Source organism: Xenopus laevis, chromosome 7L, assembly GCF_017654675.1.
Source record: "Xenopus laevis strain J_2021 chromosome 7L, Xenopus_laevis_v10.1, whole genome shotgun sequence".
Classification (NCBI taxonomy): domain Eukaryota; kingdom Metazoa; phylum Chordata; class Amphibia; order Anura; family Pipidae; genus Xenopus; species Xenopus laevis.
The window spans coordinates 126,377,035-126,521,213 of record NC_054383.1 but is presented as its reverse complement, the minus strand read 5'-3'; the positions used below and the strand labels follow the sequence as shown (position 1 = coordinate 126,521,213).

Genomic DNA, 144,179 nt, shown 5'->3' with positions numbered 1-144,179 from the left:
TTTTGTTATTTCATTGATTTGCACAATTTTTGTGGTTTTATTGCAATTTTATCCCTGGATTATTGTTCCTTATGTATCTTTAGTATAGTTTTGCTGTTTGGTGCTTTGGTATATTATTTTACTTAGATTGATCCGTCAGAATATATGCTTTCCAAAAATATATGGTTTTCTGGGGTCTTTTTACAGTTTGGGGGTCTTACGGCACATAACGCACAGTTGGGGTTCTCTTTTCAGCAGCTTAGTTGGCCAGTGTGAAAATTCATATGCACATTTTTCATTTGCGGCCGTACACACCATATACTTTGGTAAATCTATACATATTGGGCATCAAACTATTCAGTAGACCTCTGATGTCCATATTTGGGGTGATTTTTCTTTGTACGTAAAACATTGTGTGAGATAAATGTGGCATACTTCAACATTTTTAGGCGATTTTCAGAAATGTAAAAATCTCTATGTTTATAAAAGTTTTGCAGTTTGGTACTTTGCTGTAGAAAGACGTCTTTATCTTGGTTGTTTTCGTCAGAATGTGTACTTTCCAAAAACATATGGTTTTGGGGGGTCTTTGCTGTTAGGAGGGTCTTGAGGCACATAATATGAAGTCAATGGTCTATGTTTACAGAAGGCGAATCGGCAGCAGAGAAAACTCATATTCACTATTTACATTTGGGGTCCGCACATGCCAGCTGCCTTGGTATATCAATGCATATTGGGCATAAAACTGTTCAGTAGACCCTTGGCATCAGTATTTATGGTGTTTTACAATTGTATGTAAGAAGTTGGGTGAGATAAATGCGGCCAATTGCAATATTTTTAGGCGATTTTCAGAAATGTAAAAACCGTTGCTTTTATCGCCAAATTTAGGAAAGGCTTGCGACTTGGTACTTTGGAGTACAAAGACATGCATACCCAATTTGGATTCGCGGGAATGTGTAATTTCCAAAAATATATGGTTTTCTGGGGCGAACATACTTTTTTCTTACTTTGCCCCCCCCCCAAAACTATGTAAATGTGTTGATTTTGCAGTACCTGAAATGACAGACCATATGGGGGTCTTCCTTTTGGGGCCCTATATGCCACGTGCTTGGGTACACCTATACATATTGGGCATCAAACTGTTCAGAGGACCCTAGGCTTTCATATTTGGGGTGATATCTCTTGATACCTAAAAGTATGTGGCTTATACGATGCTGCAGGGTAGAAATTTTGAGGTGATTTTTGGAAATGTCGCCAAAATCATCAAATTTAGGAATGGTTTGCGGCTTGGTACTTTGGAGTACAAAGACATCCATACCCAATTTAGATTCGTCGGAATGTGTACTTTCCGAAAATATATGGTTTTCTGGGTTGAAATTACTTTTTTCTGCCTTTGCCCCCCCCAAAACGATGTAAATGTGTTGATTTTGCAGTATCTGAATTGACAGACCATATGGGGGTCTTCCTTTTGGGGCCCCTATATGCCACGTGCTTGGGTACACCTATACATATTGGGCATCAAACTGTTCAGAGGACCCTAGGCTTTCATATTTGGGGTGATTTATCTTGATACCTAAAAGTATGTGGGAAATATGATGCTGCAGGTTGGAAATTTTGAGGTGATTTTTGGAAATGTCACCAAAATCCCCAAATTTAGGAATGATTTGCAGCATTGTACTTTGGAGTACAAAGACATGCATACCCAATTTAGATTCGTGGGAATGTGTACTTTCCGAAAATATATGGTTTTCTTGGGTGAACTTACTTTTTTCTACTTTTGCCCCCCCCCAAAACAAGGTAAATGTGTTGATTTTGCAGTACCTGAAATGACAGACCATATGGGGGGGGGTCTTCATTTTAGGGCCCCTATATGTCACGTGTTTGGGTACACCTATACATGTTTGGCATAAAACTGTTCAGAGGACCCTAGGCTTTCATATTTGGGGTGATTTGTCTTGATACCTAAAAGTATGTGGGTAATACGATGCTGCAGGGTGGAAATTTTGAGGTGATTTTTGGAAATGTCACCAAAATCACCACATTTAGGAATGGTTTGTGGCTTGGTACTTTGGAGTAGAAAGACATGCATACCCAAATTGGATTCAGGGGAATGTGTACTTTACGAAAATATATGGTTTTCTGGGGTGAACTTACTTTTTTCTACCTTTGTCCCCCCCCCCAAACAATGTAAATGTGTTGATTTTGCAGTATCTGAAATGACAGACCAAATGGGGGTCTTCCTTTTGGGGCCCCTGTCTGCCACGTGCTTGGGTACACCTATACATATTGGGCATCAAACTGTTCAGAGGACCCTAGGCTTTCATATTTGGGGTGATATCTCTTGATACCTAAAAGTATGTGGGTAATACGATGCTGCAGGGTAGAAATTTTGAGGTGATTTTTGGAAGTATCACCAAAATCTCCAAATTTAGGAATGATTTGTGGCTTGGTACTTTGGAGTACAAACACATGCATACCCAATTTAGATTCATGGGAATGTGTACTTTCCGAAAATATATGGTTATCTGGGGTGAACCCACTTTTTCCTACTTTTGACCCCCCCAAAACGATGTAAATGTGTTGATTTTGCAGTACCTGAAATGACAGACCATATGGGGGCCTTCCTTTTGGGGCCCCTGTATGCCACGTGCTTGGGTACACCTATACATATTGGGCATCAAACTGTTCAGAGGACCCTAGGCTTTCATATTTGGGGTGATATCTCTTGATACCTAAAAGTATGTGGGTAATACGATGCTGCAGGGTAGAAATTTTGAGGTGATTTTTGGAAATATCACCAAAATCACCAAATTTAGGAATGGTTTGCAGCTTTGTACTTTGGCGTAGAAAGACATGCATACCCAATTTAGATTCGTGGGAATGTGTACTTTCCAAAAATATATGGTTTTCTGGGGTGAACTTGCTTTTTTCTACTTTTGACCCCCCCAAAACGATGTAAATGTGTTGATTTTGCAGTACCTGAAATGACAGACCATATGGGGGCCTTCCTTTTGGGGCCCCTGTATGCCACGTGCTTGGGTACACCTATACATATTGGGCATCAAACTGTTCAGAGGACCCTAGGCTTTCATATTTGGGGTGATATCTCTTGATACCTAAAAGTATGTGGGTAATACGATGCTGCAGGGTAGAAATTTTGAGGTGATTTTTGGAAGTATCACCAAAATCACCAAATTTAGGAATGATTTGTGGCTTGGTACTTTGGAGTACAAACACATGCATACCCAATTTAGATTCATGGGAATGTGTACTTTCCGAAAATATATGGTTATCTGGGGTGAACCCACTTTTTCCTACTTTTGACCCCCCCAAAACGATGTAAATGTGTTGATTTTGCAGTACCTGAAATGACAGACCATATGGGGGCCTTCCTTTTGGGGCCCCTGTATGCCACGTGCTTGGGTACACCTATACATATTGGGCATCAAACTGTTCAGAGGACCCTAGGCTTTCATATTTGGGGTGATATCTCTTGATACCTAAAAGTATGTGGGTAATACGATGCTGCAGGGTAGAAATTTTGAGGTGATTTTTGGAAATATCACCAAAATCACCAAATTTAGGAATGGTTTGCAGCTTTGTACTTTGGCGTAAAAAGACATGCATACCCAATTTAGATTCGTGGGAATGTGTACTTTCCAAAAATATATGGTTTGCTGGGGTGAACTTGCTTTTTTCTACTTTTGACCCCCCCAAAACGATGTAAATGTGTTGCTTTTGCTGTACCTGAAATGACAGACCATATGGGGGTCTTCCTTTTGGGGCCCCTGTATGCCACATGCTTGGGTACACCTATACATATTGGGCATCAAACTGTTCAGAGGACCCTAGGCTTTCATATTTGGGGTGATTTTGCTTGATACCTAAAAGTATGTGGGTAATACGATGCTGCAGGGTAGAAATTTTGAGGTGATTTTTGGAAGTATCACCAAAATCACCAAATTTAGGAATGATTTGCGGCTTGGTACTTTGGAGTACAAACACATGCATACCCAATTTAGATTCATGGGAATGTGTACTTTCCGAAAATATATGGTTTTCTGGGGTGAACCCACTTTTTTCTACTTTTGACCCCCCCAAAACGATGTAAATGTGTTGATTTTGCAGTACCTGAAATGACAGACCATATGGGGGTCTTCCTTTTGGGGCCCCTGTCTGCCACGTGCTTGGGTACACCTATACATATTGGGCATCAAACTGTTCAGAGGACCCTAGGCTTTCATATTTGGGGTGATTTCTCTTGATACCTAAAAGTATGTGGGTAATACGATGCTGCAGGGTAGAAATTTTGAGGTGATTTTTGGAAATGTCGCCAAAATCACCAAATTTAGGAATCGTTTGCGGCTTGGTACTTTGTAGTACAAAGACATGCATACCCAATTTAGATTCGTGGGAATGTGTACTTTCCGAAAATATATGGTTTTCTGGGATGAACTTATTTTTTTTACTTTTACCCCACCCCAAAACGATGCAAATGTGCTGATTTTGCAGTATCTGGAATTACAGAACTGATAGCTCAAATGAGGTGTCTACAGTTTAGGGCCCCTATATGTCACGTGCTTGGGTACACCTATACATATTGGGCATCAAACTGTTCAGTGGATCCCAGGCTTTCATATTTGGGGTGTTTTACATTGATACCTAATGATGTGTGGGAGATACGATTCTGTAGATTGGAAGCTTTGAGGTCATTTTTCAAAAAATTCACCAATTTCTATAAAACATTATAACTTTAGGAAACAATTGCAACTTGGGAGTTTGGAGTACAACGATATGTTTACCCATTTTTGATTCACCAGAATCTGTTCTTTCTAATAATGGGTAGTTTTCTAGGGTAAACCTACTGTTAGTGGAATGTTTGGCCTTGAAATCAGAAGTATGCCGTTTGGGGAGCGGTGCTTTGGACATTTGCTAGTGTACTGCTTTTAGATTTTGATCTATACAAGTGAGAAATCTCCATAAAACTATATATATTTGGTATTGCCGCGTTCAGGAGACACAGACCTTTCCAAATCAGCTGTTTTCTCATACATAAAGTAAATAATGTTTCTGATATATGTGATTGTTCTTTGTGAAACATGATTTTTTTCATTTTATTGGACACTTAGAAGCCTATATTTTTTTACAGAAGTAGAATTACACCAAAATTCTTGCATATTTTGAAAGTTCAGGTTGTCCTGAAAAAAACAATATATTGTTTTCCTGGGTAAACTAAAAGACCGCCCCAGGAAGGGGCCTAAAAGTGAAAGAGTGCAAAATATCTAAAAACTGCTTGGCAGTAGATGTTCGCATCTAGGACAAAACGGCTGGCAGGGAAAGGGTTAAATGTGTATTCCTGGGATGGGTTAATAGGGCAAAGTAAAACATAGTTGCACCACTGACATGTAAACAACTAAGCAATGCTCATTGTTACTGCTTAAATATATAAATATAATATTAATATAAAATATACAGATGTCCTAAACTCAAATCCCAGTAATGACTTAATTTTGCCCCATTAATTCATCCCAGGAATAACACATCAGTTAATAGTGCTGCTCCAGCAGAATTCTGCACTGAAATTTCTTTTTTTAAAAGAGCAAATGGATTTTTTTATATTTTATTTTGAAATCTCACATAGGGCCAGACATGTCTTCCAGGTGTCCCCAGTCATGTGACTTGTGCTCTGATAAACTTCAGTCACTCTTTACTGCTGTACTGCAAGTTGGAGTGATATCACCCCCCCCAGCTGCCTAACAACAGAACAATGGGAAGGTAACCAGATAGCAGCTCCCTAACATTGCTAAATTGTGAAAGTGCCTCACAAAGAAACTTCGGGCGATTTCGGAAAATGAAGCAATCCGAGTTCCTTCCCCCAGGCGTTTTTCATTCTAGCAGGTGGAAGGCAGCAGAAGGCAGTTCAGGGAGATTAGTCTCCGAACAAGAGGAGATTTGTCACCAGACGATTAACCCCCCCCCGAATCTGCCTGTGTGTCCTGACCCTAAATTCATTTGCCTCTTCTCTCTGTGGTATGAAGAGGTGAACAATGTAGAGTCTGAGTCTCAGTGTGAACAAAGCTGTGATTTGCAGGTGTGAGCAAAACAGGGATTTACAGCCTGAATCTGAGGTGGAACAATGCAGGGGCCAGTTAATCTCAGTACCAGCACAATGTAAAATCTACACAATTTATGTAATTTACTACGAAGCAGTTTGCCGATGTCAAGTTCTTGCTATTAAAGGATGTTACAACAGCGCCACCTGCTGGTCATTTTCCCACCAGTCTGACCAGCAAGTAGTCAAGGAAGTTGTCAGGAGAAAGAAAGAGGCTGATGTTCTTCTGCTTAGGAATAAAATTAGAAACATTTCTCACATCTTTCCTAAGCAGAAGAACATCAGCCTCTTTCTTTCTCCTGACAATTTCCTTGACTACTTGCTGGTCAGACTGGTGGGAAACTGACCAGCAGGTGGCGTTGTTGTAATAAAATTCATTCATAGTAACAGTACATGTATCCCTTAATATCCTGGAATTAAAAATAAATAATCAATGAATGTACATTGCAAAAGTGCTTAGAATAGCCCCCTCATCAATTTACATTCACTTATTTTTAACGTTTACTTATCCTTTAAGGGCTAAGTGTACCATGCGCCACCTGGTGTTCATTTTCAGTAATGCAGTTGAATGAAACTTTTGTTGTTCGTCAAGGCAACGTGGGGAACTGCATACAGCACGCATTGCGCATGTATCCCATTTAGTTACAGCGCGCCAGACACACAAACCAGGCTGGCTCTATCTGTAGGCTGTGCAAAATAAAAAATGTATCTAATATAGTTAGTTAGGCAAAATGTAATGTATAAAGACTGGAGTGACTGGATGTGTAACATAATAGCCAGAACACTACTTCCTGCTTTTCAGCTCTCTAACTCTGAGTTAGTCAGTGACTATAAGGGGGGCCACATGGGACATAACTGTTCAGTGAGTTTGTAATTGATCCTCAGCATTCAGCTCAGATTCAAAAGCAACAGTTATATCTCATGTGCTCCCGCCCCTCAAGTCTCTGATTGGTTACTGTCTGGTAACCAATCATGGGAGAATATTCATAATATAGTTTTTTATTTATATATATTTGCACCTACATTGACTGTGTGGATTAAAGGGCGTACTTTGGGCAGAAGGCAGAAATCAAGAACTGAATCGGGATTTTTTTTAGAAATGGGGAGGGGCTTCGCGGAGTCAAATGGTCAGACATCATGACAAAACTGCATTAGATGTCAACAAAATGGGGCCATCCTAACATATTGATCATTCATCTGGGGGGGCAATGATTTAGGTAAAATGAAAACCATTGATTTCATACGGTTGATTCATCATAATTTATCACACGTCCATTTTCTGACGCCTGATACAGTGTTTCACTATTTGATAAATATGCCCCATAGTGTGGTCCAAGGCTTTTCCTCGATTGACTTGGAAAGTCAATGCTTCTTTAAAATGCTTCTTTAATTTGGCTATTTCAAAATTTGCAAAAAACCAAAATATGGTGACTTCTAGACACCAGGATTTGGAATCAAGAGGGTGAAGGCTTATACAGAAGTGATCACTTGGTCGATTTAGGTCATAACATATTTTGTGTTGGCTTGCAGAATGCCATCAGGCACGTTTCAGGGGCTGCTGCCGCCTGAGGCAGCAGCCCCAATGCCGCCCCTCCTCCTGCTCCGCTCTTCTAACTACCAGCGTCGGAGCAGGTGGAGGAGGGGCCGCATCGCTAGTGCAGTGAGCGCTATTGCGATCGCTGCGCTAGAAGAGCCGAATTTCCGTTTTAAAAAACGGAAATTCGGCTCTTAAAGTTACCAGAGGCGGCTTTTTGCCGCCCCTGGTAACTGGCCGATCCGTGCCGCCTGAGGCAAGATTCTCACCTTGCCTCATGGCCGGAGCGGCCCTGAATGCCATTGAACATGCACTTTTAAACTAAAGCTTGGCCAAGACCAATAGTAATGAGTAAAATCAACCCGACGAGATCAATGGTTTTCATTTTACCTAAATCATTGCCTACCAGATGAATGATGTATACTGTACCTATCCCCATGGTTATAGTATTTATTGTGCTTATAAATTGCAGAAATAAAAGGACATTACATGTAGTTAATGACTGATTGCAAGCTCAGCGTTATGTTTTTAAATGTGGCTAGTTTTGAGCATGGCAGGCTGCTGCGGGTAAGGGAGAGAAGGCCCACGCAATTGAGGTGGTGTCTCCTGGATGAGGCTGCTGTGATAACGGACTCAAAAGACTTTGCAAAAAGAAGGTACTGTAAATGGATTAAGAAACTAAATACATGAACTCCTGGTTCTATCTATGATTCTATTTTTTTATTTTTCACTTCTACAGACCCTGAATATATGAATAGCGAATATACTTGATAACTGTATATGAATATAGAATGCAACTTCATGGCTAAAGATAATGGTAAGATCATTGAACTGATGCATATCTAAACGTGTAGCCTTAAGCAGTGTTAGAGATGTGTGTTTGACAGTGGCGTAACTAGATATTACTGGGCCCCAAAACAAATTATTTTTCAGGCCCTCAAAATGTCTAGAGGTTGATCTGTTTTACAGATATTTATTGAAATTGTATATGAATTAGGGCTTCATGAGGCCCATATACGTCCTGGGCCTTCTGCAGCCGCAGGGGCTGCTTTCTCTGTAGTTACATCCCTGATGTTTGGTAGGCATAGAATATGCAGCACCGAGAGGGCCTGAAACATGTAATGTCTTCATGAACACTAATCACAGTAGATATTCTGCTTTTTGAGTGCTCTCCTCCTTCTCAACTAATAAGCAACTAATAAGTGAATAAGCCTATAACATGGGACGGCTTCAAAAATAGGTATATAGCAACCATACATTATCATAGTGCTTTGCAGCCTAAGGTCCCTATCATATTCACACTATGGTCAGTGATATCAGTAGCCAATCAACTTGCCTGTATATTTTTGGAGCAGGAGGAAAAATTAATTCAGGATCCCAGCACTGTAAGTGTTCTACCCACTGAACCTCCATTCTTACAATCTGCATGGTATTTGACCATGCACATGACTTGGGGCAGCTGGGAAATTGACAATATGTCTAGCCCCATGTCAGATTTCAAAATTGAATATAAAAATATCTGTTTGCTCTTTTGAGAAATGGATTTCAGTGCAGAATTCTGCTGGAGCAGCACTATTGCGTTTTGAAAAAAAAAAATTTTTCCCATGACAGTATCCCATTAATTACTAAGGGTTGACATTTAGTGGTGAGAGAGATAAAGGGAGGATAAACAGGCTTATATTTATTCCAAAGGAGCTTGATAGGCATAAAAGGTGGTAACGTATGATTGAAACCATGACTGGAAAATAAAAGTTTCCAAGTAAAAATTCCCTAAACAACGGGTTAAATTTACATTCAAGAGGGAATGGCTTTCCATTTCATATGAAGAATCTCCAAAATGTGAGTATGGGTTATAGGGAAAATTCACAAAGAAGGATTCATGAATTTATCACCACCCAAGACCCACTCGTGAGATATGTAGAAATTGCGGCTAGATTAAAGGATCTCACATTAGGTAACTTCAGACCTCCTAATGCATAAGGAGCTTGTTATTTGTTTAAGGCAATTTTTGGTTTTGGTTTCTTACCACTCCATATAAAGGAGTTTTAAGCTCTATCCAGAGCCTTACTCTGGAATAAAGATTTTTTACGTCTTTGGGAATGAAAAAACCGTAGGTATTTAATCTGTGGTTTAGGTAAATTAAAACGATTCACTTTATACAGTCCAAAGTTGGGGTGTTCACATAGTGTAAAATGGTTAATAAAGTATATAAAATATAATACAGGTATAGGATCCGTTATCCGGAAACCCATTATCAAGAAAGCTCCGATTTACAGAATGGCCATCTCCCATAGACTCCATTATAATCAAATAATCCAAATGTTTGCAAATTATTTCCTTTTTTCTCTCTAATAATAAAACAGTAGCATGTACTTGATCCCAACTAAGATATAATTAATCCTTATTGGAGGCAAAACCAGCCTATTGGGTTTATTTAATGTTTATATGATTTTCTAGTAGACTTAAGGTATGAAGATCCAAATTAAGGAAAGTTATCCGGAAAACTCTAGGCCCCAAGTATTCTGGATAGCAGGTCCCATACCTGTATGAACAATATTATATGAATAATATCAATGCAGTGATGGGTGAATCTGACCCATTTCTATTCATTGAAAATGCGCAAAATGGCGAAAATTTGCCAAAATGCATTAAAGTCTATGGGAACATTTTGTTTTTGCTGCATGATATTTTTTTCACCCATTGGAGTCTTTGGTGCATCATTTTTGTGGCAAAACTTGGCACTGATATTCCTCAACCTCGGCAGTTCATTCATACTGATATACATTCACCTTTGGATCCAGTGTTTACATTCTGTCATCATTAATGTCACTGCAATGTTGGCAGTTACTGACTCAATCAATGTCAACACAATAACACTGTCAGGCTTATAAGGTTGATTGGGTAATCCCCAGTCATTGTAACTGTAATTATAGAGATAAGGGAAATACAAACACATTTTAATTGCACGTTTTTACAAGCAGCTTGAAGGCCACATTTATATCTCTGGTGCAGTATAACTTAATTATATATGTATTATGGCTTAATTATAGATCATTTATGCTCTGAGCACGGACTCAAGAGCATCAAGTATTTTTCTTTCAGTGTATGTAACTATATATTTCACTTGAACCAACTAGCATTTATTAGTTTGCACTGTTAGGGAACAACTTCTATTATCTCAAGATTTCAAGAGTTTTGTCTCCAGAAAAGTGTCAGGTAAATGATCACAGATACGGAGCCACACAATTCCATCATCATCTCTCATGTCTGCCATCCCCACACTTATATATTCAGTCCTTAGGGCCAGACTGTAGTGATGTCAACCCAATATCCTCATACCTGCAGGACCTGTGCCAAACCGATACCTGCAGGACCTGTGCCAAACCTATACCTGCAGGACCTGTGCCAAACGGATACCTGCAGAACCTTTGCCAAACCGATACCCGCAGGACCTGTGCCAAACCGATACCTGCAGGACCTGTGCCAAACCGATACCTGCAGGACCTGTGCCAAACCTATACCTGCAGGACCTGTGCCAAACCGATACCTGCAGAACCTTTGCCAAACCGATACCCGCAGGACCTGTGCCAAACCGATACCCGCAGGACATGTGCCAAACCGATACCCGCAGGACCTGTGCCAAACCGATACCTGCAGGACCTATGGGTTGGGTGGGTTCAGGTCGATTTCCTTATACAATTGTCAGGTTGCGGGTGGGTTTTGGTTGAGTTCTTTCCTCCGCTCTACCTGCCCATGACCTTACCGTGCCGGCTTCTGCCTCAGCGCAGGGTGTAACTACAGAGGAAGCAGACCCTGCGGCTGCACAGGGGGCCCAGGAGGTATAGGGGCCCCATGAGACTCTAATTCATATACAATTTCAATAAATATTGGTAAAACAGGTCAACCGCTAGACATTATGGAGCCCTGAAAAATAATTTGCTGTGGGGCCCAATAATATCTAGTCATGTGGTTTTTATAGACTTGCGCCTGCATGGACCCACCCACAATGACATCACAGAAGGGTCTATAAATTTGGAGGCATGATACGGTTGGGGGGCGTTCTGTTCAAAATGAATGTCAAAACTCCCTCTCTGAGCACTGGCATAACCTCTAGCTCAACCACAACCACTGTAAATTGCAACACATATAGACAGCATTTTGCAAAAGTATTCAGCACCTTGACCAATGCTCTCATTGTACTGACTGAAATTTTATAATGACATTCTGTCCATTTTGCTATTTTTATTTCAAAGCACCAAAATGGAAAAATAGCTGGCTTTATGGGATATGAGAGAAATTGTAAGAAGAATAAAAGATCAGAAATAAGATCTGTGGGTAAGTATTCCCCCACCCCTCACACTTGGTGGAGCCACTTTTTTTATGGCAATAATGGCTAGTCTACTCCTAGGTGAGCATATTCTCATGATTGGTTGGTTGTTTCTTCTGCTTCCCGATTGTCAAAGATGACCATAGACTTGGATTGAGATCAAGGCTGTGATGGGGCCATTGTAAGATAGTTCAGTTCTACTTGACCTTGTTGTTGGGATCATTGTCTTCTTGCAACAACTTTCTACCAACCTGTATTTTGCATCACCAGTTCTTCCTAACCTTTTAATGAGATGTCCAGTCTCTATTGATTAAATCAGCTCCAGAGCACAATGTCAACTGGAAGACTCTCTTGGGCTGTGCCTGCTAGATCAAGCAGATACCAGGCTAGGATTGTTCTGCTCATTTACATTATTTAAAATCACATAAAACAGGTCCACACATTCTGTCAGGTCCACTGCTTGTCTCCTCCTACGTCAACCTAACCAGGGGCCGTTTCTGACCTATGACAGCATTTTAGGGTATTCCATAAACATCACTTGGGTTTCATTTTTAGTAATCAGGTCTCTATCTTTCTTATTCTGAGAATAGAAATGAGTATTGTGCAATTGATGTTTGTATTTGCTATTTATAACTGAAATATCAAGTGACTATTTCTAATACATTATGATTTGTATGTATTTCCTATACTGTACTTCTCGTTTGAACGTGTGGTTTTGATGGTGCTACTTATGATAATGAGATTCCTAGACTGTATGTAGGGAGGGTTTAAGGATGGCTGAACCCACGGTTCATATGAAACCAACAATTAAAACTTACCCCAGAGTTTGTGGGTTGCAGCTCAAGTCACCTAAGAAAGATTTGTAATGACGTGACCAACCGTGAAACTGAAAAGACTTCCCTTTGGCAAAGGGTTAGGACTGTGTTATTATGTTGGCAAACTATGCTGACTGCTCAGATCTAGAGTGTCAACAGGGTTATTAAAAATGGATGATCTTCTCAATGAGAGCTGTAAAGACTCTTATATAGTCTCAAAATACACCTATTGGGTGTGGTATCCCTGAAAAAAGAAACGTTGTGGTTGGCTGTTACATGACATGTCATGTCTCAAAATACATCAAACACCTATTGGGTGTGGTATCCCTGAAAAAAGATAATTTGTGGTTGGCTGTTACATGTCACAAGACATGTCTCAACTGTCTGATGTTCAGCAGTGGCCAGAACCCCTGGTTTCAGCCTTGTTACTAATACCACTAGAGTTAGATATAGGTCAACTGAGTAACACTAACCCTAGATATGGACACCTCCATGGACTGACCCCATAGCAGAGATCTCTTTGGGCTGTTTATTTAAACCAACCAGTGTACCTTCATTGTTTTGGGGGAAGGGGTGCACTCCTTATTTTCATCAGAATACATAACATAAGGTTTCAAGGGTTTCAGAGGTCAGAAATATTCCACGTTTTACCCAAAATATATTTAGTGCCATTCAAATGTATAGTACAGAAATACTGGGCCCATGCTACTTGTTCTATGCCCCAAAGAGAGGATGCTATTTTTTATTTTGTTTGCTAAATCCTGATGCTAATTGCACTGGTTTCTGTGCTGCCATGTAGTAATTATCTGTATTAACTACTAATCAGCCTTATATTGTGACATTTCTATTCTATGTGTACTGTATATTGTGAGTGGCTCCCTAAGCTCAGTAAGTGACAGCAGCACAGAGCATATGCAGTGAATCAGCAGAAAAGAAGATGGGGAGCTACTGGGGCATCTTTGGAGACACAGATCTTTACTGCTAAAGGGCTATGGTTGCCTTGGGCTGGTACAGAAACACAAAACATAACGTGCAACATTTCTAGCTACTTCTTTAGTTAAACTTTAGTTCTCCTTTAAGGTCAGAACAGAGAGGTTTAGAAAATTGTTTTATCCTATTAAAACTATTAGGCTTCTTAATCATGATATGTACCACAGTTTGTTTTAGTGGCTATAGGATGTTTCCATTCGTTTATAGGAGCTACTGATATATTTTATCTTGGAGTTAATCGACCTGCTCCTGGGCGGTGGCTGTTTACAAATCCGATAAATATCAACTACAAATCACGCATAGTAATCTGACCCAGTTGTTTATTGAGCATTGTGTAAAGACCTTGGAAAGTTCATATTGTTGTTTGTCACTTGTTACCTGTGTGTTTTTGACACAATTGTCCAATGGATGTGTAGAGGTCTGGTAAACCTTTACTAATATTGGCAGGTAATCCCCTAATGTTATAGACGCCTTAATGGGTCCTGAATGCAGTTAGCGGGGGGATCTATTTCCTTGTCCTGCATTGAGTTACGCCCCTCGCAGTTCTCAAGTGTACAGTAGATGGCACTATGCTATAGTATATATGCCTAATAGCTTGCAATATTGTGGCCAATCTACTGGAATAAACTGCTTTCGTAGCTTTCCTTCTCCTTTAAAAGCAAGAGAATACAAATGGCTTCATAATAATATAATATCCCCAACTATATAACCATTCCCAGTGGTCATAAGGTTGCTCATTTATGAGGACAACTGCAAATGTGGATCACTAAAATGCACATTTATAAACTATACTGAGTCCATCCATGCTCCTCACACTTCCATGTACATGTGGGCCGTGCCAATGTGCTTGCCCAGACTGCTCTGATGAAATACATGTATTGGTATGAGGGAGCCCTGGAATGACTCAGTATTTCCACTTGCCAGTTGTGTCAATAGGCGCATCAAGGTAATTGGCACATATTGTGGCACAAGAATTGAGAACAACTGGTATAACCAGAGAGGACAGAAGCTCAGTGGTTCTAAGACATTAAAGGAAAACTCTACCCCTGAACAATGTAGGTCTCTATAAAAAGATTCTGCATAAAACAGCTCACATGTAAAACCTCTGCTTCATGTAAATAAACCATTTTCATAATAATATACTTTTTTAGTAGAATGTGCCATTGGGTAATCATAAATAGAAAATTGCCATTTTAATATATAAGGACCGCCCCCTTATATATTAGGTCACGTGAGCCAATTAACAGACAGAGTTGTGTATTTTGCTTCCACACTTCTTCCTGTTACAGTTAGAGCTACAGTATTGCAAGACATATATGCAAGAACAATTGATATTTATTTAATTAGAGACATACACTTTTTGGGAATTTTTATTTTTTTTTGTTTTATTTATCACATGGGAGTCACAGACTGGGGGATAGGACGGCTGAAACGGGCTGCCAATATTTCTTGAAGAATATGTGGGCTTTAAATGAGGGGTGAAAAGCCCATATATACTTAGAAGCTTTAAAAGAGAGAGGCTCCTTATAAAGAAATATTGCTAAAAATGGGGATAGAATATGGCCAATTGTCAGAGTATATAGATGAGGGAGAGGAGTGGTTAAGGATAATGAAAAGGAGAATAAGGCCGGATATGAATGAATATGCGCAGCCCACCAAGGGACATCAAATGAGTCTTGTTGTTGTTTTTGTGATGTTTGTATTTTGTTGTATTTTTCTTCTTTTAATGTGTTTTTCTTGTTTGTATTCTTTTTTATCTGGAAAACCCTCAATATTTGACCCTCAAAGTAAAATCCTTCGACTTCGAATATCGAAGTCGAAGGATTTACCGCAAATACTTCGATCTAAGGAAAAATCGTTCGAACAATTAAATCCTTTGAATCTAAGGATTTTGATCGATCGAAGGATTTTCCTTTGATCAGAAAAAACTTAGAAAACTTATGGCGAAGGTCCCCATAGGCTAACATTGTAGCTCGGTAGGTTTAAAGTGGCAAAGTAGGTAGTCAAAGTTTTTTTTAAAGAGACAGTACTTCGACTATCGAATGGTCGAATAGTCGAACGATTTTTAGTTCAAATCGTTTGAATCGAAGTCGTAGTAGCCGATGGTCGAAATACCCAAAAAAAACGTAGAAGTTTTTTTACTTCGAATCATTCACTCGAGCTTAGTAAATGTGCCCCTAAATCTCACCTATTAGTATTGGCCAGGATTTCATTATAGGCAATAAGACTTTCATCTGTCCTGGGGTTTCATCAGTGGTACAGTCCTGGGGGGGGTTACTGGGTAACTGGGATTGACTCCAAGCCCTCCTTATGTTTAATGTATTATAAAAAACAAACTAGGACAATAAATTCAATCATAATTCCATGTATAATATCACTAGACAGAATAATTTTAGCCAAAATACTTCCTGACCTGGGGCACAGGCTTCAATGTTAAAATGATTTGCTACATTGAAGTAGGTTTCGTTATTTACCTTTTTGTGTAGAAGGTTTTTTTTGTTTAGCAGCAAACAATATATATAATTCAAAGCACAGGCAGAACATACATATGTATGTTCTGCCTGTGCTTTGAATTATATATATTGTTTGCTGCTAAACAAAAAAAACCTTCTACACAAAAAGGATCAAGCCAACGGCACTGCATGGAGTCATTGGTTCAGTTTCATCTGTGTGGCCACAAGGAAAACCAATAAATATTTCACTGTAGATGAATTGACCAATAACTCAGGCTGTGTGGCTGAACATTTCAAGACTTTCTAGACAGCAACACAACACTTAAACCACTCACATCAACAAGGAGGAAACTTGTAACTTACCATATACCTGTATATAATATATATATATATATATATTCCAACAATACATACATATTTGCCTTATTATAAGTAGGAGCTATCATTTTGCTATCCCTGGCCCGGAACCATTACATTTCTTCAGTCTAGAGCAGTGATCCTCAACCAGTGGCTTCTGAGTAACATGATGCTCCCAGTGGCCTCAAAGCAGATGCTTATTTTTGAATTCCAGGCTTGGAGGCAAGTTTTGGTTGAATAAAAACCAGGTGTACTGCCAAACGGAGTCTCCTGTAGGCTACCAGTCGAAATAGCCAATCACAGCCCTTATTTGGCATCCCCAGGAGCATTATTCATTCTTGTGTTGCCCCCAAACTCCTTGTACATCTGCATGTTGCTCATGGGTAAAAAAAAAGGTTGGGGACCCTGGTCTAGAGGAACCAAATAGTGACTCTGGGGTAAAATTATTACTATCTGTACCTGCTGTGTTATTCTTATCAACCTAATTGAGGTCCCAGACTTATTTCTAAAGTCCAAAACCAAAATCTATTCACATACAGTAAGTCCTTTCTTCACTACACGCTCCTCTATAGTTGTGTCAAAGAAAGTGCAAAGTACAGAGCACAAGGATTCAAGGAATTGATAAACATTTATTAACACTGGTGACAACGTGAACCTGTTACACCCACTCAAAGGCAGTATATAGTAGAATTAAGTCAAAAGGCAACTGAACTCTTAGTAGGGTTATTAATCATAATCCAAGTTTATCATGAAAATCGTACAATTTTTTTTTGGATTTTTTGCACAAAACCCAGTGCAGATCAGGATATCTACTCCCATTGACTTATAAACAACCTTGGCAGGTCTGAGATGCCGGATTTTTGGATTCTGACTTTTTTCATCCTTGGGGGATAGATAATAAATAAAAGAAATTGAAAAAAATTTTTTTTTTTTATTACTAAAATTTGGATTTTATAGTCAAAATAACTTAAATTTTTCCAGTTTTGGGCATTTGGACTTTAATAAATAACCTTCTTAGAGTTATATTGAAAACGTTTCACCACTCATCCGAGTGGCATCTTCAGTTCAACCTGCAGGTTTTCTCATATTCCCCTTTTGATTTCAGGTTAGTCTCCCTAAAGAGAATAGTATTAAGTCTATGAGAATTTTCTAACTCAAAGACATCTGCCTGTAACTGTACATATGAGTTCACAGCTGTTCGTGGGTATATGAACAAGATATGCCCCAGCAAGGATCTCTGAAGGAACAATCTATTTTTTTTTAAAGGTTAATTTTTATTGAATTTTAACAACAGAAAATTAGAAGGAAGAAAAGCAAGTTAGAAAGGAAAGAAAGAAGGGGAAAGTGGGGAGAAGGGGATACGGCTGAAAAGGTATCTATCAATAGTTGTTCGAGGTGGCTGGCGACTCGAGCCAAGGGTTCCAAATATTCTCAAACTTCTTTGGGCATCCACGTGCTAAGTACGTGAGCTTGTACAGTTCCAGTTGCGAATTAACCAGTCCAATCCATCTACTCAGAGATGGTGGCGATGGGCCCATCCAGTGCAGGGCAACGACCTTCTTTGCGTAAAAGAGGAGCAACCTCATCAGGCATCTAGTGTTTACTCTAGGTATCACGGAGTCAAGGAGACCCAGAAGACAAGTAGCAGGGTTAAGTATCTGGGGGAGTTCCAGTTCGGTAGCCATGAAGTTCAAAATTGCCTTCCAAAATCTGAATATCACTGGGCAATCCCACATTAAATGTATGAAAGTAGCTACAGGAGCACCACATCTCAGACAGCTGGGTGAGGCTACTTTTCCCATAGTAAATAGTTTCTGAGGGGTGAGGTATGTTTGATGTACTATCTTAAACTGTATGAGCTTGTCTCTTACACTTACTAATGGGATATAGAGGTTGTCCTATAATTTCTTCCCAATCATCTGGGTCGACATGAACCCCACTACTCTCCCACTTATACTTCACCCTGGGTCGAGGATCATATCTATTGGAAATTAAGTGCCTATATGTAGTGGATAGGAGCTTGATCTTGGCGGGTTGAGAAATCAAAGTTTCCATCCCTGTGTATTGCAGGTGCTGAGGAGGGGTTGGGAATTGCGCGGAGCAGAGGTGGCGAATCTGGTTATAACGGAATTCGGACAGATCAGGCAGAGAGAGGGTCTGGCGAAAGCCAGGCAGCGTGCGAAGAGTTCCATCAGCGTATACTTGTGACAGCCGCTTTAGACCAAATTTAGTCCAGGTTCCCACCTCTGAGAATGTGGCTAAGTGTGGATAATTACTATTACCCCATAAAGGTGAATCTGGAGAAAGACTGGTATCTGCTTTAGTGATTTGCACAATTGCATCCCCAGGCTCTCTTAGTGGCATCCATTACAGGTAACAAAGGGCCAAGATCCTTTCGAGTTCTATATAAAGCGTTGTGCAGGCTTTCCACAGAAGTAAGATAGAGTGCCTCTATTATGGATGCCGGGTTGTCAGCGTCAAACACTTTCCAACCGGCCGCGTGTGAGGCCTGGGAGGCAAGATAATAGAGTTCATAATTGGGAGAAGTCAGTCCCAGCTGACCGTGGGGAGCATTGAGAGTGGCTCTGGACAGAGTGGGTGTTTTGTTCCCCCAAATAATTCAGATTGTGTTCGGTCTAAATCTTGCAAGGCTTTCTTGGGTATGTGGCAGGGGGTATTACTCAGTACATAAAGAAATTTAGGAAGAAAAATCATTTTGCATATATTTATTCTGCCTATTAGCGTGAGAGGGAGTTTGGTCCAGTGTGCAAGTGTTTCTTTAAATTTACGGAGTAAGGTGTGCAAATTATGCTGCAAAAATAATGTCGGATCTTTGTGCACCGTTATCCCTAGATACTTAAAATTGTCCGCCACCTTTAGGTTACAGTTTGCGGCCACCCCAGTTGGAAGCTGTCCATCAAGGGGAAATAGTATGGACTTGTCCCAATTAATTTGAAGGCCGGAGAATGTACCAAATTGTTTGACAATCCCAAGTACAGAGGTGAGCGATTCATGTGGGTCCGCTAAGTATAGGAGCGTATCATCTGCATACAATGAGACCTTCTCCTCAATTGTCTTGTAGAGGAATCCCGTACCCCCCGAGATTGCCGAATTGCTATGGCCATAGGTTCAATTGCCAACGCAAATAGGAGCGGAGAGAGAGGGCACCCTTGGCGAGTACCTCTTGACAGGCGAAATGGTACGGAAGTAATGCCATTAACCCGGATGGATGCCTTGGGTTCACTGTACATCAGCCGAAGCCACTTTGTGAAGGAAGGGCCGAAACCCATTCTAGTTACTACCTCCCATAAGTAAGGCCACTCCACCGAGTCAAATGCCTTAGCCGTGTCCAATGAAACCACCAGCCTGGAACCCATATTTTCGTGTTTCAGTTGTAAATTAAGGAACAGTCTTCTCAGATTAAAGCTGGTTGATTTAGAAGGCATAAAGCCAGACTGATCAGGTTCCACCACTGTAGACACAACTTTGACAAGACGCTTAGCTAAAATTTTTGCAAGAATTTTAATTTCCATATTGAGTAATGAAATCGGCCTATAGGAGGAGCACAGTGTGAGGTCCTTCCCTAGTTTGGGGATGACCACAATCGTCGCATCTGAGAACGTTTTAGGGAGAGAGAAATTTTCAAAAGGCATACATCAGGGTTTCATGCAATTTGGGGACTATCTCGCGTAAGTGAATACGGTACCATTCTATAACAAAGCCATCCGGGCCCGGGGATTTGCCGGAAGGGAAGGAAAGTATGGCTTCGGCAATCTCAAGAGGGGAAATCGGGGAATCCATGTACTTTGCTTGCTGAGGTGAGATATTCGGGATGGGAATCGCATTAAGATACTCGTGAAGGTCAGCATTAGAGTAGTGCGCAGTAGAAGTGTAAAGAGAGGAGTAAAATTTACTGAATTCTAAGGCTATCTCAGACGGGGAGGTCAGCATATCCCCCGTTGAGGAGAGTATCCTGGGGACAGCAGAAGTACCATTAGGAGGATTGGCTAGGAAAGCTAAAGGCTTACCATTTTTATCACCATATGCAACGTAGTGCTGGTGGCGTGTAAAAGTTGCTTTTTAGTCAGCTCTAACCTATGCAAACTGAGGCGCCTAAGAGCAGCAGTGAATTCCCCATGCGTCTGTGGCGTGGGATTGCCAATATATTCCGTTTCAAATTGGGTAGCTGCCATTTCAAGGTGGTGTAGGGTTTCCTTAGAAGTGTTCCTAGCTCTGGCCACTGCAGCCATTAGGGAACCTCGGGAGACTGCCTTAAAAGCCTCCCAGGTAGTTGAGGGATCCGCAGAGCCATAATTCACACTCCAATATTGTGTGACAGAATCAGCGGATTCCCCGACCACACTAGGGACCTTCAACCAGTATGGACTTAGCCTCCAAGTTCTATGTGAGGGGTCAGAGAGAAGGTCTAACGAAAGAAGCAAAGGGGCATGATCTGAGATTCCCCGTGGCAGATATCCAACCTCTCGAACTTTAGGGAGGAGGTCCGAAGAAAGCAGTGCAAGATCTATTCGAGAGAATGACTGATAGGTAGTAGAATAACAGGAGAATTGCCTGCGCTCGGGGTACTTCCAGCGCCATACATCCACCAAATTGTATGCCCGGGCCCAATCAGCAAGTTTAGAGGTAGTTACTGTAGGAGCGGACAGTCTATCCAACAGAGGGTTACAACAGTTGTTAAAGTCCCCCATGATACATACCGGGGCAGGGGGCAATTGCATCAATGTTTGATATAGGTCATGAAGTATTGTGTCTGCGAAGGGGGGAGGAATGTAAATGTTAGCTATGAGGATGGGAAACCCAGCTATAGCACACGCCAAAATTTGATATCTGCCCGATCTGTCCGAACGCACCTCCATAAGATCAAATGGGAAACCTTTCCTAACCAGGACCGAGGTGCCCCTAGCATAAGTGGGGAACAATCTATTTTTAATACAGTTTTAAAGAAAACACATTTTTTCCTGATATTAATTATCTTATGCATGTGTTAAAGAATGCAATGGATAATAGTGACCCCATCTGTACCCCATTATTGTGACCTTCCATTACTCACCATTGTCACTGGATCTCTTACTGTTAAGAGTTACACTCTATGTAGACAACAAAGAAACAATCGAAAAGCAATGTTGGTATCGTTGTATTATATTGGACATGAACCTTCAATGGCTAAATTCAGGATTTTTTAGGCCATCTGAGATTAACTTCATTAAGTGGGAAAAGTCCTCATTACCTGCCAGTGAGGATTGTGCTGACTCCCCTTTGGTTTAGTGCCGTATTTCACAATGAGATCTCTTAAATCCACATCCCTAGTTTCCAGGTGCAGACACATGTTGTTAATGAGAATCACGTTGGACACATCAGTACCCATGTACGGCAGACATGGGATATGAAAGTTGCAATATTCCTCTTTGGCCTCAATCTTGATGGATAAATGTTGTTTGGTCAGGCTTTCCCCTTGGCTGCAGAATGAGTGTGTCTGGCACGTTGTACACAAAGGAGAGGCTAAAACAGACAGAAATAAAGCCACTTACTGTTTATATTACTCTCATATATTTCATAAACAGAAGGTTCTAGTTATTAGTCCACCATAAATGAAGAAACACACATCTATTGGCCATTCTTCAGCTCTATGTGCCAAGTCCCATCTGGTGACAGCAGATCATGGAGCTGCACTTTGGAGCAATACATACCAGTCACTAGAATGGACAAATAATGGCAATTCCCAATGATTTGGATTCACTTTGAATGGTGGGCAATTTTAAGTGTTTTTTTCTCCTCCCACAGAATGAGAAACCACTTACCTTGGACAGGAGGCCACTACACTTATTTTTTTTTATAGTATGTCATGAATTTGTGTCAACATAGATAACAGTTATACAAGGAAATGTGTGTATATATAAGGGGTGGTAAAGTGGCTGTTATAAGCACATGGTATATAATATTCATATATTATAGTTGTATTCAAAAGAAATGGGCATATTGTCACTGACATACAGTTTATCTGTTGCTTACTGTACTGTCAGACAATCCAATCATTTTCCTTCCTGCTCACTAAAGGAGAACTAAACCTCTTTAGACTGCACGTTCAGGAACCCCAGTCCCCTCCCCACTCACCCAATCATTGGAAGAGAACTCACCTTGAGTAACTAAATTGTAACGGTCGGCGCCCAACACCAGAACAAATACCAAGCACCCTGGTCTCGGCTCGTGCTTCATCTGTAGTGTGACCGCCATTGACCTTGGGAGGAGCCCTCAGCTACTTGGATGCCACCAAGACTTAAATGAGAGGTGCAAGGCAAGATGTTCTGGATAGGCAAAGGGGTACGACTGTTAGCGAGAGTCTTTGGGCAGAAGGTTGTAGTACAAGGCGTTAGGCAATAGAGTAGTCAGATCAGGCCGGGTCGGGGCAGGCAGAGAATAAACATAGTCAGGCAGGCAAGGGTCAAACCAGGAAGTCAATCAGAAGGGATTTAGCAGAAGAGGTAGTCGGTATACAGGCAAGGGTCAAGATCCTGAGGTCAGAATAGTTAAAAACCCAGGCAGGGGTCACAACAGGAATCTTAAAGCTCAGAAGCACCAGGAACAAATCCTATCACGGGCAATGGGAAACAGCAGGAAGGTCCCTTTTAAACTTTTAAATTTCGCGCCATCACATGCATGCGCCTACTAAACCCAGAAGTGCGCGCCGCGTGCTCACTAGGAAGAACCCGGCGCATGAGAAGTGGCGCGGCAGGTATCCCCGCCGCACCACTAGACCACCAGGGTTAGTTTATTTTCCTTACATAATTTTTCCAGGCTGTTTGCTCATCTTACTGCTGAGTATCCATTAAGGGATTTGCTGTGAAGACAAACATCACATAAGGAATGAATGTGCCAGTGACACTGAAGCCTTGTCTTTGGCTTTCTGCCTTGTGGCTGCTGTGAGCAATGGATGTGCCCTGCTCTGGCTCCTCCGGATTAGTCTGCCTTCTGTACAACATTGGTGAAAAAGGTATTCTGGGAGATGTATTCTGGGTTGAATACACAGGTGTCCCCATGCATGCACCTTACTAGCACCCCATTCCCCATGCCAGCAAGAGCAACTGTGGGTAAAAGGAAGGCTCTCTGCCATAAAACACATGGCACCTCAAGCAAATGACCCCCAAAGATACATTGCTTTTAAAAGTGACACATAAAAAATACACAATATAAATGTTACTGCAATATATAGATATCTATATGCGCTAAATACAGAAGGTGTCACATTGTGCACTTACCCAATGCATTGCTGATCAGGAGGAACCATATAACTTCTGCTGGGAGATACCATCCACCTCCGGCCACTACAGGAGACAGAGCAAAATATCAGAATGGAAAAAATTAGCTTTTCCCCTCACTGGGCCCAGTTTCATATCAAAACTTGGTCTAAACCTCTGGTTTCTGTTTTGTTTGCCAGAGGAAGCAGAAAAAAGAATATTTTAACCCATTTTAAATTGCTGCTTTACACTTGAACATAAATACATTTGCAGGCTTTTTACAAAATATACCAAAAACAAAAGGTGAAAAAGATTGACCCTTGTAGTTGCACCGCCCCACAATATATGTCCGAGATTCCCACCATTCGACGTGGTGACTTCATCAACCTGATATTTTCCTTTACAGCAATGCCATCTTCGTGTCCTTCCTTCACAGCAAGTGGAATTGCAGAAAAGCAACTACAAATAATTGTTAGAACAAAAGAATTCCAAAATTAGAACATGAAAATGTTCAAAATGAAAATGAAATTAGAACATGAAATGTAGCAGGAGCGTTCTCTCTTTCTGCTTCTTCCATTATTAACGACCCTCTCTATTCCCTCATCTTCTTTCCCTTTTTTATCTCTCTTATTTTTTTTGCTTATACTCTCTTCTTTATTTTTTGCCTTCCTCTCCACCTTCTTCTATCCTCTCTTTTTTTCAACCTTTTTTCATTTTGATTTTTTCTGTCATGACTTCATTCCCTGTTTTCCAGGTTTTCCAAGTTCTCTCCATAATTTCATTAACTATTAATTACTCCATAATTTGCTCTCTAACTTCTTTGCTGTTTTCCTCCCCTTTCATATGTTCTCCATGCAGCTCCTTTTTCTCTGATATTCAGCCTGCGCCAATATTTTTGGGTACTTACATCAGCATATCCACAAAGAATGCCTCTAGTTCCTAATTAATCTGATTTTATTCTAGCATCTGTGCACATTGAGGAAGGGCAGTTTTCTTTTTCTTGATTTTTACCACCACTTTCTGCATGTTAATATTGTATTTTAAAATGCCAAGTATGGCATAGTATCAAGGTTAATAAAAACTTGTGGAATGTGCTACAAGAACTTGTTTGCACAAACTGATATTATATTCCAAATCAGGTCAGAAACCAAAAATAAATAGGAAAAATTAAATAAACCCTGAAAAAATGTATTTCTATAAAATTCACTTCAAAAAGCAGCATTTCATATTTAATTGTAATTGTATTCCAGTCATTAGGTGCAGATGTTTTCTAGGGTCAGGTTTAATGCACTCAATAAACGTTCACACACACACACACAGGGCCGCTATCAGGGGGGCACAGGGGGTACTCCTGTACCGGGCCTGGGCCTGAAGGGGGGCCTGGCTCTGCTGCACTTTTCAAATAGCCGGGCCCTCCTTGAACTTGCCGAAGCCAAGCCACCTCTTCCATCCCGAAAAGCTAAACAGCCGAGGTGCCGAACAGTTGAAGTCCCGAAAGCGGCAAAAAGACCCAAAGTCCCGAGGTGGCAAAAAGACCCAAAGTCCCGAAAGCTGCGAAAGGACCCTAAGTCTTGAAGCGGCGAAAAGACCCGAAGTCCAGAAGCTCTGAAAAAACCCGAAGTCACAAAAACAGCCACATTTGAAGTTTGAAGCTGCAAAAAGACCCAGTCTTTTTCACAAAAAGTCACAAAAGGAGCCGAAGTTGAAGTCCTTTGAGTTCAATTCTAATGGACACCAATTTTTTTTTTTTAATCCCCTGGCCACCAATGTATTATTTTAATACTCTATAGGCCCCTGCCACCAATGTTTATTTTAAAAAATATTCTCTGGGGCCCCAAATTGTTTTAACTTTTAAGGGGAGCCCTGGTGCCAATGTTTTTTCAAAAATATTCTCTGGGGCCCCAAAATTTTTTAACTTGTAAGGGAGGCCCTGGTGCCAATGTTTTTTTTACTTGAAAGGGGGCCCAATGTTTTTTTTTTAAAAAACTTTCAGGGGGGGCCCGGCACCAATTTTTTTTTAACTTATATGGGGGCCCTGGTCACCAGATGTTTGTTTCAACTTGTAGGGGGGCCCTAACCACCATTTAAAAAAAAAAAAAGCATTTTATAACTTGTGTGTGTGTTACCTTTATTAGCGCTGATGTCTGTGTGGTGTTCTAACTGTGGTGTGGAGTGGGTGGGGGGCCCCGAAAATTTTGTTGTACGGGCCCCATGATTTCTAATGACGGCTCTGCACACACATATATATATATAAAAATGCAGCTGTCGGTGGCTGAATTAGTTACCCATTATTTTAGGCAGTCCCTAACAGTTTTATTTTACTTAAATATATCTGTTAGCCAATAAATTGTATTACTACCACAAAAAAAGTTTCTTATTTTTTTTGAACTAACATTGTACAACAGCCAATTACTCCCTAATAAGTTAAAACATCACCTGCACCTTCCAACTAACTGGAGTCTCTTGAAGAACAAAGCATCTCTAACCCTCATTCTATGCCTGTGGTTTGCCCTCCCTTAGGATGTATTTCTTGCTATTCAGGTCAAAGGAGCAATTTAAGTTTAACCCTTACCCTGTCATGGAAAAACATGGTTTTTTTTTCAAAAATGCACCAGTTAATAGTGCTGCTCCAGTAGACTTAAATCCATTTTTCAAAAGAGCAAACTGATTTTTTTTATATTTAATTTTGAAATCTGACATGGGGCTAGACATATTGTCAGTTTCTCAGCTGCCCCCAGTCATGTGACTTGTGCTCTGATAAACTTCAGTCACTCTTTACTGCTGTAATGCAAGTTGGAGTGATATCACCCCTCCCCCCCAGCAGCCCATCAGCAGAACAATGGGAATTCAACCTGATAACAGCTGCCTGGTAGATCTAAGAACAGCACTCAGTAGTAAAATCCAGGTCCCACTGAGACACATTCAGTTACATTGAGTAGGAGAAACAACAGCCTGCCAGAAAGCAGTTCCATCCTAAAGTGCTGGCTCTTTCTGAAATCACATGACCAGGCAAAATGACCTGAGATGCACCTACACACCAATATTACAACTAAAAATATACTTTTTTGTTCTGGAATTAAATTTTATATTGTAGAGTGAATTATTTGCAGTGTAAACAGAATAATTTAAAATATTATCTTTTGTCTTAGGGCTTTAATAAGTCAATAAAGACTGACCTGGTCTCTTGTACTGGGGTAATCAGGGGGACTTCTTCCTTCTTGTTCCATCTGGAAAATGAATGTAACTTAAATTGAGTAAAGAATAACTCATAATTGAAGGTTGATACAATTCTAAATGAATCTGAACAGATGATCCATGCAGATGATCTGGAGAGTTTTCCTGAATCCAATACAAAAAAATACATTTACTGGTAGCTGCAATGACCAGATGTATAAAATATTTATATTGATTCCAATATTTCATTTTAGGAGTAAAATTAGCAGAAGGATTCACCTGATAATCAAGTAATGCAAATCCAGGAGATAACTTAATATCAATGTTCAGTTTTGTCTTGATTAAAATTCCCAATTTTACCCACATAACTGCAAAATGGACAGGCATTCCCACATATAATGAAATAACGAAGCATTCTTTGACTTGCATTTAGGACAAAAAGAGAAAGTGATACCTTCTGAGTTCTTTAAACGTATTATTTTATAACTTAGGTAAATCAATCTAAAGTGTTGAACTCGACATCCTTCACATTGAATGCCTTTATTAAAATTCTTAATTGAAGACAATAAATGATGGGAAGTAATATTAAATATTAATAAGGACGTTGTGCTAAGTTTTGTAAAGCATCAGATTTAGGTTTGTGTGCAAATGGCATCAATAACAGCATCAGAATGTGAGTCACTAGGTGTAAGATCGCTTTAAGGCAGTTGTTAATCGCATGGATTGTATCAGCCCTGTATTTGGCTCCTGGAACACAGTGAGTAATTACATACCTTTGTGAATAGCACAAGCATACTTTTTATTATTATTATTATTAACATTTATTTATTTAGCGCCAGCATATTTTGCAGCACTGTAAAGTAAATGTGTTTATACAACTAAATCACATTATTACATAAATAGAACATATGGAGTTACATACATCACAAAAGGTGAGGAAGACCCTGTGCAAAGTAGCTGTCAATCTAAAGGGAAGGGAATAAGATATAAGGTGTGGGAGTGGGCAAGATCAGAATGGAGTAGGTGAGAGATGTAGTTCTGTATGTGGTGTTGCATTTGGTAGTTAAGCAGAGTGAGGGTAGGCTTCTCTAAATAAGAGTGTTTTAAGACATCTTTTGAAAGCAGAAAGGTTGGGAGAAAGTCAGACAGACCGTGGGAGAGAGTTCCAGAGGAGGGGTGCAGCCCTTGTAAAGTCTTGAATGTGAGCATGTGAGGAGGTAATGAGAAAAGAGTTGAGTAGCAGGTCAGTAGAGGAGCGTAGTAAGCGGTTGGCTGAGTATATAGAGATGAGTTCAGAGATGTAGGGTGGGGCAGAGTTATGAAGTGCTTTGAATGTCAGGGTCATTAATTTGAATTTAATTCTGAAGAGTAGTGGAAGCCAGTGCAGGGATCGACAGAATGGCGAGGCAGAGGAGGAGCGGTTGCTGAGGTGTATGAGCCTCTCAGCAGGGTTCATTATGGACTGGAGAGGTGACAGTCTCTGGAGGGGAAGGCCAATTAAAAGAGAGATACAGTAGTTTAGACGTGATATGACGAGAGAGTGAATAAGAATTTTGGTAGCATCTTGGGTGATAAATATATATCTTGTATATGATCTTGCACTTGAGTAAATGAGCAAAGGCCCAGCAGTGTAGGGGACCCTACAAGGCCTTAATTAATGAGCCAATATATGCAATGTATATTGGAAGAATAGGTCAATTTACCTATGTTTGGGGACCCTAGACTAAATTTGCTGTGAGGCCAGGGTTGGAATGGGCCCATCTTCCTGCCCAGACCTGAACCCCGTTGGCGCTCCCCCAGGCCGCAGATCTCTCTTCCCCGACATGCTGACGGTATGTTTAGTTTACGTGTGCTCAGGGAAGGGCACGTGGTGGAGACCCCTGTAGGGGGGTGTGGGGGCGCTGCAGCCCCGGTGAGCTCTGCACCCACCAGTCCAACCCTGTATGAGGCCCAGAAACATCTAATAACACCACTGAAATTGGTCTTAACATTAACACAATTTGGTTAAGACTTTGTTGATAAGGTGCCTTTTTAAGTACAAAAAGCATAAAGCTTCAGAAATTATGTTATAAATCAAAATTGTTTTCTTTATTATAATTTTGTGAGTTCCTTGAGTACCCATTGCTCAGATTTTGTCACCGGTATTTGATGGGTGAATCTGACCCTTTTTGCTGAAAATTCGCGAAAAAGCAAAAATTCACCTAAATTTATTGAACAATTGTTTTCCCCCGTTGGAGTCTATTGCTGTAATTTCTGCAATAATGTGACTAATCTCACTCATCACGTGACCGGCCTTAGATCTGAGGGTCTGGCCCTGGTGCACCTGGACCATTTGGGGAGTTTGAATGTTGTATTGATTCTTGTGCCCAGTCTTTTTGTTTCCAGACTTGGTTGCATAGATCTGACCTGCAGAAAAGAGTAAAGCTCAGCTTTCTACATAAAAAAAAATAATTCAGGTTGATCAATGTCCCCATGTTCTCTGAATGAACAACAAACTGGCAGCCATACTTGTCATAACAATCACAACAGCACCCAGCATCCTCTGCCAGTCACTGTTCCCCTTACCATGCACTTTAATACACAACATAAATACAGTTATGGGATCCATTATCCAGAAGCCCATTATCCAGAAAGCTCTGAATTACAGGAAGACTCCGTTTAAATGAAATAATGAAAATTTTTTTTTTTTTTTTTAAAGGTATTTATTTACATTTTAAACATAACATACAACACAAAGGTATATGTCAGGTAACATAAGCAGTGATCACAATATATCGAGGTCTCGCAGGACCCCTGCAGCGCAGCTTGGCAAAGAACACTCCATACAGTCGACAGCTTATCCCCAGCATGAGACAATCATACATTTAAGCAACAATTTCCCATTCAGGCACTCAGGGTCAGAGCACACTACCCCCCAGACAACAATATATTAGAGCAGAATGAGATCCACACAAACAGTGCCATCCCTAATGAGTTACACCAGAAGATTCACTTCATCTTGAGCCTCTAGCCATGGTCCCCAAATTTTATCAAATTTTTGGGGGCAGTGCCTAGCTAAGTATGTAAGCTTTATTACTGGGAGCCGATCATTAACCAATTTTTGCCATTGCTTGACTGTCGGGGGTAGGTGGCTCATCCATTTGATGGCAATCTGTTTTTTGGCATAGAATAAAAGGGTGCGTAGCAGGCATCTGGTTTTTACGAGGGGCGCTAGTTCTTCTACTATTCCTAAGAGACAAACCTCCGGTGCAAGTACCCCAGGAAGCAGGACCACTTCGGAGAGGTGAGAGACCACCCGTGCCCAGTAACTGCTGATCATGGGGCAGGACCATAATAAGTGAAAGAAGTCTGCATCCGGTCGTCCACACTTGGGACAGTCAGCATCAGGGTTTCTACCCATGGCCTTAAGCCTTAGCGGCGTAATATAAGTGCAGTGTAGTATCCTAAATTGCACCATTTTGTCTTTAGTGGAAATCAGAAAACTGTAGGCCTCACTAGTTGCCTCCTCCCACGCGTCATCCTCCAAATTGGGGATAAGCGTGTTCCACTTAGTTCTGGCTTTAGCAAAGGGGCTACCCGTGGAAGTTATTAAGATTCGATACAGGTTAGATACTAGTTTCTGCGGGTTCGGGTCCCACAACCTGTCTTCATGTGGCATAGTGGTCGCGGGAATAACTAGAGAGCCAAACTGAGCAGTAATAGCATGCCGGAGTTGAAAGTATCTATGCCAGTCAATGTGTTGATGCCCCAAGTTAGCGGTAAGTTGGGCCTGGGTCAGGAGGGTATCATCTTCTAAGAGGTCAGATAAGTGCTTCACTCCCAGCTTGGGCCAATAGACAAAATCTGGAAGTTGTCGCAGATGCGGGAAATTAGAGTTCCTCCATAAAGGAGCGCGTGGGGAGGGTGAGGAGGGCGGCCTAGCCAGCATTCTATTAGTAAGCGCCCAAGCCCTTTGTGGGCAGCTCAGTGTGGATGGAAGCTCTGGCGTGTCCTTGACCCTCCTATATGGAGCATTACGAAGAGCCTCAAATGAACCTGCCAGGGTGGCATGTAATGCGGTCAATGGGTTTTCAGGGTCAGGGTTGAAATAATGAAAATTTTTAAGAATGATTTCTGCTTTCTCTGTAATAATAAAATAGTGACTTGCACTTGATCCAAACGTTAATCCTCATTTGAGGCAAAACAATCCCATTGGGTTAAATTCATGTTTAAATAATTTTTTTAGGTATTGAGATCCTAATGGAAAGAACCTTTATCTGGGAAAACCCAAGGTCCCAAACATTTTGGATAACTATTCCCAAACCTGTATAGAAGTTTTTCCAACCTCCGCCCTCCTACTCTTGCTGAACTACTTTTTTTTATAGCTCTCCTATATCTCTCACATCTGATGGCAATGTTTATTCATCCATTCACACATTAGTTACAATTTTGCACTAGAAATTGTTTACACCTGTGCAAATTTTACATTTAACACAAAAAGGCTTTTTACACTGATTAGCGTTAAATTCAAACGATTCTTGTGGTGGTTCCTTGGATGCTCCGCCTCTGGCATCCCTTATAGATTCACTTTGTAACGAAGTTTGGAAACACTCACAAACGCAGATTAACTGCAATTAGGCTTTTATTCCATTGCCACAGAAAGAAAAGCTGTATAACTGGTACACAATTCTTCGAGTTCAATAAAGTATAAAAGTGCAAATTACAACAGAGTCATGTATCATTATTCTGGTTATAGTGAGATCACAGTAAGGAATAAGCATAGAAACATATAGAAGAAAACAAAGGAATACATAGAAAAAGGGAAAAAAAAACCTGTTATGCTCTTTAATGATCCGATAGATATTGTATGCAGATCGAAGGGGTGCTCCCCCCTTTAATGTGATATATCTGTTGCACCAGATTGGGATAGGGATTGGGATATGGAATGGGTCTGATTCAAGATGTGTTGTGCGGTTTGGATATTCGACCTAAAGTGCTGCCAAGGTGACCAAATGTCGTCATGGGCCTCTCTCTTGTTTTCATTGGTGGATGCCATCTCCTCCATTTGTTCATGAGTGGAAATTAGTGTCAATAGCTCCTGAAGAGAATAGGTAGTGTTCAGTTTCCATTTTCTCGATATAATTGTGGCAGCAGCAGTAAATATTTGGAACAGTAACTTCCGTTGTGGCGGTCTCACAAAAGAAGGGAAAGCATTAAGCAAGGCTATTCGAGGCTCAAAAGGTAAAGTCCAGAGTAGCTCAGCGTGTAGGAATGTAAATATCAATTTCCAGAACAACAATACTTGAGGGCACTCCCACCACATATGATATAAAGTACCAGGGGTATCGCAACCTCTCCAACATTTGTTAACATAGTTAGGGTTAATATTTTGAATCTTCACAGGAGTAAGGTGCCATCTGAACAACACTTTTTTATTTATCTCTATATGATTAGTGCATCTCGTGGCACCCTGGGATGCCAAAAATACTCTGTCCCATTGTTAAGGGGTGAGATGGACATTTAAGTCCTGTTCCCATCTCATTTGGTAAAGGAGTTTAAGCTCAGGATCCTTCTGCAGGAGTAAAGGTGGCGATAGACTCCAAGATCTTTCCTCGATATGCCACTAAACTGCATGGCTATATCGGGGGTAATTCGAACGTTCGGCTGTATGGCCGAACGATCGAATAACGATGCACCAAGCGGCTCTGACGGGTTGGTCGGGTAAAAATCCAACCTTCCCGATCGATATCGTGGCCAGATATCGATCGGGAAGACCCGTCAGAAGCCCCCATACACGGGCAGATAAGCTGTCAAATCGGTCCAAACGACCGATATCGGTAGCTTTATCGGCCCATGTATGGCCACCTTAACTTATAACAGTCGGATAACACTCCTTTTCCATGCACACTTTCTCTACAGAGAAGTTCCATATGTGTAGATCTTCTGATGGTTTTAGGGCTCTGGAGATGTGACTGCAGTAGATGGTTCATTTGCATCAGTGGGAATTTCGCGTTGTCCGATAATTGATATTTTCTTTGGAGGTCAGCAAAATGTCTCTGTGTATTAGCAAAGTTAAGGTCCCCTAGTGAAGTAATGCCCTTAGTAATGAACTCGTTCAGGTGTATATTTGGGATCAGCAATTTAATTGCCGATATTGGTGTAAGAGTAGACGGAAACTCCCCAAAGCTATAGCGTTTGTGGAGTCTATCCCAACATTTCAAAAGAAGGTCTGTGGTCTGAAGTTTGCCAGGAAGAGGTGGCCTAGCCTTGAGTGGTATCCATAACAGTTCTGCCATTCGATATCCCGCTAAACAAGAAATCTCGATATCTACCCATTTTTTATTTCCTAAAGCACTGTGTAATCTAATTACGTTTTCAAGAAGAGACGCCTTGTGGTATAAGGAGATATTGCGGATTCCCAAGCCTCCCGAGAATGTGGGGAGTTGAAGCATTTGTAAAGCAATTCTGGGCTTCTTGCCATTCCAGATGAAGTTTCGAATTGTTTTCTGGAGATCTGCAATAAAAGTCTGGGGTACCTGTACTTGTAAGGTCCTAAATAAGTAGAGAATGCGCGGTAGTATAGTCATTTTAGTGGTAACAACTCTACCTAACCATGAAATTTCCAATTTTTGCCATTTATTGCAGTCTGCCTTGATTGATTGTAGTAAAGGTAAGTAGTTTATTTTAAATACTTGGCTCAGCGTTTTGGGGATCTTAACACCTAGGAAGGTAAAATATGTGGTGTTCCAGTCAAACCTGTATTGTAGTTTTACTTGAGTTATGTCCGATTGGGGAGGACATAATGAGAGGGCTTGTGTTTTATCCTGATTGATCTTATAATGAGAAATGTGTTGGAAAATCTGAAGCTCATTCATGAGATAGGGCAATGACAATTTTGGGTTAGTGATGGTCATGATAATATCGTCAGCCAATAATCTTGTGGTGAGCGGCTGCAACCTGTAGTCCCTCTATTCCCGGGTGCAGTCGTATTTTCGCTGCTAAAGGCTCTACCATTAAGGCAAATATAAGGGGCGACAGGGGGCACCCCTGTCTCGTGCCGTTGTTAATGTCGAAGGCATTCGACGGGGCACCCGGAATTCTTACTTTAGCAGACGGCTTAGTATAAAGAAGCAGTATGGCTTTTAAGAAGATACCCTGAAGTCCAGTTTTTTCTAGGACCTTATGCATGTAAGACCAGTTTACCCTGTCAAATGCCTACTCCGCATCCAACGACAGGGCCAGGAATGGAGTGGACTCTCTTTCAGCAATGTGAATTAAGTTAAGTAATTTCCTGGTGTTATCGGGGGCTTGTCTACCAAGTATAAATCCCACTTGATCATTGTCAATTAAGGTTGGGAGTAGTGGGGCAAGTCTTGATGCTAAAATTTTGGCGTAAATCTTAATGTCTGTATTTAGGAGTGCAATTGGTCTGTAATTAGTGCATTTATCCGGGGCTTTACCCGGTTTCAGGATGGTGACTATATGAGCAGCAAGAGATTCCAGGCTAATAGTGTTGGTTTCAACCCAGTAGTTAAAAAGTTTAGTGAATTTAGGTACCAATATATGCACGAATGTCTTATAATAATCATTTGAGTATCCATCTGGACCTGGGGACTTCTACAAAGGATTCAGCTATTTCTTTCGGGCTAGTAAGAAGGTCACCCTTATGATTAATAGATTTAATTCGGGTTTGAGCTTGCATACTTTTGAGTCTATGTGTCAGTAATTTATTCGCCCTGTTGCCCTTGGTGTAATATTTTAGTTTGAGTAGTTTAAGTCTATATTCCGTTCGAGCTAGCTGTACTTTGTGGAGTTGTATCCTGATATCATCTGCCTGTTTTTGCAAATTGTTTTGCCTATTGGGGGAGGAAGCAGAGAGTTGGGAGTTTTCAATATGTTTTAATTGTTTTTCTAGCATTTCCTGTTGAGCTTCTCTAGACCGTTTCACTTGTTTGCTGAGATTAATTAATTCACCTCTGAGTACTGCTTTGTGAGCCAGCCACACTGCTTGTGGAGTTAGTTCTGGGGCTTCATTAATTCTAAAGTAGTCAATCAGATGATCTGTTATCTTTTGTCTGTGATCTAGGTTGGCCAACAGAGAGTCATTAATTCTCCAGACTCCGGATCGAACCTGATCTTGGTGCGCCTTAAAGTCTGCAATGACAGGCGCGTGGTCTGGTCGTAATGAATGCATTCATTAATGCGTTAGTGGTTTGGGAATCGGCTAAAATCAGGTCAATCCGAGAGTAGGAGTCATGCCTCAGAGAGTAGTACATATATTCCCTAGCATTATGATTGTCTGCCCTCCAGACATCAAACAGGGCATTTTCCGAGATAAACTCCTCCATTTTATGAGCTGTACGTAAGGTGAGTGGAGGGGGGAATTTCCCCAGTGGTCTTTGGGTATCAAGCGATTGGTTTAAGGCCATGTTGAAATCCCCTGCTACCACAAGGCATCCCCTCTTCATGTCATGAACCATATTCAACATTTTATACACAAACTTGTCCTGATGTTCATTAGGGGCCTATAGGTTTAGTAAGGTATAGAGCTGACCATTGAGCGAGCAGATCACTACCTGATATCTGCCACTAGAGTCTGACAGATGTTTATGCACATCTAACGTGACATGTTTGGAAAAAAACATAGAAACTCCTTTAGACTTGGTATTGGCACATGAATGGAAAACATGCGGATAGTTTCTGGAATAGAATTTAGGGGAACTGCGTTTAGAAAAGTGGGTTTCTTGAATGAACAGTATATCAGCCTGTAATCTGCTCGCCTCTTTCAGCATTAAATTACGTTTCTGGGGGGTATTAAGACCCCTTACATTATGTGTAAAAAAACGTCCCATTATCATACATAGGAAAACAAGCAGTACTATTTACCCATAATAAAACTACAGTATAGGGGAAAGGCAGAGCTTGTGTAAAAGATTTGAATACCCAAGCCTGGGTTGCAGTGTCACATCGAGGATATAGAGTATAACAGTATAGTAAAAGCATAACCAAAAAATAACCTGAAATAGCAAACTGTTGTTCCTCAACTGGAGGAATAGTGTCCAGTAACGGCAGCGGTCGCAGTGTTGTCATCGCTGCTGAGGGTCCTGTATAACAACAGGGATAGTGGGGGGGAGAGGAGAGCAGGTGGTGGTGTTCCTCCCCAGCCCAGACTCGGGGTCATTTACGTCCCGTATACTTCTCAGCCATCAAAAAAGGAGTGACTATGTTAAAGATAGGGAACATCAGGGTCTAAGCAGGGTCTAAGCAGTATCCCAATCTGTGTCTAGGTGCGTCTGAGGAGAAGGGGGTCCGGCTTGATTGGGAGCTTCAGACTTGTCTCCTATGGCTGACTCTCTGTGGATCCATTTGTACGTCGTTTTCTTAGCCTCATCAGGTGAAGCAAATGTATAGGAGGCTCCATTCCATAGCACAATAAGTTTCGTAGGGTAGGCCCATCTATAGGGAATTTTATGTTCCCTTAGTGATCTCGTGGTTTCAAGGAAAGTTCTCCGTTTAGCGAGGGTAGCCATAGAAAGATCTGTAAATAGTTCCAGTGCTTCAGGCGCCGTCCTGGGCTTAGGGACCCGATGAATTCGGTCAACGGTCAGGTCAATCAGGGGTGCCTCCGGTAATAGAGCTTGAAGGAGATCCATAAAGTAGGCCTCAAGCGCGTCCGGTTTGACATCCTCCGGGATGCCTCTTATGCGGATGTTACAGCGCCGGGACCTATCTTCAAGGTCCGCTACCTTATCGGTAAGGCGCGCCACTTCTTTCTCCATAATTTTTTTGCGTGTTGGCAACTGCATTGTGTGCTGTTGTGAACTCCGCCATTTTGTGTTCCAAGTGGTCGGTGCGTTCCGCGAGGTCTCTCACCTCGCGTTTAATTTAGCGGAAAAAACCTTAAAGTCATGCTGGAGTGTTGTTCTGAGCTCCGTAAGCATACTCTTAATCTCAGCCGCTGTGACCGGGGAAGCTGTCGGTCCTGAGTCCGCATTTACATCTGCGTGATGATCCAAGATGGCGCCGGACTGCTTGGTGTTACGTTCTGCAAAGAACTCCGACACCTTTTTGGAGTCGTTTTTCGGGTTTTTGGGACCCATCTGACTCACGGGATAATAGGCTGTAGTAAATGTGCTGAGTAGCGTCGGGGTTTGCTCGATTTGTGCACCTTTGTGGGCTATGGAATGGAGAGCTCCGGAGCAAAAGCACCGCTCACATGAAAGGTTAGGCTCCGCCCCCCTGAAATAAAATGTTTGATGTGTATATTAAGCCCCCTCCCCACCTTGCTTACCTGAAGATGTGAAGGTCAAGCCTCGCCTTGATGCCCTGGGACGCCCAGCAGACAAAACAGAAAAATTGATTCCAAATGAGAATTATGGGCTTCTTCATACGTGCAGGGTACAACTCCATGGCCCCTTCCCTGGTCTCCCAACCCTGCCGCAAGCTGATCTGGATTAGGAGAAGTCTCAGGAACTTCCCGGTTGGTTTGGATTGTGCAAGTTCCAGGTCCTGTTTATATGAGTGGATTGTGCTGAGGACAAGACACGCTCTTGTTATTTCTATAGAAAACCTTAAGGAGAAGGGAGTCTTTTCTCGTTGTACTCTCGTTTGACTTCCTTATGTCACATATTTCATATGGTCCCTCCTCCAACTCTGATGCAAATTTTACTCTATAGCTGTAAATGAAAGGAAGGGCTTTTATCACTCAGCAGCTGAATTACCGAAAATAAAACCTTATTATTGTGGTTTGATAAAGACCCTGCCTGGTTTGTTGTGATAATACATTTCCCTTTGCAGTCACTCAGCAGGGTCACTCCTGTGTCATGTAACTAATCTACCAACGGGGGGTGGAACCCCAATAAAATATGTTCCAAACCTTCCACAAATGTTTGAATATAAATGTATTAGGCAGTTAAATCTATAAACCCCGGATCACTGACAGATATTGTCATCACTTAGGGGCAAGTTTACTAAAGGGCGAAGTGACTAAAGCGGGTGAAAATTGGCTAACTATCTTCGCTAGTGAAAGAGATAGACTCTATCGGTACTTCGTTCCCTAACGCCTGGCAAATTTTCGCTCTGGCAAATGGACGTAACTACGCAAATTCACTAAGTTGCGGATTTTACTGAACGTTAGCTCTTGCGCCAGACTTGCCTTCGCCACCTCAGACCAGGTGAAGTGCAATAGAGTAGATGGAGTTCCTCAAAAAATAGTTGAAAAAAGTCCCAAAAAACGCTGGCGTCTTTTCCTATTTCAGGGTGCTAGGCTAAAAAAGAGCATCATTTTTTTTGGGGTAACTGGCTTCCCCCCTACATTTCCTAACATATGGCACATAAACTATACACTGGGCTCATGTGTAGGGCAATATAACAACTTTATTTTATTAAGGTTCCCTGGACTTGTGTAATGTAATGTATTTGCTGCAACATATACGTCCATTCAACTTTAACTTCCCTCCGTATGCAAATTAGCCAACGCTGTCGCAACTTTGCTTCACTTGGCGCAGTAACGCTAGCACAACTTCACCAGCGTTCGTCGCCCCGGACTCAAATTTGAGTTTTACCGAATTATCTTTGTCCTGGCAAATATATGCCTGGCAAAGTGTTACGCTGTGAGCGAAGCCGTCGCTGGCAAATTTTCAGAGGTTAGTAAATTTGCCTTTTAAACGGGTGGTTCACCTTTCAGTTAACGTTTAGTATGTTATAGAATGGCTAAGAAAGTCTAAGCATCTTTTTAATTGACCTGCATTTTTAAGATAAAGGGATATCAGTCGGCTCATCGATCGGTCCAGGCGGGAAATTTTAATCTGTCGCCTTTGAAGGCACCAAAACCATTGTTAGTGCTGAATCATCAGAAACAGGTAGAATTCTATTGTTTCTATAGGTATATCTTACGATTCAGCTCTACACGTGTGTATTCCGGGAATGATCGTAATTGTTATGTCTATGGCCACCTCAAGTATTTTTCCACTAACAGTTATACTGTCCTGCATGTTCCCGCTGCCCTCTCAAGATCTGTCAGAAAATCTCCTCAATCTTCTGGAGCGCTTAGAATAAAGTTACTCAGTAACGCACTTACACATTCTGCTTCACCAAAGGAATTCATAACATAAAACATTAATCACCAAACAGTATTAGACCTAACTGTAATCCAAAATCCGACTCCCAACTCCTCCATGAAGAGAGAAGGAAGACAGACAGATGCTGAGAGGAGGAGAGTGAATTGTGACTTAATTATTTCAGAAATAAGTCAGAATTTACAATTGATTATATTTAGAAAATGTCTTATTTCGTTAGGATGAAGCTTATATTGTACTTCAAGTTTTGCAATAGTTCCCCATTAAATTTGGCTTGGGACTGGGGAGTATCTAAGGGTTGACTTGTCACAGCTCCTAGAGGAACGTTTACCAAGGGGGATATTGTGGTTGCACAATTCTAGCATTTATTTTCAATGTGTAAAGTCTGTGTTTTTGACTTATATTTTTGAAATAATAACATAATATGCCTTGTGTATCTGTGTATCTTCCACTTAGGGAAGGCCCGGGCCTGGGGTGTTTGAGTCACATGTAACCCATGCTCTAACCACTAGCTGGACATTAACCCCTTTTTGGTCTGCCTTGCCAAGTTAGCATTACATATTTGTCGGCTTGTCTGCCACTATATACTCACTGAATATTGTATGAGAATTCATTTCATACGATATCAGTGCGACTTTTGCCACCTTAACAGTCGATTAGCTGGTTCAGTCGGACCATGAGTTACTATGACCCAAGAGCTTTGCAAGAAGGTCTGACAAACATCACCACCTTTAATCTAAAATCAATCCTTTTATCCGGCTACAGATTAAATCCTTTTGATAGCCAAGTAGCTGTTACTAGCCTCTTTGTGTCACATTAATTCTCTAAAGATACGACTGTGGCCAATGAGAAAAGCTGTATTTGCATTTACACTTTAGACAAATATACTGTTATTTACATTAAGCTGGCCATAGACACAAAGTGGGACATTCACTAAGATTCGTTGTTGCACCAGCGTCTGCTTCACCACACTTCGCCAGGCGTATTTTCGCTAGCGCTACGCAAATTCACTAAAATCCGAAGTTGTGCTCAGGGGAAGCGTGAGGTTGCGAAGTTGCGCTAGCGTTAATTTGCCAAGCAAAGCGAAGTTACGCTAGCGATGGTTAATTTGCATACGGCGCCAAATTGAAGTTACAATGGAGGAATATGTAGCAGCACACAAATGCCTGGGAAACCTTCAAAACAGCAAATAAAATGTTTATTTTGCCCTACACATGTGCCCACTGTATAGTTAAGGTGCCATGAGTTAGGAAATGTATGGGGGAAGGAGGGTAGCCCCCAAAAAATTTTTTATCTTTTTCAGCCTATCGCCCATAAAAAATGAAAAAACGCCAGCGTTTTTTGGGACTTAGAAAAATGTTTAACTTTTTTAGCAATCCCTATCTACTCTATTGTACTTCGCCTGGTCTGAGGTGATGAAGGAAATCTAGCGTAAAAGGTAGCGGTCAGTACAATGCGCGCGTCAGTGAATTTGTGTAGTTACGTCCGTTGCGCAAATACGCCAGGCGTAAGGGTGTGAAGTAACACTAAAAACACTGTATCCAAAAGGATGTGAGGATCTCCAAAAATAAAGAAACAAATGTAAAAAGTAGAAAAATTTATTAGGACATGAAGACCTAGCGCGTTTCGTGCCTATTGGGGCACTTACTCATAGGAAGTAACACTAGCAAATTTACGCCAGCGTCCGTTAGTGAATCAACGAATTAACGAAAATGCGCTATGCTGGCGCATTCACGCTAGTGTTAGGCGCTTCGTCCTTTAGTGAATTTTCCCCAAAGATCTGAATATACGAATCGAGGGTTCGTACGATTTTCGGAACGTGTGTGGAGAGTCCCGACATTTTTCGTCCGGCGGAGATCGGTCGTTTGGTCGATCAGACAGGTTAAAAGATTTCTGTCGGCTGCCGATAATATCTCTGCGTGTATTGCCGATCGTGTGATTTTCAGTAGGAGACTGTCACCAGCTTTGGTTGGACATAGATATCGTACGATTGCTGTCAGGAGCAGAACATTGGCTGTTCTTTTCTACTTTATTTGATCTGAATGGTTAGTGGCAGGTCGGTAGGGAAAGTCCAATCGTACGATGATTCGTACAATCAGATCTTTGCATCTATGGCCAGCATTAGTCAAAGAACAAAAAGCCTGACGGAAATTGTATTTATATCCCTTTCCTCTACAAATCCATTTTACAACAAATTTGTTTATTGTACAATTTGTGCAGAGAAGATTAGGGTTGGGCAGAGCTGAATGTCAGTGGATTTCCCCCCACAGGGATTTTCATGGTAAGATAAACACAGAGTTGGGTTACATAGAAATGGATTTAAGTTACAACCACAACATGACTACACACTGTCAGGCATGAATAGAGAAATAGAAAGAGATAAACTGCTGTAGAATCCATTTAGAACCTGGTGGCTACACTGAGGTCCCTCTGGGGTTGCTCTGCCAACAAATAGTTTTTTTTTATCATTCTTTCAGTCTTTTTATTCTATTCCATAATATTTCCCTAACATATAATCACACAACTTGCTCAGCTTCCAAATCTGTAATACTGCCATGTTTTTATCTTTTGGACTTAGGTGTAGGATCCATTTATACACATTCTATATAAATGCTTAGCGGCTGATGCTGCCACCCACGTTCTTCTAGATCAGATTACAGATTGTCCTGTCTCTGGCTTTGCCTCGGGGGTGTCTCTACATAGGTACCTACATACTTCATTTGCCATGGGACAACATGCCAACTCAACTAAAGACCTTGGGAATTTAGGGTACTCGTGGTACATTCTAGTGCAGTTAGTTGCTAAAACTTTCTCAATCTTTTCAATCCCTACTTTCACTAAACCTTTAGGCAGGGTCCCAACTCATGAAATGGGTACAGCAAATTAATATTTATCCCAAATCTCACCCTAACTGTCCTTCAGGCTGGGCCCCCATAGCTCATACAGATATATAGAAACATTTGGGTAACAGACACCTGCTATAGTTCCAGGGTTACCCAGGGCACAAATAAGCACACCCCAAATCTCCCCCTAACTGGCCTTCAGACTGGGCCCCCTTAGCTCATAACAAGGTTACAGATATATAGAAACATTGGGGTGTCACCCTGCTATAGTTCCAGGGGTACCCAGGGCACAAATAAGCACACCCCAAATCTCCCCCTAACTGGCCTTCAGACTGGGCCCCCTCAGCTCATAACAAGGTTACAGATATATAGAAACATTGGGGTGTCACCCTGCTATAGTTCCAGGGGTACCCAGGGCACAAATAAGCACTCACCCTAAATCTCCTCCTAACTGACCTTCAGACTGGGCCCCCTTAGCTCATAACAAGGTTACAGATATATAGAAACATTGGGGTGTCATCCTGCTATAGTTCCAGGGGTACCCAGGGCACAAATAAGCACTCACCCCAAATCTCCCCCTAACTGACCTTCAGACTGGGCCCCCTTAGCTCATAACAAAGTTACAGATATATAGAAACATTGGGGTGTCACCCTGCTATAGTTCCAGGGGTACCCAGGGTACAAATAAACACTCACCCCAAATCTCCCCCTAACTGACCCATCTTTATAACTTTCTATGTCCTCTGTGGTTACAGCTGATGTCAAAGGGTTTATGGGGAATGATCTAGTCGGCGTTATCATGTCAGGCTTCTGTGGATTTGTAAGATGGTTTATTGACCTTTGTAGTTTATCTCCTTCATGACCTGCCTTGGGTTGTATAAGGGGCACTGGGGAATGTGTTCCTTTATATAGAACTTACCTGCCAGAAGTTAGTGTCTCTATCAAAAGAAAACATATCAACACCGCTAACGACTTCTAAATTATTGTGCAAATTATGATAGTGAAGATTTATAACTACTCTATCTCTGAAATTTTTCGGATTATCAGAAAAAACCCAGCGCAGACCACAGTATTTTCAAACTGGAATAGGGACATCTGCCATTGACTTCTACATGACCTCAGATTAAAAATTAAGTGGAAATAACCCGTGAACATTTGGATGGGTGTATTTTAGAAAATAATGAGATCAATTTGGAATTTAATAAATAACCCCCTTAGTGTAGCATAGGGTGCGTCGGGGTTGGGGACTGGGTTCTTCCTAATATTTTTTATTTTAATAAATCAGCTTTTTTGTAATTAATATTATATTTTATTAAAAAATGCTTCCTTCTGCCAACTCTGAACGTCTACATTTCACATCATTCCAGATCCTTTGATGGATCCAGAGCTCAATGTCAAGACTAAACTTCCTCTCAACTCTCCTGCCCAGTCTCTCCATGAGGCTACTTTTTAGCTGCTTCCATAGAGAAATTGTCATACCCTGCCCATAGCAGGTACTTTATCATGTAGTAAATCTGGTGGTGCTCAAAAGAGCTGATTCCAACCATCTTCACTAAAAATATTTTCCACTCATGGCACGATGCCATTGACACTTGGGTCACGTGATGCTTTCTTTTCCGTGTTGCATTTTACAAACAACCACGCTAGCTCTATTAGCATTTTATGTTGTGCGTCAATGTCGACACAAAACCACACATGCTGTAGACATTTTATTGCTGTATACAAGATTGTGTTGTGGTTACAACAGTTTAGAGAAAATAAGAACTCATTTACGAGACTGTAAGTGATATGAATGCAGATGACCTAAACAAATTGAAGAAATTAGAGTGTATCTACTTGTGTTATGCCACATGACTTGAGTTTAGAGAAATTCAGCGCTCGTTTTTGAACACTTCCCCCCTTGTCTGTCTGCTCCTCAAAAAGATCCTGGGTGTCTGGACCTAAGTTCACCTCAGGCTAAAACAATAAGCCTGGGTAAACCTACTAATATTGCCTCTGCCTGCTGTGATTGGACGGGCCAAACAGTGGATGTGCCAGGTTCCTCACTGCAACCCAATGCTGCCTGCTGCTGCCCAATGTTGTCCAGGCAGGGCACAGGATGTGGGCGAGGTTGTTGTGGAGTAGCACACCCATGGCCTCTCCCACCCATTCTCCCTCTCTCACAGTCCCTCATACTGGACATCATCTAAAAAAATAGGGGGTTTTGGAGACTGGGAATAAGGAGGGATAAATAAATTCAGTAAGAAACCAAAAAATATATATACAATTAAAAAAAAACATAGCATAGCCAATTTCCATGTTTCGGCCACAGAGAGAGATTTTCATGAAGCCACATCAAATATACCATTTGTGGTTAGCTTGGTGTGGCTACAAATGGTATATTTGATGTGGCTTCATGAAAATCTCTCTCTGTGGCCGAAACATGGAAATTGGCAGCGAAACTCTAACATCTAAAAAAAAAGTTGCTCATCTGTACTCTGTAGAGATGAAATGAGCCAACACTCACTGTACCTTCAGCTATAAGTTCTACTTACATAATGTTGTAATGAGAAGAATGGCCAACAATATTCCAAAAATAATGCCTGTAAGAAGAAAGAGACGCTGTATATTAGAATGTCAAAATGTAACCGCACTATGAACAGAATGATATACTTTATAGGAACCCTACTGAGATTTGGCAACTGTCTGAATTTTGGACCTGCAGAAGTGTAACCCAATGAACAGGCTCCGAAGCCACCGAACTGTATGTTCTCTATATAGTAACACAAGGACTTTATCCCATGGCACTGGACCCTCCCAACACTCTATTCAAATGAATTCAGAATATCACAAGTATCACACTGGAAACTGTCTGGGTTCAAAAGAAATTGTTGTACAGGTTCAGATGCCAAGGAAATCAAGTTACACTGTACAGATTTGCCCCAGTGCAGTTACAGTTTCCGACGAATGAGTATCTGCTGCAGACAAATCTCTGGAGTCAATAAGAAATGCCACTAAGGCAAAATTGTCCCTTCATGTTAAATTAATTTCAATAAAACCTTGAAGGTTATGTAATAAACAGTGAACAGGACCACTGGCACAGGGTCTCGGTTAACTCATTAAAAATGAAACCCCAGAAGTGATTCTACCTTTTTTTCTCCTTTAAAGGGAAATATACCACATTTTTGACATGGAGTCCTCCAGTTGAGCTTATGTATAAAACACTGAAATTCAAAAAGTAAATCTTCATTTTTTTTGACATTTTTTATCTGATTCCATAGAATGAAATGAAACCATTATAGTTTGCCTGTTCCAACAGGGACCATTTGCCCATCCCCCTAAGGCTCACAGAGTTATCTGTTCCATTGTGAAGTGATGGATTCATGGACTCAAAGTCCCTCTGCTTTGTAGGGTTTGTACATGTATGTGTTTAGCGCAGGGATCCCCAACCTTTTGAACCTGTGAGCAACATTCAGAAGTAAAAGGAGTTGGGCAGCAACACTAGCATTAAAAATGTTCTTGGGGTGCCAAATTAGGGCTGTGATTGGCTATTTGGATTGTCAACCTACACTGAGGCTCTGTACAGCTGGTTTTTATACAACTAAAATTTGCCTCCAAGCCTGGAATTCAAAAATAAGCTCCTGCTTTGAGGCCACTGGGACTAACATCCAAGGGGTTGGGGAGCAACATGTTGTTCACAAGCTACTGGTTGGGGATCACTGGTTTAGTTAATTGTAGGTATAAAGAGTAGTGATGGGCGAATTTGCGCCGTTTCGCTTCGCCAAAAAATTCACGAATTTCGCAAAACGGCAAAAAATTCGCGAAACGACGCCGGCGCCCGTTTTTGACGCTGGCGCCCGTTTTTTTGACGCCGGCGTCCGTTTTTTCGGAAAATTTTTTTTTGACGCCGGCGAATTTTTGCCGCGAATTTTCGCGGGAGTTTCGCAAATTTATTCGCTGGCGGCGAATCGCGCAAATTCACCGCGAATTCGCACCTGGCGAATAAATTCGCCCATCACTAATAAAGAGAACTACTTCACTTATATAGTTCAGTGAGATCCTTTTGTACCAGGGTTCCTGATACCGCTCTAGGTGAAATGAGCCAATACTCACTGCACCTCTCAGTGATCTTCTGCACTTACACAATGCTGTGCCATTTAGATGGGTCTTGTTTGACCATATGTTGCTAAGTTTATCATATAGACCTGCTGCAAGATAAAAAAATACTGTATATTAGAATGGGAAAGTCTGTTATACTGAACAATAATCAGAATCATATAATTATACATAGGAGCCATAGGGCTGTATTTTGGTCTAGTGCAGCTGTGGCCCATGTGTATTACAGAAGGTTTTTCGTACCTAAATGTCCCCCTACTATAGATTTAGGGGAAAGTATCAGGCGGTGGTTGTATTTTTATTTACCATATAGACACCTGAAGATCACCCACTAAAGCTGTCACCCTAGGCATGAGGCCTCAAGTGTCTATATGGTAAATATACCCCTGAGGAACCTCAACTGGAAAATGACAAATGGCCAAAGTCAAAAAGGGCTCATAAACATAAACATAAAGACATGAGTTTTGGTTGGGATTTGCTTCTCTGGAGAAAAGGTGCTTGTAACGAGACTTGATAACTCTTTCTAGGTACATTAGAAGGCATTAAAGACAGTGTAGGGGTCTTCTCTCCAATAGAAAACATCAAAAGAACCAGAGGCCGCCCTTCAGAATTGAGAAGTTGAGGAACAATGGGCACTCTTACCTCTGAATTACAATGCCTTTATTACACAAATATTAAAATACTGGTATGGGATTCCTTATCCAAAAACCAGGTATCCAGAAAGTTTAGATGAAAGGTTAATTTTAGGTGACGTATATTGAAGCTATTTTAAATATATATAATAAATATATATAATTTTTCAAAAGTCAAATCTATTGAAAACGATCTGAACAATCTGATATTCATAAATCAACATGATCAAGTTTTTCCAATTCCCGTTACTTTCATCAATAAAACACAAACAAGAAAGACTTTTTCAGAAAAAGACCTCGAAATTCAAAAATCTGAGAATCGGCTTCAGTGAGAACCCCCCCGGTTTTATTGAAATGTTATACTCACACAATTCTGCTCCGAGCAGAAGGACCAGTGATTTCAATGATGTTAGAGGACTCTCAGTTAGAATGACTGCAAGAGCAAAGAAACTGTATATTAGAATGAGAAAAGTCTACATTATGATGAGATTCATGTCAATTATGCATAAAAACGCAGAAGAATTACTGAAATGGTGAAATTTTGCCCGAATTTCACTAAATAGTTTTTTTTTCGTATGCCAAATGCATTGAAGTCATTTGACATTTTTTCTCACTGAGAAAAAAAAATGTGCAGGTTTTTTCCCACCCTCAACCTCACCTATTAACACTTCCCTACAATACTCACCCACTAACCTCTTGTTTAGTTAAACTGCAATGTCAGCCTCTGTGCCATCCTTTCCCCTGGCACCCTGGGCACCTTCCATTGAAATACAATCAAGTGCAGCTATAGGTAATGCACCCAGCTACAAATTGGCCTCCATGAAAATCCATTGGTTTTATTGAACTGTTATACTCACGCAATCCTCCCCCGAGCACAAGGGCTGAAGATAATAATGTTAGAAAACTCCCGATTAGAGCGGCTGCAAAAGCAAAGATACTGTATATTAGATCGGGAAAGAAATGTGTGTAATTATACAGAAAAATCTTTATCCCAAACAACAAATGTCAAGGCTCAAAGAAACAATGATATAATATATAAACCACTAAACAAAAGCTGACGGTGTCCCATTATATGACATAATGTTCACTAGTGATGAGTGAAATTGTTCACCAGGATTTGTAACAAAATCCCGCATTTTGGCATCAGTGAAGATTTTTGAGAATCCGACGCAAAATGTTGCTGTGAAAGAGAATGGCAACAAAACAGTTGTATACCCCAAAGTATTCTGCAAAGAAAAAGTCAAGCAAAAAATGCCCATGGACTAAGGTATTCAAAGAAAAGAAAGAACCTCAATGCACTCCAATGTGCCGTTTTGCAAATGTTCTGGCAAAAAGAGACAAATTCTTCACCACTAGCAAAACACTCCAGCTCTTCGGTAATCTTTGGGTCCTCTTCGTTCCCTTCGGCAATTCACGGTAGAGTCCTGCGCGGGTCCATTTTTTGGAACCCATACCCGCAACCTGCAATCTGGAACCTGGCCCCGCAACCCGCATTCTTACCCGATTGGACCCGCTACCCGACCCTCAAGTACCTTAACCGCAACCCGGACCCGCGACCCGCTGACCATCAAGAATCAGGAGGCTTCTACCGGTAGGGTACTGCAGGTTTTTGTGGGTAACCCGCGGGTACTAGCAGATACCCGACCCTCTGTAGGACTCTAATTCACTGCACTTTTGGTGCATGAGCAGTCGCTACAAACTGGAAAACTGCTCCAACTACGCATGCACCAATATGGCGCTCGCTTACAGATAAAGACTGAAGATCCGGAAGATGCAGCTTATTGTGCACTGATACGTGAGCAGGGGCGATCCTGCCCAATTTGCCGTCCGAAAAACTAAGGCCGCCTCCCCACGTCACTCACCGTCAGCGCCGGACGGTGGTCGGGGGGGGGGCAATTGCACACTCTGCACCAGAAGAGCCGAATTTCCGGGTTGAAAACTGGAAATTCGGCTCTTACCATTTTAGCCGCCCCTGGCAACTAGGGGGGTGCTGCCGCCGCTCATTGGCTGAGCACCCTTTTACGTCAGCAATCTATTTGGGACATGTTCAGGGGTAATGAACTTTTTCAAAAATCTATGAAGATTTTCGTTAATCCATATCATGATACGCATCTAGAAGAACGAACAATTTATGAGGTTTTTTTTGAGTGGTAAAAAATTCCATGGCAATAAAACCGTTAAGAGGTAGTACAGTCACATCCACTAGTTCTCAAAATTAGTTTAAAATGTCACATTTTTTTTGCAATTTTCTGCAATCAAGTTTTCAAGTTTGTTTTTTTTTATAAATAAACTTGCAACCTAAATTTTCATTTTTTTTTCCAGAGTTTTTTCAGAAAAACGCTCACTGTTCCCTTTAGCTTAATGAAATATTATACTTACACAATGATCTGCTGATATGATGGGTCAGGCTTTTACCTTTATCCCATAGATCTGCTGCAAGAGCAAAGAGACAATGTGGGGGTTATTTGCTAAAATCCAAATTTATCTAATTTTTTTTATAATACAAAGCTGGACCAAATTCCCATCCCCTATTTTACCTTATTTAATATTAAAGGATAAGTAAACCTTTAAAATAAGTAAATGTAAAATTGATGAGGGGGCTATTCTTAGCACTTTTATAATTTATATTCATTATTTATTTTGTTTTTATTTCAAGATATTAAAGGATACATTATACTGTTAATATGAATGAATTGTGTTACAACAGCGCCACCTGCTGGTCAGTTTCCCACCAGTCTGACCAGCAAGTAGTCAAGGAAGTTGTCAGGAGAAAGAAAGAGGCTGATGTTCTTCTGCTTAGGAAAGATGTGAGAAAAGTTTCTAATTTTATTCCTAAGCAGAAGAACATCAGCCTCTTTCTTTCTCCTGACAACTTCCTTGACTATATCTACTATAATGATATACTTAATACTTATTGGAAGCAAAACCAGCCTATTGGGTTTATATAGGGGCACATTTACTAAGGGTCGAAGTGAATTTTCGAATTCAAAAACGTTGAATTTCGAAGTAATTTTTGGGTATGTCGACCATCGAATAGGCAAAGTTAGATTTCGATTCGAATTGAAAATACTTTGAATATTCGACCATTCGAAAATCGAAGTACTGTCTCTTTGAAAAAACTTCGACTTCGACACTTTGCCACCTTAAACCTGCCGAATTGCTATGTTAGCCTATGGGGACCTCCTAGAACCTATAGGCAACATTTGGCTAAGTTTTTAGAAGTCTAAGTTTTGTTTTTTTTTTAAATCGTTCGATTGAAAACTGCTAAATTTAATCCAAAAAAAACTTTGACTATCGATTTTTTTCAAGTCGATGGTCGAATTTCAAAGTTTTAGCCCTTCGAAATTCGACCCTTAGTAAATCTGCCGCTTAATGTTTACATGATTTTCTAATAGACTTAAGGTATGAAGATACCAATTACAGAAAGATTCATTATCTGGAAAAATCAGGTCCTGAGCATTCTGGATAACAGGTCCCATACCTGTACTTCTATGCAGACTGAGAAGGTGTCTTTTGATTGTTATAATAATCAACCTCACTAAAGTCCTAAGTCAGAAAACTTTGAAGCCATTTTATTTCATTTGAGATTTTTGAGTTTTTTGGAGGGTGTAAAATTTGAGTTGATAAAATCACAAATTCGAGGTATTCAAGTTTTTTTCACATCTGTATTCAATCGAGTCTTTTCTAGTGGATTCTTTAATAAATAAGCAAACATTGAAGTTTTTTTAAAATTGTGAATCTATTCAAAGTAGAAAAAAACTCTAAAACTTTACAAATTAGATTTTTTTTATATAAATAAGCCAAGGTATTAAGGTTTTGTAATAAAATTTACATTCTAGCAATTTAATATTCTGTTTTTTTAAAATCATGTAATATTGAGTTATGTGTTAGAGTGGGTAGTTTATTCTATTTGCTTATAACGTGATTATTGGATATATATAACATAAGAAAATAGTTTGGGACAGCTGAACCGCCTTATAATTTAGATTTTATTTAAAAGGATGTGTATTTCGTATTTATATTATATATGGACCCCTAAATATTTAGGGGGTAATTTATCAAAGTCCGATTTTATTTCAACATTTTCTGCTTCAAACTCCGATCAAATCCGCTCGGTTTTTTACGCTTATCTATTATTACATTTTCCCGAAAATGTTACTTGCGGGAAAAAATCTGATTTTCAAAATTTTTCCAGATTTTTCACCCGAAAACTCTGATTTCTTACGGAAAACTCGGAAAACTTTGGGGTATTGCATGAAACCCAGCGCACATCAAAAAATCATTGGGACTTCTCCCATTGACTTATATGCAACCGCGACAGGTCTGAGATGCCGGATTTTCTGATAAGGACTTTTAATACATTCCGAAAAATTCATGATTTTGTAAAAGTCAGATTTTATACTAAAAAATCACAAATTTTTCGTGATTTTTGCATTTGGAGTTTAGTAAATAACGCCCCTAATGTTGGCATGGACCTTTTGAATGGAAAATTTGATACCAAATGTATTTGCAGATGGTTCAAGAAAACAATATTAAGGGGGCAGATTTACTAAGGGTCGAATTTTGAAGTACAAAAAACTTCAAAATTCGACCATCAAATTAAAAAACTTTGAATATCGATTTTGAAGTTTTTTCAACAAATTTGGTAATCCTGCGGTCTAATAAAAATCGTTTGATCGATAGATTAAATTGTTCTTATCGAACGTTTTGAACGATTTTTAGGATTTTTATTCAACCAAAAAAGACTTAGATAAGTGGAAGGTCCCCATAGACTAACATTGCACTTCAGTAGCTTTAATTTGGCGAAGTATGAAGTCGAAGTTTTTTTAAAGAGACAGTACTTTGATTATCGAATGGTCGAATGGTCGGACGATTTTACTTCGAATCATTCGAATCGAAGTTGCGTTGTGAACAGGACCTGCTCTACCTCTCTACAGAGGAACTTGGTCAACCATCACTGTACTCCTCAGTTTTAGGGAAATGTTGTTCTTACATAATTCTGAGCCGGCCAAAGGGGTCACTATTAACAATCCCATTAGAATCTTTCCAGTTAGACCGTCTGCAAGATCAAAGAGACACTGTGTATTAGAATGGCAAAGAAAGTTTTACTATGAGTAGAGTCATTTAAGGTTAAGAAAGATCTTCAATGGCAGTAGGTTGGGGAATAATGGGGCTACAAGATGTGATCCATTGAATCAATTTCTAAGCCATATGACTTTATAGATATAACACTGTAGAATATGAAGATATATGATATATATGATGTTATTACTTCAACACATCGACTGTGAAATTCGGAAAATGATTTTTTTTTTTTTAGAGGAACATTTACAAAAGTGTGAACTTTCTTCTCAGGCAACTTCACTAAAGTTCACCTCAATGCACCAAATATATTTTCACAATATATCACATATTTACTTAAAATCCTTAAAGTTGTTGTTCACCTTTAAATTAACTGTTAGTATGATATAGAGAGTGATATCTGAGACAATTTGCAATTGGTTTTCATTTTTTATTATTTGTGGTTTTATTTAGTTTTTTATTCAGCAGCTCTCCATTTTGCAATTTTAGAAATAACATCCATAGATTTGTTTTTGATTAAAACAATAGGCAAAAAGTATTTAATACTTGCACTTATGTTAAACAAGGCTTCAACACCATTGATGTCTCGTCTGTGAGCTTTTTTTTAGCATATTTAGTAGTTAAGTTGTTGTTAACCTTTAAATTAACTGTTAGTAGGATGTAGAGAGATATTCTGAGACAATTTGCATTGGTTTTCATGTTTTATTATTTGGGGTTTTTGAGTTATTTTGCCTTTTATTCAGCAGCTCTCTAGTTTCTAGTTCCTATGGTCCAAATTCCCCTAGCAACCATGCACTGATTTGAGTAAGAGACTGGAATATGAATAGGAGAGGCCTGAATAGAAAGATGAGTAATAAAAAGTAGCAATAACAATAAATGTGTAGCCTTACAGAGCATTTGTTTTTTAGATGGGGTCAATGACCCCCATTTGAAAGCTGGAAAGAAGGCAAAAAAAAACTATAAAACAAATAATGAAGACCAATTGAAAAGTTGCTTAGAATTGGCCATTCTATAATATACTAAAAGTTAACTTAAAGGCGAACCACCCCTTTAACAGAACTCCGCTTTTACAATAAGAGACATTCCCACAGGAGTTTTAGGCAGGTAAATATGAAATTCATCAGTTAAAACATGTAGCATTTTGTTTGTATTTGTTTTTTTGTTATATTGGCATATTGTTATTATTTTATAAACAAGAACTTCAGTATTTGTACCTATGTTTATATTCAGTATATGTAGTGTATATAATATGTACATAGACAAATTCATAATGTTTGCAGAAATATTGTACTTACATAATGCTGTGCCGAACAGAAAGGCCAATTCTAACAAAGAAAACGGCATGTTTCCAGTTAGAGTCACTGCAAGAGGAAAGACACACTGTGTATCAGGGCCGGACAGTCTGTTTTAATGCACTATGAGCAGATTCAAATCATTATACAGGTATGGGACCTGTTATCCAGAATACTTGGGACCTGGTGTTCTCTGGAAAATGGATCTTTCTGTAATTTGGATCTTCATACCTTAGTCTACTATAAAATCATTTAAACATTAAATAAACCCAATTTGCCTCCAATAAGGATTAATTATATCTCAGTTGGGATCGAGTACAAGTTACTGTTTTACTGTATTATTACAGAGAAAAAAAATTGGATTATTTGGATAAAATGGAGATGAGGCTGCGCTGCCCCCTGACCTCCCCCCCCAGGGCCGCCATCAGGGGGGCACAGGGGGTACTGTTGTACTGGGCCCCGGCTGTGCTGCACTTTTCGAAATAGCCGGACCCCCCTTGACAGCGCCAAAGCTGCGCCGCCTCTCCTGAAGTTCTGAACAACCGAAGTGTCGAACAGCGAATACCCGAAGCGGCGAAAAGACCCGAAGTCACGTAAACAGCCGAAATTGAAGTCTTGAAGCAGCGAAAAGACCCAAAGTCACAAAAACAGCCGAAATTGAAGTCCTGAAGCGGCAAAAAGACCCAAAGTCACGAAAACAGCCGAAATTGAAGTCCTGAAGCGATTTACAAGAGGCTAAAAAAAATGGTAAACATCTGCCCTGCTGTAGGAGAGACTCCACACAATGAACAGCCACTATTACTATTGAGCTGCCTACAGGGGTCCTCTCTTTGCACTTCCTACAAATTAATGTTGCCTTTAGGAATTACTATTACAATCTCTACTGAACCAAAACAGTCTCAGAAAAGGAAGCATACCATCCAGCTAACATGGACATGCCCTTTATAGATGGCAATGGAAAACCCAAAAACCCCAAGACATGTTCTCCCTGTGTATAATTTTATATATTGTAATTTTATATATTGTAAAGAGCGGCAGATCCTGTGCTATACAAATAAAGTTATACACACATATATACGTACAGTCTTACCTAAGCGGAACAAAAACCCAATGGAATGTGCCTCATTCAGGCCAAGTATGGCACACACATGGAGTATAGGGCAGGCAGAGTATGGCACACACAGAGAGCATAAGGCAGGCAGAGTATGGCACACACAGAGAGCATAAGGCAGGCAGAGTATGGTACACACAGGGAGCATAGGGAAGGCAGAGTTTGGCACACACAGGGAGCATAGGGAAGGCAGAGTATGACACACACAGGGAGCATAGGGAAGGCAGAGTTTGGCACACACACAGGGAGCATAGGGAAGGCAGAGTTTGGCACACACAGGGAGCATAGGGAAGGCAGAGTATGACACACACAGGGAGCATAGGGAAGGCAGAGTTTGGCACACACACAGGGAGCATAGGACAGGCAGAATAGAGCAGGAGACATGGAAACCTATCAGGGCCACTCTAAAATGAACAGTTAATACTCTGTTACATACAGTGAAACAATGCCGGTGCTCCTCCAGCAGTTTGTATGAGGTGTGAACAGTTCAGGGCTATGGAGTGTGAACAATGCAGGAGGGGGAGGATTACAGGTGGAATTTGAGTTTACATAAGGACAGCAGGCCATATAATGTGGGGGGTCACACAAGGGGGATCAGTTGTGGATCACTAGTTGGACAGCACTAACATAATTAATCCTTATTGGAGTCAATACTATTGGGTGTATGTATTGGATGAATGGTTTTTAGTAGACTTAAAGTATGGAGATCCAAAGTCAAGAAAACCCCAGGCCCTGTGCATTCTGGATAACAGGTCTGTAATACTGTAATTGTGCCCATTTGTAAGAGAACTTTACATTACATCGACACACACTCATAGAAATAAACTGATTGATCATTTCATCAGTAATGCCTGGCCAAATCTTAGGGGCACCCCAGGCAACACCTCCAACAATGGAATCGTTCTCCCCACCTCCATTCAGGAATGCACAGTTTCCAACAAGTCACATCCCTGCTTGCTGCTCACTGAGCTGATGGCCCCAGGTAACAGAAGGGTCGGAACTAGAGACAAGCAGGGAGCAGGTAGTAGAGGAGGTGTGTGCCCCCCCATCTCTGCCCCCTAGGCACGTGCCTTGTCTCCCTGCTCACCCTGTTTTTCAGGCTCACTGATCCTCTCTCTCTCTCTTTTTCTCTCTCTCTCTTTTTCTCTCTCTCTCTTAGGGTGTGACTCAGCCCAAAATAAAAATGTAACTACTAAGTATTCGGTTGCAACTGTCTGCAAGTAACAACAATGACACAAGGCTTGGGTTTATGGGCAAATAAAAAAAAAGTGAAAAAGAGTTAAAGGCACAGATCAAATCTAAATTTGTCCAGAATGCTCAGGACCTGGGGTTTTCCAGATAAGGGTTTTTTCATAATTTAGATCTCCATACCTTTAGTCTGCTGAAAATCGTGTAAACATGAAATAAAGCCAATAGGCTGGTTTTGCTTCCAATAAGGATTAATTATATCTTAGTTGGGATCAAGTAGATACAGGTACAGGCTCTATTATCAAGAATGTCAGGGACCTTGGGATTTCTGAATAACAGATTTTTCTTTCATTTGGATCTTAAATGGACCTTGAGTCTGATAGAAAATAATTTAAACATTGAAGGAGAAGTAAAGTCTAAAACAGAATAAGGCTAGACATGCTGTATTTTGTATACTAAACATAAACATGAACTTACTGCACCACAAGCCTAATCAAACAAATGATTTATGCTGTTGGCCGCAGGGGGTCACCATCTTGTAACTTTGTTATACATCTTTGCAAGACCAAGACTGTGCACATGCTCAGTGTGGTCTGGGCTGCTTAGGGATCGTCATAAATGATCAAAACAGCACAAGTCAAATAATATCTGCCAGAAGCCAATGCAGCAAGACTGATTAATAATCAGAATATACAGACTGCACTGGGTCCTGTGTTGTCATGTAATCTAATGTGGATTTTATAGTTTTTGTATTGTTTAATATAAACTTTCTCCAACTCAGCAGAACCAGTGGCTGCAGCAAAATAATCCACCGAATAGAATCCCAGTTTATCTGTTTAAATCTGGCTCCATGATCTTTGTCACTGCAGCTGGAGTTGGAAACAGTAAAGGGGATGTAAAGGCAAAAATAAAATCCAATACAAATCTCTACACAGTCGCCGACTGCTCTACAGGGAAACAAACAAAGCTGCTTGAGTTCTGCAGGGCTGGGAAGAAAGGCGGGGGCTCCCCCTGCTGTTCATAAGTATGATTGTTTCCCTGCAGAGCAGTTAGGGACCATCTGACAATTCCTATCCACAACAGTAAATGAAGAGAGAATTTCGCTGCATACAGTCAGGTTTCTTATAAAAACAGTACACATTTTTTAATTTAAGTATATTGGAGATAGATTTATTATTCATTAAAGAAAGTAAAAATGGGATTTTATTTCTTTGCCTTTACATGTCCTTTAAGGGGATTATTTACTAAACTTCAAATGTATCTGGTTGGGCTTTTTTGGGCAAAACTGAAATGTTTCTTTTTTTTAAAAAAAAACTTGAATTTTTTTTATATTTATTAAAGCCAGATGCAGCAAAAAGCCTGAATCAGAAAATCTGCCATCTCAGATCTGCAGAGGTTTCGTATAAGACAATGGCAGAGGTCCTTATCCTATTTGGAAGTTATCATGGTCTTTGCTGGGTTTAGCTAGAAAATCCAATCATTTCAGGCTTTTCAGCCAAAAACCTGAAAAAATTGATCGATTCAGGGGGGGGGGGAGTCTATGTGAGATGGCTATGCCATAATTTGGAGCTTTCTGGATAATGGGTTTACTTATACAGGTATGGGAACCATTATCAAGAAACCTGTTATCCAGAAAGCTCTGAATTGTGCTGGGTTTTCATTTGGAGGGGTTAAACTTGATGGACTTTGTCTTTTTTCAACCCAATTTAACTATGTAACTATGTAACTATGTAACTATAGAAAGACTCAGGGCCGGATTTACATAGTGGGCGCCCCTAGGCCCACTACAATTCATCGCCCCTGTCCCCTCCAGGGGGACAGGAGCAATGGGGATTGGCGCATGGGAAATTAAAAAAATGATTGTATCTCCAGCGCATCCCCAGTGTTTTTGAACCAATGTGGGTGTGGTTGGGCAGAATGCCGCCCCCCTAAAATCCTGCCGCCCTAGGCCCGGGCCTAGGTGGCCTTTCCACAAATCCGGGCCTGGAAAGACTGTCTCCCATAGACTCCATTATATCCAAATTTTTAAAAATTATTTCCTTTTTCTGTGTAATAATAAAACAGTAGCTTGTACTTCCCAACTAAGATATAATTAATCCTTATTGGAGGCAAAACCAGCCTATTGGCTTTATTTAATGTTTACATGATTTTCTGGTAGACTTAAGGTCTATTTAAGATTCAAATCATGGAAAGATCCATTATCCAGAAAGCTCCAGGTCTGGGGCATTCCATATAAGAGGTCCCATACCTGTACCTGTATATCAATTACTGTAATGAAAGGCAGTGCACCTCACGGGGAAACCAGTTTCTAAATGCTTTGCCAACAGTAGCAATAAAATGTGTCTCCTACCTCTGCAGGAACGTTCTAATTCTAATGAGGAGGCTCCGTGATCTCTCTCTCACTCCTACTCAGAACTCGTCAGAGCGTCTTAACGGCTTTGAGGTGGATCAGAATCTGAAGTCAGGGTTCTAAGCAGCACCTGCAGTGTAAATGAATTCTTTTGCTTTCGTTTTACTCTCATGTGTGACATTATGATGAAAAGATGTCCTAAATAATGTTTATTATCTGCAAACAATTCACTTTCCTTTTGCTTTTACTTTAAATGGGTTGTTCACCTTTGAGTTAACTGCTAGTATAAGGGCTCTTACTGACGAGAGTTTTTACCTGCGCTCCCCTGCGTTCCGTTTCTGCGTTCAGCCGCATTTTTTCCAATGGGGCTGTACTCACACAGGCGCCGACGCAGGTTGAGACGCAACATGCTGCATTTTTCCTGCGTTCGGCGCCTACATGCGCCTGTGTGAGTACAGCCCCATTGGAAAAAATGTAATGCGTCTATTCCTGCGCTCCCCTGCGGCTGAACGCAGAAAAACGGAACGCAGGGGAGCGCAGGTAAAAACGCTCGTCAGTAAGAGCCCTAATGTAGAGAGGGATATTCTGAGACAATATGCAATTAGTTTTCATTTTTTATCATTTGTAGTTTTATAGAAGGAATTATGGGCACCTTCCTCACACCAGGCAAAGAGTCTACACTATGGGCTAATTTCAGGTCAATGTAAAAGTACTCGTGAAAGCTCCAGCCAAGGGACTGTGAATGTTCTTCCCTGTCTAATTAAATACAATCATATTAGGGAGATGTAAGGGCCCTATAACATCTCATTCATTTTCTAATGTGCTAACTCAGTCCACTGTGGAAAGTAATAGAGAGCTTTGGTCTACACCATAGTTGTATCTAAACATTTGCACAATAGTCTGACCCCAGCACAAGGGCATTGAGTTTGGGGAAATGCTAAATCCTAGAGAGTAAGCAACTGACCCAATAATGGTCCCCATTTTTGCCAGGGATATTAAAAAGAGTCTTCCGGATCCGGACAACTTTTCAAATGTTGGGCAGGAAAGCTCTCCTCCAACTGCTGATTAGGGGGGCCAAGTAAGGCTCAGGAGAAAATGGATGTTTCAGGGGGTGACGCTACTCACACCTGGAAGAGTTGAAATTGCCAATCCGTGCCTGCGTGGGTTTCCCTGGGTACCCAGGTTCCCCCCCACAATCCAAATACATACAGGCAGGTGAAAGAATATGATAGGTCAAGTTCCCCTTTATTATATTCTCTTCAAATCTTATCGCTTCAAATTTTTTTTGACGTGCGTCAAATTTACCATTCGAACTTTAGTAAATCTGTCCCTATATGATTAAAAAAACTATGAAAAAGAAAATTGAGACCAATGGGAAGGTTCCACAGAAAAAAACACACTATGCGGCAGATTTATTAAAGCTCAATTTGTTTTTACAAATACAAAAAAGAAAGGTTGTGGGTGCACACCTGAGGCCAATTTCAAAAAGTCTAATTCCCTGTCTCAATGATTCAAGTAAAAATGCTAGTGCATATAGTTTTGAAACAGGGTTTTTTAGTTACAAAGTTATGATCATAAAATTGATAAGCCACCATACCACGTCAAGGTAAACCCCATACGGTGGTCCCTAACTTGTTTACCTTTAATCATAGTAAAATAGGTATCTTACTTCTCTTCTTAATAGCATTACTTCATGTGAACAACTCCTATGCCTTGGTTTTAAAGGGACCACCGTATGGGGTTTACCTTGACGTGGTATGGTGGCTTATCAATTTTATGATCATAACTTTGTAACTAAAAAACCCTGTTTCAAAACTATATGCACTAGCATTTTTACTTGAATCATTGAGACAGGGAATTAGACTTTTTGAAATTGGCCTCAGGTGTGCACCCACAACCTTTCTTCTTTTTTCAATTTGTTTTTCCCATGAAAATTCAAGTTGTATTTTTTAATCAAAACTCACATTTTCGGGTTACAAAAAAGAATCGATTGAGTTTTCTTTAAAAAAAAACTTGAATATTTTGAGATTTATTATACCCCGACCCTGGAAACAGCTCGAATTTGAAAATACACCACCTAAAACCTGTCGAGGTTCTCTAGAAGTCAATGACAGACATCCCTGGAACCACATGAAGAGGTTAACAGCCTGATTGATGTTTGTGTTTTTTTCGGAGGGTTTTGGCCAAAAACTGAAATCAAGAACTTGATTTGATCAATTTTAGGTTTTTTTCCACCGAAAAATCAATCCATTTTAGTTTTCGGGTTGCGGGACTCGAACTCGCACATTTGGGTTTTTGCCATTCAAGTTTTTTCTTAAATAAGATACCATTCGAATTGCAAAGTCATTTGAGTTCATTCAAGGTAAAAAAGAAAACTCTAACACTCGACCTTTGATAAATAACCCCCTATAACATACTAACTCAGAGGTAAACTACCCCTTGCAATTATCAATATTCCAAATCTTATGAATTTTCAATATTTATTAAGCAAAAAAAGACACAAAAAATAAAACTTCGACATGCAAAAGTTTGCAAGGTCATGTAATAGTTAATGGGAGCTGTTCAAACCAAAATGTAAACTATTCTTTTAACTCAAGTTTTTTGAGGTTTTTCTTGAGGTTTTTTTTGAGCTTGTAAACGCATACAAATAATGAGTAAAACATGATACAAGGTAGTTGGAGTTTTGTTGCACAATTTTCTTTATATTTAGATTTTTTAATAAAAAGTTTTTTTCAATTGTGAATTTAGTTGAAGTAGAAAAAAGTCCAACATTACACAAATTCAAATTCAGATAAATAAGTCTCCCAGTTTTTTTAACATTTTAAATATTTTTAAATAGGAATTTGAAGATTGGGAATATGCAAGTATACAAGGGTATATTTCTTATGATTAATAGCATACATGAGTTGAACAACTTCCTGTTGAGCCCACGTAGTATTTCTCACATGAATATATCAGGTTAGATTTAGACAAACCATCAAATGTTTAGGTTTTTTAATATATCAACATGTATCTATTTCTGGGAATCCGTGTCAGCTTCATTTCTACTCTTATTCCATTAAGGTAATTTAAGGAGGTTATTTATTGAGGTTCAAGTTGTGTTTTCCACAAAAATTCAAGTTTTTGAGAAGTTTCAAAACTCACTTGCAGAATCGAGTTTTTCCCAAGTTTTTTCTAAAACAAGAAATCATTCAAGTCCAAAAAAATGCAAATTTATTCGCCGACGGGAATCGTTGGAATTCTCCGTTAATTTGCGCCTGGTGAATAAATTCGCCCATCACTAACTTTGAATAAACTCAACTCAAAGTTATTGTTGGGCGAATTTATTCACCAGGCACGAATTTCGCCATAAACGGACACCGGCATCCAAAAAAACGGATGCCGGCGTCAAAAACGGATGCTGGCCTCGAAAAAGAGACACCGGCGCCATTTTGCGAATTTTTCGCCAAAGCAAAACGCCCCAAAAATCGCCCATCACTATTCAAAGTATATAAAACTCTAACATTCGACCTTTGATAAATAATTCCCTTACGTATCTGTATTATTACTACATGTAAAAATGAATTATGAATTTCTGGCAATTTTCCTACATTTACAGAAAAGGTCTTACATTAGCAACACAACTTTGTTTCCTGGTTAAAACTGGGGATAAAAACTGGAGAGATCCATTGTATGTTATATAGATGATACTGTATGTAACTTAGAACTTATATAAATAAAAAACCAATAAAACAAAGATTCCTGTATATGAGTTTATTCTGAAAACATATAAAATGCCCCTCCCCACACACACACTTTAAAATAATATTGCGCATTTTATGGAGAAAAATTATATTACTTCAAATTTCCATGGAGATGTCTGAGCAGTTAGTCAGTTTACACATACTCTGCAAACATTTGGGGATTAAGTTATCAAATATCCTAAGGATTCTATTGCCCTTTTCTTTACTCTTTACCCAGAATAACTTTATTTTTGGGGAGTTACATATTGGTCTGGTTGGTTGTGGGTCAGTTGCCATTGGAAACCCGAGCCTATGCATTATTATTATTATTATTTCAATATGATGAAGAGCATGATATTCTGAGACAATTTGCAATTGTTTTTCATTTATTATTATATGTGATTTTTTAGTTATTTAGCATTTTATTCAGCAACTCTCCAATTTGCAAGTTCAGCTATCTGGTTGCTAGGGTCCAAATTACCCTAGCAACCATGTATTGATTTGAATAAGAGACTGGAATATGAATAGGCCTGAATAGAAAGATGAGTTAAAAAAAGTAGCAATAACAAAGTCATTCACTAAGAAGTTATGAGGCTCCAGATTCATAAAAATTCATTAAAACAGAAGCTTTAGCTCCACGGAGCTTATCAGTTCCAAAACACTGCCAATTATTCAGACATAACTCCTGGCTTCTAATTCCTCATCATAAAGAGAAATGTATTTCATGACCTCAGAATCTCAGCCAGATGTCTTCCTGTGTCAGTGACCATTGATTGTATAATTAATCTGAATTTTATATGAAAGACTCTGCTGATAGAAGAAGTGCGGGAGAAAGTCAGTATAAAGTGTTTCAGTTACACTATTCCGGATGACACTGGGCACATTTGCCCCAAGGTAGTTACCCATAGCAACCATATTTCATTTCCTTTATTACCCTACTACAGGGGACCGCTGAGAGTAAATATCTGATTGCTGATTGGTTGCTATAACTACACTGAGAGTAAGTATCACACTGTTATTGACCCTAAAGGAAACATTGAGCTTAATAAATGGGATTATCAGTTTTAGCGAAATGTAATACTTACATAATGTTCTGCCGACTAGAAGTGGTTTCTGAAGCTTTTCACTTAAAACTACTGCAAGAACAGGGTCGGACTGGCCTGCCAGGACCCCGGGAAAAAACCTGATGGGCCCCAGCCTTGGTGGGCACCTAGGCCCTCGCCACCATCTTGATAATAATAAATGTTTGGAACCGGGGGGGCCAGGGGGGCCTTGGTCACCCGATTCACTTTACTGAGCTCTTCCTGCTTTGCAACGTTAGTCGCATAGTTGTGATTGGTCAGTTTCGGGAGCAACATGAAGTAAGTACAGGTCTCTGAATAGACAGGTGCACAATCGGCACATTTACAATGTTATGGGGGGTTTATCAGTGAGTTAACTCTATGCATTCTGGGGGTATTTATACATGAAATTGCCTCTGTGCCATTATGCTATTTATTCTGGGGGTATTTATAAATTTATAAATTAAGTTGTCATTATGCCATTATGCTATGAATTCTGGGGGATTTATAAATTAAGTTGCCATTCCGCTATGAGTTCTAGGGGTCTTTATTCATAGAATTTCATCCTGCTTTCTGGGGGGGGGATACAGAAAATACAGTTTTAAAGATCTTAGTACAAAGTTAATCCAGAAAATGCACAATCACACTTGTATTTGACTGCAATTTTATACTTATGTGTATGTAGATGGTAAGTCTTCCTATTATGTTTTCAGTGGGGATCACCTGCTACCCCCAGTATGGGTAGTTGATAGTGATGGGCGAATTTGCGCCATTTCGCCAAAAAATGTGCAAATGTCCCGCGAAACGGCCCAAAAATTTGGGAAGCTGCGAAAAAATCGTGAAATGTGTCAATTTTTTTTCATGCCGGACACTTCTTACCAGCAAATTTTCACAGCAATTTTGCGAACTTATTAGCCGGTGGCAAATTGCGCAAATTTGCCACAAATTCGCGCCTGGCAAATAAATTCGCCCATCACTAGTAATTGAAGGAAGAGACATCTGGATGGTTGTTTGTGAGACCCTGGATTTAAAGAGATACTCACACCAGTAATTAAACCTTTTTTTGAAGAAAAGGAAAAGTTAGAACAATATGTAAAAATAGAAAGAAATGCTGGAAAAATTGCTTGTGCTTGGGTGTGACTATTCAGTGTTTCTAACCGTGTATAATATACTTGGGGTGCCAGTCGGTACCTACAGTATTACTGCCTACTGTGTATCATGTATGGGGACTTACTGCAGTCATTTCTGGCATGTCTGGCATTATTGCTGATCATCTAGTTTCTATGGTGATTATTGGCATTTCTGGGGTTAATTACTTATCCATTTCTATAGTGACTACTAGCATTTGATTTTATTATTTTTAATTTGATTTAATTAGATTTGTTGCCCAAATATGTGTTCATACCAAATTGTACCCTGAAATTCAAACTCAGGTGTATTTAGGAAAACATTCTCCCCAAATTTCACCTAAATGAGTCTGTGGCCTGAGCCCCCACCACTGATTTAGCCCCCTCAGTTTTTTGTACTATTTTATATATATTTTATATACCTTTAAACAGGCTCTGAAGCCATAGGACTACAGTGTTATGATGTAGTTACATAGTAAATATTGGTAAAGACGGAAGTACATTGAGTTGAATCCATCCAAAACATTAGCCAATGCTTTCTGTGGAGTAACACTGGGCGAATTTGCGGAATGAAGTTACCCTGCAAAAATCAAGTAGCTTTTGATCAGATTCATGTAGATTAATCAAACCCTCATAAGAATTGTGTGTGATAACAACAGTGTGAGCAGCTTGGAGGGATTTTATTTTAGGTCTAATTCGGTGGACTGGGCATGTGCTCAAGCCTGATGGACTTTATGGTTTACGGTAAATCGAATGGTAATAATTCAAAGCATTTATTCTTGGATTTTTGGTCCAATTGCCTTGACATTTTAATCTAAATTAACAAAGACCTACTTTATCATTTATTCTATACTTTTGACAATTATTAATTGTAGGGATGACCCAAGTTTACTTAGAGAAGACACATCCTTAAAAGGGTGGTTCACCTTTCTGTTAACTTTTAGTATGTTATAGAGTAGTCAATTCTAAGTAAATGTTCAACTATGTGTAGTCTTCATTTTTTCTATTTAATAGTTTTTTAATGATTTGCCTTCTTCCTTTAACTCTTTCCAACTTTCAAATGGGGGTCACTGACCCCATCTAAAACCAAATGCTCTGTAAGGTTACAAATGTATTGTTATTGCTACTTTTTATTACTCATCTTTCTATTCAGGCCTCTCCTATTCATATTCCAGTCTCTTATTAAAATCAATCCATGGTTGCTAGGGGAGAGCAAATAGGAGAGCTGCTGAATAAAAAACTAAATAACTCAAAAACCAAAAATAATAAAAAATGAAAACCAACTGCAAATTGTCTCAGAATATCCCTCTCTACATCATACTAACAGTTAATTTAAAGGCGAACAAGTATGACAGTAACGGGAAGCTAACACTCATTTCTATAATTAAATGCATATTTATACATTTTTATTTAGATTTATTTTTTTCTTATTGTTCATAGTATTGTACTTCTAATGAAATAGCATACTTTTACTTCATTTAGGGGCAGATTTACTAAGGGTCGAATATCGAGGGTTAATTAACCCTCGATATTCGACCAGGAACTAAAATCGTTCGACTTCGAATATCGAAGTCGAGCGATTTAGCGCAAATCCTGCGTTCGAACGATCGAAGGATTATTCGTTCGATCGAACGATTAAATCCTTCGAATCGAACGATTCGAAGGATTTTAATCCAACGATCGAACGAATATCCTTCGATCAAAAAAACGCAGGCAAGCCTATGGGGACCTTCCCCATAGGCTAACATTGAGTTCGGTAGCTTTTAGCTGCCGAACTAGGGGGTCGAAGTTTTTCTTAAAGAGACAGTACTTCGATTATCGAATGGTCGAATAGTCGAACGATTTTTAGTTCGAATCGTTCGATTCGAAGTCGAAGTAGTAGTCGAAGGTCGAACTAGCCCATTCGATGGTCGAAGTAGCCAAAAAAACACTTCGAAATTCGAAGTTTTTTTAATTCGAATCCTTCACTTGAGCTTTGTAAATGGGCCCCACAATGTATGGGATCTGTTATCCGGAAACCTTTAATATAGAAAACTCCAAATTAAGGAAAGGCCTTCTCCCATAGATTCCTTGAATGTGAGTGTTAGTAATTTGAATTTGATTCTAGAGGAGATTAGCAGCCAATGAAGGGACATATATATGGGAGCAGCTGATGTTGAGCGGTGAGACAGAGTCTAGCAGCCGCATTTAGAACAGATTGGAGTTGTGAAAGGCGACTTGTTGGAATATCTGCAAGGAGTAGGTTGCAGTAATTAAGGCGGGAGATGATGAGAGACCGAATAAGTGTTTTGGTTGATTCTGAACTGAGATAGGGTCGTATTCGGGCAATGTTGCACAGTTGAATACAACAAGATTTTGAATGTTTGAATGTGTGGTGAAAAAGACAGATGTGAGTCTAGTATAACTCCTAGACAGTGTGCTTGTGTGGTGGAATGAAAGGTGGTGTTGTTTACTGTGAGTGATATCTGAGGGACAGGGGAAGATCTTGGAGGAAATATAATGAGTTCTGTTTTTGAGAGGTTCAGTTTCAGGTGGCGCTGTGACATCCAGGAGGAGACAGCAGAGAGACAGTCTGTGACTTGGGAAAGGACAGAATTAGAAAGATCAGGAGTAGACAAGTAGAGTTGGGTGTCATCAGCATAAAGGTGATACTGAAGTCCAAAAGACTGAATACGTTTTCCTAGCGAAGTTGTATAGAGCGAGAAAAGCAGGGGGCCTTGAATGTGACAAACAGTCACTGTGGTTTAGATGACAGAGTGGAGATTAAAGAAGAGAAGTTCTGTTCTTTAGCTATTGATAGCGCTCGATTGTAGCAGGAGAGCATGAATTTGAAGTGGATGAAGTCAGGATCAGGTTGTCGCTCAGCTGATCGACTACATCTTCTGAGATACAGAGTTACACTATTGTACCAGGGTTGGGGTTTAGCTGGTCGGCTGTGACGGGTGGTAGAATGTGCAAGGGAGTCAAGATACTATATGGGATTATTGTTAATATTTTGCAGGTGCAGCAAAATACTTGTAAATACCTGTGTGTGTACAGTATGCACTTTCTATAGGGAAATGTAATACTTACATAATGCTCTGCAGACTAGAAGTGTTTTTTGAAGCTTTCCACTCAAAACGACTGCAAGAACAAAGAGATGCTATATATCACAATTAAACATGATATTCTAGACACTCTGGAAAAATGCAACTGGGTAAAGAGTAATGCGACTTTAGCAGCAATTGTTAAACTTTTTTGGTTCCAGACCCTCCTTAGAGGTTTTGAGTGAATTATTTATTATACATGTTCTGGCACTTTAAACACATAGGCCATATGTTGTTTCTCAAAAGAAAAGGTCAGGCTATTTACTCAATGCAGAGGGGACACTGTGTTGGCTAAAGTAAGCTATTCCTGTGTTGGATGGAGGACGGTGACAATCTCTAACTTCACTTTTTGATAAATATACCCATAGATGGGACCTCACTGTCTGCTAATGTCCTGATGATTCCCCTGTGCACCATAAGCTTCTCAGCAGCAGCCCAGAACCCACTGAGCATGTGCAGTGCCACTGGCACAATCCCTAACAAGATCCAAGACGGGGAGATGCTTTGAAGCCTGGGTCATTACTGCTATAGGGCTGCTCAACCTCTAACTGGTGCAGTCCGTTTAGCATTGTAAATATGAAATCATATCCATAATGTGTGAGTTTAGTTAAGCTTTATATTAATTTGTTCTATAAAATAAAACTTAGGGGCAGATTTATTAAGGGGTGAATAATAAATTCTAATGCAAATTAGAATTTTTTCATTTTTTTTGTGTCAAAATTCACACATTCGAATTTTAATCCCCCAATTCAAATGTAATTTTGAATATGAGATTTCTCACCCCCTTGACCATGGAAACAGTTACAATTGGAATATTTATATTCATCTCAGTTCATTTACAAGTCAATGTAGGTCCATTGAACCATTTGAATATGTTAATTGTTTTCCTGGCATTAGAGCATTTTTTTGGAGGGAAAACTCGATTCAAATTCAATTCGAATCTTCAGGTCGGGACTATTCGATCGAATATTAGACATATACATTTTTTCTTAAATAAACTCCCATTCGAGTTGTGAGTATAATTAAATTTATTAGAGTAAAACAAAATTCACATAAATTAAAAATTCGACCTTTAATAAATCTGCCCATAATAAGTCACATCTTGAATTCATTTCGTTTTTAGGGTTTCTATATATTTCCTTTACTATTATACACAAATGTTGTTCATAGATGTAAATTCAACTGGGGTAATTTAAAAAAAACAAACAAACAAAATGTTTTGATAGTCCTTTGTTTTCATACAGTATGTCACAAACCGGCAGCCAAATGCACAAGAAAAGTAGAACGAGATATGAAAATTGTATTGTTTTACCATTTATTATCTTCTCAGTCTAGAAGGCACTTTAATAGACTTTAATAAGTACAATTGACTGCTATACAATTTGACTTCTATGACTACAAAAATAAAATATTTATACATGGAAAATAGTATGACATCTGATTCCTTATTTAAAACTGATAGTAACTACAAATACTAATTTCGGTCATGGAACGCCTCGGTGACTTCTAATTGTAACGGTTGGCACCCTAAATCTAGAACCGATGCCAAGCACCCTGGTCTCGGCTCGTGCCTCTGCCTGTAGCAGCGAGGAGGGAAGAGCCCTCGGCTACTCAGATGCCGCCAGGTCTTAAAACAAGAGGTGCAAGGCGAGGGGTTCTAGACAAGCAGAGGGGCACAACCGGATAGCAAAGTCTTTGGGCCAAAGGTCACTGTACAAGGCGTGAGACGGAATCGTAGTCAGAACAAGCCGGGTCTGGGCAGGCAGAATACAAGAGTTGTCAGGCAGGCAAAAGTCAAACCATTTGATCAATCAGAAGGGATTAGCAAAAGAGGTAGTCGGTAATCAGGCAAGGGTCAGGATACTAGAGTTCAGGATAATCTATAATCAGGCAGGGGTCAAAGTACAGGATCAGATCATGATTCAGAACAGCACAAAGCTCAAAGACCACAAGGTAACAAAACCTATAACGGGCAGTGTGTAAAAAGAAAATGTGCCTTTAAATACTTTTAAATTTCGCGCCATTGCATGCTGGCGTTATCACGCCAGTGCGCCTTTAAATTACAAGGAGGCGCGCCGCGTGCGCCCTAAGAACCGGCGCAGATTTACTGAAGAAATAATATAAAAAAACATAAAGTTCTCTTCAATTTTAGATGCAAATTAATTCAGAAAAACATTTCTCACTATTTACCATGTGAAAACTTTATTGAAGTCTATGGGTAAAAAACTGGAACTAAATAAGGAGAAACATTTTCTCCTCCAACTGAATCTCATCCATGAGTTTTCACGTGATAAACCATGAGATAACTTTTTCTCAATTAATTGCATCTGACCAAAAACTGTATTAAAATTTTTGGGGGGAAAATTGGAACTGAATTAGGAGAAACATTTTTTTTCTACACAAATTGAATCTGGCCTTTCATGTGATTTAAATTAAAATTAAATTGCAGCTCAAATTGAATGTCCGCCATGAATTTTCACGTGATAAACCTTTTTCTCAATGAATTGAATCTGAAAAACGTATCTCACTTTTTACCACGTAAAAACTCTACTGAAGTCTATCGGAAGAAAACTGGAACTGAAGTTTTTCCTCTCAAATTGAATATTGGCCGTGCATTTTCCTGTGATAAACCATGATGAGATAACTTTTTCTCAATGAATTGAATCTGGCCAAAGACTGTATTAAAATCAATGGGGAAAAAATTGGAACTGAATTAGGAGAAACATTTTTTTTCTACACAAATTGAATTTCATTGAATTTCACGTGAAAGTTTTTCTCACTGAACTGAATCTGGGCCTTTGCATGCAGCCTTGTGTTTGCCCCTATTCATTTCTATAGTATTATTGTTGTTATAAAATATAAAAAGTGATAAAATTACACATGCATTCGCTCAATAATGTTCTGAATGAAAATCAACCACGTATACAGTATTTTTTTGTATGATCCTTGTATTCCATCAGGATAGAAGCAGCACATCTCCTAAAAATAAAACTAAGGCATTAGAACAAGTTTCAGCATTTAAGAGATAATATTTTTTAAATATTATTCTAGAGTCACATATTCCATAACCCTTTGAGGAAGATTTATCTTTTTCTCATATATAAGAGACCCTATAGTCCTAATTCCATCAGCAGCTCTTGATTCTTATGCTTATTATCAATGCATTTCACCAAGGTTTTTTTTATATATAAAAACATATCCATGAGACTTACAGTATTTAAGCTTTAATTTTGCTACATTTTTGTGCAATGTTAAAAATTACTTTTTCTAAAAAGGGTTTTAATAAGAATTTATCTCAATATGTCGAGCAGTACCACACAGTTGAATTGAAGAAGTCGCTCGGATAGGTGGTGAAACTCCCAGAGGCCATTTATTAAAGGTCGAAATTTCGAATTCATGTGAATTTTTTTTAATTCAAATATACTCGAAATTCAATTATATTATATTATATTTGAGGTTATATGAGTTTATTTAATAAAAAATAGAATATGTAAAACTTAAAAGAATATTATTGACCCGAAAACTGGAATAGAATTCAAATCAATCTGACTTAAATTTTGACAATGACTTATACATGAACTCGGCAGGTTTTATAGTCGAATTCGAATTATTCCCAGGGTAAATGTTTAATAAATCTTGAAATTCGAATTGAGTTTGGATTATTCCCAATTCGAATTAGTGAGTTTTGAACAAAAAAATGTATCAAAAGTTATAAATTCGTAATCGAACCTTGATAAATCTGCCCCATAAAGTTTAGTTACTTAACTCTACTAGATACTCTCTACTGGATCTACTGATCTCTAATGATCCAGAACATAAATACATAGCAAATGTGTAAGTAATTGAACCCCTGGGTAATAGTGACCATAATGTTTTCTCATTTAGGTGGTTATTTATCAAAGGTTGAATTTTTAATCGAGTTTTCAGACAAAACCCTCAAAAAAAAACTTGAACATCATGAAGGCTATTAACATCTTCAAATGGTTCAAGGGGCCTCTGCCATTGACTTCTACAAGACCTCAACAGGTTTTAGATGGTGAATTTTTGTAATAAAGCTATTTCCAGGGTTGGGGTATAATAAATCTCAAAAAATGTCATGTTTTTTTTTCTAACTTGAAAAATTTGAGTTTTTTTTTTAAAAACAAAAAAATCTAGATTTTTTTAACCAGAAAATGTGAGTTTTGACAAAAAAAACCCCAACAACTTGAAAACTCGAGCTTTCATGGAAAACAAAAGTCAAACCTTAATAAATCTGCCCATTAATGTTTTGAGCATAAAACAAATATAGACTGGGGCAACAAAAACCCTGAATTTTAATAAGCAAATTTTGTCTCTATAAAGGCTGCCATGCAGAACATAGATTGGGGCATTATGTTTTCAATTAAAAACATAGAACAGAAATGGTTCACCGGATGATATTAAATGATATTAAATCATCACTGTTCTCAATTACCCTAATATGTAAATGTAGAATCTCTAAGAATCATCCTATGTGGCTTAATACAGAAGTAAAGAAGTTTATAGGAAAGAAGAGAAAGGCATTTACAAATGACCAGTCTGTGGGGACAGAAGCTGCATTTGAAGGAATAGTAACACCAAAAAATAAAAGTGTCTTAAAGTAATGGAAATATACAGTAATATACTGTTTGTTCTGTACTGGTAAACAGGTGTGTTTGCTTCAGAAACACAATTATAGTTTATATAAACAAGCTGCTGTGTAGCCATGGGGGCAGCCATTGAAAGCTGAAAAGGAGAAAACAGATAAAAAGCAGATAACAGATAAGCTCTGTAGTATACAATAGAATTGTGCAGAGCTTACCTGTTATCTACTGTGTATCCTGTGCTTGAATGGCTGCCCCCATGGCTACACAGCAGCTTGTTTATATAAACTATAGTAGTACTTATCTGTTATCTACTGTGTATCCTGTACTTGAATGGCTGCCCCCATGGCTACACAGCAGCTTGTTTATATAAACTATAGTAGTACTTATCTGTTATCTACTGTGTATCCTGTGCTTGAATGGCTGCCCCCATGGCTACACAGCAGCTTTTTTTACATAAACTATAGTAGTACTTATCTGTTATCTACTGTGTATCCTTTGCTTGAGTGGCTGCCCCCATGGCTACACAGCAGCTTGTTTATATAAACTATAGTAGTACTTATCTGTTATCTACTGTGTATCCTGTGCTTGAATGGCTGCCCCCATGGCTACACAGCAGCTTGTTTATATAAACTGTAGTGGTGTTTCTGAAGCAAACACAACGTTTTAACAGTGCAGGGTATATTATGTTGTTATTCCTTTAAAGCACTTTCATTTTTTGGTGTTACTATTCCTTTAAAGGAGAACTAAAGCTTGAATAAATAAGTATGGTAGAAATGTTGTACATGATGTTTTGTGCTTCTGTACCAGCCCAAGGCAACCACAGCCCTTTAGCAGTAAAGATCTGTGTCTCCAAAGATGCCCCAGTAGCTCCCCATCTTCTTTTCTGCTGATTCACTGCACATGCTCTGTGCCGCTGTCACTTACTGAGCTTAGGGACCCACTCACAATATACAGTACACATAGAATAGAAATGTCACAATATAAGGCTGATTAGTAATTAATACACATAATTACTACATGGCAGCACAGAAACCAGTGCAATTAGCATCAGAATTTAATAATCAGCAAACCTGTAGCATCAGCTTATATTTCAGCCAGGGAAGCTCATTTTCTGCTGGATAATTAGTGACGAGCCCTAAGCTTAGCTTCTCAACAGCCAATCAGAGCCCACTGAGCATGTGAGTGTCACAGACACTTTCCAAGATGGTGACCCCCTGTGACAAGTTTGAAGTCCTGGATCATTGCTGCTATTGACAAGCTCAAACTTTAGCCTCGTGCAATAAGTTCTAAGTGCTCAGTGAATAGTGAATGAAGAGCAGGTGGGTCTGCATTGATAATAGAGAACATAAATAAAATACTGCAAGCAATGAACATTATGGTTCAACCAGTGCAGCGTGACTTATAGTTGGACCAATCCAAAAATGTGAGATTTATATCTGCAGTCAAATTGTTCTAAATATATTGACCGAGTATCTAGATGAGATATAATAAAGACAGAGTGTCATCTAAGAAAGGAGTAACTTCTTTCAGCCAAAAAAAGAAAAATCTATTTTTTTATGGCAGCCGTGAATATGGAAATGAGTTTAGAAAATGATTTGATTCTAGGAGCTGGCAGACCTTCCATTATAATGTCTTTAAAAATCAAAATTCAGTGAGTAAAAGAGGGAGATAATTTGATTTTAATATTTCATTTTTACCAGAGAAAGCCTGCTGAATTAGACCAAACCTTCTGGATTTTTCGGAAAGTCCATAAATAATTAAATAACTTCAAGGGGCACATTTACCTAGGGTCGAATATCGAGGGTTAATTAACCCTCGATATTCGACTGGCAAAGTAAAATCCTTCGACTTCGAATATCGAAGTTGAAGGATTTACCACATTTCCTACAATCGTACGATCGAAGGAAAAATCGTTTGAATAGAACAATTCGAAGGATTTTAATCCATCGATCGAACGATTTTCCTTTGACCTTCCCCACAGGCTAACATTGATGTTCGGTAGGTTTTAGGTGGCGAAGTGCTTGGTCGAAGTTTTTTTTAAAGAGACAGTACTTCGACTATCGAATGGTCAAATAGTCGAACGTTTTTTAGTTCGAATCGTTTGATTCGAAGTCGAAGTTCGAAGTAGCCAATTCGATGGTCGAAGTAGCCGAAAAAAACATTCGAAATTCGAAGTTTTTTTTCTTCTATTCCTTCACTCGAGCTAAGTGAATGTGCCCTAAATGTACTGCAATAAATACGACCGTGAGCAATAACCCTTATAATTATTATATAATTCACCATAACCTAGATGTACCAGTTGTGGTAGAGTGCCCAAGGAAATGTGTAAACAGGTGAGTTTTGCATCTAATTTTTTCCTAATAGGAGATGAGAGTTGCAAGGGAGACGTTACTAAACATATCAAGGTTTCTCTGCTTAAATAATTTTGCTGTCTGGCCCTGGAATACGGTTGCAATTAGTGATGGGTGAATTTATTCACCAGGAGCGAATTTGCGGCAAATTTGCGTGATTAGCCACCGGCGAATAAATTCGCAAAACGGCAGTGAAAATTAGCTGGCGTCAAAAACGAGACATCGGCGCCGTTTTGCGAATTTTTCACCATGTTTAAATTTTCAATGTTCTGTTCAGATTTCCTATAGTTTCAGCCAGACAGCCCAACTACCAGGCTGTCCAGGTGGCAACCCTACCCTGTGTTCTGGAAGGAACAGGCAATCCATTCCAGTGGTCCAGTTCTCATTTTGGAGATCACTTTCCACAGGAAGGCTGTGGAAAAGTATTGAATTGTAGTGAGAGCGTTAGGAAGGTGTCTCTGAGCAGGGCACATAGGTTACCTGTCTGTGTAAGGAACTCCCAGAGGGGCTGAGGGTGCTGCTTGGCCAGGAGTAGAGGGAGATGTGACCAAGAGAGTCTAGGAGGAAAGTCAATATGAGACCGGCCTGAGGCTGCTGAGTTGGTATCCCAGGAGGGAAGTCCAGAATGTGGAAGTCACCCTATATGGTGAGAAGCCCTAGAGTGGGGAAAAGTCTTGAGCGTGTGCTGTCGAAACACTAATGAACTGTGTTCCTGAGACTTTATATTGGGAAGAGTTTGCTGAATAAACCTGTGGTTTGACCTGAAGACGTGGTGTCCCTGTCTCTATGCTCCCAATCCTACACTTACCTGCCTATCAGAGCTAATTTCCCCAAAATTACGTGTACAGGCAGCCAGCTCGACAGGTTAAAATGTTGGACTCTCCAGCTTTCAGAATGGAAGGTTTTATTGAAATGTTGGGTTGAATGTAGATGCTGAGAAGGGACTAGTTAATAAAATAGCAGTGTATTCTCTACATGACACTTGTTTTGTTGCTTCATAATTATCGTTAAATCACTGCTAATGAGAATCTCTTATGTGTAAAACATGACATCACCACTGATGTTCCCTATAACAACCAATCAGATCGTTGCTTTTGTTTTATAACATGTAGGATTGTGGGTGACTGTTGGAAATCGAATTTAACCGTGGCAGAATAGTGAGGATACAAATATAATTGTAAGGAGTTTTCACGGCATTTGAAATGGACAGAGTCATGTGACTTAAAAGCACCGGAAAACTAAAGCTTTTGGGGAGATTTCACATTTTAAAATCGTAATATGCTAATGAGCGTTTGGTTCAATTTGACCAACTGATTCCAAGGGGCCCATTCATTAAATTCGAGTGAAGGAATAGAAGAAAAAATACTTCGAATTTTGAAGTGTTTTTTTGGCTACTTCGACCATCGAATGGGCTACTTCGACTTCGAATCGAACGATTCGAACTAAAAATCTTTTGACTATTCGACAGTACTGTCTCTTTAAGAAAAAACTTCGACCCCCTAGTTCGCCACCTAAAAGCTACCGAAGTCAATGTTAGCCTATGGGGAAGGTCCCCATAGGCCTGGCTAACTTTTTTTGGTCGAAGGATAATCCTTAGATCGATGGATTTAAAATCCTTAGAATCGTTCGATTGGAAGGATTTAATCGTTCGATCGAACGATTATTCCTTCGAACAAATTGCGCAAAATCCTTCTACTTCGATATTCGAAGTCGAAGGATTTTAATTCGCCAGTCGAATATCGAGGGTTAATTAACCCTCGATATTCGACCCTTAATACATCTGCCCCCTAGTATAATGCAAAACTTTTACAGTTTAATGATGGGCCTGACAGGGTAATTTCTACCATTCTATAGCTGAAATGAGCCAACATTAAGGGGCAGATTTATCAAAGGTTGAGGTGAATTTTCGTATTCAAAAAACTTAAATTTCATGCTATTTTTTGTGTACTTCGCTTCGACTAGGGAATAGTCTAAATTCGATTAGAAAAATGTTAAAATTCGAATATCGAAATTTATCATATACTGTCTCTTTAAAAATTTGACTTTGATCATTCGCCATCTAAAATCTGGCGAATTGCTGTTTTAGCCTATGGGGGACCTCCTAGAACCTATTTGTCAATTGGTGGACTTTCAAGGATCAAAGTTTTATTGGGAAAACCTTCGATTCGAATTCGGTCGAATGCGATATTACTTTGATTCATACGATTCGAATTCGGCTGGACCTATTCAATCGAAAACTGACCTATTTGGCCAAAAAAAAAAACAACTTAATTTTGGTTGCTCTTTTTGAATTCAAATTTCGAAGTTTTTCAAATTCAAAATTCGACCCTTGATAAATATGCCCCTTAAATTCAAGTTTTTACCACAACTGAAACTGGAATATGCAAAATTTATTAAGCACAAAAAACTCATATGCAAAAGTGCTGGCAAGTTACTGTTAAAGGACCAGTAACATCAAATTTTTTTAAAAAAAAATTCGTTAGTATACATCAAAAAATAAACACCAAGACAAATAAAATTTTAAAATTGCAAAGCCTTTATTAAGAAATAACTTACCGAAACTCCACTTCCTGTCCTGTACAGAAAAGGCGACACGGCGACCATCCATTGTGCGGCGCTGGATTTCTCCTCCTTGGCTCTGTCTCATGTTGTATTGACAGCATGTGAAGTGGCTGCTGCATCAGGGAGCGTGGTTTCCATAAACGAGGATTGCTGGCTCATGGGCGCATCTGTAGAGTGGGGAAGCTGTTTAGATTGGAGCTGGGCCACATCGTGGATGTTTGTAGTTCCAGGCTGATCGGAGTTCCCAGTCACTGGCACGTAGCCACTCTCAACATGCGCTGCTTTCCGTGCTATCGAGTGCTTCTTACCGACCCAAATTCAATGTTTTGCTTTTCGTGCTATAGAGAGCTTCTTACCGACCCGAATTCAATGCGCTGCTTTCTGTGCTATAGAGCGCTTCTTTCAGACTCGTAACCTGCCCCCATCAATTACGAGCACTCTACGTGGAGGAACAGCCATGGCCAGAGGATCCCCTCTCTTTAGTTAGCATGCTTGCAACGACCCCACTTGTGGTTATTATTAGGGTAACAGTCTTGTCTTGTATAAATGGGGTCCCTGTGCTTAGCCAGCAGGGGGATAATGGGATGGAAGGGAACGCTGGGCACTTGGAAACTCTAGAGAGGGAGAAGGAGTGAAATGGGCATTATATTCCAAAAAATATTTCTGCTTCTCTCTCGTGGACCCTGACACTGAACAGGAACCCGCACTGTGTGTCCGCTTGCAGTTTAGCGCTCGATAGCACGGAAAGCAGCGCATGTTGAGAGTGGCTACGTGCCAGTGACTGGGAACTCCGATCAGCCTGGAACTACAAACATCCACGATGTGGCCCAGCTCCAATCTAAACAGCTTCCCTACTCTACAGAGGCGCCCATGAGCCAGCAATCCTCGGTTATGGAAACCACGCTCCCTGATGCAGCAGCCACTTCACATGCTGTCAATACAACATGAGACAGAGCCAAGGAGGAGAAATCCAGCGCCGCACAATGGATGGTCGCCGTGTCGCCTTTTCTGTACAGGACAGGAAGTGGAGTTTCGGTAAGTTATTTCTTAATAAAGGCTTTGCAATTTTAAAATTTTATTTGTCTTGGTGTTTATTTTTTGATGTATACTAACGAATTTTTTTTAAAAAAAATTTGATGTTACTGGTCCTTTAAAGTCAACAAGAGTTGTACTTTCCAAATTAAAACCATTTTAAAATGACATTTTTCTAAATCAAGTCCAAATAGCCCCATTGAAAATGAAGACTATAGTGCATATTTATTGTTATCGGGTTTTACTTTTAATCTGGTTTTCATTGATTGTGTCTTTAATATTCGCGTTTCTTTATAAATAAGTGCACGTTCAAGATTTTCAAGTTATTGGGGAAAACTCAAATAATTTAAATAATTCTGCCCCCACGTACCCCTCTACTTTAGAGAAATGTTATACTTACATAATGCTGTGCCGCCAAGAAGGGCCAATGTTTAACATAGAGTTAACAGCCTTGACATTAGATTGACTGCAAAAGAAAAGAAATATATTTATATATATATATAATTAGAATGGAAAGTTCTGTTTTATTGACCTATGAACTTATTTATATAATTATACGGAGTCTTTGTAAATGTGAAATCCTCCAGCTTTAAAATACTGAGACAGATAAGATGATGAATTCCAGACTGGGGAATTATGGGTAAATTTTGCCGTGGTTAGTGATGGCCAAATTTATTCACCAGGCATGGATTCGCAGTGCATTTCGCCACCTGTGAATTTTTTTGCGGAACTTCTTCAAAAATTTGCTGCCAAAAAAAAACTTGCTGTGACAAAAAAGTTGCACATGTAAAAATCGCCGTGCGTCAAAACAATCTTGATGCCCTTTGGCTTTAATGCATTTGGACAAAAAAAGTTGCGTGTGAATTCAATTCGTTTAGCAAATTTTTCTCTGTTTTGCTAATTTTTTCAGAGTTTTGCTAATTTTTTGGTGAAGCAAAACGGGACACATCGCCCATCACTAGCCATAGTTATTAAGATTGACTTTATTGCACTTGGATAAAAAAAGACACTTGTGTAAAAATTGTCACGTGTCAAAATAATTTTGACACCCATTGACTTTAATGCATTGGGGCAAAAAAGTTGCGCATGACAAATCCTTTCGTGAATTTTTGCTGCTTCGCTAATTTTTCAGTGAAGCAAAACAGGACAACTCGCCCAACACTAGCCGTAGTTATAAAGATTTCCTAAATGTCAGGAAGATTTTTTAAGATTTTCAATCATTTTAATGAACAGGGACATTATTCGCAGTGTTTTTTTGAGTAATCTGAGTGATACATCCAGTCAATTTAAATTTTTAACTGTCGGGTGTTTAAGCAACAGCATTGCTGAATTGTAATGTCCAACCAATCAAATAAGTCCCTGAGAAACGCTGGGCGCTAAGTTAATTACAACACAGTGCTCATCTACGTGTGGCTTATCTAATCCACACAAGTCATTTTTTTCCCCATGTTAATGAAATGTTTGCTTGTTTTAATTGTTGCTGGATGGAGACCTCTCTCCCTCCCTGTAGATAAAATGAGGCAACACTCAGGGGCCCATTTACTTAGTTCGAGTGAAGGAATAGAATAAAAAAAACTTAGAATTTCGAGTGTTTTTTTGGCTACTTCAACCATCGAATTGGCTACTTCAACCTTCGACTACGACTTCGAATTGAACGATTCAAACTAAAAATCGTTCGAATATTCGACCATTCGATAGTTGAGGTACTGTATCTTTAAAAAAAACTTCAACCCCCTACTTCGCCACCTAAAACCTACCGAGGTCAATGTTAGCCTATGGGGAAGGTCCCCATAGGCTTTGGAACAATTTTTAGGTCGAAGAAAAATCGTTAGATCGATGGATTAAAATCCTTCGAATCGAACGAATTCGATATTCGAAGTCAAAGGATTTCAATGCGGCAGTCGAATATCGAGGGTTAATTAACCCTCGATATTCGACCATAAGTAAATTTGCCCCTCATTGTACCCTTAAGGGGTAATTTATCAAAGTCCAAATTTATCTCAATATTTTCTACTACAAACTACGATCAAATCCGCTTGGGTTTTTATGCTTATTTATTATTACATTTTCCCAAAAATTTGCTTTGCGGGAAAAAATCAGGTTTTCACATTTTTTTGGAATTTTCACCCGAAAACTCTGAAAACTTCGGGGTATTGCACGAAACCCAGTGCACATCAAAAACTCATTGGGACTTCTCCCATTGGCTTATATGAACCTCGACAGGTCTGAGATGCCGGATATTCAGACTTTTCAATCCTCTGGGTTTAATAAATTCCGAAAAATTTCTGATTTTTTAAAAGTCCAATTTTATAAGAAAATCACAGATTTTAGTAAATAACCCCCTTCGTTTCTGGGAAATCTTATACTTACATAATTCTACAACAATTAGAGCAGCCGATATCAACAATATTATCACACGCCTTTGAGGCACTGTAAAGAGATAACTGATATTAGAATGGGAATATTATTTCTCCGTTATCAGGTTCATATAAATGAAGATAATAATCAAATATAGTTTGACCTTTGTAAATGAAAATATTGTTAAGAAAACATTTTGTGCATACACTCCTATAATGAATTAGTAAATGTGCAATGCATCACTTGCATAGCTTCTTTTGTTAAAGTTTATATAAGAGATACTGTAAATAAAAGATATAAATAAGAGAACATTGGGATTTGTACAAAATACAGTCTATACATCCTCCTTTTGTCTATGGTCTTTTCCACATTTTGCAGTGTTACTACCTGGAATTCAAATAGATTTATTTTGTTGGGGTAAACAATCATGAAAAATCGTATTTTCACGATTTGTTCAGATTTTTTTATCCAAATTTTACAATTTTTTTGCATTTTTCACCCGAAAACTCAGAAAACTTCAGCGCACATCAAAAAAATCATTGGGACTTCTCCCATTGACTTATACGGAACCTCAACAGGTCTGAGATGCCGGATTTTCATATTCGGACATTTCCCATCCTCGGGGGTTTAATAAATTCCGAAAAATTCATGATTTTTTTAAAAGTTTAATTTTATATAAAAAATCACGATTTTTTTGTGATTTTTGCATTCAGAGTTTATTAAATAACCCCCATAATGTACGTATGGATAGGGCCCCCTCTGATTGCCTATAGATAAAATGTGCCAGCACTCACTGCACTTACCTACTTTACTTAATTGTTTGATATATTTATAAGCCATTTTACATTTTTCAAACATGGTAAGTTTTTCAAGCTGTTTAGTCAAATGTTCACGGTTTCCATCTGCGAGAACAAAAAGACTGTTTATTAGAATAGCACTGTACAATACAATGTTCCTATTACTTTATCCAAAATATAACCTGGGAACAAATAGCATTTAAGACTCTACATAACTATAAATTTAAAATCTTTTTTTCATATAAAATGAAAAATATTTTCCCTTGGTAGAAAACAGGTCATTCAGACTTCCCTTTGTCTACTGATTGCATGTTTTATTTTATGATTGTTATAGTTTGCTTTGCTCTTTCTTTATAAATTGTGTTTTCTGGTTGTGCACTATATTACTGCCTTTATTATAGGGTACAAGTGGTCTTTATTAGCTCTACCCTCTCAGCCCCCCATCCCATGTATTCCCCTGTGCTGTACGAATCCCTTTGTCATTCTATTCTCCTTATTTGCCTCTATATCAATCATTTTTTCTGCATCTTCCCCGTGTCACAGCCTTCACTTAGGGGCAGATTGATCAAGGGTCAAATTGAAAATTCAAATTGGAATTTGAATTTTTGAAATGTTTTTATTGCAAAACTGTCAAATTCAACTAGGGAGTTATCCAAATTCAATTTGAGTTTTTTTAAAAAAAATTCTAATTTGATTTTCGAGATTTATCATACTCTGGTCCTTTAGACTTTTCACCACCTAAAACCTGACCAATGACTGTTTAAATGAGTGGAGAGGTGCAGAGATCAATTTGGAGATGTTAGCAGCCTTCCTGACATTAGAGTTTTTTTCTCTGAAAAGTTTGAGTTTGAGCGAATTTTGATTTTAGTTTTTGTTGTTTAAATTAGTGCGAGTTTAAAATATTCGAATTTTGAATTCATGCAAATTTATGGGAGTTTGAAAAAACTTCGAAATTCGACCCTTGATAAATGTGCCTCTACAGGCATTTTATGAACAGCGAATCTGTCTTCCAGTTCATTAAAATATTTAAAGGAGACATACAGGGTAAATAAAAAAAAAACCTAATTTTGAAGGCAATTATGAATAATATGTAGTGTTGGTTTCACATTGTGGTAGAAATTAATATCTTTACAAATGGCCCCTTTATTAGAGCTCCCTATAGATGTTCACTGGTCCCTGTCCGTGTTTCAAATGAGGTGTGGGCGTGTCCTAACGGTCCCTGCCAGAAGCACAACAGGAGTGGACAGCCAATCACAACCCTGCAGTCACACAAGCACAGACAGGCTTCAGTTCCCTATCAGGTCAGCCTAGTTGCTGATTGGTTCCTGTCCTACAGTGCAATGTGCTGAGTGGGCTGAGGCTTCCTTGCGCAGCCAGATAATTCAGTGGACAAGAAGTGGAACAGATGGGTGGGACTAGTAGGGTTTTTGCAGGAATTTTCAATAAAGTAACCAGAAACACAACTTTTTGAATTCCTTCTATATCTAAATGAGTAAAATGCACTTGTACATTCTTGTTTTTTTTACATAAAATGTCTCCTTTGTGATTTTCAGTTCAGCCTCCTTGAAAATAAGTAGATCAATGTGATTAACATTACCATTTATGTACGACTTCTACTTGAAAATAAATAAAAATAAACAGAGCTGCATAACAAAAGTAGCATGCTTTTTATGGTGGTTTTTTTTTCCTACAATCACAATTTTTTTCTCTCAAACTGAAAAATGAATTTTTTTCTCAACTGTTTAACCATTATAATCCCCACTTCGAAAGCTGAAAAGAGGCAGAAGATGGAGGCAAATCATTTGAAAAAAAAAAAAATAAAACTGAAGATCTATCGAAAAGTTGCTCAAAGTAGACCATGCTATAACTTACCGTATATACTCGCGTATAAGCCGAGTTTTTCAGCACCCAAAATGTGCTGAAAAACTCGACCTCGGCTTATACGCGGGTCATACGCCAATCCCTCACCGGATCCCTCACCTCCCTCTCCCATATATACTCCGTATATACGCCAATCCCTCACCGGATCCCTCACCTCCCTCTCCCATAGCGCATCAGGACTCTGTGACTGACTGTCACGATCGCCGCCCGGAGCAGGTCCAGGAGCTCCGGGCGGCGCGTCCTTCCCTGCCGGCGTCCTTCCAAAATGGCGGCGCCCATGGCCGCCACGTGGGTAGAGGCGCCGGCGCCGCTACCCACGTGGCGGCCATGGGCGCCGCCATTTTGGGAGCGACGCCGGCAGGGAAGGACATGCCGCCCGGAGCTCCTGGACCTGCTCCGGGCGGCGATCGTGACAGTCAGTCACAGAGTCCTGATGCGCTATGGGAGAGGGAGGTGAGGGATCCGGTGAGGGATTGGCGTATATACGGAGTATATACGGTATTTGAAAGAAAATAACCCCTACTTTCAGCACCTGGGTGTGTCATTAGTAACTCCTCACTTCATTGATATTCATAGGCTCACAAAATGGGGTGTGGGGACCAGGGCCCTTTTGTATAAAGTGTTGTGTTATTTCCCAGCACCCACTGCTAGCCCTGTATTCTATATGGATTATCTTCTCCCTACAGGAACCAGCATGGCAGCACCAACTGCTAAACAGGGGCTTATTTATAATAATGGGATTATTGGACCCCCTTCCCCCATCCAGGCCATATTCTCCTAGAAGAGTTTGTGACCAAAATAAGCAGAGGAATTTCAAAGCTCTTGCTGTGGACTGTAAACATTTACATGTGTCCTGCACACTGTTGGGGCCGCAGAAGGAGCCTCGTATGTAGATAGCTGCATCTTTCCATCCCTGGTTGAGTTATAAGTTATTTTACTGTGACTGGTGTGCTTACAATTTTTTTTTTTTTAAACTGTGGGCAGGCCTACCTTTCATTGTTATTCAGTGGGTGCAGGTACAGATTGATTTTCAATCAGCCCCTAGGCTTATACACGAGTCAATAAATTTTTCCAGTTTTCTTAGGTAAATTAGGTACCTCGGCTTATACACGGGTCGGCTTATACACGAGTATATACGGTACTAAAAGTTGTGAAAATTTGGAAATGTATATCCTGGCCAAATTTATTTCAGACCCTGAATACCATGTGACTTCAGATCACTGAGTAATACCATTTGTGGGGTTTTTTTTTTTTGGATGATGCAAATGTAGGGAGATTTGTAACATATAAACCCAAATACAAAAAAATGATTGGACGATTTCAGTAAAGGGCCTGACCCTCTCTCTCCCTCTCTATAGATGAAATGAGCTGGACCCTTCAGATTTAGGGAAATATTATACTTACATAATTTTGCACAGCCCAGAAGGGCCACAATTATCAACCCTATGAGAACATTTCTACTTACACCACCTGCAAGAGTAAAGAAACATTATTACAATGGGGAACTCTTAATTCACAGAGATTATATTCAATTTTAGCAAGTGTAAATTAATAATTCAACTAAAATTAAAAGCATTACGTCTTTATTTCGTTTGTTTTATATTCATTTGTTTTATACTACTGAAAATACTTAATGTGCATAAGTGTGTATGTATATACAAAAATATTGTATTTAGTCTATGCAAAGAAAAATGTATAATATAATATATATATAATATATAAATGAACCAGTGAAAGCCCTGGTTGACATGCTTTTATTGCCCCAAGGCTTTTTCTACCCCTATATAATATAATGAAATGTTATACTCACATAATGCCGTGATGATCAGAAGAACCAACAGTAACAAAGCTAAAAGAAGATCTCCAATAAGAGCTACTGCAAGAACAAAAAGAATGGGGAATTCTGTTTTGCTACACTATAGCATTAATTCATATAATTGTACAGAAAATGCTGTAACTCTACTAGTAACAACTAACATGGAACGAGAGAGAGAGAGAGAGAGAGAGAACATAGAGCAATGGATGCCGGCACTACTCGTATAGTAGGTATATTGTGCCTGTGTGCAATAGCCAGAAAATAAGATCCTATGTAGACAGATGATCGCACTCACTGACCTGTTTTTTAAATACATTAAATAAAATTGAACTTTTTTAACTATTTGAAAAAGTTCCTGGTGTGCACCTCATTTTTTTGTTTATATATATATATATATATATATATATATATATATATATATATATATATATATATATATATATATACAGGTATAAGATCCCTTATCCGGTATCCAGAATGCTCCGAATTACGGAATGGCTGTCTCCCATAGACTCCATTTTATCCAAATAATTCAAATTTTTAAAAATGATTTCCTTTTTCTCTGTAATAATAAAACAGTAGCTTGTACTTGATCCCAACTAAGATATAATTAATCCTTATTGGAGGCAAAACCAACCTATTGGGTTTATTTAATGTTTAAATGAATTTCTAGTAGATTTAAGGCATTATGACCCAAATTACGGAAAGATCCGCTATCCGGAAAACCCCAGGTCCCGAGCATTCTGGATAACAGGTCCCATACCTATATATATATATATATATGATATCAGCCACTGGATAGGCTCAGAAGTCATATGACATGGTGGTATAACAAAATAGCATAGAAAGGTGCTTAATTATCAAGGCCAAGCTGGGGGATCCAGATTTTCCTGGGGTGCTAGTGCTTCTTGTGCCCCTTAGTGTTCTAGCACTTGCACTTATTCAGTCTTTTCTGACCCCATAATGACAACGAGTCCATTCCCTGCATCAATAAATTCTCATTGTAAGATATTCCCTATGTACTGTGCAGTTCATTTACTCAGAGCAAACAATAAGAAATTTGTGCTTTATGAAGAACAATGAAACCAAATCACTAATTGGTGCTACAAATAGCTGTGCTGAAGAGAATCAACCAATGAGGCATTTTCTTTCATTGTTAAGCTTGAATTATACAGAAAGAATTGGTTGCTGCTGGCAACTGCCCTTGTGCAATCTGACACATAGCTAAAAAAAAATGACAAACTATAGGTATGGAACTTGTTATTCAGAATGCTTAGAACCTACGGATAGGGGGTCATAACATAATTCGGATCTCCATACCACTAAGAAATCATGTAAACATGAAATAAACCTAATAGTCTGGTTTTGCTTCCAATAAGGATTAATTATATCTTAGTTGGGATCAAGTACAAGCGACTGTTTTATTATTACACAGAAAAATTCATTTGATTTGGATTATCTGGATAAAATGGAGTCTATGGGAGTCGGCCTTCCCATAATTCTAAAATTTCTGGATAATGGATCCCATACCTGTATATGGCAAAAGTAGGTTATTGCTCCTTCTAATGAGTGGAATTTGTCATTTAAGCCACAGCCATCATTGCTGACTCAGGGGCTACTACATCATATAATGACAATTGTGGGGTCCCTAATTTGTGAGCACTTTTGGGAAATGCCCCCATGGACAGAGCCAGGTCCATCTAGAATGGGTTTGCTGAGATGGTAAGGAACCTGACTGCACAGACCCCTCAACCCAACTGTGAGCCAGACCTGATCCCCAACATCAGTGCCCAACCCCACTAATGCTTTTGTTCCTGAATGGAGACAACTCCCAAAAACAATGTCCCAACATCTAGTGGAACCTTCCCAGAAGAGTAGGGACTGTTAAAGTGGCAAAAAGGAAAAAACGACTTTAATAGAGTTAAATCCATACTTTCTCTGTACATATGAAATGATTCAGTTATTATATCTAATATTATGCATGCATTGTTTCTTTAGTAATGGGTGGTATTCATTTATTCTATAAAATATGTATTGTATATAATAAATTGATGTAACTAATTCAGGATTCAGTGGTATCCTGAACATGTTGCAGTATTCCAATTTGATTGAATTCTGACTCAAACCAAATTAGAAACCGGGGAGGCACATTTATCAAAGGTCAAATTTCAAAAACTCCAATAACCTCCCGTGAATTCGAAATGTGGCTAGTCGAAATGTATTAATAAAATCAAATTAATAAAACTTGAACAAATTTAAATGACCCGAAAACTTGAATCAAATTTGAATAGAATTTGGTCAAACTTAATTCAAGTTTTTCTCTAATAGTCGATTTCGAATTCTTAAAGGGCTAGAATTTCGAAGTGTTTTTTTGGGCTACTTCGACCATCGAATGGGCTACTACGACCTTCGACTACGACTTCAAATCGAAGGATTCGAAGTAAAAATCGTTCGACCATTTGACCATTCGATAGTCGAAGTACTGTCTCTTTAAGAAAAAACTTCGACCCCCTAGTTCGCCATCTAAAAGCTACCGAAGTCAATGTTAGCCTATGGGGAAGGTCCCCGTAGGCTTGGCTAACTTTTTTTGATCGAAGGATATTCCTTTGATCGTTGGATTAAGATCCTTCGAATCGTTCGATTCTAAGGATTTTATCGTTCAATCGAAGGAATAATCCTTCGATCGTACGATCGCACTATTTGCGCTAAAATCCTTCGACTTCGATATTCGAAGTAGAAGGATTTTAATTCCCAGTCGAATATCGAGGGTTAATTAACCCTCGATATTCGACCCTTTGTAAATCGGCCCCCTAGTATGATGTAGAAAGTGATATTCTGAGACAATTTGCAATTGGTTTTCATTTTTAATAATTTGTGGTTTTTGACTTATTTAGCTTTTTATTCAGCAGCTCTCCAGCAATTACTGTACTACTTACTACTGTAATTTCAGCCATCTGGTTGCTAGGGTTCAAAGTACTCTAGCAACCATACAGTGATTTGAATAAGAGACTGGAATATGAATAGGAGAGGGATGAGTAATAAAAAGTAGCAATAACAATACATTTGTAGCTTCACAGAGCATTTGTTTTTTAGATGGGGTCAGTGACCCTTATTTGAAAGCTGGAAACAGAAGACGAAGGCAAATAACTAAAAAAATATATAAAAAATAAATAATACAGACCAATTGAAAAGTTCCTTTGAATTGACCATTCTTTAACATACTTACAGATGAACCACGCCATTACGTATGTATAGAAATACACAATTTATACAGTTCATTAGTGTAATTTATTAAGTGGCCTGTTGGGCAGAGACTTCTCTAGAGATGAAATGAGCCAATGTTCAGGGTACCCCTTTAGATTTAGGGAAATGTTATACTTACACAATAATGAGATTGCCAGCAATATTAAAGGAAAACTATACCCCCAAAATGAACACTTAAGCAACAGATAGTTCATATCATATTAAGTGGCATATTAAAGAATCTTACCAAACTGGAATATATATTTAAGTAAATCTTGCCCTTTTACATCTCTTGCCTTGAGCCCCCATTTCGTGATGGTCTGTGTGCTGTCTCAGAGATCACCTGACCAGAAATACTTCAACTCTAACTGTAACAGGAAGAAGTGTGGAAGCAAAAGACACAACTCTGTCTGTTAATTGGCTCATGTGACCTACCATGTATGGTTTGTTTGGTTTGTTTGTGAGTACAGTGAATCCTACGAGCCCAGGGGGCGGCCCTTATTTTTTAAAATGGCAATTTTCTATTTATGATTACCCAATGGCACATACTACTAGAAAAGTATATTATTATGAAAATGGTTTATTTACATGAAGCAGGGTTTTACATATGAGCTGTTTTATGCAATATCTTTTTATAGAGACCTACATTGTTTGGGGGGTATAGTTTTCCTTTAAATAAACAATTATGCCTGCCAACAAAGAGACACAGTATATTAGAATGTCAAAGTCAGTTTAATTGCACTATGAACAGAATGAAATACTTTAAAGGCATCCAACTGGGATTTGGTTTAGGGAAATGTTTTACTTACCTAATTTTACGAAGACCAGAAAGGGAATTGTGTAAGTTTCTAAAGCTTTTCCTACTGGACCTGCTGTAAGAGCAATGAGGTGTGTAGATTAGAATGAAAACATTGTTTAATCGCATTATAAACAGATTCTCATCATGAAGAAGCTGCTAAGAAGATGTTTTTTCCATTAAAGGGAAAATACACCTCCATTTTGACATAAACTCATTCAGTTGGAGTATAAAATATTATATGAACTTTGAAAAATAACTATAAATGTATACATATTTTGTTACCCGAATCCACATATTGAAAGGAACCCATGCTAGTCTGTCTGTGCCAGCAGTCACCAGGTTCACCACTACCTACCCAAGCTCACAGAATAACCCAAACCCTCAGCCACCTTGTTCCATTGTGAAGTGATAGTCATGCTCTGCTGGGGTTTGATCCTGGGACTTCCTGGCTGCTCTCCCAAACCACCGGCTCTCATTTGTGTTTCATCTGGGTCCCTGGTTTACCCCAATTAGGGCTGATTTTTCCCTATATAAGCCCAGCCCTCCTCATATCCTGTGCTTGAGCACTAACTATGGTTAGAGCACTGCAGCCTATTTCCTAGCTCCTGTGCTCTCACCCCTCCTGCTCTTAGCACTGTCTGGTCTTGCTCCTAGTTTCAGCCCTTCTGCTCCAGTCCTTCTGCTTTAGTCTGTCTTGACAAACCGTATCTTGACCTGGTTCTACGCCCGCACTGTTGCATTCCAGAGTCTTCATTCTATTCCTCCTGCTCCAGTCTTCCTGCTCACGCCTAATTCTGACCTGGTTCTACACCCCTACTCTCAGAGTCTTCATCCTCTCAGCCCCTTCCCATCATGTCACTGATCTTTGCTTGCTCCATCCTGTTCTCATTTCTGTACCGGACTGGAGCCTTCAGGGGGCACAGAGGCTCCTGGCAGTCCCCGGGGGACCCCTCCAACCTCCAATTCTGCGAGTGCAGTTCATTCCTTTATGGTAGAGGAGCCCCACCGGCCCAGTATGACAGCTGCAGCTGTTGGCACTATTGGTGGTCCTTGGCTTATAAGGACTAACTCCTTTCCCATGTTCTGCCCTTTAGCCTTAACTTTTCCTTACAGTGATGGATTTTGGGGCATGACGTCCCTCTGCTTTGAACAGAATCTGTGCACAACCCACTATGTTCAGTGAGAGGCCTACATCCCAGGCTCCTCAGTACCTCTCTATAAGTGAAATGAGGAAATGCTCACTGTACCAAGAAAAAAGGCAGGCACTTTGAAGGATCAATCTTCCAGACAGACTTATAAAGTAGTAGGTAGTTTATTCTAGGTACATCAGGATACAGCCTTATGCGTTTCATATAATAAGACACTTACTGTAATCATAGATTCTATGATTAAGTGTCTTATGATACAAAATTTGTAAGGCTGTATCCTGATGTAACGAATAAACTACCTACTACTTTATAAGTCTGTCTGGAAGATTGATCCTTTAAAGTGCCTGCCTTTTTCATGATAGGGTTATCCCCTCCTCCAGCTGACGGTTCAGGGCGGTGCACCTGGGCCTCTTCCCATATCTGGTGAGTGCTTTACAATTGGAGATCTAAGAAACCTGTTACATTCTGACATCAGCTTTTGTGCCTTTATAATGCTCACTGTACCCTCAATTAAGTGAAATGTTATAGTCCTCTTAGTCCCTTGCCATCATGTCATTGATCTTTGCCCACTCCATCCTGTTCTCATTTCTGTACCTTTGTCACCCCTCTTCTGCACCTGTTGGCACTATTGGTGGTCCTTGGCTGAAGGACTAACTACTTCCCCAATTTCTGCCCTTTAGCCCTCACTTTTCCTTACAGTGATGGATTCTGGGGCATGAAGTCCCTCTGCTTTCCACAGAATATGTGCACCACCCACTATGTTCAGTGAGAGGCCTACATCCCAGGCTCCTCAATACCTCTCTACAAGTGAAATGAGGCAACGCTCTCTGTACCCTCAATTTAGTGAAATGTTATAGTTCTCTCGGCCCCTTGCCATCATGTCATTGATCTTTGCCCACTCCATCCTGTTCTCATTTCTGTACCTTTGTCACCCCTCTTCTGCACCTGTTGGCCCTATTGGTGGTCCTTGGTTGAAGGACTAACTCCTTCCCCACTTTCTGCCCTTTAGCACCCCCTAACTTTTCCTTACAGTGATGGATTTTGGGGCATGAAGTCCCTATGCTTTCCACAGAATCTGTGCACCACTCACTATGTTCAGTGAGAGGCCTACATCACAGGCTCCCCAGTATCTACCCATAACTGAAATGAGGCAACACTTACTGTCCCCTAAATTTAGTGGAATGTTATACTTACATAATGCTTTGTCCACCTTTTGGATATGGTTTGAGCATGTGTTGTCAATTTTATCACAAACATCAGCTGCAAAAGATAAAAGATACTTCACATCAGAATGGGAAAGTCTGTACTGTGAAACGATTCATATGATGAAAGATCTTATAAGCTTCTTTCCGGCACACAATACAATACCCAACAATATTTTTTGCAAAAATGTAATACAGTATATAAGAGAAAGTTGCCATGTGCTTGACCTCTTTCCTGGGTCACAACTTGCTGGATGAGGTAGTTAGAAGGGCCCAGGGCAGATGTAGGCCTCAATAGGAGTAGCTTACTTTAGGAGTGAGAGGAAGGATCAGAGCATTTAATTGAGCTGCCATAGGATCCAATGAGGAGATCAGTAATGGTTAGTACCCTGAGGTGTCACCCATTATTATATGTACTCAAGTGGTCAGGCTCAGGGATAGGAGTTGAAAGACCAACAGAGCACCAGAGAAGACATCCACTTCATTTAAAAATAACAATTTAATTCCAAATGTAAAAACATTGATGCAAACAGAATATTGGACCATCTGCTTTATGCATTTCATGGCATCCAGCCACTTCCTCAGAAACAAAGGATAGCTCATTCCACCCTCCATATATAAAAGCCCTCTACCCCTCCTTATGCTAACCTTATTATGGGTTGGTTTGAGGTCTCTACAGCTTTAGAGATAATAATCCATAGGTGTAGATTTTTTTTTCTCTCTCGCTATATTGATGATTGTATTGGGATATGGGATGGGGATGAATCATCCCTGGCTGGCTTTGTACATTATTGTTGTGGTTTGGTGGAGGGTATTTTCTTTTCTTTGGCGACACACTTGGAGACAATTCCTTTTTTGGATATCACATTCACAGTGCAGGATCAAACTTTATGTACAAATCTATACAGGAAACCGATGTGCCCGTAACACATAGCTACATTCTAAGAGTGTGCACAAAACCACTTGTTTGAGAGGCATCCCAGTGGACAATTTCTGCGGTCGAGGTGGATATGTTCTACTTGGGATGACTTTCAGACAATGCATTTGTGGGACCACTTTTTACAGAGAGGTTATTTCAGGGCCGTGTGACTCAATAACAAGTAGGAAGCTGTTGTACATGCTTGACAGTCACATTTGCTGTGTTCTAGGGGTTAAGAATATTTGTGGTCATATTCAGGCAACCTATAATCGGCATTGAACACAGGACCCTGGCGTCTCTTTATTTCAAATTTTCGGCCAGATTTTTTCAATGTGCTGGCAGCAGAGCTGCACTTGATTTGCAACAGGTGCAAAGTTTGTATTTTGACGCAAGTATAGTACATACAGTATAATGAAAGGGGTTTAGCAACTCACTGTGAGGAAAAGTATGGAATTGCAGCTGTACTTGCAACTATAAATGGGCCCTTCTATATGTTTGTGAAGGTTCTAAGTCAAAGAATCCAAGAAGTGTCCAAAGATGTGTGAGAAGGCCTTCAATAAAGCAAATACATTGGTCACATTGTATGATGTTCTTGTCCATTTCAACTTGTTTTTTTTTATTTTTGCCAATAAAAGTAGCATGTGAATATTATAATATCTCACATTCTCCCAGACACAAGTTGTGATGTCACATACAAGGCTCACATCTTCACCAATTGGTTGTAGTGATTTTATTACACATTAGAACACCAAATGGAACTGTTTTTCCACACTGGGAACATTCCTGATGTAGGTAAATCCATAAGTAGCAAACCCCTAAAGTGCAGTCAATTATCCAATAGGAACCTCTCAGTCTCTGAGTAGCAGTCCCTCCAGGCAATTAGATATAAGTGGTCCAGTGACAAATCCAGCTGCATTAGTGTTAACTAATTGAGAATTCTCTTACCAACTCCTACTCCAGGGCACTCACACAGACCAACAGGGTCTCCTTTTCCAAAATGGTATAAGCACTTGGCACCTCTGCTCCAGAAGTACAGCGTTTCCCAATTCCAGCAGTAACCAACTCCTCCCGGAACTTAGATCCTCAGTGGTTCAGCAGCCAATACTTCCATCAGACGTGGCACCGCAGCCACTATGTCCAACAATTCTGCAACAACTGAATTCACCCAGGTCCTCTGTGTGCCATTTGAAAATCCCCAGGGCTTAAGACCCCATTCCCTTGCTGTTAGTTCTATTGTTCAATTGGCTGGTCATACCCTTCACTTCCCCAGGGTTGGGCATTAGTCCTGCCTCCCACTGCTCAAGCAGGATGGTGTATGTGCTGTTCTCCTGGAGTGATTCATATATATACACAGACATAGATGCATGATTGCTGGACACCATAACGTAAGTCTCCATGTGCCCCCCCCCATGGAATGCCACAAGGCACCCGATTATTGGGTAGGGTCTGATGCATTGCTTGATGGCCTTACCCCTGTTCTTCTTATCTAGATATACCATCTACATTGCCATGTTCCTTGCTACCGCGGCATTGTATAGTAAGAGAGTACTGTTGTAAAGCAAGGCTCCATCATAGTAACTTTCCATTGTCCTCAGGCACTCGTTGTAGCCAGCTGAGGGAATTTGGGCTGTGATCACTGTAAACTTGTTGCCATATAAATAGGGCTGCATTTTTTTTTTCAATACCCATATGATTGCTAAGCATTTTTTTTCTACTGTAGCATAGGCCACTTTACAGTCGTTTCTGTTGAGATATGTGATGGTATTAGATGATGGGATGTCCTCCTTTATGATTCACCTGTGAAATGACTGCTCCAATTCCAATTGTGGACGCATCTGTCTGAACTATGAAAAGTCCACTGAAGTCTGGAGCTGCAAGCACTGGTAAACTGGAGAGGGCACATTTCAGGGTGTTCATAGCTGTTTTTACAGTCAGGAGTCCACTGTATGGTCTTTGCTCGCTTCTGGCTTGTCAGATCTAAGTCAGAATCCCCCCTAAACGTGACGATACCGCAGCGCCGCGGAGTTGTCGTAATAGTAATCCTGCTCAGTACGAGAGGAACCGCAGGTTCAGACATTTGGTGTATGTGCTTGGCTGAGGAGCCAATGGGGCGAAGCTACCATCTGTGGGATTATGACTGAACGCCTCTAAGCCAGATCTGTGAGGGGTTTATTTAGCTGTAATTTGTTATAAACATTCTGTAATAGTTAGTAGTTCTGAGAAAAGCCTGAACCTGCTTCTGAGTTTAGGATGTGGGCCATTTGGCTTTGGCCTCCACTTACTCCACTCCACCCATACGGTGATCTAACTAAGGCACCTCTGCCATGCCTAGGTGACACTTATCGGGACGTAGGGTGAGGTCTGCAGAGCAGATTCTATCTAGGACTTGTTTAAGATGCTTGACATAATCATCCCAGGTCTGGCTGTATATGGCAATGTCATCCAAATAGTCTTGTGCAAAGTCTTGGCAGCCTTTTAGTAGAGTTTACTAGCTGTTGAAATGTGGCTGGGGCATTTTTAAAACTGAATAGCATGACTGTGAATTGATACAAACCAAATGGTGTGCTAAAACCAGATTTGGACTGTGCTTTTGCAGTCAGTGAAATCAGCCAGTACTCTCTGCTCAAATCCAGGTTAGTTAGATAGTTAGCCCCCCCCAAGCCAGTCTAAAAGTGCACCTATTCTGGGCATAGTGTATGCATCTGTGGTAGTGATAGTATTGAGCTTCCAGTAGTCAACACAAAACCTTTAGGCACCAGAACAACAGGGGCTGCCCATTGACTGTGTGGAGGGACATGACACCAAGTGATAGCATCTCATCCAGTTCTTTGCATATTCCTATACACACTGCATCTGTCATTTGATACGTTTGGCAGCAAATCGGAGAGTGTTTTTCAGTAAGCACTTGATGTTCTGCTAGAGTTGTATGACCTGAAATGAGTGAAAAGATTCTCTCATATGTTCATGGCAGGTGCTGTAATTGTTTTTGTTGATCTGAGTTGAGTTGTTCTCCCAGGGTGACATGCTGGATGTGGATGGTTCCTTTTGATCAGATAAAAAGTCTGGAATGGAACATTCATCACTGTCTTCAGTGGGGAGACTACAAACCAATGACACTGGTTCCTCCCAGATACTTCATCATGTTAATATGAACTGTCTTCTACTGTTGAGGGTTGTCTGGGGGGGGGTTACCACATATGTTGTATCATGCAGTCGCTACTTAGGTGCCTTCCCAAGCCACGTGTAGCTTGTCATGTTTTACAGAAAGCAGGAGGAGAACTTGATCCCTTCTTGGAAACTACGTTCTTGTATATGTCAGTTGGACCAGTTTTTTTTTTGTCTCTGTTGTGCTGTGGAAAAGATGTTCTTGTGCCATCTGGGTCATCTGATGTAGCTTCTCTCTATATTTGAGAACAAAGTGTATAATAGGATTACTTGTTTGTTGTGGTCCTCCTTCCCAGTACTCCCCTTGCAACTCTAGTGGGTCACGCACTCTGCGGCCATACAGCAATTCGAATAGGGAGAAGCCTGTAGATTCTTGGGGAATTTCCCTATGTGCAAATAGCAGATGAGGTCGGTAGCATTCCCAGTCCATTTCATCCATCCCCACAGAAGTGTTTAGCATATTTTTGAGAGTTCCATTGAATCTTAGACATAGGCCATTGGTTTGTGGGTGATATGGGGTAAAATGGATGGCCTTCACACCCCATCTTGCCAAATACATTGGAATACTTGAGACATAAATTCAGGTCCCTGACCTGACAGAATCGCACTGGGAAATCCCACTCTGGAGAAGATCTAGACTAGTGCATTGCCAACAGAGGTAGCATTGATGCGACAAAGGGTAATTGTCTCTGGGTAGCAAGTTGCATTAATCCACCACAGTTAAAATATATTGCTTTCCTGAATGACTAGGTCTGGATCAGATTTACTACAACCCACTAGAAGGGTTCTTCTATAATAGGGTGGGGTCAGTCGCTAAGGCATCTCTAAAGTTAGTAGTTTGAAAACCACTAGACGGTGGTTAAGTCAGTAGCAAAATTGTCAGTCATTAACTGTCCAAGTGACTTAGGGTGTGTTGTCTCCAGTGTGGCTGTGGCTTGTCCTTGTGGACCAGAGGGTGTAATACTGCAATGGATGTCTCCCACAGAATTCCCCACCAATACTGGTGCAGGTAGCTGATCCATGACCCCCACCTTGTGTTAAATGGGCTCATTTCCAATATCTAGAGTGACTTGGGCCACTGGTATCTCTTTTCTGGTGCTACCAGCCAGAAAAATGCAAGCTGATTTTCCAGGTAAAATGTCTGCTGCTGTAAGAATGTGGGGCTCCAGCAATGTGATATTGGCCCCAGAATCCAGGAAACCTTCACTGGATCTGCCATTACAACCAGTCGAATTGAGGAAGCTCCTGGAACTCTGTGGGCACTGGGCTTGTAAATGAGCATTGGAACCACAGCGGAAACAGGTTCTGCTATTGTTTAAAAGTGCTCATGGGGCTGCCCAAGAGGATCCAACTTCTGGTTGGGGAGGGCAAACGCCATTACTTTGTTGGCCTCAACAAATTTTCGTACGATACTGGGTGTGTGTGTGGTGGAAGACGAGATGACCAATATCGGCAGAAGACTTGGATATCGGTCAACCTCGGAAACAGCCGGAAACACTACAATAATAAACAAGCTGCTTTGTAGCAATGGTGGGAATTGAAAAAAGGCTATATGGTACATGTGAAATAGTGGATAACAAATAACACCGTTATGTTCTACAGAGCTTATCTGTTATCTACTGTGTATCCTGTGCTTGAATGGCTGCCCCCGTGGCTACACAGCAGCTTGTTTATATAAACTATAGTAGTACTTATCTGTTATCTACTGTGTATCCTGTGCTTGAATAGCTGCCCCCATGGCTACACAGCAGCTTGTTTATATAAACTATAGTAGTACTTATCTGTTATCTACTGTGTATCCTGTGCTTGAATGGCTGCCCCATGGCTACACAGCAGCTTGTTTATATAAACTATAGTAGTACTTATCTGTTATCTACTGTGTATCCTGTGCTTGAATGGCTGCCCCATGGCTACACAGCAGCTTGTTTATATAAACTATAGTAGTACTTATCTGTTAACTACTGTGTATCCTGTGCTTGAATGGCTGCCCCATGGCTACACAGCAGCTTGTTTATACAAACTATAGTAGTACTTATCTGTTATCTACTGTGTATCCTGTGCTTGAATGGCTGCCCCCATGGCTACACAGCAGCTTGTTTATATAAACTATAGTAGTACTTATCTGTTATCTACTCTGTATCCTGTGCTTGAATAGCTGCCCCCATGGCTACACAGCAGCTTGTTTATATAAACTATAGTAGTACTTATGTTATCTACTGTGTATCCTGTGCTTGAATAGCTGCCCCCATGGCTACACAGCAGCTTGTTTATATAAACTATAGTAGTACTTATCTGTTAACTACTGTGTATCCTGTGCTTAAATGGCTGTCCCATGGCTACACAGCAGCTTGTTTATATAAACTATAGTAGTACTTATCTGTTATCTAATGTGTAGCCTGTGCTTGAATGGCTGCCCCATGGCTACACAGCAGCTTGTTTATATAAACTATAGTAGTACTTATCTGTTATCTACTGTGTATCCTGTGCTTGAATGGCTGCCCCCATGGCTACACAGCAGCTTGTTTATATAAACTATAGTAGTACTTATCTGTTATCTACTCTGTATCCTGTGCTTGAATAGCTGCCCCCATGGCTACACAGCAGCTTGTTTATATAAACTATAGTAGTACTTATGTTATCTACTGTGTATCCTGTGCTTGAATAGCTGCCCCCATGGCTACACAGCAGCTTGTTTATATAAACTATAGTAGTACTTATCTGTTAACTACTGTGTATCCTGTGCTTAAATGGCTGTCCCATGGCTACACAGCAGCTTGTTTATATAAACTATAGTAGTACTTATCTGTTATCTAATGTGTAGCCTGTGCTTGAATGGCTGCCCCATGGCTACACAGCAGCTTGTTTATATAAACTATAGTAGTACTTATCTGTTATCAACTGTGTATCCTGTGCTGAATAGCTGCCCCCATGGCTACACAGCAGCTTGTTTATATAAACTATAGTAGTACTTATCTGTTATCTACTGTGTATCCTGTGCTTGAATGGCTGCCCCCATGGCTACACAGCAGCTTGTTTATATAAACTATAGTAGAGTTTCTGAAGCAAACACAACAGTTTTACCAGTTCAGGGCAATACTGCATTATATTTGTATTACTTTAAAACACTTTCACTTGTTGATGTTACTGTTGCTTTAAGCCTCTACACAAGTGAAAGACCAAAAGCATTAGTAAAGGTCCCTCACTAGTGCAAAATTCAACTATGCACAGATAGACGCCTTATCTGGGGAGTGAAAAGATTTAATCTGCTGCAACTTAAATATTTTGGCTATGACTATGATACGTCTTCCATTACCTGCTCAAGACACTTGGAGGAGCATTCTGCACATCAGATTGAGTTTTTTTCCATAAATAAGATAGCAATTGATATTTTCAGGTTTGTTCAAGGTTTTTTAAATTTAGAAAAATCGGAATGCTTTAATCTGAATGTGATAAACCTCCCTGCCACACTCACTGTCCCCCTCAGTTTAGTGAAATTTTATACTTACACGTCGTTTTGCTAAATTGACTCTTACGATTTGACCATATGTTTTTCATTTTGTCCCATAGATTAGCTGCATGGGCAAAGAGACAGTGCATGTTAGAATGGGAAAATCTGTTTTACTAAACAATAGTCATACAGTAATGGGACCCATTATCAGGAAAGCTCCAAATTACGGCCTTCTCTGATGGACTCCATTTTATCCAAATAATCACATTTTCTGTGTAATAATAAAACAGTATCTTGTACTTGATCCCAACTAAGATATAATTAATCCTTATTGGAAGCAAAACCAGCTTATTGGGTTTATTAAATGTTACATAATTTTCTAATAGACTTAAGGTATGAAGATCCAAATTACAGAAAGATCTGTTGTCTGGAAAACCCCAGGTCTTGAGCATTCTGGATAACAGGCCCCATATCTGTATAATTATACAGAGGTAAAAGATGGTTATATAATAAAAAGGGAATAATCTGCACATTGTATTGCTATATACTGTAGTTTGAGCTTTTATGATCATTAAATTAATGACATTTTTTTAAAAAAAAAAAAGATTTAAAATTCAAAAATGTGCAAGAGAAAACGTCTGAGTTTTACTGAAATGTTATACTCACAGAATACAAGCTGAAGGGCAGATCATAACGGTGTTAGAAGACTTCCAGTGAGACCGGCTGCAGGAACAAAGATACTGTTTGTTAGGAAAGCCTCTGTTATTACAATAGGAAGAGATTCATACAATTATACAGAAAACAATTATATAAACCACTAAACGAAAGTCATAGGACTCCAGAAATACAACATAATACGTGAAATTGAGGCATATTTCCATGACATTCACCTCACAACAACACTCTGCACATTCTTGGGAAACAAAATCGGTAATACCTGTAGGGACCTATAGGATATCCTATCCCTATAGAGTTAATCCCCTACCTTTTGTATGTAGTTCTCTTTTCCCTTGTTATTGGGCCAAGCCCTTGTAACTGGTAAAGTGTAACACCCACACCTATTGGACAAAGAGTGTAATGACACTCCCCTGCCACACTGCTATATAGTGTTGTGCAGGGAGTGGCCTCTTCCTCTTTGGCTCCTGGTGCTGCTGCTAGGTGAATCCCCACTGAGCCTGAGATCACCATAGGCCCCAGTAAGCATTTACCCCAGAGGTACCTGACACCTTTGGTGCTAAGTCGGGGACCAGCTAAGATAGTAAGATCTTGTTATAGTCTCTCTAGGAGAGAAAGACAGAGAGGTGTAGCAGTAAGAGCAGTTGTCGCTCCCACAAGGATTGTAGTAGGGAGTAGCTTCCCACAAGGCCTGTTTGCCTTTAGAGCAGGGAACTCAGTTGATAGGCATCTAGGGGAGCAAAGGACTGCCTGTACCCTACCTGATCGATCCCGATCCCCTCACTGTGCAACGTCGGTTGAACTGGGAATTGATGTACACCTATCTGCAATATCTTTTGGGAGTCGCACCTGTTTGACTGTGAACCTTGTACTGTCAAAAGTGATTCCACCTGCTGTGTCCTCAGTATATTTGTAAGTAAACCTGTGGTCATTTGCCTCTGGCATAATAAATCTGTGCTCCTATTTTACCTTTTTAAAGAAACTCCTGGCGTCCATTATTCTATTTTGCACTTTTATGCCTGTGAGTTGTAGTTCAACTACAGATTAAAGGGGAAGCTTCCATTTGGCGAAGGCTCTGCCCTGGGTGAGGATTCGCAATGTAACCCATGCTCACTACCTAGCTGGTCACCCTTAACTTCTAATTGGCAGAATAGGCCAAGAAAGCGTTACATACCAATTATTTTCTATGCAGCCAATTTAATTCAGCTTTCCCATTTTGCCTGACAAGCTCTGGGCATTTGCCAGCTGAAAGTGGCAGTTACTAGTATTTGCTGTGTTGTTTATATTTTGCATTGGAGGGTTGTACCCGTTTCATAGAAACGCAATCGATTGCAGCTGTAGGGAGAGCAGCCAACTACAAATCAGCATGTGTGAAAATCTCTCGGTTTTATTGAATTGCTATACTCACACAATCCTGCACCGAGGAGAAATCCTGATGATAACAATGATGTCAGAAGGCTTCCAGTTAGAGCAACTGCAGGAGCAAAGAGATACTATATATTAGAATGGGACAGTCTTTCTTATTACAATAGGAAGAGATTCTGTATAACAACTAGCAAAACCCAACTGGCTGAAGAACAATAATGTATAAACCACTGAAAAAAAGCCATATGACTCCGGAGTACAACACAGTAAGTGAAACTGAGACATGGAATTCACCCCTTCTAAAACATTGGGCACATAATTCATGGGAAACCCCAAAAAAACTCCCAACAGGACCTCTGTCAGTTTAGCCTCCCAATCACAAAATAGCACCCAGATTCTTTGTGTATTAATGACTACTGAGGGTCCTGTAGCGGGTTGGGTACCCACTGGTTACCCTCTAAAAAAGTGGGTACACTGTGGGTTGCGGGTTGGATTTTCTTGTGTAGGTAGATATGGGTCTCACCTATATTTCTTATATTATGTTAGTTGCAGGTTTGGTTGCGTAGCGGATCCAATTGTGTACCTAAGCTATATAAATAAATGATGATGATATGCGGGCTGATGTCTGGGTCGCAGATAAGGTAGTTGCAGGCCGGGTTGTTTAGCGGATCCAAGTGGCAATATATGTGGGTTGCAGTCTGGGTCGCAGATGAAGCAGTTGCAGGTCAGTTGGGTAGCACATTTAAGCAAAAAAATGCAGGTTGCAGTCTGGGTCGCAGATTAAGCAGTTGCAGTTTGGCTTGGGTAGCGGATATAAACAGGTAAATATGCGGGTTGCAGACTGTGGATTGTGGGTCCAGGTCTCAAGAACTGATTTTGAGCAGAACTCTATTGAGTGTTTATCAGAAATACCTGTGTCCTATCATTGTAGATGTTTCCTTGCTAACTCCAGGAGTGCATGATAATTAATTAATTCATTGATTATTTTTTAAAGGAAAAAAATCGATATAAATTGCTTTGCTGGTGTGGGGTGGAAATCGCACTGCAGTGGCAAGCTTCTGCACCCTTCCCAAGCCCTCCTCTCAATGCCATTCTGTCCCTTGCTTCACAAGCTGTCCATAGCCAGGGAGGAGCAATCCAGTGCCGCAAGATGGATGGTCGCCGTGTCGCCTTTTCTGAAGAGGAGTTTTGGTAAGTTATTTCTTAATAAAGACTTTGCAATTTTAAAGTTTTATTTGCCTTGGTGGCTTTTTTTTGATGTATACTAACGAATTTTTTTAAAATTTTTTTTTGATGTTACTGGTCCTTTAAAGGTGAACAATCCCTTCAATACTGACTTTACATAAAAACAAACTCATTGGGTGTTATTTATTATAACTGCCAAAAGCCTGAGAATAATTTTAACTATAAAATCCGAATTTTGGATTTTTCGGGATTTATTATACCCCGAGGAAGTAAAAAGTCAGAATCCAAAAATCTGGCGGACCTGCCGAGGTTGCATATGAGTCAATGAGAGAAGTCCCGAAGATATCCTGATCTGTGCTGGAATTCATGCGATAATCTGAAGAATTTGTGGTTTTCAGGCAAAAATCCAAACAAAAGGTTTTGGGTGGAAAATCTGAAAAATTCGTACGATTCGTCAGTTTTTTTTTTTTTTTGCACAGGAAATTTTCGGAAAGTGTATTGATAAATAAGGGGGGAAAACCTGTGCAGATTTGGTCGGATTATTTTTGAGAAAATGAGTTAAATTCTGATTTTGATAAATAATAAATGGTGTAAAAAAAGTGGGGCAAAAATCTTGCTTTTTTTAACCTTTGCACCCTGTTGCACACCCTAAGTGAAAAGTTTTGGGCTATGCCCTAGAAGAAATTAGATACATCTAATAGGGATGCACCAAATCCACTATTTTGGATTCGGCCGAACCCCCGAATCCTTCACGAAAGATTCGGCCGAATGCCGAACCGAATCCGAACACTAATTTACATATGCAAATTAGGGGTGGGAAGGGGAACATTTTTTTACTTGTTTTCTGACAAAAAGTCACGCAATTTCCCTCCCCACCCCTAATTTGCATATGCAAATTAGGGTTCGGTTCGGCTGCGGAGAAGGATTCGGCCGAATCCAAATCCAGCTGAAAAAGGCCGAATCTCGAACCGAATCCTGGATTCAGTGCATCCCTAACATCTAATATGCAAATCTATGTCACTAGCAAACTATTCTACATCTCACCTGGACCAAAGCTCAGCTGGACCATTTTAAACAATAGATAATCACACTTTAAAGTAAGAGATTATAGAAGGAAATAGTGATGGGCGAATTTATTCACCACGCGCGAATTTGCGCGATTCGCCGCCGTGGCGAATAAATTCGCGAAACAGCTGTGAAAATTCACTGGCATAAAAAAAAAAATGGAAGCCGGCATCCGTTTTTTGGACGCCATCGCATTTTTGCGACGCCGCATTTTGGCCAAAAAAATGGACGCCGGTGTCAAAAATTCTAATTTTTCGGCAAAGCAAAACGGCGCAAATTCGCCCCATCACTAGAAGGAAATACACTATACTTGTATTTATTATACTAATATAATCAGTTGTCTGTCAATACCCAAGCAGAAAAAATACAGCAGGTATTCACTGTAGGGTGAAAAGAGCTAACGCTTATCGGCCCATTTACTGAATTGATTTTTCCTCAAATCACAAAAAATTTGTGGTTTTCCTATTTTTTTTTTTTTAAAAAACTTCAACATTTATTAAGTGTAAAAATCACAAAAACCACTAATACAATACTTCATGTAAAAGTTGTCCTGTAGAAGTCAATGGGAGCTGAGCTGATCCTATTGGACTGTTTTTTGTTTTTTATTTCTCTAGGAAATGTCTAAAAACTTAAATTTTTAGAGGTTTTTGAGGTCATTATTATTTTTTATTATTTTTTGCACATAATTTTCCATTCATACTTTTTTTTTTTCTCATTTTTTAATGAATGTCATGGCATACGTAGTTTTAGGGGACGATTCACTATGGGTCGAATATCGAGGGTTAATTAACCCTCGATATTAGACTAGGAATTAAAATCCTTCGACTTCGAATCCTTCGATCGAACGATTCGAAGGATTTTAATCCAACGATCGAAGGAATATCCTTCGATCAAAAAAAGTTAGCCAAGCCTATGGGGACCTTCCCCATAGGCTAACATTGACTTCGGTAGCTTTTGGATGGCGAACTAGGGGCGGTCTTTTTTTTTAAAGAGACAGTACTTCGGACTATCGAATGGTCGAATAGTCAAACGATTTTTACTTCGAATCCTTTGATTCGTAGTCGAAGCTGTCGAAGTTGCCCATTCGATTGTCGAAGTAGCCCGAAAAAAAACTTCGAAATTCTAAGTTTTTTTACCTTCGAATCCTTCACTCGAAGTAAGTGAATCGGCCCCTTATAGTTTGTCAGTCTAGTTGTAGATTCTAGTGATGGGCTAATAAATTCGGCAGGTACAAATTCGAATTGTGAAATGAAACTGAAAGTGCATGAAACTGCCACACATAATTCACCCGCGTAAATTTTGCAGGAAATTCGAGCATTTTTCGACTAATGAAATGGGACAAATCGCCCCCGCCATCACTAGTGGATTCAAAAACCTCTAAAACCACCAAAAAAACCCACCATCTGACCTTTGATAAAAAGGCCTTCGCCTTGTACCCTTGACTTTTAGTGAATTGTCTATACTGTACTTACATAATCCTGCACGAGCAGAGCTGCTAATGATAACGTGGTATAAGAATCTGCCCACTTCCGCCTGCTGAAAACTCTCTGGAAGACCCCAGGTTTCGAACATTCTGGATACCGGGTCCCATACCTGTATATGATTTTCAAGGACAGTTTGCCCTTATATAAAGGATTATCGCAAATAAATGTTTAAATCCACAATACAATACTTTCTTGGACTGTCATTTTTTTTTAAAAAAAGAACATTAAAATTCTAGAATTATATATGTGTTGTTTTTTTTAGATTATTTTTTCCCATTTATTCTATAAAAGAGAACTTCGTATGTGTACATTTTTTTGTTAACACTATACAGGGGTTACATTTTGAATTCATGGGAGTTTTTTTAAACTCCCATCAATTTGAAATTCGACTAATCGAAATGTATTATTATAATCAAATTTTTTCATTTTTTAAACGACTGAAAAATTCTAATCGAATTCTCAGAAAAAAAACATGATTGTCAGGAAGTCTGTAAACATCTCCAAATTGATCCCTGGACATCTCCCATTTTCCCAGGTTTTAGGTGGCGAATAGTTGAATTCTTAAAGGGCCAGAGTATGATAACTCTCAAAAATCAAAATTGAATTTTTTAAAAAAACTTGAATCAAATTTGGATAACTACATAGTTGAATTTTACTGTTTTGACCTTTAAAATTTTTTGAAAATTCGAATTTTAATTCGCCCTTGATAAATAACTATATATTGCCCATAGAGAACTATATGCTCCCACAACTTCGAAAATCGAATTAAAAAAGACGAATCAAGATTTATTTAGAAGAATCAAAGTTTTTTAACTTCAGGTAAGTAGGCCGTAATCGTTCGAATCAAAGTTTTAGCGCACTTGCTTAAATTCAAAACAAAGTATTTGCCCCAAAAAACTTTGATTTTTTCAAAGTCCACCAAATGACTCCAAATAGGTTCTATGAGGTCCCCATAGGCTAAAACAGCAATTCGGCAGGGTTTTAGATGGCGAATGGTTGAAGTCGAAGTTTTAAAGAGACAGTACATGATAAGTTTTGATATTGGAATAGTCTAAATTTTTTTTCAAATTCAAATAGAATTTTGGCCTATTCTATAGTTGAAGTAATGAAAAATAGCTCGAAATTCTACATTTTTTACTTCAAATTTTCACTTTCGAACCTTGATAAATCTGCCCCTCACGGTCTTTCAGTTTTAGGAAAACATTATACTTACAACCCGTTTTTCGACCTGAGTGGCTATTGCTTTTATTAAAGTGTCACGCTGACCATCTGCAAGAGCAAATAGACACTGTGTATTAGAATGGGAACTTCCATTGCACTTCCCTATGAACAGATTCGTAGAGCCAATTAAACTTAATGTTCTGTAATAGTGATGGGCGGATTTTTTCGCAAGGCGCAAATTTGCTGTGATTTCCACGTTTCGCTGCCGGTGAATAAATCAGCCAATTGCAGCGATGATTCGCCAGCGTCAAAAAGTTTTTTGACTTTGACGACAATTAATAGACGCACATTGACTAATTTCGCGGGAATTCTCAAATTTTCCGGCATAGTGGAAACGGGAGAAATTTGTCCATCACTATTCTATAAATGGCAGTCAGTAAAAACTCAGGAGTTTTAAAAACATCAGATTAGACAAAACATCAATCAATGAATACCAGAACGTGGCCTGGTCCCCAATATTCAATTGCCAAACCCAAAATGACAATGATTTCCCCCCCCTTTATTAATGATGGATTGTAATAATCCAATGATCTACAGATGCAGCCACTTTGGTTTGTCTGTTTGACACAGAATGATATCCCATTTATCTCATTTAACACAGAAAACTGTGTCACAACATCCCATCTAATTAAAGCATTCACCATTGTGAACAATGGTGCTTTGGTATGCTAATGAAAAGGTTAAATGCATTAAATGAGTTAAGATGACTTTAGATAACCCAGTTTCTTCAATTAACCCTGAGTCATGACGCATTTAACTCACAAATCCAAGTGGCTTCATCTGTAGCTGAAGGAGTGCACGAGAGCTCTGCCATTTAGCACCCTTCATGTCACTCACAAACCCAATGGATATTGCACCCAAGGGCCTCAAAGCAAATTATTTTTGAATTTCCAGGCTTGGGGGCAAATTTTGGTTTGCCCCCAAACAAAATCTCTTGTAGCTGCCAGTCCACATAGAGGCTAAGAAATAGGCAATAACAGCACTTATTTGTCACTCCAGGAACCTTTTAGGCTTCCATTGCTCCCCAACTCTTTTTCATTTTGAATGTGGCTCACGGGAAACAAAGGTTGGGGACCCCTGCTCTAAGCGACAATGGTTAGTGATGGGCGAATGTGGGGCGTTTTGCTTCGCTGAAAAATTTGCAAATTTCCTGGGAAATTTGCAAAATGGCGAAAAATTCACCAAACAGTTTTCGCGGTTTCGCAAATTTATTCGCCAGCGGCGAATCACGGGAATTCGCGCCTGCAGAATGAATTCGCCCAACACTAACAATGGTCCTGAAGGGTCTGTGATCCAGGCCTTCAAAGTTGCCTCCAGCAGCTCCCCATTTTGGATTTTAAGTGCCAGCAGCCACTTAGGGTTTGTGGGAAATGATTAAACCATGAGCAGTAAGTGAGGTTACATCTGTCATAGAAGATAATGCTACAGCGCTTGCCATGTAATGTGAATCTGAATTACCAAATCAGACAACTTTTATATGCTCAGTAAATGGCAACAGCCGAAGCATGTCCTGGCAATCAGCAGAAAAGAAGATGGGGAGCTACTGGGGCATCTTCATTGGCATTTATCAGGTCCAGGGCTTTTTATAGTTGGAAAACTGGGTCCTTTTTTAAGTTAATTTGTTCAACTTCCTTCCAAAAAATACAGTTGTTTTATGTTATTAATTAATTTTCTGAGGTATAATTTGAATTTAGGATTCGATTCAGGCAAATCATTTGTGGTAATATGATATTTGTCCAAACCTTAAAACTGATCCAGTGCATACCTATTATTTTATAAAGCATACACAGAGAAATATTTATTAAAGGAGAAACAAACCCTTAATAATAAAAAACCCTCTACCCCCCTACCCTACACAGACCCCTCCCTCCCTCCCCCCAGCCTAGCTGCCCCTGGGCAAATTCCACTAACTGTTTACTTACCCCTCCGTACAGATTTCTGTCCAGCGGAGTTCATAGCAGCCATCTTCTTCGATATCTTCGGAATGAGACAGCAAAGCGGCGTTTGCACAGTCGGAGTAATTTTCTGTTTTGCGACAACTGCGCTTGCCGCCAAAACTCACAAAGCTTGACGAAGCGCCGGTCTCATTCCGAAATATTACCAGAGGGGCTTAAGATGGCACCCGTGGAATTCTGCTGGACAGAATCTGCTCCGAGGGGTAAGTAAAGAGTTAGGGGCATTTGCCTGGGGTAGACTGGGGATAGGGAGGGATGGGGGTCATGTAGGGTAGGGGGTAGGGTTTTTTTTTTATTAAGGGTTTGTTTCTCCTTTAATAACACTACAATGACAGGCTTCGTGGACCAGGTTTTTATCGCACAGATGAAATTTGCCACACTCATTGTACTCATAGAGTATTAGGGAAATGTTTGTACTTACATAATTCTGAGCCGGCCAATGGGGTCACTATTAACAATCCCATTAGAATCTTTCCAGTTAGACCGTCTGCAAGCTCAAAGAGGACACCGTGTATTAGAATGGCAAAGATTTACTATCAACAGATTCTTATCAGATCCAGGGATCAGAAAAGTCAGTCTAAAAGTAGGTCTGGCAATGTCTGGCAAAAAAAAAAGAAAATCTGAAAAACTCAAAGGTTTTATCAAGGGTCGAATTTCGAGGGTTAAAAAACCCTCGAATTCGACCTCAAAGTAAAATCCCTTTGAATTCAAATATCGAATTTGAAGGATTTTAGCGCAGAAGCTTCGATCGCATCGTTCGAGCGCATTTTAAGCGATCGATCAAAGGATTTTTATTCAACCAAAAAAAACTTAGAAAAGTGCTGGGAAAGGTCCCCATAGGCTAACATTGGACTTCGGTAGGTTTTAAAGTGGCCAAAGTATAAAGTCGAAGTTTTTTTTTAAAGAGACAGTACTTTGATTATCAATGGTTGGAATGGTCGAACGTGTTTTACTTTGAATCGTTCGAATCATTCGATTCGATCGAATTTGACAATTTGATGGTCGAAGTACCCAAAAAATTACTTTGAAGTTCGAAAATTTTTTCATTTGAATTACTCACATCGAGCTTAGTAAATCTGCCCCTAAAAGTCTAAAAAAAAAACTTCCAATTGGATCAGTGCAGCTCTCAATTGACTTCTATGGAACCTCGACTTCTTTTACTTGATGACGTTTTATATTAGAGTTTTTTGTGGTTTGTATACTAAAAATTTTAAGAAGAACATTTTGACGAAAAACACATTTTTAGAGAAAAATATTTGATTCGTAAAAAAAAAAAAAAAATTCCAAATGTAGCAAATCGGCCCCTTTAGATCTTAATGACCACCAAGGCTGTTGCACCTTTGCTGAGAATGAATAATCTATACAGGTATGGGACCTGTTATCCAGAAGGGATCAAGTACAATATACTGTTTTATTATTACAGAGAAAAAGGAAGCCATTGAGTCTATGGGAGAAATAAAACCTCAGGGTTAGCAAATTGGTGTGTATTCAGTATATATTTTATGTACAATACACATAGAGAATAATAAATATTCAATACCCTTCCATGACAGGTTTGTCTATTACTCTGTAATAATGAATTGAGGTAAGACTCACACTAACATTCAGGGAAATGTTATACTTACATAAGGGCTGCGCCGACCAGAAGGGTCAATAATAACAATGGTAGTAGACGCTGTCCACTCACAAGTACTGCAAAAAGTAAAAAGACACTGTATTTGGTTACATGGTTAGATAGTTGGTTTGGGTTGAAAGAAGCCAAACGTTCATAAGGTCTATCAAGTATAGCCTCTCCAAATCATGTGTGTGTTTATAAATCATTTTCTAAACCTTGACAGTCTACAATCATAACTAAAGTCTTTCCTCCCTCTAACGAGGTTTAGTTGCCCATCTCTGCACTCTCTCCAGCTCATGTATATCCTTCTTTAAAGGGGATCCTGTCATCAGAAAACATGTTTTTTTCAAAATTAATCAGTTAATAGTGCTGCTCCAGCAGAATTCTGCACTGAAATCCATTTCTCAAAAGAGCAAACAGATTTTTTTTATATTCAATTTTTAAAATCTGACATGGGGCTGGATATTTTGTCGATTTACCAGCTGCCCCCTGGTCATGGTGACTTGTGCCTGCCACTTTAGGAGAGAAAATGCTTTCTGCAGGCTGCTGTTTTTCCTGCTCAATGTAACTGAATGTGTCTCAGTGGGACATGGGTTTTTACTATGAGTGTTGTTCTTAGATCTACCAGGCAGCTGTGATCTTGTGTTAAGGAAGCTGTTATCTGGTTACCTTCCCATTGTTCTGTTGTTAGGGCTGCTGGGGGGGGGAAAGGGAGGGGGTGATATCACTCCAACTTTGCAGAACAGCAGTAAAGAGTGATCGAAGTTATCAGAGCACAAGTCACATGACTTGGGGCAGCTGGGAAATTGACAATATGCTAGCCCCATGTCAGATTTCAAAATTGAATAATAAAAAGATCTGTTTGGTTTTTTGAGAAATGGATTTCAGTGTAGAATTCTGCTGGAGCAGCACTATTAACTGATTCATTTTGAATCATTTTTCCCATGACAGCATCCCTTTAAGGACTGGAGGCCAAAACTGCCCCGATACATACCAGGGACCTTTAAAGAGGCAAAATTATGTTTGTTTTTTTTTTTTTTATTTTATTACGTATCTACTGCCTAGAGATACACAGATTATGCTATTTGGAAAAAAAATGACCATCTAATGTATAACAGGCATTAATGTATACCCAGGTACATAATCTTGCATTTATCAACACTGAACTTAATTTACAAAGTTTCTGCCACTGTCTTTACAAATATTATTGTTCTGGCTAATATTCCTTAATCAAGTCTAGGTAGATCATATCCACTGCCACACTAGTATCCAGGCCTCTGCTCTTAAAAGGCAATTAACTAATTCTGGCAATATCTATTTGCAATGTATTCTGGTATCAAATGCAATGTATTCAAGTATCTTATTCCTTATTACTTCTTATAAAGCTTTTCTATAGCTGATGTTGAGATTAAGGGAGGAACTCCACGGATGCATTTGGTGCCGACACGTCGCCATGTGACGAAACGCATGTGACGTGTCGGAGGTTGCGCAGAAACAGGAAGTGAAGGAGAATCGCATGTAAGAAATACATTTATCCGACTGCGTTTTCATCCGACAATCAGATAAATGTAGTTCTTACATGCGACGTGTCGGCACCAAACGCATTGTGGAGTTCCTCCCTAACTTGTCCGATCAAACTAACGATTTGATCGTATTTATAATTTAAAAAGCTTGACTTTATCGGATTGGTGAAAATCCGAATCGTGCATATTTTTTTCATTTTTGCCAGAAAAGATCAAAATATTCGGATTTTCTGCCTAAATCCAGCACAGACCACAGAAACTTCCAAATAGGATAGGACGGACCTCTTCCATTAACTTATATACAACCTTGGCAGGTCTGAGATGGCAGATTTTCAGATTCTGACTTTTTGCATCCTTGGGATATGATAAATCTAGAAAAAATTGAGTTGTTTTTCCACTAAAAAAAAAATTTGTAAAAAAAATTAGAATTTTTCTTGTTTTGACTTTAATAAATAACCCCCTATGGGGCAGATTTATCAAGTGTCGAATTTTAAAGTAATGGGCACTCCCATAACTTCGAAATTTGAATAAAAAAAAGACCCAATGACCCAATTTATCAATCAGGGTGAATAAGCTGTTTTCATTCGAATTCGAATCGAACAGTAACAGCACATTTCCAAAAAAAACTTTTTTTTTTTTTTTTTTAAAGTGCACCAATTGACTCCAAATAGGTTCTAGGAGGTTCGCCATAGGTTAAAACAGCAATTCAGCAGGTTTTAGATGGCGAATGGTCAAAGTCGAATTTTTAAAGAGACAGTACATGATAAATTTCGATATTCGAATTTTCACATTATTTTCAAATTCAGATTGAATTTGGGCTATTCCTTAGTGGAAGTACACAAAAATTAGCTCGAAATGCAATTTTGTTTAATTCGAATTTTCACTTCGACCCTTGACATATCTGTCCCTATGTGTCACAAGTGAGGTTGCTTATACTATGCATAGTAGTGCCAACATTTATAAATAATTGCATTTAAATTAATGTTCAAATGTTGTGTGACTGAAAGTTGCCCATGTGGTTTCTTTACAACCCTCTGTGTTATGGTTAGTCACATATTATAACAGTTTTTCTTCTTTTCAGGGAGAGTGAGTTCAGCCTTTACACACTCCCCCAGGTTCAGCACTGTAAATATGACATTCGTCAGTTATAAAATGAAGTATTAGGTATTGTTCATTAGAGTTGATATTAATTTTTTCTATAAATGAGAACTTTTATAGATATAAAAATATGAAAAATACTATTATGACAAATTGATAATACATATAGAAATGTTATACTTACATAATGCTGCACCGACCAGCAAGGCCGATATTAGAAAAGAAAACAGCATGTTTCCAGTTAGGGTCCCTGCAAGAACACAGAGATACAGGTAAAGCATCTGTTTCTGTCAAGAAACCCGTTATTCAGAAAGCTCTAAATTACTAAAATGCCATCTGCCATAGACTCCATTTTATCAAATTTCTAGAAATAGTTACCCTTTTTTCTCTGTAATAGATAAAACAGTCCTAACTAAGATATAATTAATCCTTATAGGAAGGTAAAACCAGCCTCATTGGGTTATTTTAGGGGGGTTTATTTATTAAAGTCTTAATGCTAAAAACTTTGAAAATATTTAGTTTTTTTTTACTTATAAAACCCAAATTTTTTGGTGGAAAAAAAAGCTCACATCTTTCTGGGGTTTATTTTATACCCCCAAGGATGGAAAAAGTCTGAAATCCAAAAATCCTGCATCTTAGACCTTCCGAGGTTGTATATAAGTCAGTGTAAGATCCCCGAAAATATCCTGATCTGCACTGGGTTTCGTGCAAAAATCCCCGAAGATTTTGTGGTTTTCCAGGCAAAATAAAAAAAAATTCGATTTTGTAGGGTGGAAAATCCAAAAAAATTCAAATGATATCGAAATTTTTTGGCCGATTTTCAGGAAAAATGTATTGATAAATAATGGGAAATAACATGGTGTGGATTATTAAAAAATAATGGTACAATTAATTTTTAGCCGTCTTAAGGTATTAAGATCCAAATTGTGGAAAGGTTCCTTATCTGGAAACCCCAGATCCCTGGACATTCTGGATAACAGGTCCTGTACCTGTACAGGTATGGGACCTGTTATCCAGAATGCTCGGACCTGGGGTTTTCCGGATAATGGATCTTTCCGTAATTTGGGTCTTCAGTGCCCTTAAAGGACGCAGTTAACGTCAAAATTTTTTACAAAAAAATTCGTTTAGAATTCAAAGAAAAAAACAACACAAATTAAAATTTTAAAATAGCAAAGCCTTTATTAAGAATACTTACAGAAACTCCACTTCCTGTCCTTGCTTCAGAAACGGCGAAAGGGCGACCATCCATCTGCAGCGCTTGATTTCTCCTCCTGGCTATACACTGACAGCGTGTCCTCTGCCCGATCGCGTTCTCCAGCTCTTCTACATCCAACAGCAGTATGAAGGCGATGTCTCCTGCTCCTCCGCTCCAGGAATGCAGCCCTGACTGCCGACCCTGTGCTGAAACAAAGCAGCCGCAAAAGAATGCGTCCAACACTGAGCCGGCAGGAGGAGTAAATAAAAGTAAATCATACAACCCCGGCAGGTCCGAATTGAGTGTATTAGGAGGCTGCGTCTGCACTGCTCCAGGGCGAAAGGCTGTCCCCACAAAATCGTACCGGTTCACGATTCAACATTCAGCAGCCAAACAGCAGTTTGACAGAGGGAGCAGCAGCAGCTGCAGGCGGGGAGCAGCACGGCTCACCAAAAGAAGCTCGTCCTCCTGGGGTTGCCGGCTCAGTGTTGGACGCATTCTTTTGCGGCTGCTTTGTTTCAGCTGCCTTGACAGTGACGGAGTGGGCACAGGGTCGGCAGTCAGGGCTGCATTCCTGGAGCGGAGGAGCAGGAGACATCGCCTTCATGCTGCTGCTGGATGAAGAAGAGCTGGAGAAGGCGATCGGGCAGAGGACACGCTGTCAGTGTATAGCCAGGAGGAGAAATCGAGCGCTGCAGATGGATGGTCGCCCTTTCGCCGTTTCTGAAGAGGACAGGAAGTGGAGTTTCTCTAAGTTATTTCTTAATAAAGGCTTTGCTATTTTTAAATTTAATTTGTGTTGGTGTTTTTTTTTTTTGTTGTACTCTAACGAATTTTTTTGTAAAAATTTTTGACGTTACTGGTCCTTTAAATCTACTAGAAATTCATTTAAACATTAAATAAACCCAATAGGCTGGTTTTGCTTCCAATAAGGATTAATAATATCTTAGTTGGGATCAAGTACAAGCTGCTGTTTTATTATTACAGAGAAAAAGGAAATGATTTTTAAAAATTTGGATTATTTGGATAAAATGGAGTCTATGGCAGACAGCCATTCCGTAATTCGGAGCTTTCTGGATATCGGGTTTCCGGATAAGGGATCCTATACCCGTACTGCTAATTTCCACCAGCAAGTTAGGTTTGTTACACAGTATAATGCAGCTTCAAACAATAAAGCATTTTAAAAAAACATTGGAGAGGGTGCTCAAATCACATCCCTACGTTAAAATCAGAGCTACCCAAAGTTTGTTGAAGCAGAAAAAACTTTTAAAACACATTTTGGCCCTGCCTGTGATCGCTAATAATGATAGGATGGCGGATGCAGATACTGTACATAGGAAAACAAGATTTTTTGATATTCACCGTTAAATCTGTTTCTCTGTAGTCGAAAGGGGGACACAGGGAACGATGGGGTTAAGCTCCATCCTTCGGAGGCAGGACACTTGAATATAAGCCCTGTGTCCCCCTAAGACGACCGAGAAAACAAGATTTTTGGAAAGGGGGACACAGGACTTCACGCCCTTAGCCGAGCTACTGTTTGGTTACTAGATAATCCTCAAGTTTACTGTTCTGCCTGTTTTGGTTAAAGTTCAAGTGTCCGTTTGCAGCTTTGGAACAAACTGAAGGAATGTATGGTGTGTGGGGGTAACCCTGATGGCCACTTCCACTTAAATTAATATTCAAGTGTCCTGCCTCCAGAGGATGGAGCATAACCCCTTTGTTCCCTGTGTCCCCCTAAGTGGTGTATGTATATTTTGTTAGAAAAGGTTGTATTTTCTAATATGGGGAACAAAAAAATAAGTGAAAAAAACATAAGGGTGGGGTTCAGCCCACAATGAAAGTGAAACTACAGGCATGGGACCTGTTATCTGGAATGCTAAAGTCTACTAGAAAATCATGTAATCATTAAATAATATGAATTATAAGGATTAATTATATCTGAGTTGGGATCAAGTACAAGTTACTGTTTTATTATTACAAGGAAAAAGGAAATCATTTTTTAAAAAATTGAATTAGTTGGATAAAACAGAGTCTATGGGAGAAGGCCTTTTCGTAATTTGGATCTTTCTGGATATCAGGTTTCCGGATAACGGATCCCCTACCTGTACTAAGTATAAGGCTGAGAGGCTCCAGATAAACATGCAGTGTGATCAGGACAGAGGCAGAGAAACTGTATTTGCTCTGATCCTGTAGTTGTTTAATGGCACCTTTGAGAAAACCGGACCAGTATAGCAATACATCACCCTCTCAGAATAAAACCTATATCTATTGATCATGAGAACATTTCTGTATATAATATAATATTATCTAATGATCTATATAAGTTATCAAGGAACAACATAGAAACACTCACAAGGCACATGGGCTCCAATACAACAAATCTCAGAATTTGTTTGTACCTAAATTGCCTCTAATTTCTGGTAATGATAAGTTCTGTAAATCACAGGAGCCAACAATATTCCAAAATGCTTCCCAAATAGAAACACTCATAAAATGTGTCCTCTAATGTATCTCCTACCTTTTTAATTTCAGCCAAGAGGTGCCTTCCAGCCCAAGCAGCTCAGTGTTTGTTCTCACTCCTTCTCAGAACCAGGCAGCACAGCTTTAAAATGGCATCTGCAGTATCTGCAGTGTAAATGCATCTTCTGTTTTGGTTTCACTATCATTCTGGGGGGATGTGTGACAGAATGATGTTGGAAAAAAAAATTGGAAGCAATTTATTTTATGAAAGAGAACCCTTTAAAAATCAACCATACTTTTAGGTGAGAAAGCTGTTACGTAATGAACCATAGAAAACTGGTACAGTGAACACAAACAATAACAATTAATGATACAAAGCCTATGGGATGTCACCCAGAGGAAATTGTCTCAATCAAATGCACAAAAACACACCTCCCAACATTTTGGAAATAAAAAGAGGTACAAAAAAGTTGCAAGGAGAACATTTTTGATCACGCCCCTAATTACCATGTTCATTTTCCAAAAGTTGGCAGGTTATGAAAGTTTGAACATATTTCTGTGTTTTTTTACCTGTTATCTTATATTGTTACAATTACTTATTTGCTTATTTCGAAATTGATACAAAATTATCTGCAGCTTTGGCTGTTCTGGGCTCTCTGCCAAACGCCAATTAAGTTAGAAACATTGTTTCTTTTTCTGGCTGTTCAGTGCAGAGAAAAACGGGACTTTCCAGAACAAACGAGGGACTGTGGGTTGAGCTGTCAAAAGAGGGACTGTCCATTCTAAAAACTGGACAATTAGGAGGTATGACTACTGTTGCTTCTGGCTAAGTGAAATTGCCACATGGGTTATATTGCTCTAAGCCCAAACCACAACAGTGAGCTTGACCCCCAGTTTTCAAGAAAATTCATCTCTGCTCTGCAATTAAATTCCAACATTTAAAAAGGCACCTGGCCCAGATGGGTGTTTAAAACAAGCTTTTATAAAAAAAAAAAAAAAAGGTGTTAAAAGGGGTGCTTCACCTTTACGTAAACTTGTGGAGGCCCATTTATTAAAGTCCAAATTTATCTCATTATTTTCTGAAAAATACTCCTACCAAATCTGCTTAGGTTTTTCATCAATACATTTTCCCAAAAATTTCCTGTGCGGGAAAAAAACGTAAAAAAAAAAAACGAATTTTTCGGATTTTCCACCCGAAAACTAAATTATTGCTCAAAACCCAGTGCAGATATCTTTGAGACCTCTCCCATTGACTTATATACAACCTCGGCAGGTCTGAGATGCCGGATTTTTGGATTCTGACTTTTTCCATCTTCGGGGTATAATAAATCCTGAAAAAATCTAGTTTTTTTTTTATAGTATGAAACACAATTTTTTGGGGTTTTTGGCATTCGGACTATAATACATAACCCCCTTAGTATGTTATAGAATGGCCAATTCTATGCAACATTTCCATTGGTTTTCATTATTTTTATTTTTTATAATTATTTGCCTTTTTCCCCTGACTCTTTCCAGCTTTCAAATAGGGGTCACTGACCCCATCTAAAAAGCAAATGCTCTGTAAGGCTACAAATGTATTGTTATTGCTACTTTTTATTACTCATCTTTCTATTCAGTCCCACTCCTATTCCTATTCCAGTCTCTTATACAAATCAGTGCATGGTTGCTAGGGTAATTTTGGCCCTAGCAACCAGATGGCTGAAATTACAAACTGGAGAGCTGCTGAATAAAAAGCTAAATAAGTCAAAAACCACAAATAATAAAAAATGAAAACTAATTGCAAATTGTCTCAGAATATCCCTCTCTACATTATACTCACAGTTAACAACCCCCTTTAACAAACCAGAGCCCTATTGTTCATTCACATTAGAAACAATGGAAGCACCATCCTCACACCTGGCAAAGAGTCTACAGTATGTGCCAATTTCAGGTCAATGTCACTTCTCAGATGTAAAATTACTTGTGAAAGCTCCAGCCAAGGGACTGTGAATGTTCCTCCCTGTCTAATTAAATACAATCAAATAGCTTCATTAGGGAGAGGTATGTGATTAAATTCATTTAAACTGATTAATGTGCTAAATTGGTCGAATAATTGCTTTCGTTCTGCCTCTCCTTCTCCGTTGGGGCTACTTGTGAAAAGTAATCAGAACTTTTGGATTTTGTCAGCATTCTTATATTTAATTTCAGCATTCTTATACTTATATTTAATTAGTGCATTCTGAATTTAAATACACACTCCATTCATTGTAGCCGTCTTTTTGCATTTTCCTTCTAAATTATAAAGCAGATTCCTTTGAAATATATCCACCTACAAACTTCACAGATGCAAGCTTTCTAAATACTTACGGCTTAGCTACAGGGTCACTATTAGAAGTACAGGCATGGGATCCATTATCCGAAAACCTGTTATCCAGATAGTTCTGAATTATGAGAAGGTCAGCTCTAGTGATGGGTAAATAAATTCCCAAGGCATGGATTCTCAGAGAATTTCTGTGTTTTGCTGCCGGCGAATGTTTTTGCGAATTATGATATAATTAGGACAACATACAGAGTGGGTATTAAAAACCCAGACTAAAGAGCACTGAGAATGAAATTTGGGTTGGGTTGGACCCTTCTGTAGCAGGACAATTGATAGCATAATTATTTCAAATATCTGTAACCTTATTACAAGCAAAAAGGGGCCGTGACTAATATATGACCACAAAGAGAGGCCTAAGCTCAAAAAGGCTAAAATCCACTGGTTTAAACAAGCCCAAAACATAGAAAACCTTGATTTCATAGTGTTTGTGAAATGTAATAGAAGCTAATTTACACTTGTGCTTGGGATAATGAGTTGGAACAAGTGCTCCGAAAATCTGATCACTTGCCAGTTGGCACTGAGTAACTCTCGGATAAAGAAAACCACTTGTAATAGTTCCCTGGCTGGAGCTCACTGTGCTATCATATCTCTATCATTACAACTTCTTCTGGCCTGTCTTCAATTACAAGGATCTGTTACCCCAACATTCACTGACCTCCTATTGGTCTTGGTATATCAGAGGCTGACCCCATGCCTTATATGCACAATAGGCAGCCAACTGATCCTGTCTGAGGGGGGGGGAGAAATAGACTTTATAGAGAACTTACCTTATACATAGATCGTCATTAAGAGCAATTAATTTAATTAAATATTGAACCATTTCCCATTGCACAAAAGTTAGTGTTTATTCATGTGTCTTACATGGTACAACAAAAACACGCTGTAGGGCCAAAATCACTCACATAGAGTGCCGCAGTCTGTGCCAAAAAATAGTGGAATTCCAGTTACTCAAAAATGTGTCACCCTTCAGTTTATGGGTGCTTGGTAATAGTTCCTACTGCGTGTATATGTATAGTACCCATCAGCACGCAATATTCCAGCACTGGGGCAGTGCACCCTGGGAAAGACCAACACGTGTTTTTGTGGGCAGCAGAGATTTTCTATACTTTCAGTATATGGGTAATTATATGTGTTATTTTATCCATTTCGCACGATGAAGAAAAATCTAATTCTAATCAACTTTCCAAGATATATTTTTAAGCATTTTCAATGATAAAGATGTCACAAATTTAGGCCGAGTAATCACCATAAGGGCTCTTACTCATGAGCGTTTTTCGGCGCTGTGCCAGCAATATGAAAGTGTTTTTTTGCAGGCATTTCTCTATCTTCTCTGATTGAGGTGACCTGTTCCACCTGAAAAAAGCGACGAGGGACTTTTAATGCAAGTTTAAACCAATTTCAGCTATAATAATGGGAACCAAACCTGGATTCCTGCTACATTCCTGTTGGTTTTGTGTGTGGATTCTAGTTTATATTAACCATAGAATCTCCTTGGATTTCTGTTACAGTGCCATTAGGGATCGTTGTGGGAGCAAATTGTGCCAAGCTACTTAGGTCAAACTGGCGTTTTGCACTGCAGGTAGGAAAATTCAAGCCGGGTACGCATTAAATATATATTCGGGGTGACGGGAAGAATACAATTGAATATAGGCTATGAAAGAGCAAATAAAAAGAGAGGTTGTTGTGTAGAATATTAGCCTTTATTATCTAGTGGGGACGTTGATTGGATACTGTAGCATGAAAAGAGATACAGTGGCTGGCTAATTACTGCTGTTTTACTATTGGACACCAGAGTTGGCAGTCGCATGGCTTAAGCGTGGCCTAGTGCTGGTAATCCTGTGTGAAGAAGGAAGCCATCTAGATACTATAACCGAGGACCACAGTGGATGACCTCAGATGCGAATCCTCAGTTTTCCCAATATATTTGGAAGTTGACCTCGCTCCCGTCCTCAAACATCTGAGAGAGATTATCTAAAAACGTGAGTATTGGAATCTTATGATAAATACATCAAATGGAAAATTGCGAAGATGTATAAATAATTACTAATCCCGCGGCACTTTTCAGACGGAGCTTTGTTTTCCTCACTTGCCTTCATATAGATACCGTGAATTTCAAATTATGAAGCCATGTTTGCCCGTTCGTTTCCTGTTTCCTGAACCGAATCCAGGGCCGTGACAAGCTCATTCGTTTCCTGTCTGTGGTGCCAGATGTTATACAACAGCGCTAGATAGCCAAAACCAATTAGGAGGGTATAGGGTCGATATTATTGTATTGTTCTATTTGGGAGTTTTATTAAACCCCATACAACTGCCAAGAACTCCAAAATTCGACCCGCAAACTCCAAAATTGGAATGTCAAATCGAATCGTTTTTGGAAATCGGGAATGGTAATTCGATTCACGTTTTTCTCTCAAAAGCAACTCCATTTTCAGGGAAGGCTGCAAACCAACTTCGCATAATTTATCCCATGACCTTCCCCATAGGGTTATTAAAACAGCAATTCGCAGTTTAAGGTGGCAAATTATTGTTGGGGGCGAGATTCAACAGTATTAAAGTGCCATAATATATATCATTCTATATCAAAATTCGAATTTTTAACTATTCCCCGAGAAGAGCGACCTCGACGCCTGTGATAAATAACTGCCCCTAAATGTGGTGTGTTACAGTCCCATTATGGAAAGCAAGCCCTTGCTATGGTTTAAGCACAAATGTAAGCCTTTAGCAGGGTGCACTGTATGTTTAGGGATGTATATTAAATTGTTTTTCAGTTCAGGATCTGGGAAGTTATATTAAGGGTACATTATAGCAGTTTTTGAACAATATAAATAAAGGAGGGTCTTGTCTCTTTGTCTCCTTCTACGTATGTTCATGGTTTGATTAAAATACGCGGCTGACATTGTGGGGATACAAATAGGAATGGTGATTCATCACTCGGTGGTTCAAGATGTAATTCCATGCGCTGATCGACGCTGGGTTATCGCGGTTTAGGACTTATGGCTCTGGATGTTTCAGTTGGCAATCTTCTTTTCCACTGTACAAAGCAGGCTTTACCCTTGCTATGTGAGTTTATATCCATTGGATTTAAGACCAATAATGTGTTTACTCCACACGAGGGATGTTGAGATTGAGAGAAGGTGATAGCATGAAGCTAATTAACCCCTATAGATTAGAAATAGATTATTTTTTGTCGGCCCAGTTCTACATGAATGGTTTTTAAAATATTACTGAACGTCAAGGGATAAGTTAATTTTTAAGGATTTATAGAGCCCAACCTTAGAGATAACGTCAACATTTGGGCGTCCAATTTGGATTGTATTAAATGATAATTCCATTTAGATGTGGGTTCATTTTATTTTTTATCTCCACCACCATACTCCTCTCTACAGGGGGTCGTCTTTGTAGGTGGCGTTCCTACTTTTGATATAATAAACCAGGCCTGTAGGCCTACTGACATGATACTGGTAAATATATCTCTTGAAGAACTTTTTCCTTTCATACCCACAGACAGAATCATATGAACCTAGTGTTTGGGTGCCAAACATCAGGTTTTATAAATGCTTTTTTATGATAAATAACACTCACATGTGGACACCAATAAGCGCAAGATATGATATCAAATATAATATGTTTATGGCAGTGCCTCTTACCTGATAAAACCCTTCTTTTCTCTCTTGCCAGTCGGTGAGTATATGCCAAATTCCCGTGGCAGCAGCAATAGCCTTGCAGTCTTATTATAGCAACAGTTAGAGGAGGGGTATGTTTGCCGCCATTTATCATATCAGGAAGGTAAAGTGCATTTGATTCCCCTTAAGATTAAACTCTAGCCAAACCCAACCTTTTACTTTATATCTGAGCCACTGTAAATGGTTTGTTATCATGGTGTCTTCTCGCTGTGGCATGTCCTGTGTAATATGTTAGACTTTATAAACATGCAAAATTAACTTCTATGTCTTTTATTCAGATTTCTGATGCGACTCAGATGTGGCAACCAGAGAACCAGCCCCATGCACTGCTTGCAATATGCCCTTGATAATATTGGCAATTTCTGGCATTGATTGGAGGAATGCTTCTTCCTCTGTACAAAGCTTTGTATGAAGAGGATCGAAAAGTAAGTTGAATAGCAGGCCCGCGCCCCAGCCCACCAACCTGATTGTTGAGTACACAGTATAGAGGTATAATATAATGCACAATGGATATAGGGAAATAGGAAGAGGAATTGTGTATGACGTATAGATGACAATGTAGAGCTGGAAGGCAGTGTTTGGCAAGTATTAAGTTCCATGAAGGATACCATGAAGTAGCAGAGGTGATTGGTAGTAAAAAGGGTTGTTAGAGTTGGGGGTCTGGTGTGGAGTATTCCTGTCAACTACCCTCAAAATTCCCAATCAAAAGTTGTCTAATCACTATAAAAAAATAGAGGGCTTATTGAGGATATAGCAAAGAATGGGAATATTGGGTTATGCCAACACCAGAAAAAATGCATGACTTGGAGTGTTTGTGCTAAATATACAGAGTAGAGGACCAGGATGGAAGTATAAATCTCAAAGATTTTACTTTCGCTTCTTTATTTTTCCACTGACAACTCAGGAACCTGGGACATACTGGTGTATCGACTCTGAAAGATCCGGAATATGCTGGCTCAAGCCTTCTCTAGAATGGCTCCTGAGTCTCCAGATCCTGCTCACAGAACTACCTTGCTCAGACCTGCAGATCTTGAACATGCCGGTTTCTGCTGCTTTCCGTTTCTAGGACTGGCTCCTAAGCTTGTGGCAAATCCTTCTCCAAGATAGCCTGCCTCAGGCCTCCAGATCCTTCTTGTAGGACTGGGTCCCGAGGCTCCAAGATCCTGCTCCAGAACTACCTGCTGAGCCTCCAGATCCTGATACATGCAGGTCCTGCTCTGAGTTTCCAGATCCTGCTTCGGAGATGCCTGCTCATCCTCCAGGAGGAGAAAACTATAGGCCAGGGAGAATACCTGAACATATAGCATAGGAACCAGGACTGTACTGGAGTTAACCACACACTAGGAAGTGGGCATGGTGGAAGCCCAGGGGGATACCCATACAACAACCTGGAGATGACATAGTGATATTGCAGGTTTAATGGCAACAGAAGATGATAACAGGAACAGTCAAAATCGAAAACAAGGTCAAGCCAAGGGTCGTTATCAGGAAATCCAGGAGGGCAAGGAATGCTGGAACAAGAACACTGGATAAATAAATAAAGCATTCATTGCACAGATACGTCATTTATGTTTTTTGTCAATCATTTTAAGGAACAGCAACACCAAAAAATGAAAGTGTTTTAAAAGGAATGTCAATATAGTATACTGTTGCCCTGCACTGGTAAAACTGGTGTGTTTGCTTCAGAAACACCACTATAGTTGATATAAACAAGCTGCTGTGTAGCCATGGGGGCAGCCATTCAAGCACAGGATACACAGTAGATAATAGATAAGTACTACTATAGTTGATATAAAGAAGCTGCTGTGTAGCCATGGGGACAGCCATTCAGACACAGGATATACAGTAGATAGCAGATAAGTACTACTATAATTTATATAAACAAGCTGCTGTGTAGCTATGGGGCAGCCATTAAAGCACAGGATACACAGTAGATAACAGACTAAAGATTCTGAAGAATCCTATTGCATACTACAGGGCTTATCTGCTATCTGTTGTGCACCTTCTGCCTTTTCTCCTTTTTCAGCTTTGAATGGCTGACCTCATGGCTACATATCAGCTTGTTTGTATAAAGTATAGTTGTGTTTCTGAAGCACCTGTCCTTAGCCCTTAGATTGATACTTAGTGGAGCTATTGGGGGACGAGGGCTGTATGGAAAATATGGAGACTGTATAAAGGTATTGGGAGGCTGAATAAATCTGGGCAGTGGTACGGAGCCTGTAAGGACGTAGGGTAGAATTGTGCATTGGTGGGGGGTGTAGAGTAACATAAATGTAGTTGCACAGGGGTTTTGGAGAAATAGAAGGGGTAAAACAAAGTATAGTAGCAGGCTCAGACTGGCAATCTGTAGAAAGTCACTATTTAGTGGGCTGGTGTTTGGGCCTTTATGTACTTGTAAAGCCAATTTTGACTCCAAGTCCAGACCTATATAGTTGGTTCATTCAGGTACATGGAGGGTTGTCGATTAGTAAAAGATGGGAAGTATTGATGTATGGGGAGAGGGAAACATGGAAGTATGTTGCTTGTGTAGTAGTATAATAGAAGGGTGAAAGAGTGAAGTGTGGGACATGCAGTCATACAGAATGGGAAATATGGGTTAATGGCGGCTGTGTAAAAGTACAGGATGGGAAAAGCAAATGTATGGGGGGTTTTTTGTAGCTACAGAAGGAGCAATGTCGTGTTGTTGAGGTAAAGGAGTGTGTAAATATAAAGACACTGGGGGTAACAATGGACACAAGAATTATGTCCTATAATGAGTACAGCGTTTACTAACAAGATACCATTTTATATAACAATATTCTGTGCCATGCTAGAATAAAAGGCAGAAAAGCACATTCATAAATAAACTAAATAAAAAAAATGCAATTCTTTTATTGATTTCAGGAGCTCAAAAATCATACAACCAGTTCTTAAACTGAACATGTCTAAAATTCCCTTTAATTTGTTCTGCATCTTATGTTCAAGTACCACTTCCCATTCTCCTGCATTCAGCCTTTGCTGAACCATTTCAGGCATCTTTTTATGTAGCCACCCTGTCATCACTCCTTCACTCCGTCAGCTTGGCCTTCTAATGGATTGGCACGAGATTCACCCTTTTAGTGTAAATTAGGCTACTAGCCCTAAACAGCTACTTGCATGCAGTACATCCACTCTAAGAGTCAATGTCCATAGGGGCATTTATTAGGGCACATCTATTACCCCTGTTGCCAAGCTGCATGTGGCTCATTTCAAGCTGAAGAGCTATTAAAGGAAAACTAAACCCATTTTGCAAACATAGGGTCTGTGGCACAGGAACCCCTCCAGAATTGTTGCAACCTCAATCCCTTAAACAGCCCTGCCCCATACAAGTCTATACACCAGGTAGAGTTGAGCAGTGGGTTTAAAGACCCCATGTTCAGCCACTTCACCTCCCTGACAGTATCACTAAAAAGTATGTACTTTATAAGCTGATCTAGTCCTGACTTCTAGTGCCCATGCGCCTGCTTGTTGATCATGCAAAGGAGCAGCAGTGCTGGTAAATAGTGATGGGCGAAATGTTTCACCAGGATTTGCCACGAAAAACACCCATAGACTGTAATGTATAGTAAAAAAAGGCATGTGGTTTGGAAAATGTTATGCCAAAAAAGGCCTATTGATTTTTCACGTATTTTCTGTAAAGCGAAATGGTTCTCCCATCACTAGTGGTGAGTCTTAGCAGGGGGACACAATGCCAACAGAGAGCTTAAAGAGATTCTGTCATGGGGAAAAAAAAATTCAAAACATATCAGTTAATAGTTCTTCTCCAGCAGAATTCTGCACTGAAATCCATACAGATTTTTTTAATTTAATTTTGAAATCTGACATGGGGCTAGACATATTGTCAGTTTCCCAGCTGCCCCCAGTCATGTGACTTGTGCTCCGATAAACTTCAGTCACTCTTTACTGCTGTACTGCAAGTTAGAGTGATATCACCCCCCCCCAGCTGCCTAACAACAGAACAATGGGAAGGTAACCAGATAGCAGCTCCCTAACACAAGATAACAGCTGCCTGATAGATATAAGAACAGCACTCAATAGTAAAATCCAGGTCCCACTGAGACACATTCAGTTACATTGAGTAGGAGAAACAACAGCCTGCCAGAAAGCAGTTCCATCTTAAAGTGCTGTCTCTTTCTGAAAGCACATGACCAGGCAAAATGACCTGAGATGCACCTACACACCAATATTACAACTAAATACACTTGCTGGTTCAGGAATGACATTTTATATTGTAGAGTGAATTATTTGCAGTGTAAACTGTGTCATTTAGAAATAAAAATCACACCCTAAAATCATGTCAGAATCCGTATAAAAAAGCAAACACCTTGTGCTGCTTATAACGGGGCCACTCATATTGCAGTCTCCATAAACTACATTGTGACCAGGAGTTTCAATAAAATGTTTTTTGTTCAGTTCATGGTCTTGTTTCTTCCTTTATATGTGATGTTCATATTTAGGGATGCCGTAGGCTCTGTATATGTCTCATACAACAAATAGAGTAAGAGACAATGCAGTTAGGGTTAGAATGGAGACCAACTGCAAAGTGGCTCTACCCTCCTGTGATAGAGTAAAGTTGTATTTAGAGCAGCGATGCAATGGCTGGAAACACAAATGGGTTCCCTGATAAAAGATTATGTTCCCCCAAAAAATACGGGTGCTTGTGTGTATATTCTGTCACTTTTTTATATTTACTGAAACTGTAATTTCTTTAAAGCTTTTAAAGTTATTTATCAAATGTAAATAGTCCTATAGTCCAACCTTGGGTGCGGGTCACAGTTTGTCATGTACAAAACTACATACGACACACAGGGGCCCATTTACTAAAGGTCGAAGTGAATTTTCGAATTCAAAAACTTCAAATTTCGAAGTAATTTTTGGGTACTTCGACCATCCAATAGGCCAAAATTAGATACGAATTGAAAATACTTCACAAATTCAACCATTCGAAAATCAAAGTAATTTCTCTTTAAAAAAACGTTGACACTTCACCACCTTAAACCTGCCGAATTTCTGTTTAGCCTATGGGGGACCTGCTAGAACCTCTCTGAGTATTTGGCTACGTTTTTAGTCGAAGATTTTTTTTCTGCGATCCTTCGAATCCTTAGATTTTTACTTTGCTCGAAAACGCCTGTTTTCGATCGAAAAAATACTTTGACTATGGAAGTATCAAATTCGATGGTCGAATTTCGAAGTTTTTTAACTTCAAAATTCGACCCTTAGTAAATGTGCCCTATATTATCCAAGCATGTTAATTGCTAACTCTGAATACATATATTTATATGTTTATCAACGTTTGCCCCATTTGTCCTCTTTCAGGTTTATTAGGAATAATTTGGGGAAGTGCTAGTGTATCTGATGAGAATGACCAAACACAGCATTGTGTATCAAGAATCATCACCTTAACTCGTAGCCGAAATAAAAAAAAAATATAAACATACAAAACAGAATTGACAAAACTGCTATCAGATTTTTTTAACCATATCCCAATTTCATTTTACATTTTTCTGAAAAACGAGTGTCATTTTTAAACTTTAGACTTGGATAGTTGCGGGAGATACCTTTGTGTAGAAGAAGTTGTATATGTCATGTGACCATATATGGCCATATATAGATTTTCACTACTGGACTAAACACCAGCAGTGAATTTTCTGAAATTATTTTTTTCTTAATAACATCTTTTATATTAGAATGGCGTTTCGCTCATTTTCCAGCAAAGGGTAAGAATATTCAACTTCTTCTCATATAGAGTATTTATGCATTATAACTAGGCTTGTGCTTTATGTGTTATAATTATTATTGGCAAAGTGCCAAGGCAGCAACTGGTTGCTATGGCAGCATTTCATTGTGATGTCATTTCAGTTGGTGATGTCATAATGTCAGTGACCTACTTTAGTCAGTGCCAACAAGACTACTGGTCATTTCAGGATTTTCACTACTGGACGAAACACCAGCAGTGAATTTTCTGAAATTATATATTTTTTAATAACATCTTTTTTATTAGAATGACATTTCGCTCTTTTAACAACAAAGGGTAAGAATCTTTAACTTCTTCTCATATAGAGTATTTATGCATTATAACTAGGCTTGTGCTTTATGTGTTATACTTATTATTGGCAAAGTGCCAAGGCAGCAATTGGTTGCTATGGCAGCATTACATTGTGATGTCATTTCAGTTGGTGATGTCATAATGCCAGTGACCTACTTTAGTCAGTGCCAACAAGACTACTGGTCATTTCAGGATTTTTACTGCTGGACGAAACACCAGCAGTGAATTTTCTGAAATAATTTTTTTCTTAATAACATCTTTTATATCAGAATGGTGTTTCACTCGTTTTCCAACAAAGGGTAAGAATATTCAATTTCTCATATATAGGGGTATATTTATCAAAGAGTGAAGTTAAAGTTCGCCACAGTCTGCTAGAGTGAAATTCTGCCACTCTCCATTCATTTCTATGGGTTTTTTAAAGGCGTATTAAACAAAGGGTGAAAGTAAAAGTTCACCCTTTAATGAATAAGCTTTTAAAAAATCCCATAGAAATGAATAGAGAGAGGCGGTATTTCATAAATATACCACATAGAGTATTTATGCACTATAACTAAGCCTGTGTTTTATGTATTATTATTGGCAAAGTGCCAAGGCAGCAAATAGTTGCTATGGCAACATTGCATCATATGATGTCATATGAGTCGGTGATGTCATAATGTCAGTGACCTACTTTAGTCAGTGCCAACAAGACTACTGGTCATTTCAGGATTTTTACTGCTGGACGAAACACCAGCAGTGAATTTTCTGAAATTATTTTTTTCTTAATAACATCTTTTATATCAGAAGGGCTTTTCGCTCATTTGCCAACAAAGGGTAAGACTATTCAACTTCTCATATAAAGTATTTATGCATTATAACTAGACTTGTGCTTTATGTGTTAGAATTATTATTGGCAAAGTGCCAACTCAGCAGCTGGTTGCTATGGTAGCGTTACATTGTGATGTCATTTCAGTTGGTGATGTCATAATGTCAGTGACCTACTTAAGTCAGTGCCAACAAGACAACTGGTCATTTCAGGATTTTCACTAGTGGACTAAACACCAGCAGTGAATTTTCTGAAATTATTTATTTTTTAATAACATCTTTTTTATTAGAATGGCGTTTCACTCATTTGCCAACAAAGGGTAAGAATCTTTAACTTGTGGGTAGTATTTCAAGAAGGTGCATCTGTTGGTATAATGTGGCTGCTCTCTGACATCACGTTCATACAAAATCATTTTGTGAGAGCGCATCTACATTGTATTCTGATTTATCTGTTGAGACTCACCAAATGCAAAATTAAACAATTAAATTGTCATTTCTCTTGTGATTTTAATTGTAGAAATATCAACTTCTTCAGAAAACTTTGCATTAGATCAAAACAGGCATGTGATCCTGTCCCGGTCGACATAGAGAAAGGGGAAAAAGAGAGAAGGGCACCGTGTACACTCCTCTGTGCGAAGGCTACGCTGGCCATCCTTCTCCTGATCAAATTCGTCCATTACGTGGACACATATCTAGCTGAAGGTAAGACAGGGGCTGGAAGGAAGAAATACATTTTCTGAAGGTAACAGAACCACTTCACTACCTGTACTAACGTGTCCATATGGTACTTTGTTCCTCTTACAGGTGTTATGCCGTTGATTGAAGCAGAATATGAACTCTCCATTGACAAAGTTGCGAGAGTAGAAACAGGTACGGTCACATTCCTTGGACTTTCTCTCTTATGGATATACTTATCATTCCCTCTTTCTATCTGTCTCTTTTAGCCAGTCGTGGGCTTGGTCCATGTCTGAAGCTCACAATATTCTCCCTCTTCCTTCAGGTTTTGCTATTGTTTTTGCCTTGGTCAATCCATTCTTTGGACATCTATCAGATCAGATCAGCCGGTGGACCCTCATGTGTCTGGGAGTAACGTTTTGGACTCTGTTTGTCGCGAGCTGTTCCGTAATTCCCCAGGAGGTAAGAGTCGATGTATCGGATGGTCAATGAGATTTCACTCAGCGTATAACCTGTACTCAGTAGTATTAATTCTTCATGAATCCTAACTTATAAAAATTTGTACCCTCTTATCCTTTAGTGGGGTTGGACCATCCCTTTTATACGGTGTGCTGTGGCCGCAATAGAAAGTTTTTTTGCAGGCATTTCCCTGACCCTGATTGATGACCTGTTCCCACCTGAAAAGCGACGAGGGACTTTATTCAAGTTTAACAATTTCAGCTATATAATGGGGTAAGCTGCAAGTTGTACCTGGATTCCTGCTACATTCCTGTTGGTTTGTGTGTGGATTCTGTTATATTAACCCTGAATCTCCTCGGTTCTGTTACAGTGCCTTAGGGATCGTTGTGGGAGCAATTGTGCCAAGCTACTTAGGCTCAAACTGGCGTTTTGCACTGCAGGTAAGGAAAATTCAACCGGGTACCATTAATTATATTGGGGTGACGGGAAGATACAATTGAATATTGGCTAAACATTAAGAGACAAATAAAACAGTGGTTGTTGTGAGATATTAGCCTTTTATTATCAGTTTAGTTGATTGGATACTGTACATGAAAAGAGATACATGGCTGGCTACTTAACTGCTGTTTTCTTTGGACACAGCTAGTTGCAGTCGCTGGATTAGCGTGCCTAGTGCTGCTAATCTGTGTGAAGAAGGAACCACCTAGATACTATACCGAGGACCACAGTGATGACCCTCAGATGCAGATCCTCAGTTTCCAATATATTTGGAAGTTGACCTCCTCCTTCTTCAAAAATCTGAGGATTTTATCTAAAACGTGAGTATTATTTATGATAAATAACAATCAAATGGAAAATTGCAGAAGATGTATAAATATTACTAATCCCTCTCCTCCACTTTCAGACGGAGCTTTGTTTTTCTCACCTTGGCTTCATGGTCCGTGAATTTCATTAATGAAGCCATGTTTGCCGTTGTTCCTGATTTCCTGAACCGAACCAGGGCCGTGACAAGCAGTTCGTTTCCCTGTCTGTTGCCAGATTGTTACTACAGCGACTTGTGAGTCTCCAGAACTTGTGCATATTTAGGGGCAGGTTTATCGAGGGTCGAATTTAGAGTTCATGGGAGTTTTATTAAACTCCCATAAACTCCCAAGAACTCAAAATTCGACCCGCAAACTCAAATTGAATTCAAATCGAATCGTTTTGAATCGAATCTAATTCGATTCACGTTTTTTCTCCAAAAGCAACTCCATTTTCAGGAAGGCTGCAAACAACTCCAAATTTATCCCAGGACCTTCCCCATAGGTTAAAACAGCAATTCAGCAGGTTTAAGGTGGCAAATAGTCGAATTCAAAGTATTAAAGGGCCAGTACATAATGCATTTCTATAATCAAATTCGAATTTTTAACTATTCCCTAGTCAAATTTCACTTCGACCCTTGATAAATCTGCCCCTAAATGTGTGTTTACCAGTCCCATTATGAACAAGCCTTGCTATGGTTTAGCAGATAGCCTTTAGCAGGTGCACTGTATTGTTTAGGATGTATATTAAATTGTTTCAGTTCAGGATCTGAGAAGTTATTATTAGAGGTACATTATACAGTTTGAACAATATAATAAACATTCTTGTCTCTTTGTCTCCTTCTAGTATGTTCTATGGTTTGATTAAATACGCGGCTGACATCGTGGGGATACAAATAGGAATGGTGATCATCACTCGGTGGTTCAAGATGTATCCATCCGCTGATCGACTGGTATCCGGTTTAGGACTTATGGCCTCTGGATGTTTCATTTGCATCTTCTTTTTCACTGTACAAAGCAGCTTTACCCTTGCCTATGTGAGTTATATCCATTGGATTTAAGACACAATAATGTTTTTACTCCCAACATCGAGGGATGTTGAGATTGAGAGAAGGTGATGTCATGAAGCTAATTAACCTAAATTAGAAATAGATTATTTTTATGGCCCCAGTTCTACATGAATGGTTTAAAATATTACTAACGCTCAAGGATAAGTTAACAAAAGTGATTTAAGAGCCAACCTTAGAGATAACATCAACATTGGCGCCAATAATTGTATTAAATGATTATTCCATTTAGATGTGGGTTCATTTTATTTTTTTATCTCACCACCCTATACTCTCTCCTACAGGGGTCCGTCTTTGTAGGTGGCGTTCTACTGAATATAAACCAGGCTGTAGCTACTGACATGATACTGGTAAATATATCTCTTGAACAACTTTTTCCTTTCATACCCACAGACAGAATCATATGAACTAGTGTTTGGGTCCTAAACATCGGGTTTATATGCTTTTTTATTGATAACATAACCCCATGTTGGACACCAATAAGCGCAAGATATGATATCAAATAATAATAATGGCAGTGACCTCTTCCCTGATAAACCCTTCTTTTCTCTCTTGCCAGTCGGTAGTAATGCCAAATTCCCGTGGCACAGCAATAGCCTTGCAGTCTATTATAGCACAGTTAGGAGGAGGGGTATTTGCCCCATTTATCATTCAGAAGGTAAGTGCATTTGATTCCCCTTAAGATTGTAAACTCTAGCAAACCCAACCTTTTAGCTTTATATCTGAGCCACTGTAAATGGTTTGTTATCATGGTGTCTCTCTGCTGTGCAGTCCTGTGTAATATGTTACCACTTTGTAAACATGCAACAATTAACTTCTATGTCTTTTATCAGATTTCTGATGCGATCCAGATGTGGCAACCAGAAACCAGCCCAATGCACTGCTTGCAATATGCCTTGATAATATTGACAATTCTGGCATTGATTGGAGGATGCTTCTTCCTCTGTACAAACTTTTGTATTGAAGAGGATCGGAAAGTAGTTGAACAGGCCCGCGCCCCAAGCCCACCACCTGAATTGTGAGTACACAGTATAGGTTAATTAATGCACAATGGATTATAGGAAATAGGAATGAGATTTGTATGACGTATAGATGACAATGTAGAGACTGGAAGGCAGTGTTTGGCAGTATAAGTTCCATGAAGGATACCATGAAGGTAGCAGAGGGTGATTGGTAGTAAAAAGGGTTGTTTAAGTTGGGGTCTGTGTGGAGCTATTCCTGTCAACTACCTCAAATTTCCCAATCAAAAAGTTGTCTATCACTATAAAAAAAATAGAGGAGCTTATTGAGGATAAGCAGAAGAATGGGAATATTGGGTTATGCCAACACCAGCAAAAATGCATGACTTGGAGTGTTTGTAGCTAAATATACAGAGGTAGAGGTACAGGATGGCAGTATAAATCTCAAAGATTTTACTTTTCGCTTCTTTATTTTTCCACTGACAACTCAGGAACCTACAGGACATACTGGTGTACGACTCTGAAGATCCTGGATATGCTGCTCAGCCTTCTCTAGAATTGGCTCCTGAGTCTCCAGATCCTGCTCCAGAACTACCTGCTTAGCCTGCAGATCTTGATACATGCCGGTTCTGCTGCTTTCCGTTTCTAGGACTGGCTCCTAAGCTTTCAAATCCTTCTCCAGAGATACCTGCTCAGCCTCCAGATCCTTCTGTAGGACTGGCTCCTGAGGCTCCAGATCCTGCTCCAGAACTACCTGCTGAGCCTCCAGATCCTGATACATGCAGGTCCTGCTCCTGAGTTTCCAGATCCTGCTTCGGAGATGCCTGCTCATCCTCCAGGAGGAGAAAACTATAGACAGGGAGAATACCTGAACATATAGCATAGGAACCAGGACTGTAACTGGAGTTAACCACACACTAGGAAGTGGGCATGGTGGAAGCCCAGGGGGATACCCATACACAACTGGAGATGACATAGTGATATTGCAGGTTTAATGGCAACAGAAGATGATAACAGGAACAGTCAAAAATCGAAAACAAGGTCAAGCCAAGGTCGTTATCAGGAAATCCAGGAGGGCAAGGAATGCTGGAACAAGAACACTGGATAAATAAATAAAGCATTCATTGCACAGATACGTCATTTATGTTTTTTGTCAATCATTTTAAGGAACAGCAACACCAAAAAATGAAAGTGTTTTAAAGGAATGTCAATATAGTATACTGTTGCCCTGCACTGGTAAAACTGGTGTGTTTGCTTCAGAAACACCACTATAGTTGATATAAACAAGCTGCTGTGTAGCCATGGGGGCAGCCATTCAAGCACAGGATACACAGTAGATAATAGATAAGTACTACTATAGTTGATATAAAGAAGCTGCTGTGTAGCCATGGGGACAGCCATTCAGACACAGGATATACAGTAGATAGCAGATAAGTACTACTATAATTTATATAAACAAGCTGCTGTGTAGCTATGGGGGCAGCCATTAAAGCACAGGATACACAGTAGATAACAGACTAAAGATTCTGAAGAATCCTATTGCATACTACAGGGCTTATCTGCTATCTGTTGTGCACCTTCTGCCTTTTCTCCTTTTTCAGCTTTGAATGGCTGACCTCATGGCTACATATCAGCTTGTTTGTATAAAGTATAGTTGTGTTTCTGAAGCACCTGTCCTTAGCCCTTAGATTGATACTTAGTGGAGCTATTGGGGGACGAGGGCTGTATGGAAATATGGAGACTGTATAAAGGTATTGGGAGGCTGAATAAATCTGGGCAGTGGTACGGAGCCTGTAAGGACGTAGGGTAGAATTGTGCATTGGTGGGGGGTGTAGAGTAACATAAATGTAGTTGCACAGGGGTTTTGGAGAAATAGAAGGGGTAAAACAAAGTATAGTAGCAGGCTCAGACTGGCAATCTGTAGAAAGTCACTATTTAGTGGGCTGGTGTTTGGGCCTTTATGTACTTGTAAAGCCAATTTTGACTCCAAGTCCAGACCTATATAGTTGGTTCATTCAGGTACATGGAGGGTTGTCGATTAGTAAAAGATGGGAAGTATTGATGTATGGGGAGAGGGAAACATGGAAGTATGTTGCTTGTGTAGTAGTATAATAGAAGGGTGAAAGAGTGAAGTGTGGGACATGCAGTCATACAGAATGGGAAATATGGGTTAATGGCGGCTGTGTAAAAGTACAGGATGGGAAAAGCAAATGTATGGGGGGTTTTTTGTAGCTACAGAAGGAGCAATGTCGTGTTGTTGAGGTAAAGGAGTGTGTAAATATAAAGACACTGGGGTAACAATGGACACAAGAATTATGTCCTATAATGAGTACAGCGTTTACTAACAAGATACCATTTTATATAACAATATTCTGTGCCATGCTAGAATAAAAGGCAGAAAAGCACATTCATAAATAAACTAAATAAAAAAAATGCAATTCTTTTATTGATTTCAGGAGCTCAAAAATCATACAACCAGTTCTTAAACTGAACATGTCTAAAATTCCCTTTAATTTGTTCTGCATCTTATGTTCAAGTACCACTTCCCATTCTCCTGCATTCAGCCTTTGCTGAACCATTTCAGGCATCTTTTTATGTAGCCACCCTGTCATCACTCCTTCACTCCGTCAGCTTGGCCTTCTAATGGATTGGCACGAGATTCACCCTTTTAGTGTAAATTAGGCTACTAGCCCTAAACAGCTACTTGCATGCAGTACATCCACTCTAAGAGTCAATGTCCATAGGGGCATTTATTAGGGCACATCTATTACCCCTGTTGCCAAGCTGCATGTGGCTCATTTCAAGCTGAAGAGCTATTAAAGGAAAACTAAACCCATTTTGCAAACATAGGGTCTGTGGCACAGGAACCCCTCCAGAATTGTTGCAACCTCAATCCCTTAAACAGCCCTGCCCCATACAAGTCTATACACCAGGTAGAGTTGAGCAGTGGGTTTAAAGACCCCATGTTCAGCCACTTCACCTCCCTGACAGTATCACTAAAAAGTATGTACTTTATAAGCTGATCTAGTCCTGACTTCTAGTGCCCATGCGCCTGCTTGTTGATCATGCAAAGGAGCAGCAGTGCTGGTAAATAGTGATGGGCGAAATGTTTCACCAGGATTTGCCACGAAAAACACCCATAGACTGTAATGTATAGTAAAAAAAGGCATGTGGTTTGGAAAATGTTATGCCAAAAAAGGCCTATTGATTTTTCACGTATTTTCTGTAAAGCGAAATGGTTCTCCCATCACTAGTGGTGAGTCTTAGCAGGGGGACACAATGCCAACAGAGAGCTTAAAGAGATTCTGTCATGGGGAAAAAAAAATTCAAAACATATCAGTTAATAGTTCTTCTCCAGCAGAATTCTGCACTGAAATCCATACAGATTTTTTTAATTTAATTTTGAAATCTGACATGGGGCTAGACATATTGTCAGTTTCCCAGCTGCCCCCAGTCATGTGACTTGTGCTCCGATAAACTTCAGTCACTCTTTACTGCTGTACTGCAAGTTAGAGTGATATCACCCCCCCCCAGCTGCCTAACAACAGAACAATGGGAAGGTAACCAGATAGCAGCTCCCTAACACAAGATAACAGCTGCCTGATAGATATAAGAACAGCACTCAATAGTAAAATCCAGGTCCCACTGAGACACATTCAGTTACATTGAGTAGGAGAAACAACAGCCTGCCAGAAAGCAGTTCCATCTTAAAGTGCTGTCTCTTTCTGAAAGCACATGACCAGGCAAAATGACCTGAGATGCACCTACACACCAATATTACAACTAAATACACTTGCTGGTTCAGGAATGACATTTTATATTGTAGAGTGAATTATTTGCAGTGTAAACTGTGTCATTTAGAAATAAAAATCACACCCTAAAATCATGTCAGAATCCGTATAAAAAAGCAAACACCTTGTGCTGCTTATAACGGGGCCACTCATATTGCAGTCTCCATAAACTACATTGTGACCAGGAGTTTCAATAAAATGTTTTTTGTTCAGTTCATGGTCTTGTTTCTTCCTTTATATGTGATGTTCATATTTAGGGATGCCGTAGGCTCTGTATATGTCTCATACAACAAATAGAGTAAGAGACAATGCAGTTAGGGTTAGAATGGAGACCAACTGCAAAGTGGCTCTACCCTCCTGTGATAGAGTAAAGTTGTATTTAGAGCAGCGATGCAATGGCTGGAAACACAAATGGGTTCCCTGATAAAAGATTATGTTCCCCCAAAAAATACGGGTGCTTGTGTGTATATTCTGTCACTTTTTTATATTTACTGAAACTGTAATTTCTTTAAAGCTTTTAAAGTTATTTATCAAATGTAAATAGTCCTATAGTCCAACCTTGGGTGCGGGTCACAGTTTGTCATGTACAAAACTACATACGACACACAGGGGCCCATTTACTAAAGGTCGAAGTGAATTTTCGAATTCAAAAACTTCAAATTTCGAAGTAATTTTTGGGTACTTCGACCATCGAATAGGCCAAAATTAGATACGAATTGAAAATACTTCACAAATTCAACCATTCGAAAATCAAAGTAATTTCTCTTTAAAAAAACGTTGACACTTCACCACCTTAAACCTGCCGAATTTCTGTTTAGCCTATGGGGGACCTGCTAGAACCTCTCTGAGTATTTGGCTACGTTTTTAGTCGAAGATTTTTTTTCTGCGATCCTTCGAATCCTTAGATTTTTACTTTGCTCGAAAACGCCTGTTTTCGATCGAAAAAATACTTTGACTATGGAAGTATCAAATTCGATGGTCGAATTTCGAAGTTTTTTAACTTCAAAATTCGACCCTTAGTAAATGTGCCCTATATTATCCAAGCATGTTAATTGCTAACTCTGAATACATATATTTATATGTTTATCAACGTTTGCCCCATTTGTCCTCTTTCAGGTTTATTAGGAATAATTTGGGGAAGTGCTAGTGTATCTGATGAGAATGACCAAACACAGCATTGTGTATCAAGAATCATCACCTTAACTCGTAGCCGAAATAAAAAAAAAATATAAACATACAAAACAGAATTGACAAAACTGCTATCAGATTTTTTTAACCATATCCCAATTTCATTTTACATTTTTCTGAAAAACGAGTGTCATTTTTAAACTTTAGACTTGGATAGTTGCGGGAGATACCTTTGTGTAGAAGAAGTTGTATATGTCATGTGACCATATATGGCCATATATAGATTTTCACTACTGGACTAAACACCAGCAGTGAATTTTCTGAAATTATTTTTTTCTTAATAACATCTTTTATATTAGAATGGCGTTTCGCTCATTTTCCAGCAAAGGGTAAGAATATTCAACTTCTTCTCATATAGAGTATTTATGCATTATAACTAGGCTTGTGCTTTATGTGTTATAATTATTATTGGCAAAGTGCCAAGGCAGCAACTGGTTGCTATGGCAGCATTTCATTGTGATGTCATTTCAGTTGGTGATGTCATAATGTCAGTGACCTACTTTAGTCAGTGCCAACAAGACTACTGGTCATTTCAGGATTTTCACTACTGGACGAAACACCAGCAGTGAATTTTCTGAAATTATATATTTTTTAATAACATCTTTTTTATTAGAATGACATTTCGCTCTTTTAACAACAAAGGGTAAGAATCTTTAACTTCTTCTCATATAGAGTATTTATGCATTATAACTAGGCTTGTGCTTTATGTGTTATACTTATTATTGGCAAAGTGCCAAGGCAGCAATTGGTTGCTATGGCAGCATTACATTGTGATGTCATTTCAGTTGGTGATGTCATAATGCCAGTGACCTACTTTAGTCAGTGCCAACAAGACTACTGGTCATTTCAGGATTTTTACTGCTGGACGAAACACCAGCAGTGAATTTTCTGAAATAATTTTTTTCTTAATAACATCTTTTATATCAGAATGGTGTTTCACTCGTTTTCCAACAAAGGGTAAGAATATTCAATTTCTCATATATAGGGGTATATTTATCAAAGAGTGAAGTTAAAGTTCGCCACAGTCTGCTAGAGTGAAATTCTGCCACTCTCCATTCATTTCTATGGGTTTTTTAAAGGCGTATTAAACAAAGGGTGAAAGTAAAAGTTCACCCTTTAATGAATAAGCTTTTAAAAAATCCCATAGAAATGAATAGAGAGAGGCGGTATTTCATAAATATACCACATAGAGTATTTATGCAAATATAACTAAGCCTGTGTTTTATGTATTATTATTGGCAAAGTGCCAAGGCAGCAAATAGTTGCTATGGCAACATTGCATCATATGATGTCATATGAGTCGGTGATGTCATAATGTCAGTGACCTACTTTAGTCAGTGCCAACAAGACTACTGGTCATTTCAGGATTTTTACTGCTGGACGAAACACCAGCAGTGAATTTTCTGAAATTATTTTTTTCTTAATAACATCTTTTATATCAGAAGGGCTTTTCGCTCATTTGCCAACAAAGGGTAAGACTATTCAACTTCTCATATAAAGTATTTATGCATTATAACTAGACTTGTGCTTTATGTGTTAGAATTATTATTGGCAAAGTGCCAACTCAGCAGCTGGTTGCTATGGTAGCGTTACATTGTGATGTCATTTCAGTTGGTGATGTCATAATGTCAGTGACCTACTTAAGTCAGTGCCAACAAGACAACTGGTCATTTCAGGATTTTCACTAGTGGACTAAACACCAGCAGTGAATTTTCTGAAATTATTTATTTTTTAATAACATCTTTTTTATTAGAATGGCGTTTCACTCATTTGCCAACAAAGGGTAAGAATCTTTAACTTGTGGGTAGTATTTCAAGAAGGTGCATCTGTTGGTATAATGTGGCTGCTCTCTGACATCACGTTCATACAAAATCATTTTGTGAGAGCGCATCTACATTGTATTCTGATTTATCTGTTGAGACTCACCAAATGCAAAATTAAACAATTAAATTGTCATTTCTCTTGTGATTTTAATTGTAGAAATATCAACTTCTTCAGAAAACTTTGCATTAGATCAAAACAGGCATGTGATCCTGTCCCGGTCGACATAGAGAAAGGGGAAAAAGAGAGAAGGGCACCGTGTACACTCCTCTGTGCGAAGGCTACGCTGGCCATCCTTCTCCTGATCAAATTCGTCCATTACGTGGACACATATCTAGCTGAAGGTAAGACAGGGGCTGGAAGGAAGAAATACATTTTCTGAAGGTAACAGAACCACTTCACTACCTGTACTAACGTGTCCATATGGTACTTTGTTCCTCTTACAGGTGTTATGCCGTTGATTGAAGCAGAATATGAACTCTCCATTGACAAAGTTGCGAGAGTAGAAACAGGTAAGGTCACATTCCTTGGACTTTCTCTCTTATGGATATACTTATCATTCCCTCTTTCTATCTGTCTCTTTTAGCCAGTCGTGGGCTTGGTCCATGTCTGAAGCTCACAATATTCTCCCTCTTCCTTCAGGTTTTGCTATTGTTTTTGCCTTGGTCAATCCATTCTTTGGACATCTATCAGATCAGATCAGCCGGTGGACCCTCATGTGTCTGGGAGTAACGTTTTGGACTCTGTTTGTCGCGAGCTGTTCCGTAATTCCCCAGGAGGTAAGAGTCGATGTATCGGATGGTCAATGAGATTTCACTCAGCGTATAACCTGTACTCAGTAGTATTAATTCTTCATGAATCCTAACTTATAAAAATTTGTACCCTCTTATCCTTTAGTGGGGTTGGACCATCCCTTTTATACGGTGTGCTGTGGCCGCAATAGAAAGTTTTTTTGCAGGCATTTCCCTGACCCTGATTGATGACCTGTTCCCACCTGAAAAGCGACGAGGGACTTTATTCAAGTTTAACAATTTCAGCTATATAATGGGGTAAGCTGCAAGTTGTACCTGGATTCCTGCTACATTCCTGTTGGTTTGTGTGTGGATTCTGTTATATTAACCCTGAATCTCCTCGGTTCTGTTACAGTGCCTTAGGGATCGTTGTGGGAGCAATTGTGCCAAGCTACTTAGGCTCAAACTGGCGTTTTGCACTGCAGGTAAGGAAAATTCAACCGGGTACCATTAATTATATTGGGGTGACGGGAAGATACAATTGAATATTGGCTAAACATTAAGAGACAAATAAAACAGTGGTTGTTGTGAGATATTAGCCTTTTATTATCAGTTTAGTTGATTGGATACTGTACATGAAAAGAGATACATGGCTGGCTACTTAACTGCTGTTTTCTTTGGACACAGCTAGTTGCAGTCGCTGGATTAGCGTGCCTAGTGCTGCTAATCTGTGTGAAGAAGGAACCACCTAGATACTATACCGAGGACCACAGTGATGACCCTCAGATGCAGATCCTCAGTTTCCAATATATTTGGAAGTTGACCTCCTCCTTCTTCAAAAATCTGAGGATTTTATCTAAAACGTGAGTATTATTTATGATAAATAACAATCAAATGGAAAATTGCAGAAGATGTATAAATATTACTAATCCCTCTCCTCCACTTTCAGACGGAGCTTTGTTTTTCTCACCTTGGCTTCATGGTCCGTGAATTTCATTAATGAAGCCATGTTTGCCGTTGTTCCTGATTTCCTGAACCGAACCAGGGCCGTGACAAGCAGTTCGTTTCCCTGTCTGTTGCCAGATTGTTACTACAGCGACTTGTGAGTCTCCAGAACTTGTGCATATTTAGGGGCAGGTTTATCGAGGGTCGAATTTAGAGTTCATGGGAGTTTTATTAAACTCCCATAAACTCCCAAGAACTCAAAATTCGACCCGCAAACTCAAATTGAATTCAAATCGAATCGTTTTGAATCGAATCTAATTCGATTCACGTTTTTTCTCCAAAAGCAACTCCATTTTCAGGAAGGCTGCAAACAACTCCAAATTTATCCCAGGACCTTCCCCATAGGTTAAAACAGCAATTCAGCAGGTTTAAGGTGGCAAATAGTCGAATTCAAAGTATTAAAGGGCCAGTACATAATGCATTTCTATAATCAAATTCGAATTTTTAACTATTCCCTAGTCAAATTTCACTTCGACCCTTGATAAATCTGCCCCTAAATGTGTGTTTACCAGTCCCATTATGAACAAGCCTTGCTATGGTTTAGCAGATAGCCTTTAGCAGGTGCACTGTATTGTTTAGGATGTATATTAAATTGTTTCAGTTCAGGATCTGAGAAGTTATTATTAGAGGTACATTATACAGTTTGAACAATATAATAAACATTCTTGTCTCTTTGTCTCCTTCTAGTATGTTCTATGGTTTGATTAAATACGCGGCTGACATCGTGGGGATACAAATAGGAATGGTGATCATCACTCGGTGGTTCAAGATGTATCCATCCGCTGATCGACTGGTATCCGGTTTAGGACTTATGGCCTCTGGATGTTTCATTTGCATCTTCTTTTTCACTGTACAAAGCAGCTTTACCCTTGCCTATGTGAGTTATATCCATTGGATTTAAGACACAATAATGTTTTTACTCCCAACATCGAGGGATGTTGAGATTGAGAGAAGGTGATGTCATGAAGCTAATTAACCTAGATTAGAAATAGATTATTTTTATGGCCCCAGTTCTACATGAATGGTTTAAAATATTACTAACGCTCAAGGATAAGTTAACAAAAGTGATTTAAGAGCCAACCTTAGAGATAACATCAACATTGGCGCCAATAATTGTATTAAATGATTATTCCATTTAGATGTGGGTTCATTTTATTTTTTTATCTCACCACCCTATACTCTCTCCTACAGGGGTCCGTCTTTGTAGGTGGCGTTCTACTGAATATAAACCAGGCTGTAGCTACTGACATGATACTGGTAAATATATCTCTTGAACAACTTTTTCCTTTCATACCCACAGACAGAATCATATGAACTAGTGTTTGGGTCCTAAACATCGGGTTTATATGCTTTTTTATTGATAACATAACCCCATGTTGGACACCAATAAGCGCAAGATATGATATCAAATAATAATAATGGCAGTGACCTCTTCCCTGATAAACCCTTCTTTTCTCTCTTGCCAGTCGGTAGTAATGCCAAATTCCCGTGGCACAGCAATAGCCTTGCAGTCTATTATAGCACAGTTAGCAGGAGGGGTATGTGCCCCATTTATCATTCAGAAGGTAAGTGCATTTGATTCCCCTTAAGATTGTAAACTCTAGCAAACCCAACCTTTTAGCTTTATATCTGAGCCACTGTAAATGGTTTGTTATCATGGTGTCTCTCTGCTGTGCAGTCCTGTGTAATATGTTACCACTTTGTAAACATGCAACAATTAACTTCTATGTCTTTTATCAGATTTCTGATGCGATCCAGATGTGGCAACCAGAAACCAGCCCAATGCACTGCTTGCAATATGCCTTGATAATATTGACAATTCTGGCATTGATTGGAGGATGCTTCTTCCTCTGTACAAACTTTTGTATTGAAGAGGATCGGAAAGTAGTTGAACAGGCCCGCGCCCCAAGCCCACCACCTGAATTGTGAGTACACAGTATAGGTTAATTAATGCACAATGGATTATAGGAAATAGGAATGAGATTTGTATGACGTATAGATGACAATGTAGAGACTGGAAGGCAGTGTTTGGCAGTATAAGTTCCATGAAGGATACCATGAAGGTAGCAGAGGGTGATTGGTAGTAAAAAGGGTTGTTTAAGTTGGGGTCTGTGTGGAGCTATTCCTGTCAACTACCTCAAATTTCCCAATCAAAAAGTTGTCTATCACTATAAAAAAAATAGAGGAGCTTATTGAGGATAAGCAGAAGAATGGGAATATTGGGTTATGCCAACACCAGCAAAAATGCATGACTTGGAGTGTTTGTAGCTAAATATACAGAGGTAGAGGTACAGGATGGCAGTATAAATCTCAAAGATTTTACTTTTCGCTTCTTTATTTTTCCACTGACAACTCAGGAACCTACAGGACATACTGGTGTACGACTCTGAAGATCCTGGATATGCTGCTCAGCCTTCTCTAGAATTGGCTCCTGAGTCTCCAGATCCTGCTCCAGAACTACCTGCTTAGCCTGCAGATCTTGATATATGCCGGTTCTGCTGCTTTCCGTTTCTAGGACTGGCTCCTAAGCTTTCAAATCCTTCTCCAGAGATACCTGCTCAGCCTCCAGATCCTTCTGTAGGACTGGCTCCCGAGGCTCCAGATCCTGCTCCAGAACTACCTGCTGAGCCTCTAGATCCTGATACATGCAGGTCCTGCTCCTGAGTTTCCAGATCCTGCTTCGGAGATGCCTGCTCATCCTCCAGGAGGAGAAAACTATAGACAGGGAGAATACCTGAACATATAGCATAGGAACCAGGACTGTAACTGGAGTTAACCACACACTAGGAAGTGGGCATGGTGGAAGCCCAGGGGGATACCCATACACAACTGGAGATGACATAGTGATATTGCAGGTTTAATGGCAACAGAAGATGATAACAGGAACAGTCAAAAATCGAAAACAAGGTCAAGCCAAGGTCATTATCAGGAAATCCAGGAGGGCAAGGAATGCTGGAACAAGAACACTGGATAAATAAATAAAGCATTCATTGCACAGATACGTCATTTATGTTTTTTGTCAATCATTTTAAGGAACAGCAACACCAAAAAATGAAAGTGTTTTAAAGGAATGTCAATATAGTATACTGTTGCCCTGCACTGGTAAAACTGGTGTGTTTGCTTCAGAAACACCACTATAGTTGATATAAACAAGCTGCTGTGTAGCCATGGGGGCAGCCATTCAAGCACAGGATACACAGTAGATAATAGATAAGTACTACTATAGTTGATATAAAGAAGCTGCTGTGTAGCCATGGGGACAGCCATTCAGACACAGGATATACAGTAGATAGCAGATAAGTACTACTATAATTTATATAAACAAGCTGCTGTGTAGCTATGGGGGCAGCCATTAAAGCACAGGATACACAGTAGATAACAGACTAAAGATTCTGAAGAATCCTATTGCATACTACAGGGCTTATCTGCTATCTGTTGTGCACCTTCTGCCTTTTCTCCTTTTTCAGCTTTGAATGGCTGACCTCATGGCTACATATCAGCTTGTTTGTATAAAGTATAGTTGTGTTTCTGAAGCACCTGTCCTTAGCCCTTAGATTGATACTTAGTGGAGCTATTGGGGGACGAGGGCTGTATGGAAATATGGAGACTGTATAAAGGTATTGGGAGGCTGAATAAATCTGGGCAGTGGTACGGAGCCTGTAAGGACGTAGGGTAGAATTGTGCATTGGTGGGGGGTGTAGAGTAACATAAATGTAGTTGCACAGGGGTTTTGGAGAAATAGAAGGGGTAAAACAAAGTATAGTAGCAGGCTCAGACTGGCAATCTGTAGAAAGTCACTATTTAGTGGGCTGGTGTTTGGGCCTTTATGTACTTGTAAAGCCAATTTTGACTCCAAGTCCAGACCTATATAGTTGGTTCATTCAGGTACATGGAGGGTTGTCGATTAGTAAAAGATGGGAAGTATTGATGTATGGGGAGAGGGAAACAAGGAAGTATGTTGCTTGTGTAGT

General features: G+C 39.5%; 3 protein-coding genes and 1 long non-coding RNA gene across 6 annotated transcripts; 2 read left to right on the top strand and 2 right to left on the bottom strand.

Moving 5' to 3' along the window:
* Window positions 1-47,502: 47,502 nt before the first annotated feature.
* Window positions 47,503-53,062, bottom strand: LOC121395712. The gene is made up of 3 exons (XR_005962636.1): window positions 52,995-53,062; window positions 48,997-49,050; window positions 47,503-47,537 (listed from the first exon to the last, which is right to left on the bottom strand). It is a non-coding gene; the product is annotated as an uncharacterized LOC121395712 (long non-coding RNA).
* Window positions 53,063-67,937: 14,875 nt separating this feature from the next.
* Window positions 67,938-122,151, bottom strand: LOC121395505. The gene is made up of 12 exons (XM_041569083.1): window positions 121,855-122,151; window positions 107,333-107,405; window positions 100,045-100,110; window positions 98,020-98,085; window positions 90,422-90,487; window positions 88,090-88,152; window positions 84,032-84,097; window positions 83,626-83,691; window positions 80,347-80,445; window positions 79,556-79,615; window positions 77,586-77,651; window positions 67,938-69,615 (listed from the first exon to the last, which is right to left on the bottom strand). Exons 1-11 carry the CDS (start codon window positions 122,149-122,151, stop codon window positions 77,617-77,619), a joined length of 957 nt encoding a protein of 318 aa, XP_041425017.1. The 3' UTR covers window positions 67,938-69,615; window positions 77,586-77,616.
* A 5,202-nt stretch (window positions 122,152-127,353) lies between these two features.
* LOC121395693 (protein spinster homolog 1-like) lies at window positions 127,354-132,812 on the top strand. 2 transcript variants are annotated; one of them, XM_041569958.1, is made up of 13 exons: window positions 127,354-127,721; window positions 128,230-128,414; window positions 128,517-128,582; window positions 128,713-128,849; window positions 128,968-129,119; window positions 129,217-129,286; window positions 129,489-129,664; window positions 129,751-129,903; window positions 130,494-130,683; window positions 130,998-131,063; window positions 131,273-131,371; window positions 131,547-131,731; window positions 132,164-132,812. In XM_041569958.1, exons 3-13 carry the CDS (start codon window positions 128,522-128,524, stop codon window positions 132,273-132,275), a joined length of 1,401 nt encoding a protein of 466 aa, XP_041425892.1. In that variant the 5' UTR covers window positions 127,354-127,721; window positions 128,230-128,414; window positions 128,517-128,521; the 3' UTR covers window positions 132,276-132,812. The 2 variants fall into 2 exon arrangements, with proteins under 2 accessions (XP_041425892.1, XP_041425891.1); XM_041569957.1 differs by lacking the exon at window positions 127,354-127,721 and having other exon boundaries at window positions 127,877-128,414.
* Window positions 132,813-137,861: 5,049 nt separating this feature from the next.
* LOC121395694 (protein spinster homolog 1-like) lies at window positions 137,862-143,147 on the top strand. 2 transcript variants are annotated; one of them, XM_041569960.1, is made up of 13 exons: window positions 137,862-138,123; window positions 138,632-138,816; window positions 138,919-138,984; window positions 139,115-139,251; window positions 139,370-139,521; window positions 139,619-139,688; window positions 139,891-140,066; window positions 140,153-140,305; window positions 140,896-141,085; window positions 141,400-141,465; window positions 141,675-141,773; window positions 141,949-142,133; window positions 142,566-143,147. In XM_041569960.1, the coding sequence occupies exons 3-13, from the start codon at window positions 138,924-138,926 to the stop codon at window positions 142,675-142,677; spliced, it is 1,401 nt and encodes a 466-aa protein (XP_041425894.1). In that variant the 5' UTR covers window positions 137,862-138,123; window positions 138,632-138,816; window positions 138,919-138,923; the 3' UTR covers window positions 142,678-143,147. The 2 variants fall into 2 exon arrangements, with proteins under 2 accessions (XP_041425894.1, XP_041425893.1); XM_041569959.1 differs by lacking the exon at window positions 137,862-138,123 and having other exon boundaries at window positions 138,278-138,816.
* Window positions 143,148-144,179: the final 1,032 nt, after the last annotated feature.

Coding starts and splice junctions, on each gene's coding strand:
- LOC121395505 (XM_041569083.1), bottom strand. CDS start 122,151: ATGCTATATGTTCAGGTATTCTCCCTGGCCTATAGTTTTCTCCTCCTG. Junction 107,406..121,854: donor GATCTGCAGGTCTGAGCAAG/GTAGTTCTGTGA, acceptor GTCCTCTTTGAG/CTTGCAGACGGTCTAACTGG. Junction 90,488..98,019: donor TCAATTTAGCAAAACGACGT/GTAAGTATAAAA, acceptor TATCTTTTGCAG/CTGATGTTTGTGATAAAATT.
- LOC121395693 (XM_041569957.1), top strand. CDS start 128,087: ATGTGGCTGCTCTCTGACATCACGTTCATACAAAATCATTTTGTGAGA. Junction 128,850..128,967: donor GTTCCGTAATTCCCCAGGAG/GTAAGAGTCGAT, acceptor CTTATCCTTTAG/TGGGGTTGGACCATCCCTTT. Junction 129,287..129,488: donor ACTGGCGTTTTGCACTGCAG/GTAAGGAAAATT, acceptor CTTTGGACACAG/CTAGTTGCAGTCGCTGGATT.
- LOC121395694 (XM_041569959.1), top strand. CDS start 138,489: ATGTGGCTGCTCTCTGACATCACGTTCATACAAAATCATTTTGTGAGA. Junction 138,985..139,114: donor AGTTGCGAGAGTAGAAACAG/GTAAGGTCACAT, acceptor CTCTTCCTTCAG/GTTTTGCTATTGTTTTTGCC. Junction 139,689..139,890: donor ACTGGCGTTTTGCACTGCAG/GTAAGGAAAATT, acceptor CTTTGGACACAG/CTAGTTGCAGTCGCTGGATT.